The sequence below is a fragment of the Sorex fumeus genome, unplaced genomic scaffold (genome assembly GCF_029834395.1).
Source record: "Sorex fumeus unplaced genomic scaffold, SorFum_2.1 ptg000013l, whole genome shotgun sequence".
Lineage (NCBI taxonomy): Eukaryota > Metazoa > Chordata > Mammalia > Eulipotyphla > Soricidae > Sorex > Sorex fumeus.
In genome coordinates this window covers 6,319,591-6,458,938 of record NW_026606070.1, presented here as the reverse complement: position 1 = coordinate 6,458,938, position 139,348 = coordinate 6,319,591, and the positions used below count along the sequence as shown (strand labels likewise).

Below are 139,348 nucleotides of genomic sequence, written 5' to 3'. Positions count from 1 at the left end.
ACTTATTGATGCTTTTTAAATTTCTTTTTGGGTCACACCCGGCGATGCTCAGGGATCACTCCTGACTCTGCACTCAGAAATCACTCCTGGCAGTGCTCAGGGGACCTTATGGGATGCTGGGAATCGAACCCAGGTGGGCCACATACAAGGCAAACGCCCTCCCCACTGTGCTATTGCTACAGCCCCATATTTGATGCCTTTGACCGTTACCGAATCTGATCGCATAAAGAGCAAGTTGGGTTGTTTTCACACAGGAGTGTTTTTAGATGTTTTCTGAAACATTTGGATCTCTTGTGTCTTCTAGGGTTTACTAATAATAAAATCAGAGCAAGTCTGTGTCAGTGTAATACCCTCTGAAGGTACAGTATATTTGTCATTTTTTTATTATGATTGTAACAAAAATGGAAGGAAAATCATAAAAAAAAACCCATGTGAAATATTTATTTATATCTGGGCCAGAGAGAGAGAGGGGAGGGTGCTTGCCTTGTATACTTAATCACTTAATCACTTAACTTCCCGTTAGTCATCGATTTGCTCGAGCGGGCGCCAGTAACGTCTCCAGTTGTCCCTGTCGCGTGCTAGTGTAGCCCAATGGCATCTGTTCGCTCCGGGAACATGAAGAGCCTCAAACTGATCGTTCATGATCTTGACGAAGAAGTCTGACCATCTGGTAGGTGGGCGGCCACGCGGTCTTTTGACATCCCGTGGAATCCAGTCGGTAACAGCTCTAGTCCAACGGTCGTCTTTAAATCTCATTACGTGACCAGCCCATCTGATTTTCGACACCTTGGCAAATGAGACAGCGTCCCTGATCCTTGATCCTCGACGGATGTCAGAACTCCGGATTCTTTCTCTTATTTGCGTGAAACGTGATATTCCAAGCATAGCTCTTTCTATTCTTCTTTGGGAGACCTGAATAGCGTTCTCATCTTATTTGCGTAGGGCCCAGGTCTCTGAGGCATATGTTAATGCAGGAAGAACAGTGAAATCAAAGAGATGTGCCCAGAGCTGGAGGTTCTTCGTCCTCTTAGCTATTTCTTCGACGTTCTGGAAGGCGTTCCAAGCCGCTCTCTTCCTCCTGCGCAGCTCGGGTGCCAGGTCATTTGTCATGTTGACCTCTCGACCTAGGTACACATAGCTGTTGCATTCAGAGATGGTCGTTCCATTGAGAGCGAATGGGGCGTCAGGAACAAGGCTGTTTCTCATAAACATTGTCTTTGTAAGATTCAGCTGTAGTCCTACCTTTCCACACTCACGGTCAAAGTCGGCCAGCATTTGTGCCGCTTGGCTGATGTTTGGTGTTATTAAAACGATGTCATCAGCAAAGCGGAGGTGGTGTAGTTGCCGACCATCTATCTTCACTCCCATTCCTTCCCATTCCAGTCGTCGCATGATGTTCTCGAGGGTGGCACTGAAGAGTTTTGGTGAAATGGTATCACCCTGCCGCAACCCTCTCTTGACATCAACGATCACTTCTTTGTAGAATGGTGAGATCCTGGTAGTGAATCCGCAATACAGCTCACGGAGGATCCTGATGTATTGGGCTTGAATGCCCTGATTGGCTAGGGCTTCAATGACCGCTTCCATCTCAACAGAATCAAAGGCCTTCTTTAAATCAATGAACGTTAAGCAGAGCGGCATCTTGAACTCCCGAGAAACCTCAATGAGTTTGGTTATCGTGTGGATATGGTCGATGGTGCTGAATCCTTTGCGGAACCCTGCTTGCTCGCATGGTTGTCCTTCATCTAGTGTTCTGCCAATCCTATTTAGGATGACTCGAGTGAACAACTTGTAGATGACAGACAATAGGCAGATCGGGCGATAGTTGCCAATGTCATGGATGTCTCCCTTCTTGAACAGTAGTACGGTCCTGCTGGTTTTCCATTGGGACGGAACCTTGCATTCAGACAGGTAGCGAGTGAAGAGCCGAGCCAGTGTATTGATGAGTACTGACGGCAGGTTCTTCAGGTGTTCAGGTCTGACCTTGTCTGGGCTGAGTGCTGTTTGTTTCTTTACCGACGAAATGGCGTGTCGGATTTCAGAAGGGAGAACATTGGGAATGACATATCCATCCTGTGGAATTTGGTATGTCGGCAAGTGGACATGGCTATCGAAGAGATTTGAGTAGAAGTCATGGATAATCTTCTCCATTGCCGTTCTGGAGGATGTGATGGATCCATCAGGACGTCGGAGGGCAGTCATCTTGGTCTTGTAGTTGGCGAAGGACAGGCGGGCGTTACGAATACTTTTCCCGGCTTCTGCCGCATCTACCAGTACTTCTGCTCTTCTCTCTTTGAGGTCTTCCTTGATCGCATCTCTGCACTGCTTTGCGAGCTCGGATGTTAGCTTGCGGTTGCCTGAGGCATGCGCCAAACCACACTGGCGAATTAGCTCAAGAGTTTTCGAAGATAGGCGATTTTTTGTGGCTATCTCTCTCTTGGCGTTCCTTGCACAATCATGGAGGTGCTGAACCAGTCGATCGTATTCCTCGTCAATGTTGTCAACAATGGCATCTTCCCATGTTGCCGCAATAGTACCAAAGAGTTCCCAGTTGGTGGTCATTCTGGGAGTTCTCTTTTTGAACTTTGCAGCCCTTTCTCCCCGCTCTGTGAAGTAGAATTTTGCACGAAGGAGACGGTGGTCCGATCCCGTTCGAAATTTTGGGACAACAGCGACATCAGTCAGGCAAACCCGTCGATTGAATATGATGTGGTCTATTTCATTGTGGAATCGTCCACCGGGAGACTCCCATGTCCATCATTTAGATTCTGCCTTCTGGAACTGTGAGTTACCATGAATGGTCTTGGTCGACATGATGAACTCAGACAGTCTCTCACCCTGTTCGTTCCTTGTATACAGTCAGCCCAAGTTTGATCCCCAGCATCACATATGGTTCCCTGAGCACTGTTAGGAGTGAACCCTGAGCACAGAGCCAGGAGTAAGCCCTGAGTATAGCTGTGTGTGGCTCCCAAAACAATTTTTTTTAACTTATGTCTGTTAGGATCATCCGCGTTAACTGGCAAATTAGGTATATGATAATAAGGAACAGTTATTGAAATAACTGATTTAAAGAGCATGTGATATATTTTTAGACTAATTATTTTTGGAAATATTTAGCTTATTTGGCAATTTAATCGTTTAAATTATTTTAGCTTAATTTTTTACAAATTAAGGTATTTGGTAATTTAATCTCAGACATATATCATGCGGAGCAAAGAACAAAATTTAAGAGTCTCATTAATATTTTGTCTTTTGCCATCACAAAATAGTATAGACTAGTTGTACTATATCTTTATTCAGTAGCCTACAATTAACTATCTTTTAAAAAAATTTTTTCTTAACCACACCCAGAGGTGCTCAGGTCTTACTCCTGGCTCTGCATTCATGGATCATCCTGGCAAGACTTGGGACCATATGGGGTGCCGGGAATTGAACAGGGTCAGCCTGCTACACTACCTCTCCAGTCCCTAGGTCAGTCTTTGTCCCTCATTTGCCAAAAAGTTTTATCAAATGAAGCCATGCATCCGTCAAGACTACAAGAGCAAAAGCTCACACCAAGAAGAAAAGTAAGACCTTACTTTGTTTTCACGTCCTTAAAAACATTTTATTTTTTATACAACTGAAACTATCAGAACTTCTCAATAACACCCAAACAAGAGGATGATGGGATTTCTACGAGTGATTCCTAAGTTGGAAAAGCTGCTTACTACTTGGGAAGAACTAAGCCTACCACCTATTAGCAGGGAAACATACTCTATGTTACACAGGCCAGCGTGTAATATCCCAGAGAAAATCTCCTTGAGCAATAAGACAGCACAGAGAATTGATGAAATGGGGCTGGAACCATAGTACACCGGATGGCTTGGTTGCCTTGCATGTGGCTGGTCTGGGTTCGATCCCTAGTTCTCCTTATGTTCTCTGAGCACTGCCATGAGTAATTCCTGAGTAAAAAGCCAGGCATAACCTTGAGCATCGCTGGTGTGGTCCACCCAAAACTAAATAGACAAAAAGAATCGATGAAATGACTGAAAATGGTGGAAACTCGTGAATATTTAAAAACATCCCAGGCTTCTATACAGCTTTATGAGTCAACTTTGCCAGCGGGAAAAAAATCTTACTTTCAGCATACGTGCAGTTCAGAAAAGAAGACAATTTACCATGAGTTGCTTGCTCAACATTTGCAAACTGATAGTAACAGATAATCAATATCTAGTGCATTGGGAGAATATTTTTTCCCGTAGCTGGCAGTGTTTCAGGGTCTATTCCTGGCTCTGTGCTCAGGAGTGACCTTTGGCAGAGTTCAGGGGACTGTGTATGGTACCAAGAATTTGCTTTCTTTGAGGGGGAGAGTCACACCCGGCGATGCTCAGGGGTTCCTCCTGACTCTGCACTCAGGAATACTCAGGGGACGATATGGGATGCTGGGGATTGAACTCAGACCGCTCGCGTTCAAGGCCAATGCCCTCCCCGCTGTACTATAGCTCCGGCCCCAGTACCAGGAATTTGAACCAGGGTCTGCCGCATGCAGGGCAAGAAGCTACTTTGCCTCTTTTCTGTTCTCCCTCTCTAGCCCTGGAGGAATTTTTATTTTTTTATTTTTTAATTAATTAATTAATTTTATTTTTTAATTAGTGAAACACCATGAGGTACAGTTGTAGACTTACAAATTTTTGTGCTTGGGTTTCAGTTATACAATGATCAAGTGCCCATCCCTCCACCAGCGCCCATCCTCCACCACCACGGGTCCCAGCATCCCTCGCACCCCCCATCCCCCCCATCCCACCCTGCCTCTGTGGCAGGGCATTCTCCCTTGTTCTCTCTCTCTTCTTTTGGGTCCTGTGTTTTGCAAGAGAGGTATTGAGTGGCAGTCATGTTTGGTCTATAGTCTATTTTCAGCATGCTTCTCCCACCCTGGGAGGATCCTCACAACACCCTTTATTTGGTGCTCTGGAGGAATTTTTAGAGGAAAAAGAAATATCTCCGAATAATAACTGCCAGCTGCTGCTGTTGGTGCCTAGCAATGGTTGGGGCACTACAAGGGTTTTCTTGCATATTTTTTAAAAACTGAGTCCAAATGTATTCATTCTATACTGTGCCATTCATCAGCATTTAGTTGCCAAAAATCGGACCGAGTCCCTAAATAGTTATTATAGCCTGTATTTCACCAAAGCAATGAACGAAATCAGATGCATTGAGTGACCTTGTTTGGACAACTTTGTGTTGAAAACAACGAAGGATTTAATCACTTGCTTCTTTAGACGGAAGTTCACTGGCTACCAAAAGGGGCTTGTTATGATTTTTTTTTTTTTGGTGGGGTGGTAGTGGGTGGTTGGGCCGTAGCTGGCTGTCAGAGTGTCAGGGATTACTCTTGGTGGCGCTCAGAGATTACTCCTGGAGGGCCTCCGGGGAACTGCAGTGCTGGGGATGAATCCTGGTTAGCCATGTGCAAAGGCAAGTGCCTTACTCTACTCTACTATACTATAGTAAGTACTATAACTTAGTAAGTTACTTAGTACTTACTATAACTTACTAAGTTATAGTACTTACTGTACTATAACTTGACCCCTTGGTTGGTTTTATAAGCAATTTCACTTAGGCTGAAGTTTGTAGAAGGCGAAGATGATGCTTTACGAACCAGATTGATTGATTAATTCCAGAAAAGATGTAGTTTATTTGGCAGACATGTTTAATATACTTAATGAAACACATCTACAGCTTCAAGGTGATGAGCTGAAATCAAAACAAAAGCTGTCATTTTCCACACTGTGACAAAACTGCCATCCCAACAAAATTTCGGTTGAGGGGCATTCAGCCAGTTTCCAAATTTATCAGCCGCAGGAAAACATGGTGAATATTTGTTTACCTACTGTCAGCACTCAAGAATCTACATTCTGTTTTAATCAAGAATTTACAAATACCAGGCCGGAGAGATAGTATAGCAGGTAGGGTGTTTACCTTGCACGCAGCTGACCCGGATTCTTTTCCCGGGATCCCATATGGTCCCCCGGGCACTGCCAGGAGTAATTCCTGAGTGCAGAGCCAGGAGTAACCCCTGTGCATTGCCAGGTGTGACCCCAAAAGAAAAAAATCTATAGATACTCTTCAATAGAATAGACCTGGGGTTTGGACCCCTTTTCAAGTACAAAACTGGAAATCTCCAAAATTACAAGAACCCATAGAAGTAACACAAGTGAGGAACTGAAATTAAAATTCTGAGAGGTCTGAGTAGTTCTGTCACAAAGGCACATGTACCTACACTGGATTATGGGTAGTAGTGCTGTAGCACTGTCCTCCCATTGTTCATCGATTTGCTCTAGTGGGCCCAGTGATGTCTCCATTGTGAGTTTGTTGTTACTGTGTTTGGCATATTGAATACGTCATGGGTAGCTTGCCAGGCTCTGCCGTGCGGGTGAGGTACTCTCAGTAGCTTGCCGGACTCTCCGAGAGGGGCTGAGGAATCGAACCCTAGTCGGCTGGGTCAGCTGTGTGCAAGGCAAATACCCTACCCACTGTGCTATTGCTCCAGCCCAGATTATGGGTGATACTGTCACTGTCATTGTCTCACTGTCCTCCCATTGTTCATTAATTTGCTTGAGCGGGCCCAGTAACATTGTGAGACTTGTTACTGTGTTTGGCATAATACAAAAAAAAAAATCTCTTTCTTTTGTTTGTTTCCTTGGGTTTGGTTTTGGGCCACATCTGGCAGTGCTTAGGGGCTCCTTCCTGCTCAGTGCGTAGGTTCAATCCTACTGGTGCTCAGGGGCATGGATGCAGCATGGGTTAAGCCTGGTCTTCTTCGGGGCTGGAGCCATAGGACAGTGGGGAGGGCAATTGCCTTGCACACAACCAACGAAGATTCAATCCTCGGCATCCCCTATAGTTCCCGAGCACCATCAGAAATAATTCCTGGGGCTGGAGTGATAACACAGCGGGTAGGGCATTTGCCTTGCACGCGGCCAACCCGGGTTTGATTCCCAGCATCCCATATGGTCCCCTGAGCACCGCTAGGGGTAATTCCTGAGTGCAGAGCCAGGAGTAACCCCTGAGCATCGCCAGGTGTGACCCACGAAGCAAAGAAAAAAAAAAAAGAAAGAAAAAATTTCTGAGCGCAGTCGGGTGTGAGCCCTGAGCAGTGTTGGGTGTGGTTCAAAAACAAAACAAATATCCCCAAAAATGACAAAAAAAATGGTCCTCCTGTACGCAGAGCATTAGCTCCAACCTTTTGAGTTTTCTCCCAGACTCCTATAGGACAAAAGCTCCCATTGTGTCCCAGCAGTGCTCAGGGCTTATTGTTACTGTGCTCAGGGGTCACTCCCTGGGGGCTCAGGGATCCTGAAGGGGGCCTGGGATTGAACTTGGGTTGGCCACCTGCAAGGCAACTGCACTACTCACTGTATTATTGCTCCAGCCCTGACTCAATGTTTTTTAAAAGGAGGGGAACACAGTTCAGTGACTCAAACATATGTACATTATGTTTAGATTTTCCATATTTAATTTCTTATTGTAGTTAGGGAAATCGACACTACCTCCACTACCCAGCCGCCGCCACACTCCAGAACGCTTTCTGGACCCACGTGGCAGCTCCGGCCGAAACTCACGCACGACTGAAGACCCACAGAACAAGATAAGTGGAACTCTCTGAGACCTTGGACTCCAAGCTCAACGGACCCAGGGACAGAGATTCTCTGCTTGCTCCCAACAACCACAGGTGACAAAGGGATTCTAATCAGGAGCCCCACCCTACCCTGTCTGTCTGCTTCCACCAACCACCAGAGACCCAGGGATCGGATTGCGCACAGAAGACCCACCCTACCCCTACTGGACCAGATAAATACCCTACTGGCAGACCTCCACTACAGACACTACCTCCACTACCCAGCCGCCGCCACACTCCAGGACGCTTTCCGGACCCGCGCAGCACATCATAAGACACTAAATACCCATCTTCCGGAATTGCTGTACCATATTTGATAGGGTTCAAATATGGTAACACCTACGAGGGGGATTAGAGGTCGCCCCAAAAGCCTCTATCCCTCTCGGAAAGACTGGCAAGCTACCGAGAGTATTCCGCCCACACCGAAGAGCCTGGCAAGCTATCCGTTGTGTATTCAATATGCCAAAACCAGTAACTACAACTGGTCTCATTCACCTGACCCTGAAGGCTTCACCAACATGGCAGCACTGAGAAGGATGAGAAAGGAGAGGCCGACAAAATCTCAAGGCCGAACTAGGCTGCCACAACGAAGGAAGACAAAAATGATCGTCTGTACTTTCAATGCACGTACGCTAGCATCAGATGCATCCATCGAGGACCTGATGGTACAAGCGCGAATGATCAAGTACGACATCATTGGTCTGATCAAGACAAGAAGGCACGAATCTCACCATGCCGTTTTCGACACTGGAGAAGAATTGTTCCTTGGAACATGCGATAAAAGAGGTGTCGGTGGCGTCAGTGTCCTTGTCAACACAAACTTGGCCATGAGCATTGATTCATTCGAATGCCTAACAACCCGGAATCAGACGTTTACATTTGAATAGATGTGGCTGGCTCACTGCCGGCAGTTTCTATCTTTGTTGTCTACGCACCAACATCTCATTATGCTGAAAGAGAAATCGAGAAGTTCTACATGGAGCTGGAGAAGTTCTATAAAGAAGACCACACCTTCTACAAGATCATTGTGGGTGATTTTAATGCCAAGATAGGACTGAGAAGATGAGCTGAAGAACTTCACATCGGGACCCATGGCCTAGAATGGAACGAACAGGGTGAGAGACTGTCTAAGTTCATCATGTCGACCAAGACCATCTATGGTAACTCACAGTTCCAGAAGGCAGAATCTAAATGTTGGACATGGGAGTCTCCCGGTGGACGATTCCACAACGAAATAGACCACATCATATTCAATCGATGGTTTTGCCTGACCGATGTCGCTGTTGTCCCAAAATTCCTAATGGGATCGGACCACCGACTCCTCCGTGCAAAATTCTACTTCACAGAGCGGGGAGAAAGGGCTGCAAAGTTTAAAAAGAGAACTCCCAGAATGACCACCAACTGGGAGCTCTTTGGCACTATTGCGGCAACATGGGAAGATGCCATTGTTAACAACATTGACGAGGAATACGATCGACTGGTTCAGCACCTCCATGAATGTGCGAGGAACGCCAAGAGAGAGATAGCCACAAAAAAACGCCTGTCTTCGAAAACTCTTGAGCTTATTCGCCAGCGTGGTTTGGCGCATGCCTCAGGCAACCGCAAGCTAATGTCCGAGCTTGCAAAGCAGTGCAGAGATGGGATCAAGGAAGACCTCAAAGAGAGAAGAGCAGAAGTACTGGTAGATGTGGCAGAAGCCGGGAAAAGTATTCGTAACGCCCGCCTGTCCTTCGCCAACTACAAGACCAAGATGACTGCCCTCCGACGTCCTGATGGATCCATCACATCCTCCAGAACGGCAATGGAGAAGATTATCAATGACTTCTACTCAAATCTCTTCGATAGCCATGTCCACTTGCCGACATACCAAATTCCACAGGATGGATATGTCGTTCCCAACGTTCTCCCTTCCGAAATCCGACACGCCATTTCGCCGGTAAAGAAACGAACAGCACCCAGTCCAGACAAGGTCAGACCTGAACACCTGAAGAACTTGCCGTCAGTACTCATCAATATACTGGCTCGGCTCTTCACATGCTACCTGTCTGAATGCAAGGTTCCGTCCCAATGGAAAACCAGCAGGACCGTACTACTGTTCAAGAAGGGAGACATCCATGACATTGGCAACTATCGCCCGATCTGCCTATTGTCTGTCATCTACAAGTTGTTCACTCGAGTCATCCTAAATAGGATTGGCAGAACACTAGATGAAGGACAACCATGCGAGCAAGCAGGGTTCCGCAAAGGATTCAGCACCATCGACCATATCCACACGATAACCAAGCTCATTGAGGTTTCTCGGGAGTTCAAGATGCCGCTCTGTTTAACGTTCATTGATTTAAAGAAGGCCTTTGATTCTGTTGAGACGGAAGCAGTCATTGAAGCCCTAGCCAATCAGGGCATTCAAGCCCAATACATCAGGATCCTCCGTGAGCTGTATTGCGGATTCACTACCAGGATCTCACCATTCTACAAAGAAGTGATCGTTGATGACAAGAGAGGGGTGCAGCAGGGTGATACCATTTCACCAAAACTCTTCAGTGCCACCCTCAAGAACATCATGCGACGACTGGAATGGGAAGGAATGGGAGTGAAGATAGATGGTCGGCAACTACACCACCTCCGCTTTGCTGATGACATTGTTTTAATAACACCAAACATCAGCCAAGCGGCACAAATGCTGGCCGACTTTGACCGTGAGTGTGGAAAGGTAGGACTACAGCTGAATTTACGAAAACAATGTTTATGAGAAACAGCCTTGTTCCTGACGCCCCATTCGCTCTCAACGGAATAACCATCTCTGAATGCAACAGCTATGTGTACCTAGGTCGAGAAGTCAACATGACAAATGACCTGGCACCCGAGCTGCGCAGGAGGAAGAGAGCAGCTTGGAACGCCTTCAAGAACGTCGAAGAAATAGCTAAGAGGACGAAGAACCTCCGGCTCCGGGCACATCTCTTTGATTCCACTGTTCTTCCTGCATTAACATATGCCTCAGAGACCTGGGCCCTACGCAAACAGGATGAGAATGCTATTCAGGTCTCCCAAAGAAGAATTGAAAGAGCTATGTTTGGAATATCACGTTTCACTCAAATGAGAGAAAGAATCCGGAGTTCCAACATCCATCGACAATCAAAAATCAGGGACGCTGTCTCGTTTGCCAAGGTGTCAAAAATCAGATGGGCTGGTCACGTAATGAGATTTAAAGACAACCGCTGGACTAGAGCTGTTACCGACTGGATTCCACAGGATATCAAAAGACTGTGTGGCCGCCCACCTACCAGATGGTCAGACTTCTTCATCAAGATCATGAACGATCGGTTTGAGGCTCTTCATGTTCCCAGAACGAACAGATGCCATTGGGCTACACTAGCACACGACAGGGACAAATGGAGACATTACTGGCGCCCGCTTGAGCAAATCGACGACTAACGAGAAGTTAAGTGATTAAGTGATTAAGTGATTAAGTTAGGGAAATGATTATCATAATGCTGATGTTTATGATATTGATGTACAAAGTCACTGCACCCCACTACAGAGCAGTGCCTCAGATCCCCACCACTGTCCTCATGTCACCTCTGGTCTGTTAGAAAAGAAGTTAAACTATCTCTTTTTGCAGATCCTTTGAAAACCTTAAATAACTCACTAAAAGGTTTGGAAACAAATCAAGGTAGCAAATATAGCAAAGGAGCATGCTATATTTGCTAAAAATCAATACACAAACATGTGTTGCATTTCTGTATGCAAATAGCAAGCTTGTGGAAAATGAAATAAAATATATCTTTTTAATTTCTCACAAAGTAATGTTTTGAGACATTTAAAATATTGTCCCAAAATATCAGATTCCTGGGAATCAGCCTAACAAAGGATGTGAAAGAATTATATATTGAAAACCATAGGTCACTATTGAAAGAAATAGAAAAGGCCACCAAAAATGGAAAAATATTCCCTACTCATGGATTGAAAGAATTAACATTGTCGAAACAACCATCATACACAATGTATTATACAGATTCAAAGAAATCTCCATCAAAGTCCAGTGACATTCTTCATGCTCTTAGAATAAACTCTACTAAGATTTGTATGGCATCATAAAATCCCCCAAATTTTGAGAAAAAGCCAAAGCCATTCTAAGAAAAAAGAAGATGAGAGATAACCGTGTTTCCTGCCTTCAAATCACATCAGATTATATCACAAATCTATAGTAATAAAAACTGCATGGTCCTGGAATAAAGAGAGAGTCTCACACCAATGACACAGACTAGAGAACCCAGAGATATACTTAGATTTATAAACAATTTATAACAGGGAAACTGGGAGTATGAAGTGGAGCAAGGAAAGCCTCTTTAATAAAAGATGTTGAGAGAAATGGATCGTCACACGGATCCGAATCTCACCCTGCTTACAAAGAGTTAATTCAAAGTGAATTAAAGACCTTGAGGTTAAACCAGAATCCACAACATAACACTGAGGAAAACATAAGCAGAACTCTCAAAGATATCAGATGTGTCCTCAGTGCTAACTCATTGGCACTATAGCACTGTCCTCCCATTGTTCTTCGATTTGCTCGAGTGGGCACCAGTAACATCTCTATTGTGAGACTTATTGCTACTGTTTTTGGCATATCGAATATGCCACGGGGAGCTTGCCAGGCTCTGCCATGCGGGCGGGATACTCTCGGTAGCTTGCCGGGCTCTCTGAGAGGAACGGAGGAATCGAACCCGGGTTGGCCGCATGCGTGGCAAACGCCCTACCTGCTGTGCTATTGCTCCGGCCCAACTCATTGGCAAAGTGAGCAAACACAGAACTAAAGAAATGGGACTACATAAAATTAAAACCGTTTTGCATAGTGAAAGAAACTTGGGTTCAAATAACAAGACACTGTAGTGAATGAGAGAAAAAGGACTAATGTTAAAGACATGTAAAAACATAAACCTTAACAACTAAAAATAACCCCCTCCAAAAGCAGGGAGAGTCGATGAACAGACACTTCCCTGCACAGGACAGACGGACGGCCAGTAGATCTGAGAATAAATTTTCATCATCACTTAGGAGACAAATGCAAATTACAAACAATGTCATCCCATATCAGTGATAATAGCATGTATGTCACTGTCACTGTCCTCCCATTTGTCATCGATTTGCTCGAGCGGGCCCAGTAACATTGTGAGACTTGTTACTGTGTCTGGCATATCGAATACATCACGGGGAGCTTGCCAGGCTTTGCCGTGTGGGCAAGATACTCTTGGTAGCTTGCCGGGCTCTCCGAGAGGGGCGGAGGAAAGCATGTACGAAAAGACTGGAAATAATCAGTGTTGGCAGGGGTGTGAGGGAAAGGAGCCCTCATTCACTGTTGGTCGAAATGTCTGGCTCTGTCTATGGAAAACAGTATGGAAATTCTTCACAAAAAGTAAGAACAGAGCTTTTTAAAAAAAAATGAGTCAGAGGGAGAACAAGTACCAAGTAATTACGCTCATTGTGGTATTTAGAGAAATAGAGCAAGGACATAGATACTATGGAATGAGGACATATTCTGGCCTTGGACTAGAGGTGTTCAATTATTTTTGAGAGTATTTATTAAACCCTTAACTATGGTGAGTCATTCTAAGTGCTAAGATAAATGGCTGACGAAAATTTTGGTCCTCTGAAAGTGCATTTTAAAGTTACAGAAAGGGAGGTAAGAAAATTAAAAGTGGGGCTGGAACAGTAACACAGAGGTAGGGCATTTGCCTTGCAGGAGGCCGACCCAAGTTCGATTCCCAGTATCCCATATGGTCTCCCGAGCACCACTAGGAGTAATTCCTGAGTGTATGAGCGAGGAGTAATCCCTGTGCATCGCCGGGTGTGACCCAAAAAGAAAAAAAGAAAAAAGAAAAAGTGTTAGAAGAATTATGTATGTTATCATTTCAATTGATATTTATATTGCATAGCAAACTGAAGCTAGAAAGTGAAAGTGCTGAGTTGAGCTTAGGGGATTGAATTTTAAAGGTTAAGGAGGCATCAGCAAAAGAACAGAGAGGAGGAAAAGATAAAGAGAATAAATATCTTTGGGAAGATCATCTAGGACAGAGATCTAAGCAAGTGCAAAGACCCTGAGGTCAGAGAACACTAGGGCTATTGACACAGCACAAGGAGGAAGAGGCATGGGACTAGAGAGAACAAAAGGTGGCCAGGCAGGTTCAGCAGGGCACCTTGTTTACTGGCACTTTCCATCTGAAAATGAGAGAAACGATTGAGTTTTACGTGGAGCAGTGAAAATGACTGAATCCAGCTTTTCACAAGATTATTTTGACTGCCGTGTCTGGCAGCAGAGAGCAAAGGAGGGAGAGGGTGTTTGTAGGTGACTCTACTCTGGAGAGTGGCAGTGGCCTGGCCTAGTGGGAGCAGTGTTTGAGTTCTAGTCTGGTTTGAAGAGACCATATGGGCATTCCTCGTGGGTGTGGAAAAGGAGGGAAGAGAGAATTCCTTCCCGGTCTGCTTGGACAAATGGAAGGTGGATTGTCCTGGATGTGGATGGGAGACTGAGGCGAGAGGTGGTACTGAGCCAGCCTCTGCTCCACGGAGGGTTCCCCAGTCCCACGGTTACCATGGAAACTTACTGCATGTATCTCTGGTTTTATAATGCATTTATAGAATGTACTTTATTTATTTATTGCTTTTTGGGTCACACCTGGCGATGCACAGGGGTTACTCCTGGCTCTGCACTCAGGAATTACTCCTGGCAGTGCTTGGGGGACCATATGGGATGCCAGGGATTGAATCCGGGTCGGCCACGTGAAAGACAAACGCCCTACCCATTATACTATCACTCCGCCCCCTTATAATGTACTTTAAGGAGATGATTTTATAAACAGAGACAGAGAAAGGGAGAGAGAGAAAGAAGTGTCTGCCATAGAGGAGGGGGGGAGGGGTGGCAGCAGGGGGGGAAACTGAGGACGTTGGTGATGGAAAATGTACACAGGTGAAGGGACAGGTGTTGGAACATTGTATGACTGGGACCCAAACATGAACAACTTTGTAACTGTGAAAACAATTCATTCGGTTCCCTAAAAATAATTATTTTCATCACACACACACACACACACACACACACACACACACAATTTTGCTTGCGGGTGGAAAGTTTTAGAGAGATGCCCACCATGTCTGCACTGTGGATGAACTTCCCTGTTCCAAGCTAAGAAAACGCTGACTTGAGGAAACTCCCTGAAGCTGGACTGATAAGATGCCGTCACGTGTGTGGGCCCCCACGTTGCCTGAGCATGAAGCAAAGCGATGGTGAGTTTGCAGAGATGCCTGGTTAAAAACAGACTCTGGGATCCCTGAGCTTCATATAGGGCTCCAGGTCCTGGCTTTGCCTAGCCCCCTGGTCTGACCAGCCAGTGTAATAAAGACCTCCCTCCCTTTTTTTTTTTTTTTTTTTGCTTTTTGGGTCACACCTGGCGATGCACAGGGGTTATTCCTGGCTCTGCACTCAGAAATTATTCCTGACGGTGCTCAGGGGACCATATGGGATGCTGGGAATCGAACCCGGGTCGGCCGTGTGCAAGGCAAACACCCTACCCGCTGTGCTATTGCTCCAGCCCCTAAAGACCCCCTTGTGCCCCGCCATGCGCTGTCTCCATGTGCTTGATGAAGCAAATGCCCGGTTAGAACCCACACAGGGTCTTAGGCACAGAACTAGGATAGCCCCTGAGTACTGTGGACAGTGGCCCCCAAACCAAATAAATACGTACATTAATGGGGGTCAGGAGAAGGTAAGGGGAAAGGCTGTGCAGGGAGCCAGTATCCAGCTCTGGCCTTCGGGATCCAGGCTGAGCGTCGAGGCTGGAGTGGCAGCCCGAGGCCTTGCGTCGAACCCAGACCAGATGCAGACATTCAGGAGGACGGAGCAGCCTGGACTCAGCATGAGTAGTCGTGCTGGAACAGAGCCATGTGAGAGGTCTTTTTTCTTTTTGCTTTTTTTTGGGTCACACCCGGCAATGCACAGGGGTCACTCCTGGCTCAGAAACCTCCCCTGGCGGTGCTCGGGGGACCATATGGGATGCTGGGAATTGAACCCGGGTTAGCCGCGTGCAAGGCAAATGCCCTACCCGCTGTGCTATCGCTCAGACCCATGTTAGAGGTCTTGAAAAAAAAAATTTATGCTTTTTAAAAAATTTATATTTTTATTAAATCACAGTGAGATACAGTTACAACGCTTTCGTGATGGGTTTCAGTCATACAGTGTTCCAGCACCCATCCCTCCACCAATGTCCTCCGCCCTTATCCCTCCTGCCCCCCAAGCCCTCCTCCAGCCTGTCTGAACTCCACATTACTTTATTATTTTTTTTTTGTTTTGCTTTTTGGGTCACACCTGGCGATGCTCAGGGATTACTCCTGATTCATGCACTCAGGAACTACTCCTGGCCGTGCTCAGGGGACCACATGGGATGCTGGGGATCGAACCTGGGTCAGGCCGTGTGCAAGCAAATGCCCTACCTGCTGTGCTATCACTCCAGCCCCCTCCACATTACTTTAAAATTTTTTTATTGAATATTTGTGAGCTAGACCATTAAAAAACTGTTTATGATTTTCAGTCCTGCAGTGGTTCAACAGCCACCCCTCCACCTGAGCAAGAGCCCAGAGAAAGTCCTGAGCACTTCCAGGTGTGCCTCTTCTCCCAGAAAAATAAAATAAATAATATTATCTTCACTATAACCAGGGGATTGTAAATTGCAAATGTTTTACTTACCCATGCCAGGGGCAGAAGAGCCCAATAAGTGGGAGGAAATGAATCCTTATCTGTCAGTCCTCTAAGAAAACAAAAATGAAGCAAAGCTTTCGATACTTAAAAAAGTTAGCATTTAAAGAAAACATTTCTGGGGGTCAGAGTGATAGTACAGCAGGGAGCGCGTTTGCCTTGCACACAGTCGACCCAGGTTCGATCTCCGGCATCCCATATGGTCCCCCGAGATCCTCCAGATGTGATTCCTGAGTGCAGAGTCAAGAGTGACCCCTGAGCATCACGGGGTGTGACCCAAAAAGACCAAATAAATAAAAATCTCTCTTCACTTGGAGGGGGACTTCAAGGGACTCAGCTGGCAGTACCAAAGTTGTGTCGCCAAACGGTGTTCTCTGGGCCACCTACATTCAGCCATCCAGGACTGCTCCTTCCAAGTACAGATTTGCAAGGGCCGGGGATGGCTCTCACAAGCAGAGCTCACCTGGCATGCCCAAGGTCCTGGACGTGACGTTCACCCTTCATCTCCTGCAAAAATGTCAACCCAGATTCTGACTGGGCCTCCTAAATGTGATTATTAACTAGAGCAATGAGCCCCTAGAAGGTTCTTTACCTTAATCTTTGTATATGTGGCATAACACACACATGCATTTTGAATTTGTCCTGGTTCCCTGTTTAGGGTTCCTAACTTCCCTGGGCTGGAGCGATAGCACAGCAGTAGGGCGTTTGCCTTGCACGCAGCCAACATGGTCAACCCGAGTTCGATTCCTCCACCCCTCTCGGAGAGCCCGGCAAGCTACCGAGAGTATCTCGCCTGCACGGCAGAGCCTGGCAAGCTCCCCGTGACGTATTCGATATGCCAGACACAGTAACAACAAAGTCTCCAATGGAGACGTTACTGGGCCCGCTCGAGCAAATCGAGCAAAACTTCCCTGGAGTCTGGGGCCAGGGATATGCTTGAGCAGGAAATCACATGCCTTGCATAGGTGAGGCCCCATGTGTAATCCCTGGCACGGCACCTCAGCTGCATCCCCAGTGCCGAACTGAACCCGTCAGACCACATCTCTGGAGGGGTCCCACGTCCACTCCCAGGGACCCCATTTTTTATTTACTTTTATTTATTTTTTTGCTTTTTGGGTCACACCCAGCAATGCTCAGGGGTTACTCCTGGCTCATGCACTCAGGAATTACTCCTGGCGGTGCTTGGGGGACCATATGGGATGCTGGGAATTGAACCCGGGTGGGCCGTGTGCAAGGCAAACACCCTACCCGCTGTGCTATCGCTCCAGCCCCGACCCCTATTTTTTAAAGGTGCCCTTTGTTATTAATAATCAACGCCTTACAGTGATGGCAAACGCCAAGGCTTATGACACAGGGGAGGAGTAGGCCCTTCTCTTCCCCCCACCCCATGGGACTCTGAGATGATGCCACATCCGCCCACTGTCTACTTAAGCTCCACATGGCCATGATCCAGAGACACACAAAAGAATCTCGGACCCGAGCAACTTGCTGCAGCAATCTCTTCAGACTCTGATTATTAAAATTTTAGAATTCCTAGAGCGCGCAGCCATAACATCATATTTTATGCATAACCAGTGAACGAAACACATTGTCTAGCATTGCATTTTCGGCAGGTATGAGGGGGTCTCGAAATATCGAGGGTAACTAAAGTAGAGAAAGAGAGTATTGTGCAAATGGTCTGCCGCACAGGCAGGGGGAGGGGCGGAAGCGGGGAGACGCTGGGGATTTTGGAGATGGAAAATGTTCACGGGTGAAGGGATGGATGTTTGATGACTTTATGATTGAAGCTCAAACATGAAAGCTTTGTTACTGTACCTCACGGCAGCTGAAGACCTCCGGTTCCAGCCACAGCCATGCTTAACACCACTCTCCACATGTTCCGACGAGCCTCAACGCATGAAGGAACCGGCAGAGGAACCCAGGTGTGCGGGACCCGGGGCATAGATCTCCCAGCCTGCTCGGATTGGGACTGGGCCTCCTCCACCCAGATCCCCCATCTTCCAGTATGTAGGCGTTACACCCACCAACTGCCTCCGGTGCCAGGTAATCCCATCAATGGCCAAGACCCGGAGACTATAAAACCCTGCTCCCGTCATTGTATAACTGAAACCCAAGCACAAAAATTTGTAAGTCTACAACTATACCTCATGGTGTTTCACTAATAAAAATTAAAACAACAACAACAAACACCCTGCTCCTGGAACCATCTTCTTATTTAGTTCTTACTCTGGAGAACCTGGCAGGCTACCAAAAGTATCCTGCCCACACGGCAGAGTCTGGCAAACTCCCTGTGGCGTATTCAATATGCCAAAAACCAGTAACAAGGATGGGTCTCATTCTCCTCACCCTGAAAGAGTCTCGAATATGGCACTTTTTAAAATCTCATGGCTAGGATGAAGGAGATGTTACTGGGGCCTGCTCGAGGCAATTGACAAACAACAGGATGACAGTGATACAGTGATATGGCGAATCAATAAAAAAAAAAAACAAGCCTAAAAAAAACAAAAATAATAATAAATATCTTATGAGACTACTTAGGATGGCGCTGTCAGGAGGAAGCTGATCACCAGCTTTATTAGTGAGCAGACCTCGGGTGCAAGGACACAGTTGCTATGCAAGACCGACAAGGAGCACCCTAGCTGAGCTTGAACATTGAGAGGGGTGCTGGTTCTCATGAAAGTGTGTTTTAATTTTATTTATTTATTTTTTGCTTTTTGGGTCACACCTGGCGATGCTCAGGGGTTATTCCTGGCTCTGCACTTAGGAATCACTTCTGGCGGTGCTCAGGGGACCATATGGGATGCTGGGAATCGAACCCGGGTCGGCTGCGTGCAAGGCAAATGCCCCACCTGCTGTGCTATCGCTCCAGCCCCTGAAAGTGTTTTAAAATTAGAGAAAGGGAGGTAAGAAAATAAAAAGTGCTAGAGAGAGACTTATGTATGTTGTAATTTCAATTAATATCTATATTAATGATTATATAGCAAACTAAAGCTAGAAAGTCAGTTTGTAGTTAAGATTTGTTTTTATATCTCTTTAACGTGAGTCCTTTATCTGATGTGTAGTGTGCAAATATTTTCTCTCATTCAGTACAGTGTCTTGTTATTTGAGTCCAAGTTTCTTTTGCTATGCAAGACCATTTTAGTTGGCTGTAGTCCCATGTCTGGAGTCTGGGTTCTCATTTCTGGCTGGGTGAGCACTTGCCAACGCTGGGCAACAGCATCAGGTTCCTGACCCTCTTCCCTCCCCTTCTCCATGTACCTCTCCACTGGGATGTCTCTGGCTTGTAACCTTTGTAATAAATCAGTCAACGGCCAAGGCAGCGTTTTTAATGAGCTCTGTGAGAACCATAATCATTTCACCAACAAGGGAAGAAGTTGTGGGAAACCCCAATTTTTATGGTGTGCCTGGACATAAGTGTGGGGAACCTGGGACCCAATATTTGCAGCCGGCATCTGAGGCAGTGTGGGGGGCGGGTGCCTTTAGCTGAGCAGCACCCACACTGGGATAGGGGGAACTGGGTGCCAGGGCAACCAGGATGTGCACCATCAACGTTGCAATATGACCAAGGTCCAACATCTGAAATGCCAATACGAGAGCAGAAGAGTTTGGGTCAAAGAAGAAGAAATCACAACTCTGCATAAAAGATTTTTATTTTGTGGTCAGATCCCAATGAATAACGCCAGTCATCCTCGACCCTGCTAAAATGTGCAACTAGATGTGCTCTGAAGAAAATGCATCACCCAAAGCCGTTGAACTTGCATGATGTAGAGTGAAAGGAAACGCCCTAAACTTTGTCCCTTTGCTGCATTTAAAAAAGATAAAAATAAAAACTCAGATTCTGCTAAAATGTGCTCCGAGGAAAGTGCATTTACCCAAAGCGGTTTAATTCGGACTATGTAGAGGAAGCTTCCTCTCAAGAAAGGAAACTTCCTCAACTTTGTCCTTTATCACAATCACGATCGCGATCATCCTGTTGTTCATCGATTGCCTCGAGCAGGCACCAGTAACGTCTCCTTCGTCCTAGCCCTGAGATTTTAGAAAGTGCCACATTCGAGGCTCTTTCAGGGTTAGGAGAATGAATGTCCTTTAATACACTTTAAAACATATAAAAACGAAAAGAAAAACCCAAAGCTGTATTTGAACATAATACACATCATTTCGGTTATCTGCAGTAATATCATCCTTTTTGGGGGTCATACCCGGCGATGCTCAGGGGTGACGCCTGGCTCTGCGCTCAGGAATCCCTCCTGGCGTGGGTCTAGGGACATACAGAATTCTGGGGATGGAACCCAGGTCGGCCGCGTGCAGGGCAAGCGCCCTACCCGCTGTGCTCGCTCCCTAACCCCAATCTCAGCATTTAAATAGAGTCTTCACGTGTGACCTCTCCTGTCTGCCCTCCTCACCCCTGCTTGTGACGTGTGTCTTCTCTGGCTCACGTGGAACCACGTGTGTTTATATCTCAGCATACTGCTGCTACTCCTGCCCGAAGTCATGGATTATTTCTGTTCAGCGGGCCGCTGTGGGCGAAACACAGGGTCGGGAGGTGGGAGAAACACACAGAGAGCTGAACATCACGACCCCTCTCTTCCTCAGTGAGCTGGGACACTTGGCTAATTTTTTTTTTTAAAGTCCTTCACGTGGTATCAAATCCCAGGTCCATCGGAAGAAAATGTGGGGATCTGTTCAAAGCAAAGTACACACACTTAGGGGAACACAACCGACCGGAGCACTTCTGAATCCAGAACCCTGCTCTCGGTGAAACGGCTCCTCGGAAGCCCACGGCCGGCTGTTCTGCTCTGAGTGTATTGGGCTGGGTGTCAGCAGTGCCCGTGTCTGGGGTGTGGTGTGGTGGGGAGAGTCGCCTTTCAAATGGGGCCCACAGATTTCAAGTATGAAAAGTTTCTTTTTTTAAATTTTTTTTTTTTTTGGTTTTTGGGTCACACCTGGCGATGCACAGGGTTTAACTCCTGGCTCATGCACTCAGGAATTACTCCTGGCAGTGCTTGGGGGACCATATGGGACGCTGGGAATTGAACCCGGGTCGGCCGCATGCAAGGCAAATGCCCTACCTGCTGTGCTATCACTGCAGCCCTCAAGTATGAAAAGTTCTTACCCCTTCTCCCCGCTACTGAACTTGTTCTATAGATGCATCCTGAGAAACTTTCTGCTCGCCACAAGATGCTCTCAAGTTCCTATTTTTTTTTTTACAAAGATCCAGCAGGACCTCTTTTGATTACCTCTGCATATAACACTTTGTGCCAACATTTTCTTAGCTTCAAATATACAAGCAGCCAAGAAGTCTGCAGGGGACCTTCCCCTCACTCCCCCCCCCCCCCCGCATTCTTTTTTCACGTTTGAATCCCAAATAAACTCAACTCCTGCTATTTGATTCACATCATTGTCTATGAGTTCTCGAGACACGCAGGATTTTTACTTGAAAATAAAAAAAAGAGGATAAACCATGAAGTATAAAACATAAAACTATGTGGCCACATATGACGGGAGCAAAAATGCAAGTGTGTCCTCATGGCACCCAGGACGAACGGCCCATCCTGGCAGGGCGGGACCCCTAGAGATACTCGCGGTCGGGAATGTTCTCTCAGTGTCGGCAGGTGACGTCCCAGGGGCAGCTGCAGACGTGACGCTCACGGGCCTGCGTCTCTCCAGGACCCACACAGCCAACCAGCGAACAAAGACGATGACAATAACGACAACGGCAGTTTGCACGGGAAGCTGGACCCCCAGGCCGGGCCCTTCCCCAGACCACAGGCCACATCCCCCGCACACACACGGTCTCTGTCCTGCCAAGGGAAGTTCCTCCAGACGCGCGTTCCCAGCCTTCTGGCTCTGAAGGCAACGGTGGGAGTTGGTATCAGCCCATGATCCGTTGGGCGCGCCTGGCTCTCTGGGGGGGTGGGGGAGGGCGGCAAGGGCCATGTGGGAAATAGGTGAAGAGGATGAGCAGGCAGGGAGCCCGGGAGAGGGCGAGGGGGAAGCGTGATCATGCACGGGCACACGGGGGCAGCCAACGTCACGGCGTGCCACATCAAGGGCTTGTGCTTTTCCTAGAAGAAATGACTGGCCCCGAAGTGTTCATTTGGCAGATGTGGTCATGAACACGTGTGTGTGTGTGTGTGTGTGTGTGTGTGTGTGTGTACATGTGGTGTGTGCATGTGCGTGCATGTGGTGTGTGTGTGTGCATGTGCGTGTGTGTGTGTACACGTGTGTGTGTGTGTGTGCATGTGTACAAAATGTGGTAGGAGGCTATGTGACAGGTCCTTCGTGCCCTGGCCCCTTTCCTAACCTCACCAGCGAGGAAAAGCTGGTGCGTTACACTTGGTCAGTCTGATATTCGGACGCCTCGGACAGGCTTTCTGAGAAGCTCAGGAAATTCTCCTGGTACTCGGAGCAGACGATCTCGTAACGGTAGTGCCGGAACTCCACCGCCAAAGTGCCGAAGTAAGACAGGAAGCACATCACCAGGCCCCACTGGATCCGGGCCGCGTACATGTGGATGCCCTGGGACATGAGGATGAAGTCTGGGAGAGGCAGTCAAGGAGGGAATCCCGGCAGCAGCCTTCACACTGTGTTCTCCCAACGCAGAGGCCTGGCTCACCTGTGACCAACCAAACCCTTAGCCCTGGGCTGGGGAGACAGCTCAGGAGGGCAGAGCGGGAACGGGAGTGATGGTTACAGGGGTGAGGACGTTAGCCTTGCATGCGGCCGACCTGGGTTCGAATCCCAGCATCCTATATGGTCCCCTGAACACTGTCAGGAGTGACCCTTGAGTGCAGAGCCAAGAATAATCCCCAGGCATTGCTGGGGGTGGCCCAAAAACAAAACAAAGAAAGGGGAGGAGCTAAAGGCTTGCATGTACAAGGACCCCCCCTCTGATCCCTGACACCACACCTTCCCCTACCCTTCAGCACTGTGGGCTTTTGTTGTTGTTTGCTTGATTTTGGGTCACACCTGCCTAATCACATGCTCAGGGCTTACTCCTGGCTCTGCATTCAGAAATCACTTCGGATGGTGCTTGGGGTGGGGGGGGGATCCACATGGGATGCCGGGGATTAAACTCAGGTTGGCTGCATGCAAGGCAAGAGCCCCACCCACTCCACTGTCCTATTGCTCTGGTGCAACACTGTGGGACTCTTACTTAGCATGACAGTTTGTCAGATGAATGAGACCAGGAAACATCACGCTCTTTGTGTCCGCCATGGTCTATGTGACTTAATCCCCACAGCAACCCTACTCTCAACATTAGTGAATTAAATAATAGAGATGGGAACCACGATTCCCCCTGCTGTTGTGAGAAAAACGTGTCCTCACACTGTGGAAATGTGGCAGCCACGGCTGAGTGGGAACCTCCTGGGGGGAAAGCAAGAAATAAACTTAGAAATTAAGTAGAATACCTCAGAAGTCAAGCAGAAAGGCAAGACAGGAAGCAGAGAAATTAGGGATTCTGCAGGCCAAATCGGTAAGAGAGGGCCTAGGCCTACCCAGAGAGGAGACGGTGCAGCCAGGATGTGAACACAAGTACCTGGATTCTGCCCTGTGCCCTCGCATCGTTGCTGCAGTTTCCTGATGAACTGTGATTAGCAAGAACATCACTCAGTTCTCAGCCTGCTAGAATTTTTTCTTTTAGGGTCACACCCGGCAATGCACAGGGGTTACTCCTGGCTCATGCACTCAGGAATTACTCCTGGCGGTGCTCGGGGGACCATATGGGATGCCAGGGATCAAACACAGTTCGAACGCATGCAAGGCAAATGCCCTACCTGCTGTACTATCACTCCGGCCCCTTATGTTTTTCACAATGAGAAATTTCTACCTCCTTTTTTTTTTTTTTTTGTAACAAGGAGATAACCATCACATCATTAAGTGATGAAGAGAATGCCTCAAATCTTTCTTTCTTTTTTTGGGGGGAGTCCCACCCAGTGAAACTCAGGGGTGACTCCTGGCTTTGCACTCAGGAGTTACTCCTGGTGGTGCTCGGGGGATCATATGGGGTGCCGAGGATCAAACCCAGGTTGGCTGCGTGCAAAGCAAACAAATGCTCTCTCCACTGCTGTAACTATCGCTCCGGCCCTCATCACACCTTACCTACAGAGGAGAACAATATTGAGAAGGCAGAGCTCGCTTTAGCTGAAGCTCTTTATCACCTCTTTGGCATGAAAAATGGATCTGAGAGTTTTTGTTTCGGTTCTCATCTACTCTCCTGTTCTGTTTGAGTCTGAGATGCTCTGACAGTTATCTATAGCCTAACCACCTGGGAATGCCCATTTCCTCATTTTTACAGAGGCTGATTATCTGTGCTCTAGTCCCCCTTCACAAAGAACCCTTTCACGCCTCAAGGATACAGAGGACCACGCAGAGAGTGATCACCGCCGAGAGAATGACGCGCGGAATCCCAGCTTTGCGGCCTTCATTCTTGATGTTGACTTTGAGCGTCAGGGCAGACTGGATCCAGCAGGTCAGCGTGCCAAAGCCAAACGTCAAGGACGTGCCCACGTTGTGGATCTCTTCATCATTCGTCAGCTGGAGGACGAGCAGATGACGATGGGTGAGAGACCCATTCAGGAAAGACAGACCAATGGAGTGTGAAAAGTAGAAAACACAGGGAAAGAGAGATCTCGTAAGTGAGATAAGGGACTGCAGGTTCATATCCTTCATCTTCACTGGCAAACTACTTACTAATTGGATTGCATGCTGAGAGGAAAAAGAAAACAAATAGTACCCTCAAAACATTTGTACAAGAAAACTATAAATGCAATGGCAATCTATTTCATCTTCCTTCCTTCCTTCCTTCCTTCCTTCCTTCCTTCCTTCCTTCCTTCCTCCCTCCCTCCCTCCCTCCCTCCTTCCCTCCCTCCTCCTCCTCCTTCCTTCCTTCCTTCCTTCCTTCCTTCCTTCCTTCCTTCCTTCCTCCCTCCCTTCCCTCCCTCCCTCCTTCCTTCCCTCCCTCCTCCTTCCTTCCTTCCTTCCTTCCTTCCTTCCTTCCTTCCTTCCTTCCTTCCTTCCTTTCCCTCCTTCCTTCCCTCCTTCCTCCCTCCCTCCCTCCCTCCCTCCCTTCCTTCCTTCCTTCCTTCCTTCCTTCTCTCCCTCCCTCCTTCTTCCTTTCCTCCCTCCCTCCTTCTTCCTTCCCTCCCTCCCTCCTTCTTCCTTCCCTCCCACCATCCCACTCTCCCTCCCTCCCTCTGTGGGGGAGGACACACTCAGCAGTGCTCAAGGCTTATACCTGGCTCTGTACTCAGGGATCACTTTTAGTGATTCTGGGGGTGGGGAGACCCTATGGGATCCCAGCGATCAAACCTGGGCCAGCTGCATGCAAGGCTAAAGCCCTACTTTTTGTACTATTACTCTAGCCCGATTTCTTGAATTAATTTTTCAAAAAAGTTCTATGGTTAAGTTAAAACAAACAAAAAGTCTGTAGGAGAGTAATACATAAGAAAACATCAAATTCCTATAAACATACATCCCAAACTTTGTTTTTTAGATGAAAACTTGATATCCAGGATCTGGCTGTATTACTGAGAAGGACCATTTCAAAGCAGGACAAGAGTCTATTGGCAGAGACAGTGACTGACACTTGGGCTATTCTTTACTCCACAAAACTGGCCTATGTGATCAACTAACTATCAAGAGATTTTGTTTTCCTCTGTGACAGGAAAGGTGTGACCAATGAGCCCTTCCCATCCAGAGCTGGAAAATCCCTGGGTTAGTCTTTCAACAGTGAGCTGGTTCCTGGAGACCATTTAGTTTATTTCTGTTGGGGGTTAGAGATAGCAAGTCCCAAAATTGTTACTCATCGACACGTTTATTTTTCCGGTGGTGTGGGAGGGTTTGGGTCACAGCAAGCGGTGCTCAGGCATCCCTTCTAGTAGTGCTCAGGGGATTACGGTGTCGGGGACCAAACCCGAGCCGCCTGCATGCACAGTAAGCTCTCCAGTCTGCTGAGCTCTCTCTCTGGTCCACTTATTCATATGAGAACACCTTTAATAATTACATATACTTTAATTGCACATAAAGAATAATGCAGTTTAATGTTGAAGCAATGGCTTTTAAAACAAAGTGAGATTTTTTTTTTAATTGCTATTGCTTTTGGCGATTTCTCTCCCCCATTTTTTTTCTTTTTGGGTCACATCGGCGATATACAGGGGTTACTCCTGGCTCTGCACTCAGGAATTACTCCTGGCGGTGCTCAGGGGACCATATGGGATGCTGGGAATTGAACCCGGGTCGACTGCGTGCAAGGCAAATGTCCTACCCACTGTGCTATCGCTCCAGCCCCATCTCCCCATTTTTTTTCCTGTTGTTTTTTGGCTGTAGGACTTCTCTTTCTCTTTTTAAAAAAATTTTTTTTGTGTGGGGCAAATGGGCTATACCCAGCAGTTACTCAGGGGTTATTCCTGGCTAGCACTCAGGAATTACTCCTGGCAGTGCTCAAGGGACCATATGGGGTGCTGGGAATTGAACCCCATATGGGGTGCTGGGAATTGAACACAGTCAGTTGCATGCAAGGTAAGCAACCTACCTGCTGTACCATGTCTCTGACCCCTGTTCTCTCTTTCTTGGAAAGAAGTCACTTTCCCCATTCATTGCAAAAGAAATATTTTGAGATCTATTCTAAGTAACAATTTTTCAAATCATATTTTACTTTTAGGGAATTGCTTTTTTTTTTGTACTGTACAAAGACTATTAAGTTTTAACCTAATTTTAAAAATTAGATAACATAGTTACATGATTCAAATTTTTTTGAATTATAAAAAAAGTAGAGATTGAAAAGTCTGTTTCTTGGGGCTGGAGAAATAGTATAGCGGGTAGGGTGTTTCCCTTGCACGCGGCTGAGCTGGGTTCGATTCCCAGCATCCCATATGGTCCCCCAAGAACCGCCAGGAGTAATTCCTGAGAGTAAAGCCAGGAGTAAACCCTGAGCATCGCCGCATGTGACCCCCCCAAAAAGAAGAAAAGTCTGTTTCTTCTCCCAAATATAACCTTCTTGTTTTTTCTCCAGAGGCAACTAAGTTATTTCCTATATATTTTTCTGTGATATCGCAGGAAATTCTTCAAGGTAGCATCAATTCATGGTTTTGAATATTCATGGTTCAAAAAACTGAGGGCCCAGGAACAGAGTCAAGGGGCTGGTGTACTTGCTTTGTACTGGGATGTCTCTGGGTCCCCAGGAGGCTGCTGGGTGTGATCCAAACAAAACAACAAGCAAACAAAAACAATGAGAAAAAAAGTCTCCAAACAAAACAATTAGATCTTGCTTCAGTAGGAATTTGCTTTTAGTAGGTAAAAAGCATCTACTTCAGTTACTTCCATCTAAGCCCTGCTGGGAGGAAATGATAGGTGTCGAGTTCTTTATAATATCCAGGTACCTGCAGCACAGTCAGATAAACTGGAGAAAAAGCCCAGAAAAAAACTTCAATTGAATAATGTCTTGTTCCCCAAACATCTTGGAGCTCCAGAGGATAAAGGATCTGACACTCTCCTGATCACTCACTATCCTAACCTGTAAGGTCTCAAATGCAGGTTTCTCACAATCTTGATTTGGGATGAGACTTAGAACAGTCAGAGAACTTGGTGGAACTGCCTCGCTGTTCAAACTCTTCTTCGAGTCCAAATCCTGACTTGCTACTCTCTACAGGGAAGTAGTGGGAGTGTTTCCCTGACTCACAGAGTGATTAGGACTAAAAATTAAGTACGAGACAATCTTAGTGGGCCAGAGTGATAGCACAGTAGGTAGAGTGTTCGCCTTGCAGTTGGCCCACCTGGGCTTGATTCCTGGCATCCCATATGGTCTCCCAAGCACCGCCAGGAGTAACCCCTGAGCACTGCCAGGTGTGACCCAAAAAGCCAAAAAAAAGGGGGAGTGGGGCTGGAGTGATGATAGCACAGCGGGTAGGGCATTTGCCTGGCACACAGTCGACCCGGGTTCGATTCTCAGCATCCCATATGGTCCCCCGAGCACCGCCAGGAGTAATTCCTGAGTGCATGAGGCAGGAGTTAACCCCTGAGCATCACTGGGTATGACCCAAAAAGCAAAAAAAAAAAAAAAAAAAAGAGATATTTTTAAGAAACCCACCACCAGAGTTCCTTGTGTGCCCATGCCATTTGGACTTCACCCAAAAGATGGGGAAAGAAGCGTCAGAGGTTTATCTTTATATAAGTTGTAGGTTTCTAGAAAGCACTGTAGCACTGTCCTCCCATTGTTCATCGATTTGCTCGAGCGGGCCCAGTAACGTCTCCATTGTGAGACTTCTATTACTGTGTTTGGCATATTGAATACGTCATGGGTAGCTTGCCAGGCTTTGCCATGCGAGTGAGATACTCTCGGTAGCTTGCTGAGCTCTCCGAGAGGGGCGGAGGAATTGAACCTGGCTTGATCAGGCCGGCCGGGCAGCCCGGTGCAAGGCAAACGCCCTACTGCTATGCTATCACTCCAGCCCAGGTTTCTAGAAAAATTTTGTTTTTTTATTTTCTACTTTGGAGATTTTCTGTTTTTTAAAATCTGACTCCATCATGAGCATGCAAATCTGAAATACAATCTCTTATCTAATAAGAGGCTATTGTTTGTAGGAAGGCAATGTTTTTTTAAATTTCTTCTTCTTCTTCTTCTTCTTCTTCTTCTTCTTCTTCTTCTTCTTCTTCTTCTTCTTCTTTCTTTCTTTCTTTTTGGGTCACACCCGGTGATGCACAAAAGTTACTCCTGGTTTCATGCACTCAGGAATTACTCCGGGCGGTGCTCGGGGGACCATATGAGATGCTGGGAATCGAACCTAGGTCGGCTGCATGCAAGACAAACGCCCTACCCGCTGTGCTATTGCTCCAGCCCCCTGAATTAGTTTTCTAAGGAGTTACGTTAGTAGTTACCTTGTTATGAAAACAAAAAGTAAACCACCTTGAGATGCTGTGCAGAAAGTGTACAGCTATTTCAGTAACTGCGGTTCCCAAGACTCACACTGTCATGCCAACAGATCATGTGGCATGAGAACTTGGGGAGCCCGGGCTCCGTGGAGGAGCACAGGGTTGGCTGTGGGAGCAGCTAAGCTTGTGGGAACCACCGAGAGCATTTGCTAAGAATCATGCAGAACCTTCTGCATGGACAGGGGCCCACAGACCTATTCCTCGGCAGAATCACCTGTGGGAGGGCAAAAGGAGGTGAAAAAGGCCGAATGAAGTACCTGAAAATTACCAAGTAAGGTCATTCCGAAGGAAGCAAGACACAGAGCCACCAGGCCACTGATGTTGAGCCACGGGTTTAAAACCTTTGGTTTCAGCTGTATGAAGCGCAGAACCGCCACCACGAGAGCTAGGAATAAAACCAAATATCAAAATTCAAGTCACCACCCAGACTCCAAGGCAGGATTCAAAAGTCAATGTGCAACATCAAACTTCTGACACAGTATATTTTTTGGGGAAGGCTGTCATCCCAAGCAGTTCATTGGGGACCCTGGAGTCGCCTTGGGGGGCTCTGCATCTGACAGAGCTGGAGGGGATAGGCACAGAGGAGGAGCAGAATTGGGGTCTCCACCTGATCGGCCTGTGCTCTGGCCCTTTGGGCCACCCCAAACCCTCCCAGAAGCCATTTTAGGTCTCGGGGACGGTAATTTGAATTTATTTAGAAATTTAAAAAATATTTTCAATTAAAAATTGTAATAACAATTTATACAAATTAAGTAATCACTATCACTATCACCCACTTGTTCATCGATTTGCTCGAGCGGGCCCAGTAACGTCTCCATTTGTCCCTGTCACGTGCTAGTGTAGCCCAATGACATATTGGGGGCTCTTTCAGGGTAAGGGGAATGAGGGCCATCACTGTTACTGTTTTTGGCATATCAGGGACGCCACGGGTAGCTTGCCCGGCTCTACCGTGAGAGCTGGATATTCTTGGTAGCTTGCTGGGCTCTCTGAGAGGGATGGAGGCTTTTGGGGCAGCCTCTGATCACCTTTACAGGTGTTCCCAGTCAGGCATATATGCGGTCATGATACTCTCAGTAGTATTAATTAATATTAATAAATTAAGTAATAAAGTTAGTTAAAAATTTACACAGTGATTTACAAAATTGGAGTTCAGGCATGCAATGTTCCAACAACCAATTATACCACCAGTATCAACTTCTGTCCACTAGACAATTTTAAAAGAAAATGTCCATATGATGCTAGTGACATCCGGGGGATGTGTGTGTGTGTGTGTGTGTGTGTGTGTGTGTGTGTGTGTGTGTGTGTGTAACAAACTGCGGTCCCATATACTGAGCTACACCCTCAGCCCATGATGGTGACTTAGATGGTTTTTTGTTGTTTATTTTGTTTTTGGGCCACACCTGGCAATACTCAGGTATTACTCCTGACTCTGCACTCCTGCCGGTGCTCAGGGGACCCTGTGAGGTGCTGGGGATTAAATTGGTTTCAACCGATTTAATCCTGCAAGGCATACCCACTATATCCTCGCTCCAGCCCCTGGATTAGATGTTTTGTTGGCCTGCATCTGTGGGAAGCAGAGAGAAACTAATGCAGCAACGCCAAACGCTATTTGTTGATGAAAAGACGATAACAGTGTTCTCAGAGTTTTTTAAAAAAAAAAAAAACAAGGCCTGGTACCCAAGTATTGCCAGGAGTGAGCCCTGCGCACAGAGCCAGGAATAAACTCTGAGCACCACAGGGCGTGCCCCCCAAAGGAAAACCTAAACAAACAAACAAAATAAAAACAAGTTTACCCATAGAAGAAGGGAAACAGCACCCACCCCCCCAACCCTTGCACTAGAATCTCTTGACTCAGTGACGCCGAAAGTCACCAGAAATGAGAGGCAGCAGAACTGGTCTGTGGTAGGAAGTCTGGCACTGGGGCAGGGGTGAGGGGGGAAGGGAAGGGAAGGGAAAATGCGGGAGGGGCAAAGTGCCTACCACAGAGGGAGGCTGGGGGCTGGCAGGGAAACTGGGACATTTGGTGGGGGGTAGTGGACATTGAGGAAGGAAGTGGTGTTGGAACAATATACGCCTGAAATTCAATCATAAATATCTTTGTAACTTTGTAATTCATGGTGATTCAATTAAAAAAAAAATAGAACCAATTTCCTTGGAAAGCTTGAGAAAGACAGGTCACCACATTGAGGTCAATCTGCCACAGGTCCTGTGACAGAAATCATTCCTGGGGATAGGGAGAGAGAAAGGAGCAAGAGCAAAAGCCCCTTTATTTCTGGCTTACTCCCATTTCCCTTTTATTCTACCAGGCGGTATTCACTGTCAAAGTTATGGATAATTTAATCCAACTTCAAGCATATAGTGATTGAACAGGTGAAACCTGCATTGTAACAAAGAAGATTCAGGCACTATCGATAAAACTATACAAAGAGACACGCTCCAGAAAAGATCTGATGCCCGACATCACCTAAGGAAACGCAAATGCAACCACAGAGAGCATCTGGCATCTGCTAGGACAGGAGCTGGCCAACAGGGGGAAGGCTGGCTACGGAGAGGAGAGAAAGGAGTCACTGGGCACACACGTATCCATCCACACAGGTTTGCATAGAAACATACATACACACAGTGGGATGTTATTCAGACAATGGGAAAATCCTACCATTTGTAACGACATGAATGAACCCCCAAAACGTCACACAACTAAATCAGAGAGAAGACTATCAATGTATGGAATCTAAAAAGAGAACAAAACAAAATGAACTCAAACTGTGATTAACTTGTGATCTAGGGGCTGAGGTAGGGGCAGGGTGGGGAGTGGGGAATGGCGGGGAGGTGGTCTAAAGGAACAAACTCCACCCCCAAATCATCAAGTGCAGGACTGTATTGCCCCAACAAACTGACTACAGTCAACACTCTCGTATGATTCAGAGGAAAACACTCTCATATGATTCTGTTAAAGAGAAGACTGTCTTTTCTTTTTCATTCTATCAGAACAAGAAGATAAATGTTAATTAACTATGGTTATCATGAGCAATTATTTCATAAGCTATGTAAACTATCATACAATCTGCCTTAAACTTACTGTCATTTATTTTCAATAAAACAAGAAAAAAAATTCAAGTAATAAAAATAGCCTATTATTATATTATTTAGGGGCCCTTTCTTCATCCAACAATGTCAATCATTTTAAAAGAACACTATTCCTTTTGAAGCAAATTGTCACTGGAAAACTTGGAGAATGAAGGAAGATACTTAAATTTCAAATAATAACTTTTTAAGGATGGTCCAAACTCAAGCCACTAAGAACCACTTTTTACTAGTTGACTAGTGAAGTGGTATTTTTATTTTTAAACAAAAAGCTGGGAGAGGGCTGGAGAAACAGCACAGCAAGGTAAGGCTCTTGCCCTGCAAATTCTGGACCCGGAATTGATCCCCAAGCCCTGTCAGAAGTGATCCCTGAGTGCAGAGCCAGAAGTAATCCCTCAGCACCATTTACTACTTCCTAAAACAACATGCCCTATTTTATACTTGTATAATAATTAAAAAGACAATTTTTGATAAAGGTTTTACCTTGATTTTGGGAACCATTAACAGTTATTAATAAAGAAAACAAGGTCATAAATTTGCATTTCTCATAGCACTGCAGCACTGTCCTCCTGTTGTTCATTGATTTGCTCAAGCGGGCCCAGGAACATCTCCATCCTGAGACTTGTTACTGTGTTTGGCATATTGAATACATCACGGGTAGCTTGCCAGGCTTTGCCGTGGGGGCGAGATACTCTTGGTAGCTTGCCGGGCTCTCCGAGAGGGGCAGAGGAATTGAACCTGGCTCGGAAACAATGAAACAATGTATAATATAGGAAATCTCCAGTTCGTCTGCACTGATTGAACCTTTGTGTATTTTTGTTGCAATTAATGCCTGCTATTGAAAGAAAAAATTAACATTGGCCTTGAGTCGACAAGTTTCTTAAGTTAGTGATTTGAAGGAAGTAATTAGGAGTCATAATATCTAAACTATATAATAATTACCATAGCCATCTTAGAGGATGGGGGAAAAGCATGACTTTTTATTATTATTTTTTGTTTTGTTTTCTTGTGTCATACCCGGCAACGCACAGAGGTTACTCCTGGCTCATGCACTCAGGAATTGCTCCTGGCCATGCTCAGGGGACCATAGGAGATGCTGGGAATCAAACCCGGGTCGGCTGTGTGCAAGGCAAATGCCCTACCCACTATGCTATCGCTCCAGCCCCTTTTTATTACTTTTAAGGATGCGTCTAGGAGAGGAGCTGAGGAAGGAAGAATTTCAGCATAAACTACAAACATGTTGACACCAAGTGATCACCATCAGATAACAGTTGTCACTGATATAAATTAGGGCAGAGTGACAAACACTAAGCATTTTCATTTATTTGAAAGATGACTAAAGAGGGGGCCCCAGAGATAGTATTGGAGTTAAGGTGCTTCTCACATGTGGCTGACCCCGGTTCAATTCTGACACCATGTGTGGTCCTCCAAGTACCACCATGACCAATCCCTCAGCTTAGGAGTAAGCCCTGAATACCACTGAGTATGGTCCAACACTTTCTCTCCACAAAGTAAGAAAACTGATTGAGAAGGATTACCCTGGACATTCTTGGTGGTCATAGAGTTTGGAGGGAGAGGATTATGCAGGCAACTATGGGCTAAGCCCTCAACCTCTGCTGAGGTAGACGCTGAAGTGACTCTGCGTATTGGCCCACCCAGCCAGGCTCCATCTCACTGCCCACAGGAAGGAGTCAAGGGCTTCTGCATTTCCCGGTTCTCTCCAACCAACCCAGGGCGTGGGGCATGCATCATCTCCTGGTCCTGGCATTGCTAGACTTCTCATTTGTAATATGGTTGATAGATCATTTGGTCCTAGACAGGGGATAAAGTTAAGCAGGAAGCAGAAAGCTATTTGAAGACAGGGTTTCCCAGAATTGCATTTCTGTTTGGCTGTTTTTTTTGGCCACTCCCGACAGTGCTCAGGGCATAGTCCTGGCTCTGAGCTATGGCAGGCAAGTGGCTTGCCTGCTGTACTATCATTCCAGTACATATCTCAGTTATTTTGTTCGTATGTTTGTTTGTGTTTTTGCAGAATTGCATTTCTAACATAACACTTTGACCTTTTTACCCATTAACGTTATTAGTCATTGGCTCAGATGAGGCATATTTTCCTCTGCAAGTAGATTCGAGCTGCATCTATTTGATAGCAGAAATAATGAAGATTCTGGTCCTTTGACAATTTTATTCAGATATAAAATTGGGCTGGAGGGATAGCACAGTGGGTAGGGCATTTATCTTGCATGTGGCCAACCTGGGTTCGATTCCTCCGTTCCTCTCAGAGAGCCCAGCAAGCTACTGAGAGTATCCTGCCCGCACAGCAGAGTCTGGCAAGCTCCCCGTGGCATATTTGATATGCCAAAAACAATAACAACAATTCTCACAATGGAGACATTACTGGTGTCTGATCGAGCAAATCAATGAACAATAGGAGGACAGTGCTACAGTGTTATTAATATATTAATATAGTGCTACAGTATTAATTAATTTTAACTAATTAATCTTTTTGGGCAACACCTGTGAACCACTCTCCACACGTTCAGACGAGCCTCATGCATGAAAGAACTGGCAGAGGAAACCAGGCATGCGGGTCCTGGGGCTGAGGTCTCCAAGCCTACTTGGATTGGGACTGGGCCTTCTCCACCCAGACCCCCCATGTTCCAGTAGGTAGGCGTCACACCCACCAGCTGCCGCCAGTGCCAGGTTGGTTCCATCAATGGCCAAGACGCAGAGACTATAAAACCCAGCTCCCAGAGGAGAACAGCGCAGAGTCTCCTGACCTCGCGCCTGGCTGTCCTCACCATGGCCCCTTGGAGGGGGGAGGGTTGAATTTCTCTCTCCACGCCCCCCCCCACCCCAAGCAGAGCCCCAGCAGCTGAGGACCTCCGGAGCCAGCCACGGCCATGCTGGGACCACTCTCCATACGTACAGACGGGCCTCATGCATGAAAGAACTGGCAGAGGAACCCAGGCATGCGGGTCCCGGGGCTGAGGTCTCCAAGCCTACTCGGATTGGGACTGGGCCTTTTCCAACAAGACCCCCCATCTTCCAGTAGGAAGGTGTCACACCCACCAGCTGCCACCAGCGTCAGGTTGGTCCCATCAACGTCCAAGACGCAGAGACTATAAAACCCAGCTCCCGGAAGCATGGGCCACATTTGCGACCGCGTGACATCTTGTTATCTTATTTTTCCATTGGAGAACCTGGCAGGCTACCAAAAGTATCCTGCCCGGACGCAGAGTCTGACAAACTTCCTGTGTCATTCTCAATATGCCAAATACCAGTAACAATGATGGGTCTCATCCTCCTAATCCTGAAAGAGCATTGAAATGGCTCTTTTAAAATCTCAGGGCTAGGAAGAAGAAGACGTTACTGGTGCCTGCTCGAGGAAATTGATGAACAACAGGATGATCGTGATCGTACTCTTTTTGGGCAACGCCTGTGGTGCTGGTGTATAGATTATATGCAGTGCCAGGGATCAAACAGGGGTTGGTTGCATTAACTCCTGTACTATCCCTCCAGCCCTTACTTATAGCCCCTATTCAGACTATCTGTTATGAGAAGTCCATTTTCAACCAAGTAGCAATTTAACTATGCCTTATGGAAAAAGATTTCTGGTTACTTTACAAGAGATTACTTTTAAAATCCTTTTTATATATGCTCACTGATACTCACCATACTAAACTTCTGATTAATACGAATGCATATAGTTTCATTATAAATAGTATATTGTCAAGCAGTTTTAGAAAATATTCTTAAAAATCCTACTGTCTTCAGTGCACAGAACAGTATTGCTACACAGATCTCACCTATTTAATTAAGTTGTCTACTGAAAAGAACCCAGAGTTAAAATACTTTCTTACTATCTTTATCAAATTGGCTAGTTGGAGATTGGCTTTTTCAAATTCAAATTCAGAACATCAGCTCTTCATTGCAGTTTTAAACTAGTGGCTGGTTGAATCCTTTCCACTTTGTTTAATTTTACCCTTTTTATGCATCAATGATTCTTATTTATGACTGCAGCAGAACACAGCAATCGATGGTGTTTGGCCTGAAGGCGGAGAAGGACCCCAAATCATGCGCCTACCCACTCTATCCTCACAATCTCTCTGGGCAGAAGATAATTCTCCTTTTGAGAAATTTATCTTAGATCTTATTCTTTTCTTCCTCACAGGAAAAATAAAATTCCGAGTCCGGGACACGGAACGTAATTAATTCTGTAAAGAAAGTAGAGCATTTGATCTTTGATTCTTCTGTCCAAAAAAGATAAAATATCTTTGTTAACTAACTTCAATGAATGCTATACTAAATCATTTATAAATGGTCTGTTATAATCTTATAAAAGGTTACATTTGCAAAAAGCAGCAATGCTTCTGGGCAGTGCTCGGGGGACCATGCAGTGCCTGGCATTGAACCTGGGGCTTAGCACTGCCAACAGCCTGCTTTTTAGCCACCTCCTGGATGCCCAGGATGTTCCTTAAAGTCACTTAGTTTTGTCGTGGAAAGTAATAGTCTGAGATCTAACAGGGGATTGCCCCCAAGAAAGCAAAAGCATCCAGAGTTCAGAGAAAGAATCATTCAGAAATGGGCTCTTCTTCACTCCCAGAATTGATTTTAAAAAATTATTGATTTCCTCCCACCAAACACTAATTTTAATCAGTTTTGTGTCTAACAGATGGCACTAAAATTGATGACAGATAAGAAACACTACATGCAGCAATACCTTAGAGCAAGCTGAGCTAGTAAAAAGCCTGATTGCTTCTTGGAGCAGAATGAGATGCTGGCGAATGTTATCTGGAACCAAGTGTTCATGACTGGGTTTTCGAAAAACGCTTTCATAATTAGTTAATCATAAGCATTTCAACTGGATTATAAATTTGTGAGCTGTCAAGCTGGTATGCTGACATTCTACACTAAAGGCTTATGGGGAGGGGGGAATCCATTTGTCAAGAGTATGAAGGACGAACACCTTGTCAGAGTCTTTTCTATGACTGCCTGTCCCTGGGGAACTGGGATTCTGCAAGGTAGTATTTGCCAGACACACAGCACTGTGGTTGTCGTCAATGGCCGTGATTATTGGGCCCACAGGATGATCATAAGAGAAGGGACAGCCCTCGGGCCTCCCTCTCTGAGGCAGGGGGCTGGAAAGGCATCCGACCTTGAAGATCCACCCCTGGGGCCTATGTGCTACAAAGGGCAAACGTCTCTTCAGCGTCACTGATGCCTTGCTAGGAATTCCCTGATCAGTGGTTTCCAGAGCAGAAAGACTGAATCGGTGGGAAAGAAGTTCTGCAGCTCTGAGGCTGAAGGCGGTGAAGACAAACTTGAGGGGCCTGGTTCGTGTGTAGTCACTGGTCTAAGGGTGTGGCGCTTCTCAGAACTCGTGTCTCCTAAAAACTCAGCACCCCGACGCTGGAAATCCAGCCTACTCTTCCCTGTCAGAATTGTGTCCACAGCCTGCAGACAGGTCCTGCTTAGGTGGATGGGATATACTTTGGAAAGGCCTGGTAGGACAAGCCTTTATCCCAAATTTAGGTAGATCCAGGGGAGAAACTTAAGAGTCGCAGAGAAGCGGCCCCACCTCCTAATCTCTCTCTCTGGGGATCCCAAAGGCTTAAGAGCGGCCTTTTGGGCCTCACGATCATGGTCACGATCATGGTCAAGGATCATCCTGTTGTTCGTCAATTGCCTCCAGCAGGCACCAGTAATGTCTCCTTCTTCCTAGCCCTGAGATTTTAAAAGAGCTATATTCAATGCTCTTTCAGGGTTAGGAGAACGAGACCCATCAGTGTTACTGGTATTGGGCATATTGAGTACTACACGGGAAGTCTGCCAGACTCTGCCATGCGGGCAGGACACTTTCGGCAGCCTGCCAGGTTCTCCAAAGTAAGAACGAGATAGTAAGATAGTAAGCTTCTGGGAGCTGGGTTTTATAGTCCCTAGGTCTTGGCTGTTGATGGGACCAAACTGGTGCCAGTGGCAGCTGGTGGGTGTGACGCCTATCTACCAGAATATGGGGGATCTGGGTGGAGAAGGCCCAGTCCTGATCTGAGCAGGTTTGGAGATCTCAGCCCTGGGACCTGCATGCCTCGGTTTCTCTGCCGATTCCTTCATGCATGAGGCTTGTCCGGATGTGTGGAGAGTGCTCTCAGCATGACTGTGGCTGGTTTTGGAGGCCTTCGGCTGCTGGGGCTCTGCTCGGGACAGGGAGGGAAACTCAATCCGCCCCCCTCCAAGGGGCCCCTGGTGAGGACAGCCGGGCGCGGGGGCAGGAGACTCTTTGGGCCTCGCAGAAAATGTTTTTTGCTTCTTGTGTTTCAAGCCTTCTGAATCAGCTAAGATTCTTCTGTGTCTGTTACACGTCAGATCAATCATTTTTCTTTCTGGGGGAGGGGGTGTTACCCGGCAGTGCTCAGGGGACTGGCCCTGCTCAGGGATCACTCCTGGAAGTGCTCGGCGGACCAGTGATAAAATAATGGTTGACTGTGTGTAAGGCAAGTGCGTTAGCTCCTATTCTATTTCTCTGTCCCCACATCCAGTCCCTTAACTCTAAGGCTTCTAGAGATTTCCCCCCCTTTCCTATAGCAAAGGATAAAAAGATAAATTCTGAAGAGTGAGTGGAACTTTTTTTTTCTTTGCAGTAGTTAAGAAATGAAAAGTAGTTATTAGAAATGAAAAGCAGTTCAGCATTTGGGGGAGAGGGTCCACAAAGGCCAAATACCCAGTTTGGCCAAATACCCAATATACTCACAATATTTTTATTGCTCACATGGAGTGAAGAAACCACAGAAAAGAACCATTTTCAGCAAATCCCCACAGAAAGTTTAGCTGCCACTGGCCCACCCCCTATGACACACCAAGGAAGGGAGTTAATAGTTTACAAGGACATGGGAATACGCTGCCGTGTACTGGAAAAGAACGGTGAGCACTGCTGGTCCTCATAACCCCCACACTCATAGAACAAAGGAACTGAGATAGTACATGAGGTCTTGGGTCCTAACGAGAAAGTAGGGAGCTAGGGTTGGACATGAGTACAAAAGGTTTCTCTCTTCTTCATCTTTTTATTTAACAAGGGGTTGAGGGGGGCATACCCAGCAATGTTCAGGGCTCACTCTTCGCTCTGTGTTCAGGAATCACTCCTGGTGGGGCTTGGGGGACCATATGGGGTGCTGAGGATCAAAGCTGGGTCGGCCACAGTGCAAGGCCAGCACCTACCGTCTGTACTATCACTCTGGCCCTTTTCATTTTCCAACACTGTATTTCCATTTGACAACTTGATATATGTCTAAGCACAAGGAAGATCATCACCCAATATTAATGATGACCTTCAGGTTTAAAGACAAGATCACAAACATCCATATTCACCACCACGCCTATGCACTTATTCTTTCTTGTCAGTGAAGGAAGACATCAGGGTGATTTTAAAACAAACACAGCATACAATAGTACATTCTCATGAAAGATTATATGGGACACGAACTATTTCGTGCAGCAAAAGAAATAAAGTCAAGAAAAGGCTGAAATGATAGAGGTAGTATAAGGGAAAGGTAAAAATAAGGGTGAACATAAAATAATGTATGAGAGAAAAGATTCTCAAAAACCCACACAGTGACATCGCCTGACCCCAAAACATCTACAAAGCCCACCAAACTCTTAATACAGGCGTGGGGAGTGTTGAGATATAAAAGTACCAAAGCAGGTAAAATATTCTTATGCTCTTACCCAGGAAGGCGGCCATGTTCATCACTTGACTGAAGACACAGCTTGCAGGAGGATCATCACCTGCAATGCTTGAAAAACAATTAACATTTGATGATTGTTCAATTCAGATCTTTAGCCATCTGCAATGGACTTAACGTTTGTGTTCCCTCAAAATTCACATGTTGTATAAGGACCAAGGGGGAAGATGTTTGGCATCTTGATGATGGAGTTGCAGGAACTTCTTAGGCCCAAAGAATAAAATTAATACTACTGGTAACCAGATTACTGCAACTGCAATTTTTAGAAAAAGTATGTTGAAATCCTAACCCAGTGTGAAATGACTATGGAGTTGGGGCCTTTGAGAATTTTTAGTGACCTTATCACGGGGATCAGTGACCTTCTCAAAGGGATGGCAGACTGATCACCATCCTCTGTCATGTGAGGATGCAATGAAAGGATGCAGTGTGGTCCTCACTCTAACTCCAATCCAGCATCCTGATCTGGAGGATGTGAGTATCTGTTTCTGGGAAGTGATGATGCTTTGTGTGTGCTACAAAGCCTACACTGCTTGGTCACAGTAGCTGGATTAAGTACCCTCCCAACTTCACTAGGATTTGGCATAAAAGAGAATTACCAAGTTACCTTATATATGGTGCGTGCTTCACACCAGGTTTTCTGTATAACAAAGAAACACAGAAGCCAGGTTAACGCATTGTCACCGGGGGCAGTTTAGACTAAAACGTGCTTAACCAATGGCAAGGTTTTTGTTGGGTCTATTGATGAAAAATGAATTACATGGAAATAAATTTTACCTTTCAGCTGAATTTAATGGGAAAATTTTGTCATCTTCTACAGCTATAAAGTATCTACAAAGAAAGATCAATAAAAAATTTATAGAACAAGTAAAAAAAAAGTCAAAAGTGTTCCTGATTTTCTTATGCGAATAATCACATTCAATCTCTTTTTTTCTAACTGGGTCTTTAAAAAAAAATATGTTTTATCTATACTTTACCTAGCTCTGTGGCATACAAGTGTCGTTATTAACATTTCTTTAATTTTTAAAACAAACCCAAGTTAATAGCAATCACTATCATGCAGAAACTGGAAAATGAAGAAATAAGACCTTGCAACTTTTTTTTTTTTTGCTTTTTGGGTCACACCCGGCGATGCACAGGAGTTACACCTGGTTCATGCACTCAGGAATTATTCCTGGTGGTGCTCGGGGGACCATATGGGATGCTGGGAATCGAACCTAGGTTGGCTGCTTGCAAGGCAAATGCCCTACCTGCTGTGCTATTGCTCCAGCCCCGCAACTTTTTAAAAAAAATTTTTATTAGTGAAACATCATGAGTATAGTCAAAGACCTTGCAACTTTTTAAAAACCAAATTTATAGGTCAAAATCCCATAGTTCTCAAGAATATGTGTCAGATTTTTAGTGAACTGTAAGGAAATGAAATAGTTTTCTAGGCATGAATGTTCTCAAAACACTGAATAAGAAACTATGTTATGGTTTGTGATAAGTCAAGACATCCAAGGTAATGATAATTATAAACATACTAGGCTCTCTCTCTCTGTCTCTCTGTCTCTCTCTCTCTCTCATACACACATACACACACACATAAGTGGACTGAGAATTGGGAAAGGAAACTGCAGCAGGCAGCACAAATCAGCAATCTAGTAAATAATGGATCCAAATGACTATTTGATAGACTGTTCCAGAAGAACACAAGAATACAAAATAAAACCATTATTCTTTGCCTGCTTTGCACCATTTATGATTCACTCTTTTTAATTTTGGTAACAAGAGAGGAGGAAAACTATGGACATCAGCAAGGTGAAATCAGCAAACATTCTTCTAAAGTTATAAAGTGACATTAACATAGAAAAGCTACACACTATCAAAATTTTACCTGTTCACCTACGCGGTTCCCAGGATAACGGGTTCGATAAGAGAATACTCACACTATCCATAATCCAGCGGAGGTGAACACAGTAAAGACGAGAGGTAGGAACATCCACACGCTGCATTTCTTCCCATCCATACCTGCAACTCTGCAAGGAAAAAGACAGCATCAGTGCCTGAGACAAAACAGATCCCATGCTTGCAAGTCAGAAAAGGAGTTTAGTTTTTTTTTTTAATTTTTATTAGTGAGACACCATGAGGTACAGTTGTAGACTTACAAATTTTTGTGCTTGGGTTTCAGTTATACAGTGATCAAATACCCATCCCTCCACCAGTGCCCATTTTCCACCACCATGGATCCCAGTATCCCTCCCACCCCCGTCCCCCCCATCCCACCCTGCCTCTGTGGCAGGGCATAAAAGGAGTTTAGTTTAACCCTCCAAAAGAACATGCTCCAAAAGAAACCATGACTCGAATCAGTGTCTCCACTATTAACCCACACCTATGGGGGATCTTTGAGCCTGTAGCCTGCATGGCTGTTAGCATTAGCTTCATATCAGAGGTTCTATTGAGAACTGATGGAAAGCTTCCCATGCAGACATTAATCCTTATACTGTACGAAAAAGGACAGAAGGGTTTTCATGAAAACTTTCAGGATAAGAGCTGGGAAGCAGTAGCATCCTTCAACTTACTTTTCATGCTATTATTAACATTTATGGGTGTGTATGAATCTACACACCAGGCAAGCACATGTGCCTGCAGCTTGGCAAGCGAGAATGTGGCAAACAAATTAACTGGAGGAAATGACAAATGCATCGCCAGTCTGAACTTCGTTCAAGACGCGTTACTGAACAGCTATCTCAGAAGACTAAGACGGATAGTTCTGGAAAACAATGCATGAGCGTAACTTGAAATTAGCTCCAACAAACACAATGCAAAGACATGTCAGATGCCAGGAATTTGGTTATTCGATTTAAAGGCAAAAATAAGCAAATTTAAAAAGTCCTCACCAAATGAAGTGAAAACCAGAAAGATTCCATGAGTGACTGCCACCAGAGAACAGAAAGAAATAACTAATTATCACTTCCATGCTCCAAATCATCAGTTTCTTTGAGACACTGGAGGCCAATAACTTTCAAGGCATGCGCGCGTGTGCGTACACACACAAACACACACACACACTCTCATACTCACACTCTCACACACACACACGTTTTCTGAGAAAACAAAGAACCCAGTGGGCTTCGGGGGAGCTGGCAAAGAGAAGGTCAGTGCAATTAAGGGGCACCTACTCTAAGGAAATATCACTGCTCATTATTTTGAGGGGTTACATTGAACTGCAAAAAGTCATTCGGGTTTCAAACAGCAGGGCCACAGAGCTGAGGCTCTGTGGTATCTGCTTTTAGGTGCTAAGAATCTCTGGAACCTTCCAAGTGTTCATCACAGAGAGTGACTCTTCCCTTTAGAGAAGGGCATTCCTTCTCCATCGGTCACCTGCTCGGTCTCCTGAATTGATCTGTCTAAGCTGTGCCTTCTTGTCAGGCGAGAGACAGACAGCCAGACCCAATCATGTTGCCTAAACAGCTGTGCTGTGGTCCACCGCAGAGCTGGGGGATGTGTCCAATCAATGATTAAATCCAGGAGAATGACGTGAGAGCCACGTTCCATCAGTTGAGCCCGACCCAATCCAGGGCAACTCAGCTCACGAGGATCCACACTCTCACGTGTGCCAGGCTCTCTGCGAGGGGTTGCCAACCAGAGGACCGGGTCTAATGAGCACAAGTTCTAGGGAAGAATCTCTGCAATGCAGGGAAGGGGTCAGGATGTGCCCAGGGCACAGGAGCACATGCCTGGCCTGCAGAGGGACTGGGGTTCAATTTCGGGTGCCGCATGGCCCCTTAAGCACAGTCAGATGCTAACTGTAGAGGTCCTCGTATAGCTGGCCCAGAGCAGCTGCATTTCTGGGCCCGAGCATTAAAGCAGGTTGGGTGCACATCTTTAGGACTGGCTCCTTGGCTGCCTTGGGGCTGCTTGGGAGGATCGCCCTCCCCTTACCACTGTAGCACTGTAGCACTGTCCTCCCGCTGTTCATCGATTTGCTCGAGCGGGCACCAGTAAGTCTCCGTTGTGAGGCTTCTTGTTACTGTGTTTGGCATATCGAATACACCATAGGGAGCTTGCCAGGCTCTGCCGTGAGGGCGGGGTGCTCTCAGTAGTTTGCGTGGCTCTCTGAGGGGGACAGAGGAATCAAACCCGGGTCGGCCACATGCAAGGCAAACGCCTTACCCGCTGTGCTATTGCACCTTGCCATGGAAAGGAGAAAGGAGCGGTGAAAAGGTGGGTCAAAGGGACACTTTATAAGCAGGAGCCCTGGCTTGGCCCTCACTCAGCTCTGCGGAGTTCCCTAACACTGCCATGAGTAACTCCCAAGCACTGTGGACCACCACACCTCCCTCCCCGCCAAAAAGAAGGGTAAAGAAAAGGCAAAGCTATTGTGTAAGTCAGAGGGAACAGGTGGGATAACACAGCTTGCAGTGTGCGGCCCAAAAGCAGGCCCCCAGAAGCCATGACAAGCTGCAGCTAACATTAAGTCTCAACTAGGCCCCGATTTCTGTTTCCCTGGAGCAGGACTTGCCGTTTCTGATAAACTCCCAGTTACGTAATTTGCCCAGCTAAGGAATTGGGCAGTTGGGTCTGGCCGTCATGAGGAGTCACTGTCCCCTCCTTGGAAACTGTTGCCAACCATTGCCTAATTGCTGACCACCATTGTAATAGGGTCAATGCTGAAAATAGACCAGTTATAAATTGCCTCTTAACTCTGAACCCTAAATAAACTGCTTGTGATTGGAGTCGGGGTCCTTGTCAAAACGCCACTGCATTGGATGAGACTTGGGCCCTAACTCGGGTTAGCACTGACTCGGGCTAGTAATAAAGTTCCTTTGCTTTTTGCATTGGGCTGGAGCGATAGCACAGTGGGTAGGGTGTTTGCCTTGCACACAGCCAACATGTTGGCCGACCCAAGTTCTATTTCTCTGCCCCTCTCGGAGAGCCCGGCAAACTACCGAGAATATCTCGCCCGCACGGCAGAGCCTGGCAAGCTCCCCGTGACATATTTGATCTGCCAGACACAGTAACAAGTCTCAAGATGGAGACGTTACTGGGCCCACTCGAGCAAATCGATGAACAACGGGAGGACAGTGACAGTGACCTCTGCTTTTGCATTATCGTATGTGGACTCAGTCTCTCTCCGTGATTGGGGGTCAGAAACTCGGGCACGACAATATAATGGAGAAGAATGATGAACATTTCAAGCAGACACATTATGGCATGTCAGTGTCTATTCATTTATGTCCAGAAAGTTGTGGGCACATAATACAGTTATTAATTATGCTAACAAAAATAATTCAGCAGGAGGCGTTTAAAAAATAGGAGTGTTGGTTGAGCATGTAAACCAATTATTCTCTATCTGCTCTTGAAATAGGATGAGTGCTCAGGGGACCATATGGGATGGCGAGGATGGAACCCGGGTCAGCTGTGTGCAAGGCAAGCACCCGCTGTACTACAATGTCAGCGCCATCGAGTTAGCTCATTTCTTTTTTTTTTTTTTTTTTGCTTTTTTTTTGGGTCACACCTGGCGATGCACAGGGGTTACTCCTGGCTCTGCACTCAGGAGTTACTCCTGGCAGTGCTCAGGGGACCATATGGGATGCTGGGAATCGAACCCGTTTTGGCCGCGTGCAAGGCAAACGCCCTACCCGTTGTGCTATCTCTCCAGACCCAGAGTTAGCTAATTTCTTAAGCTAAAAAAAAAAAAAGAAACTTAAGAAGCAACCCTATGGACCTAGGCCAGCTATTTGTTTTAGTTTGGGGGCCACACCTGGTGGTGCTCAGGTGTGGCTTACTCCTGGCTCTGCACTCAGAGATCACTTCTGGCCAGTGCTTGGGGAGCATGTGAGGTGGTGGGGATAGAACCCAGGTTGGCCGTGTAGAAAGCAAATGCCTTATCCACTGTACTGTCTCTCTAGTTTTCAAGTTAATTCACTTCTTAGGCCCATGAGGTTGATTCTCACTGTGCATTTTCCTAATGATGCTAAGATGTTAGGAGCTTGAGTCTGGCGCCTTAGACCACTCGGCCATCCTGATAGCACAGCGGTAGGGCATTTGCCTTGTGTGCAGCCAGCCCTGCCGAGCCAAGTTCGATTCCTCTGCCCCTCTCGGAGAGCCCAGCAAGCTACTGAGAGTATCTCGCCCACACAGCAAGCTACCTGTGACGTATTCAATATGTCAAACACAGTAACAACAAGTCTCAAAGTGAAGACGTTACTGGGCCCTCTTGAGCAAATTGACTAACAATGGGAGGACAGTGCTACAGTGCTAAGCTGTTACGGCAATGTGTACCTGTCAAGATACATATTTGGCACATATTACCTTATCATCTCCTCATTCTCTCACTTTTATTTTTTTGCAGTGCTAGGGATTGAACCCAGGGTTCACACATGCAAAACAAGAGCTCTACCACTGAGCTACCTCTGGTCCTTGGCTGTATCTTCTTTTAAATTTTTAGAAAATATTTTAGACATCATATTTTCAATATGGTTAATGGTAGGGTTTCATGCACATAGAGTTCTAGCATCTAGCATAGCACCCTCCACCTGAACGTTCACTCGACCACACCTGCATGGTCTCCGCCTACTGTCTCAGTGTCCCCTGTCACCCTTCCCCCCAATCATGTCCCCCCAACATGGTAATCTTACTTTTGGAGACTAGTTCTTAGGGCATTTGTTATTTCCTTAGTGTTTATTAAGCCATATCTTATTTAGAGAAACTCTGCTCAGGTCTTCTGTCAAATTTTACATTTTCAAGTTGGAGTTGTTTTGGTTCTTTTTTGTATGAGGTTGATATTGGGTCACATTTTTTCCCTTTTGATTTTGGGGGCTACTCCCAGCTTGGTGCCAGGAATTGAACCCGGGGCTCCTGCATTCAAAGTATGTGTTTCTGCCCTTTGAGCCATCTCCCTGGCCCTGAGTGGTAGTTCTTTCTATATACTGGACATTAATCCCCTCAGCACATATCTGATTTACAAAATCTTCTCCCTCCATGTAAGTTGCCTTTCATAATGTCCTTTGATGCACAAAAGTTTAAAATTTTGAAGAAGTGTCCAACTAATTTTTTCCTTTTGTTGTCTATGCTTTTGGTGTTCCATCTTAGAAATTTGGTCAAATTTAATGGCATGAGACTTTGTCTCTATTTTACTCCAAGTGTTTTATAGTTTGGGCTCTTCCAATTCAGATCTTTATCCATTTTAAATTCAGTTTTTAATATGATGCAAGGCAACTTCATTTGGTCACAAGTCTCAGCACACCTGCTCTATTCATGGTGCAGTGCCCGGGGCTTCTCCTCAGCCATCTTTCTCCCCCTCTGAACAGTCTTGGCAAAGCAAAAGTTTAAAACCAGATGAACTTTAGGTTGCTTTTCCATTCAAGCTTGTGCATTTTTGTTTTAGTTTTGCCTTTTATTTCTTTTGGGTCTCCCAAGTAGTGCTCAGGAGTCCCCGAGGACTTTCTCAGAAATTCCTGGCCACCCAGCCCTGAGGTGGGCACGTGAATTTGTGTTTCTGATGTTAAACTTATGAAGTGTATCTGGTTTTGATTTAAAGATTTTTCTCCTATTTTTTCCTAAAATATTTAAGATTTTTACATTTGACATTTACTTTTTTTTTCTTTTGGGGGCACACCCAGCGATGCACAGGGGTTCCTCCTGGCTCTGCACTCAGGAATTACTCCTGGCAGTGCTCAGGGATGCTCGAAATTTAAACCCAGGTTGGCCACGTGCAAGGCAAATGCCCTACCTGCTGTGCTATTGCTCCAGCCCCAACATTTAAGTCTTGACCTAGTTACTTCATTTTAAATTGTAGGTCTCTGATCGTGCTATTGAATGGGCTAGGCTGTCCCTTGACAGTCCGTAAATTACCTTGACAAAGATCAGGAAATATACAATGATCCAAATCATCTTCATTTGTTGTTGTTTTTGTTGTTGTTGTTGTTGATGATGATGGCTTATTGGCCATGCCTGGAAATGCTCAGGGGTCTCTCCTGGCTCTGAACTCAGGCATTACTCCTGGCAATGTTTGGGGGAGTGAGAAGGGGCGACCATATGGGATACTGGGGATCAAACCTAGGTTGGATTGTGCAAGGCAAATGCCCTACCCGCTGTACTCATCTCCCCAGCCCCCCATTTGTCTTCTTAAGTCATGAAGGGAAATTTATAATTAAGAACATATAATTTGGTCGTATTCTACCCTAACGTCTAGGTTGAGTTGAGAGTATTAGCTTAAGAAGAGGACAATGAGGTGTGTTTGTGTACGTGGGCAAGCATCTATGTGTGTGTGTGTGTGTGTGTGTGTGTGTGTGTTTCGTGTGTATGTGTGTGTCTAAAGCTTCTTACTTACATCACATCCCTACCTATCTTTGAGTTGTCATGAAGACCAGAACTTGAAAGCAAAAAGCTCTTTCAGGATCAGCAACAACTGGTTTTATTACCTGCCAACGACCTATCTGATGTTATCTTCTTTTATGTTTTCTTGAGGAACTGTGTCAACCAAAGAAAAATATTCTGCTATATGATTTTCCTTCCCAGTCTAATTTAATCACATAGGTCCTTCTTTCATCTGTAATCAGTTTGTTACAGGATGGAAGAGCTCGAGTAGAGGAATAAATGACTGATGTAATCTGTGTTGGAGGGTCTCTGAGTGGCCAGGATAGAAACATTTCATTTTGTTTGCTTCTATAAGACTCTGAGTTGTTCTACTATGACAAGTTAGGCTACTTGGGTAGAAAAACCTCTGCAAAGAATAACTGCATAGATGTATTAGACAAACTCTCTCCATGCCTCAATGCTCCTGCAGCATTAACGTTCAAGTTTTCTTTCTTCCATCTTTCCAGACACTGTAGAACTAACGTGGTCCAGCACTGCCAGGTACTCACAGTGCCACCCAAAATGTATGTGCATTTCCTGGCAAGAACAAAGTCACGGTTTCCCTAAGGTATACCAACTCAGCAACAACCAGATAGTCAGCAGATATTTTCCTGCCTTAAGGAAAGAAGGGCAGAAGGAAAATCTATTCTATAATCCTAAGATATTTTTTGCTTTTTGGGTCACACCTGGCAATGCACAGGGGTTACTTCTGGCTCTGGACTCAGGAATTACCACTAGCAGTGCTCAGGGGACCATAAGGGATGCTGGGAATTGAATCTGGGTTGGCTGCGTGCAAGGCAAATGCCCTTCCTACTGTGCTATTGCTCCAGCCCCTCCTAAGATACTTTTATGTTTACACTCTGAATTACATTCCTTTTTGATTTTCTATAAAATTTGCCCCTTTGATATCAATCTTCCAATAACATCTCATAACATCTCATGTTAAAAAAGAACATTAGGACAATGGTTCCTATGTCCTAAATGATGACTGAATCGACATCACTTATCGAGTTTCTTACAAAAGGAGAACTAGAACTGTAGAAACTTGGACGTGTCCTGGCCTTTAGATTCTTCTTGCAAGAGCCGCCTCCAAAAGGCATCAATTATCCACATGATCTGCAAAGCTGTTATCCAGATGGTGAGCCTCTCTGAGAGAGCCAATACGGCTATGTCTGTGCCCGCCCTCGCGTGTTGTTCTTTCAACAAATCATGCTCTCCAAGCTGGAATGACCTGTCCTCTCCTCCCCTAGATCCGTGGCCATGGAGGAGAGTCTACAACATAGTGGGGTGCCAGAGACTCAACACCCCAAGGTGCTTCCTGCTCCCTCCAAGAAACCATGTCCCTAAAGCTCTCATTCTTCCACAGAGAGACAAACTGCTGTAGAGAGTTGGTTGTGGCTTGGTGGCTGACATTTCTGAGCCTCTGGAAGTCTTCTAGCTGCAAAGACCTCAGAACTATCCGCAGCTGAAAATGGACAGTCTTAGGGAAGAGACCAAAGTGTTCCTTTAAGTCCACATCAGCTCGGTGCTCAGACTCTAATTTGCTTCGGCAGCATCTAGAGGGGATGGCTTTGTGGGGGGACACTCTGGAGAAGTGAGGGGCTACTCCCAGGTCTGTGTTCAGGGGTTGCTCCTAGGAGACCCTGTGGTGCTGGGTGTCAGCTGTTCTATGTTAATTTGATATTGGGGTCTTCGTAAAATTGAGGCCATAGTCTTTCAGCGGGCTGGAGCGATAGCACAGCGGGTAAGGTGTTTGCCTTGAAAGCCGCCAGCCTGGCCGAGCCAGGTTCAATTCCTCTGCCCCTCTCGGAGAGCCTGGCAAGCTACCGAGAGTATCTCGCCCGCAAAGCCTGGCAAGCTACCCGTGACGTATTCGATATGTCAAACACAGTAACAACAAGCCTCACAATGGAGGCATTACTGGTCCTGCTTGAACCAATTGATGAACAACAGGACAGTGCTACAGATTACCAAACAACTGGGTGATGAAAGGACATCCCCAGAGTCTTTCAGCATCAAATACAAACTGATGGTTTTAATGGCGCAAGCTAATGAAGTTAAATACAGAATACAGAAGTACAAATATGGCACAGTGTTACCAATGCTAACCCCTTTTTGTGGTTTTGTTTCTGTGCCATGCCCGTGACGCTCAGTGGTTATTTCCAGTTCTGTGCTCAGGAATCACTTCTGGTGGTGCTTGACGGAGCTCATGTGATGTACAAGATCAAACTAGGGAAAGCCACGTTGCAAGGCAAGGATGTTACCCCCTGCACTATCTCTACATCCCCTAATCCTAACCTCTAAAGACCAACTTCCTCTTCTCCCAGGCCATGCAAAAACTCAATGGACACACAGAAAAGTCCATTGACAGGATCACCATCATCCAAAGTTTAAAAATCTCCCAAATGAGGGGCTGGAGAGATAGTACACCAGGTAGGGAATTTGCCTCATGCGTGGCTGACCCAGGTTCAATCCCCGTCATACCATATGGTTCCCAGAGCCTGCCAGGAATGATCTCTGCATGCAGAGCCAGGAGTAAGCCCTGAACACAGCTGGGTATGGACCCAACACCGCCCCCCCCGCCCCAACTGAAAGAAATTTTTAAAAATGAAAGAAAGAAACTTCATGACTGAGAAATCAATGATAACAACAATGCAAGTGGGGAGTGGAGAGGTGGTTTAGAGGACAAAAGCACTGCCCACGGGAGCCCCAGGCAGGTTCCATCCTGGCATTACACGGTCTCCCTGGCACCACCAGCAGAGACCTCCAAGCACTGAGCCGGGTATAATCCAGAACCCCCCTGAAATTACCAATAAAATAATGACTGAAACATCAGAAAAATCAAAATTTTCCAAGGTCAGAGAAGATGTCCTTGCAGAGAATGAATGAGACGGACTTTGCAACATCCAGGGTTCGAGGAGGGCAAGGCATCATTCATGGACTCTGAGGGCACACTGCCGAGGTGTGAAATCCCATCTTTGCTAGTGTGGCACCTTAGTTGTGAAGTCCTCTGGTGCCTAACTTTTTTCACTGGTAAAGTGGTACTAACAACAGCACCTTCCTCTTAGGGTTTTTTTTTATGGGGGTTTAGACTACAGTTAGACAAAGAGGACAGCACCTGGCCAGTGATGGCTTTTCCACTGCAAGTGATATTTGGGGTTCTCAATTGTCCTCTTTCTATTTTGCAATTTGTTCGGAAATGAGCTTCCTGTCACAGCAATTTTTCATCTGCTCTCAGGGCCATCTGGAACAAAGCAGGGAAGACGAACGAGTCACCACCAACAACCAAGACTGTCACAAGGTCTCTGAACCAAAAACATCCTCGATTAAGAAAATAACAACCAGAACCAACATTCTGGGAACCACAAGTGTCCTGGGCAAATGCGGTGGACGTATGTGCTGCTTGTATTATATTTACAATGATAAGTGGCAATGGCAAGGGCTATTTACTTTCACCCTGAAATATTTGTAGGCTATTAGCTACAAATATTTGGGGAGGTCTGCAATTTAACCAATGCATTGTGCTGAGTCTCAGACTTTTGGCTTCTGGGAATCCTAACTCGGGAAAGGCAAGGCAGTCTGAGTGACCCGGTATTACCCTAAGAAGAGATGATTGCCCTAATCAGAGAGCTACAAACAATAGTATTAAATCTAGGACAACATTCCATTTTACCCTTAATAATTTTCATGAGTACTGGTAAGAAACAAAATATCAATTAGCAAAATGCTTAATTTCTATGTGTTGGAGTACAAGGAGCTTAGGTTTATCTGGTTACACCCATCACAGTGCTCCTGAAGCACTTCCACTTCCATTGTGTTTAATCTGGTTACACCCATCACAGTGCTCCTGAAGCACTTCCAACTTCCATTGTGTTTATCTGTAAGCAGTCTTCCCTATGCTCTCCTTCCCACCCAGTTAATCAGCTTTCCCCTTAATCAGACTTTGCTAATTTGTAAGATCAGTTTCCCAGAAATCTATGATTTTATATGTATGAGTGAAATATTGCCTTTCTCCTCTCCTTATGCCTTATGAACAGTTTACCTTAAAGTAATATCCTTTTTGTATAGATACAGGAAGACCGTTAACACCATGCTTTGTAATTTAGGATTTGATTGGCTTTGAATATTATTCACTCCCGGGCACCTGCTTTCTCGACTTAAGCCTCAGTTGCCCTTAGTTCCTAACACTCCAAAAGCAGGGTCCCGACAAGGGACTGAATGGACCCAGGGCAAGCGGTGAGCTACCCTGGCAGCGAAATGGGCCAGGCCAAAGTGCCACGATTCTTAACTATAAGTTAAGAGTTTGATCATAGACAAATGCTGTCATGATCCAAAGGTAATGATGAGACTAGGATCCCGCTAGGGGTGGGAAAGACTATCTGGCCTGAGCACTGTAGTCTGAGATCGAGATGGCCCTAGGAGAGCAATTCTCTAAATTTAAGATATTTCTTACTGTATCCATACAAACGCCCTACCGCTGTACAAAGGGCTGGAGCAATAGCACAGCGGGTAGGGCGTCTGCCTTGCACGCAGCCAACATGGCCGACCCGAGTTCGATTCCTCTGCCCCTCTCGGAGAGCCCGGCAAGCTACCGAGAGTATTTGATATGCCAGACACAGTAACAACAAAGTCTCCAATGGAGACGTTACTGGGCCCGCTCGAGCAAATCGATGATCAACGGGAGGGCCTTTACTTTACTTTACTTTACTTTACTTATCCATACAAAAGGTAAAGGTAAAGGCCCTCCCGTTGATCGTCGATTTGCTCGAGCGGGCCCAGTAACGTCTCCATTGGAGACTTTGTTGTTACTGTGTCTGGCATATCGAATACTCTCGGTAGCTTGCCGGGCTCTCCGAGAGGGGCGGAGGAATCGAACTCGGGTCGGCCATGTTGGCCGCGTGTAAGGCGAACGCCCTACCCGCTGTGCTATCGCTCCAGCCCATCCATACAAAATGATTTATATTATATATGCTTATATGCTTGTGGGACAAGGAGAGGAGAGACACACCCTTGGGATTCCGCTCTAGGGTGGGTCCTCATGCTGAGAGAGGATCTGTCCTAGGAGCGGCCTTCCCTGAGGCTAAGATTTCTACCCGTATTGATTTCTATCCCTATTGATTGTGACCGCACCTATGTGTAATTGTTCCCCCGATTCCTCTTGGAGAGAGATATAATGAGACTGTAGATTGGGCAAAGGGGAGCAGAGACAGAAGCAGAGACAGACAAGAGAGACTGGTGTAGATGGAGAGAGGAATGAAATTAACTGCTACTAATACCAACCAGCCTGGCCCTCGTTCCTTCCTCCGCCTGACCATCGCCATCGACCTCCCTGGGTGAGAGAAGGGTGAGACTACTGAACGCGGGCGGCGGGAGAGATAGAGCCACCGCTGCTGTGTGTGTGCTCTTGTGTGAGCTTACACACTATGAAATATTACTATTTCTAAAATGCTGTGAGAATGTCTTTGAAAATGAAAAAAAAGTGGTAACTTCTTTGCCCAAATATTCTCTGGATTTCTAAAAGCAGTCACCTCCATCCAATGATGAGATAGCTACAGGGATCCGTTCACGTTAGTGGCTCAAAGTTTCTTCTCAGAACCAGATGGAACACTCTAGTCCCATGCCATTCATGAAACGGCCTCAGAAAACAATTCCTTCTGCAAATTCAATTTAGTTAGAACTTAATTCAATAATAGCTTCTTGGGGCTTCTATGCCAAGATCCTGTGCAGAGTCCATTTATATATTTAATAATATTTAAAAATATTGCCCAATGTGGCTGATATAACTGCCAACCCAACTTGCAGTTCCTTTTTATTTTGCTAGGAGAATCTGGTTTTATTTAGGACCATAATCTATTCAGCCCAAGGGTATGTCAATACTGGCTGGAGTCAATCACAGCTCTCTCATTTTCCTTTGATAAGTTTCTTTACAGATTCTCTTGCACCAGGCCTAAGAGGTTTGGGGGGGGGAATCTATGAGCAACAAATGAGAAAGGTTTGCATTTTTTGGGTTTATTTTATTTTTTAAGGTTGTTCACAATAATTTATTACATTCAATATTATGCCAATCCCACCACCATTACATCGTCCCACCACCATTATTTTGAATATCCCCACCATCCCCAAAACCTGCCCCTAAATAATTTATTTTATATTGCTTGTTATGAATAATCTGCCAAAAATGATCCAAAAATGTTTTATTGGAGGAAAGTGTGTAAAGATTGTTGTATCTCACCATGAAGCCATTAAGCTCTTGTACAAGAGATGACTAACATGTTGTTACAGGTTGAGCCTGTGGCTTTTTTTTTGGAAGAAGGGGTCACACCTGGCTATGCTCAGGGCTTTCTCCTGGCTCTGCACTCAGGAGTCACACTTGGCAGTGTTCAGGGGACCATATGGGATGCCGGGGGTCAAACCCAGGTTGACTGTGCGCAAGGTAAGCACCCTACCTACTATACTATTGCTCCGGCCCCCAAGAAGGATTTGCATTCTTGATAATGGAATGTCCTCTTTCTACCTACTCTTCTCTCTCATTTGGAATGCCGCTGTGAAAGAAAATCATAGCTAGTGCTTGGCAGGCATCCTGTCACCATGAGACAACAATATAAGGACCCCAAGACAACAGAGGATGGAAGACTAGAAGACAAAATGAACTGGTTGTGCTATGGAGATAGCACATGAAACTTTTGATAGTACCAGCCCCGAAGTTCTCATAATATGCATAATTAAGCTTTTCTTGATTTAGGGATATACATTGCTATACCACCAAAATCTTTCTCTCTTCTGTTACAACTGGGCAAACGGGAGCTCCGTCACACTCAATTAGCCTCTTTTTCAAGTTAGTGTGGCCCAGTGAGTAAGTTCTCTTCAAAGAAATGTGAATGGAAGCTCATACAATAAGAATGTTAAATTACATGGTGAAAGTCTCTATTTTTCTAGAGTAGCATATAAAACTTTTAAAGATCACATGCCATAATATCTAAATTTTACTCATAAAAACATCTATAGGTGGACTGGAGAGACAGTACCGGGTAATAAGGCACTTGTCTTATACTTGGCTGATCCCAGTTCAATGCCCAACATTGCAAATGGTCCCTTGAATACTGCAAGGAATGACCCCTGGGCACAGAGCCAGAAGTGCCCCTGAGCACTGCCAGGTGTGGCAACAACACAACAATTTTTTTAAAAAAGTAAAATAAAAATATGAAAATTTTTTGGGAATTGGGTGGTAATAGTTTCATAACAATGTGAACATAATTGCAACTGAATTGTATATTTTAAATGGTAAAATAATAACATTTTCACTAGGTAGCAATTTATTACAAGAAAAATAGTTTCACCACAGCAAAATGAAAAACTGCACATTTTGAAAAAAAGATGTAATACCATGACACGCCCATTAGGATATTTATTATAAAGACAAGACAAAGAAGAAAATAAGTGCTGGTGAAGATTTTGAGAAATTGAACTGTGGGACACTGTTGCTAGAAATATAAAATGATGCAACTGCTGTGGAAAAGAATAGGGCAGTTGCTCAAAAAATTCAACAAGAGTTACCTGATGATCCAGCAATTCCATTTCTTGATGTATACCCATAAAGGATTGAGAAGCAGAGATTTAAAGAGGCACACCCATTTAAATAGCAGAAATTTCCATAACAGGTAAATGGTAGAAGCAACCCAAGTTGCCTCAAACTCTGAAGATGAGCAAAATGTGGCTCACAGATCCACTGGAGTATTATTCAGCCGTAAAGAGCAAGAGAATTCCGACCCATAACACACTCTGGGTGAGTCACGAAGACATATTCAGTGGAATAAGGTGGTTGCAAAAAGATAAGCAGTGCAACCCTCCCCCTGGACCCCTCCCCCTTATCTCAGGTACCTGCCGTGGTGAGACAAAAAGGAGTGAGAGCTGTGTTTAGGAGGGGGCTGCAGGAAACGGAAGTTCCTCCTGCACAGGTGCAGTTACAACTAAGCAGAACTGCAAAGTAATGTGGATGTACATAACACCACTGAACGCTACACTGAATGGTAAGTTTTTGTTGAGACTGTGATATTCAAGAATCAAAAAAGAAGACACAAGGAGAATGTTCTGCAAAACTCCGGTCCATGCCAAGAAATATCTCAATTCTCAAAAGTAAGCCAAAGCAGGAGGCCCGAGCCATAGGACAGTGGGCAGGAGGCTCGCCTTCCACACAGCCAACCCCGAGTTCGATCCCCGGCACCAGATGTGATCCCTGAGTTCAGAGCCCTGATCACAGCCGGGGGTGGTGGGCCCCAAACCCAACCAGAAATAAAATGAAATTAAAACTCAAACCAAAAAACTGTCCCCTAACCCAGGTCTAGGAAGGCAGCCTGCATTCCTAAGGCTCATGCTTTTAAGAGAAGCAACCAAACTTCATCTGTGTTCACATGACTTCTCTGTCCTTAGCTGTGCATAACCAAGGTATTGTAAGGAAGAGATGAGCCAGGGCAGAATAGACTGATTCGTGAGAGAAGAGGAGGAATGTGGAGATCGAGGCTGTGGGAAGGGCAGGACAAGCCAACAGCTTCTAGACCAGCAGGGTCCAAGCTGGGCTGCCTCCCTGCCAGAGGTCAGCCCCTCCCAGGCACAGGAGGGAAATGCATCAGGCCAGGGAGCAAAGACCTAGGGCAGCCTCAGTGTGACCATCTCAAAGCCAGCAGACCGGAAGGCAGCAGAGCAACGGAGGGACCCAAATCAAGGAGGGGACCGCAGTCGGCCAGTAAAACTGGGAGACGGGAACTCCGCGTATGCAGCAGTGGGCAGAGCCCCCCGAACTCACACTCCAGCTCTCACTACCCAGGAAGCGGAATGGGCAGAGCCCCTCTTTCAAAAGATGCGAGGTCCACAGAAGGGCCCCCCAACAGCAGATGCAGAAGAGGGCTGATCTGGAAACTTTTCTCTGGGGTAGGGGCTCCTCTCCGCCCAGGGTCCTGCCTGGCTCAAGTTCGCATCTGCTCCTCGGTGCAGTTCAGCCTCTTCTTCAAATGGGGAGGGAGTGTCGTCATTTCCTGCTCGGCCCCCTTCCACCACTGTCTCTTAAGTGTGAATACTGAGTGCAGTGGGAATAGAATCTGCTTCTTAATTCGTTCCCCTGAGCCCCAAGGGGAGCGATCCCTGAGCAGAGAGTCAGGAGTGAGCCCTGAGCAGGGCTGGGGGTGACCCAAAGCAATGTGGCATTAACAATATGCACAGTGAATTTCTTTTTTTTTTTTTTTTAATGGCAAAGTGAGACAAACTGGCAGGTTACCGAATGTAGCCTGCCCACACGGCAGAGTCTGGCAAACTCCCCGTGGCGTACCCAATATGCCAAATACCAGTAACAATGATGGGTCTCATTCTCCTAAAGAGTCTTGAATATAATCTCAGGGCTAGGATGAAGGAGACATTACTGGGGCCTGCTCGAGGCAATCAACGATTAACAGGATGATTTGTGATTTGTGATTTGTGAATGGCAAAGTGTTTTAATTAAGAACTCAAAACCAAAAATTTAAAAAATCTCATAGAGCTCGAGCAAATCGATGAACAAGGACAGTGGACAGTGCTAATTTAAATATTACCAGATTCTCAAAGCTTCAGACTTTTCAACGTGAAAGGTTAAACTGTCTCACTATCTTACAAGTTATTACAAGAATAAAGAACATGATTACAACTACATTAGTTTTTAGAACGAGAGAAGGAAAAGTAGGTTGCATTTGACAATCGGAGGGAAGAGAGTTTTTGAGGAGTGACTCTAGCCCTTATGGACTGCCCTTGAAACAGACTGAATTTCTTGCATCAAAAAAAAGAGGGGGGGGGGCTGGAGCAATAGCACAGCGGGTAGGGCATTTGCCTGGCACACAGTCGACCTGGGTTCGATTCCCAGCATCCCATATGGTCCCCTGAGCACCGCCAGGAGTAATTCCTGAGTGCAGAGCCAGGAGTAACCCCTGAGCATTGCTGGGTGTGATGCAAAAAAAAAAAAAAAAGGAGAAGGAGGGGAAAGAGGAAAGGAGAAGGAGGAGGAGGAGGAGGTGGAAGAGGAAGAGAAGAAAGAAAGGAGGAGGAAGAGAAGAGGAGAAGAAGGTCAGGGCTCCTAACTGCACTCAGGGATCTCTCCTGGTGAGGGTCAGGGAGCCATACAAGGTGCCAGGTATTGAACCGTGATCAGCTGTGTGCAAGGCAAGTGCCTTACCCCTCTACTATCTCTCTGGCCTGTAAACTTCATTTTGAAATCACATTATTGTTAGGTTTCTTGTTACAGATGTTGAACCCTTTGCTCTAGCTAACACACTTAGATGCTGTGTAAGCCACAGTCCAAATGTCTTATCTGACATCTTGCAATATGCCCTAAATGACAAAGCTATGGGGCCGGAGCAATAGCACAGCGGGGAGGGCATTTGCCTTGCACACGGCTGACCCGCGTTCAATCCCCGGCATCCCATATGGTCCCCCGAGCACCGCCAGGAGTAATTCCTGAGAGCAGAGCCAGAAGTAACCCCTGGGCATTGCTGGGTGTGACCCAAAGAGAGAAAAAAAAAAGATGAAGCTACTCTCACTGGGCATTGTATAGATTTTTTTTTTCCTTGATAAGTCAGGTAGGACCAGAGTTCCAAGACACTACTTGTTTTTTTTCTGAATATGTGGAAGAATTAAGACCAGGCAACAGTTTCTCACTCAGTAGAACCTAGTCTTTTATGTGTGTGTGTGTGTGTGTGTGTGTGTGTGTGTGTGTGTGTGTGTGTGTATTTTTAATTAGCTCCCCTGGGCCCCATCAGGAGTGATTCCTGAATACAGAGTCAGGAGTAAACCCTGAGCTGGCTTACTCCTTATACGTCTATGTTACACGTGTACATTTTATTTATTTATTTCTGGTTTTGGGGGTTCCACACCCTGCTGTGTACAGGGCTCACTCCCAGCCCTGTCTTCAGAGCTGGGGGATGGTGGGGCTGTCCTGGGGACTGAGAGTGGGCTGGCCACACGCAAGGCAAATGCGCTACCTGCCTGCCATCGCTCCCGTCCTAGATGTACATTTTTAAAAATAAAAGTTTTCTGGGTGCATACTCACAGCTCTTCATTCAAGAGTTGGCTGGGGAGGAGGCTCAGTGGTCAAACACATGTGGGGCCTTGGACTGCACCCGCAGAAACCCCCCAACACACACACACACACAAACACATGCACACAAGAGTCAAACATGTGTGGGGCCTTGGACTGAACCTTCAGCATCTCCCCCCAACACACACTCACACACACACACACTCACACACACACGAGTCAAACATGTGTGGGGCCTTGGATTGCACCCTCAGCAACGCCCCAACACACACATACACACACACACACACACAAGTTAAACACGTGTGGGACCTTGGACTGCACCCTCAGCAACCTCCCAACACACACACACACACACACATACACACACACACACACACGCACACATGCACACAAACAAGAGCCAAACATGTGGGGCCTCAGACTGCACCCTCAGCACCCCCCAACAAACACACACACACACACACACACACGAGTCAGACATGTGTGGGGCCTTGGACTGCACTTTCAACATCTCCCCCCAACACACACACACACACACACACACACACACACACACACACACACACAAGGGTTGGGCGCATTTCACAGCTCTATGACCAAATGAATATTCATGGCGTTCTGGGAAGCATCAAACAGCTGTGGAACAGAACCACTGTATGGCTGACCTGGGGGTGAGTACCCAGACATGCCTGATTCAGCACTTCTAAAGACTCTTCTAGCATGTTTGCCTTGCAATCTCATTTGCTGGCTTTCGCATCCCTAAAGCAAAAACAAACAAACAAAAAACCCTGTGAAGCTGTGTGACAGCAAACTACAGGAAACCCAAGCCCTGGGGCCTGGAGGCCTCACCACCCAGCTTTGAAACCCAGCTCCGGCCACCCTGGCTGGCCCTCGAGTCCACCCCAAGTGCCAAAGCAAGCAAGGACACTGGCGGCTGCCGCACTGCGGGCGATGCTCCAGCACCAGCTCCCAAAACTGGTTCAACCAAGGCAAACGCCAAGCGGCCCCAGAGGCCAGATCCCCTAGAAGGTTCACGAGAGGCCGCTCTGGGCGGGTGCTTCAGTGAAACCTCGTGTTGGAGCGCGGTTGAGAAACAACAGCCACAGGCCCGGGACCACCCAGCCCCGAGCACTGACCTTGGACGCCCTCCTAGCACATGGCCACAGCTGCCCCTTGGAAGAGCCACTTCTGAGAGGTTGTTCAAACGCCCAGTTCCGATCCCGACTGCTCTACAGGCTTCCGTGGGCTCATCTGAAACTAGCAGGACCCAACTAAGAAGACTAATAGGACGGAAAAAGTTCACACACATGAAGTCCTCTTTCCCCAGCCTGTACACTTAAAATTCTTAGATACAGTATATGGCTGGAGCGTTAGCACAACGGTAGGGCGTTTGCCTTGCACGCAGCTGGCCCGGCTGAGCGGGGTTCGACTCCTCCGCCCCTCTTGGAGGAGAGCCCGGCAAGCTACTGAGAGTATCTCGCCCGCACGGCAAAGCCTGGCAAGCTACCCTTGACGTATTTGATATTCAAAACACAGTAACAATAAGTCTCACGATGGAGACGTTACTGGGCCCGCTTGAGCAAATCGATGAACAACAGGAGGACCGTGACTGTGAATGCGACAGTATATGGTGAGCATCCAATTACTGAGAGTCGTTTGCTATAAATAGTTTAAAAATTTACAATAATTACTGGGGCTGGAGCGATAGCACAGCGGGTAGGGCGTTTGCCTTGCACACGGCCGACCCGGGTTCAATTCCCAGCATCCCATATGGTCCCTTGAGCACCGCCAGGAGTGATTACTGAGTGCATGAGCCAGGAGGAACCCCTGTGCATCGAAAAAAAATTACGATAATTACTACTCCCCCTACCCCTCATGGTCTCTCCATCCCTGTTTTGGGAGCCATCCAAGTGGTACTCTGGGGTCATTTCTTGTTCTTGTGACTTAGGAGTGATCCCTGGTGGTGCTGGGCCTTTGAACCAGGGTTGACTGCACTGAAAGCAAAGCTTTAACCCCTGTCCTCTGTCTTTGGTCCTAACTGTCCGCTCACCCAATCCCTGGCTATAAAGATTTGTCTTAGCTCACTGCAGTTCAGGTAGAAAACATAAAGAACGGCAGATTGATTCCAGTGTCACGGTGACTGCTCAGAATTCAGCAAGGATGCCAAGAGAGAACGCAGGCTAGGCTTTTAATGTTTTCCCCATGAAGCAAGGTCTGACCTTGTGCAGAAATCCTTCAGTCTCTTAGAAATTGTGCAATGGCTTCTTTGGAAGGACAAACAGTGCGGGGAACATCCCAGGCCAGAGGCTGCTCGGCGGTGACAAGCATGGGACTGAAGACGGTCACCCACCCTCCCACACCAATAGCACCTCACCCTCACCCAGGGGACTCCTGACAACCCAACCATCCCCGTGGGAGTTACAGCAGGTGCTCTGCAAGTGGCCGTCACCATCCCACCCCTCACACTCTGGTGTCTCCGAGGCACAGCTGGGAGTGATCTGGAGCACGGAGCTGGGAGGAGACCCCAGCACTGCTGGGTATGTTCCCAAACCGTGCCCCTCCGCTGACAATCCCCCCAAACCAAACCAGACCCCCGGCACCCAGCTTCCCCAGATGCACCCAGCACACAGCACCTGGAACACACTCCCCCAAGGACCCAGTTTCTCTCTCTCCTTCTGCCCATCCCACCCACGGGGGTGGGGTGCGCATCTCTGTCCGTTTTACTCACTGAGAGGGCTGTGGTGTTCCGAAGACCTCCAGAACCAGCCACCAACATGCTGAGAACACTCTCCACACGCATGAAGGTACCGGCAGAGGAACAAAAGCATGCGGGTCCCGGGGCTGAGATCTCCAAGCCTGCTCAGATTGGGGCTGAGCATCCTCCACCCAGATCCTCCAAATTCCAGTAGGCGGGGGTCACACCCACCAACTGGCCCCCTGGTGCCGTGTAATCCCATCAATGACCAAGGCTCAGAGACTATAAAACCCAGCTCCCGGAATCGTGTGGCCGCACGACATCTTATCATCTCATTCCTACTTTGGACAAACTGGCAGGCTACCGAATGTAACCTGCCCACACGGCAGAATCTGGCAAGCTCCCCGTGGCATACCCAATATGCCAAATGCCAGTAACAATGATGGGTCTCATTCTCCTAACCCTGAAAGAGCCTTGAATCTCAGGGCTAGGACGAAGGAGACGTTACTGGGACCTGCTCGAGGCAATCGACGAACAACAGGATGGTCATGATCGTGATCGTGAGAGGGCTGTGGTGTGCAGGAAGGCACCCACACACCTAGGGGTGAGCTAGGGAGCTACAGAAGGTGGCTGCAGAGCTCAGTGAGGAAATGCACTCAGAACCCCACACACCTCAGCGCCCCCATATGTTGTCCTCAGAAGCCGGGGTGCTGTCCAGCTTGTTGAGGACAGGAGCGCCGAGAAACGAGAGCTGCCAGGTGTGGGCTGCCTGGTACTAGCCCTGGGCCCTGCAGGAGGCCTCCTGGGTGCCGCTCCCAGCTCCCAGCTCCCAGCCAGCTGCCTTCTCTGTCCTCTTCTCATTGGGACACACCTTCCTCCTGCAGGGGGCTCCCCTCATGCACCCGGGTCTCTCCCAAGGCCCTGCGCTGTAAGCCTGGGTGGACCTCCAGAACCTTCTCTCTGCCGGCTCGGGTTGGCTTTGGGACAATTCCCAGTTCACGCCTTCTGCCCATGGAGTTTCTCTCCTGCAGAAACAGTTCCTGGTTAACTAAGGCCGTTGGCTCTGCAAGGCTGGTGCCCTTAGAGGCAGTGGGTGGGTGGGTGGGTGGGTGGGAGGGAGAAACTGAGGAAACATGTTTTTTCTTTATGATCATGATTATTTTTGATGGCCTGGCAAGCTCCCCGTGGCGTATTCGATATGCCAAAAACAACAACAACAAGTCTCATAATAGAGACATTACTGGTGCCCGCTCGAGCAAATCGGTGAGCAGCAGGAGGAGAGTGCATAGTGCTAGTACTTGGTGGAATCAAACTCAGGGCCTCAGGCGGGTGCTCTACCCCACACTCCGGGCCCTACATTTTTCCCTAAAAATGATGGGTTTTTATTTCAGAACAGAGGGCTGACATGCTGCAACTGTTAGGGCACACAATCCTCGTGAAAGCATGTTCCCTGCCCTCCAGCTGCAGGTAACTTCCTTGTGGCAGATTTTCCAGACTCCAAATCAGATTCACGCCTAACTGCTACTCCTTCCTTGCCTGGTGTGAATGAATGAAGGGCTGAACCCAGACAGAGGGGTTTGAGACTTTAGTATTCTTGGTGTGTCTCCATAAAAAAAAAACCCAGCTGGAGAGCACTCAGGAGGCCAGAAACAAAGAAAGAACAAAGAACAATTGGTCATGGAGGGGTGTGCTTCTGCAGTAGAGCTAGGCCTTGCATGGAGGGGCCCTGGGTTCGATCCCTGGCACCACAACCACAATAAGGTGGGAGAGAAAGTCCCCCTGAGAGCCCGCACTTGGCACGCATCCTCCCAGACTGCCCCAGCACACACAGTCGGATGCTTCACATACGCGGCCTCTTGACGCATCAGCAGATACACGACCTTTTCTAGGCCCCCTCTTTGGAGGGTGCTGCTAGGCGTGCTAAGCTGGGAGGGTTACTCCCAGTGACCCTCGACCCAGTTGTGCAGACACGGTCTCTGACACTGGGGACTAGTGGTGCCGGGGACCGAACTTAGGGCTGAGCACTCGCATGGAATGACCTGCAGCCAATGCACGCCTTCTTGATCTGATTTCTCCTGACTCTTGGTCTCTAATTCCCCATCAACGGCGGCTCCAGCCTCTCGGGTCCGAGGCCTAGGGGCTGCCTTAGACCCTTCAACGTTGCATAAGTCCCAGGTTCCCGGGCCAGAAAGTTGGATCCCAAAAGAGATCTGAGCACTGGCTCCCCTTGCCCAGACCCGCAGGGAGATCTCTTATCCTCATCCATTCTTTTTGGGGCATCTAGGAGACCCAGGGGCTCCTCCGAGGGATACCAGGGAGACTGATGGAGGAGGAGACACTTCAGAAGCAGCAAAGGAATCTGCCAGGCAGACAGCTCCAGGGATCTTCTGACCAGAGATGCATCTTGACTGATGCTGTGGAAACTCGATTCAGTTAGGCAATGTCATACCAACAGGAAGATTTCAGGGTCACTAGGTTCCCGGGTGAACTAGAAACTAAGGCGATATCCTGGATGGACAGACACAGTATGCCAAGCCTCAGGGGGCAACACGATGGCCCCACAGAAGAGGATTTAGCAAGGTGGAAGGTCAACCAGGACGGATCCTGGGGCCATTCATTCTCGCAAGCGTGAACTAAGTGTGCTACAGCACACACCTCCCACTCAATAGAATCTCTTTTATTTATTCTACATGGGGAGTAAAACCAAATCAATTTGGTTTGGGAAAGGAAGAGAAAAATGGTTACACTCCTAGGATCCATAGATTTTTGTTTTAAAAGAGAGGCGTTATCAATGATTCTTACATTCTGGGCATCTAATCAATACTGAAATCAAGTAAAGAAAATCAGGAGGGGGCTGCGTTGTTCCAAATTCCCCTTTGGCGACTTTTTTCTCTTTTGTTAAAGTGACTGCAAACTAGGAAATCCAATTAAAGGTGGGAAGAGAAGGGGAGCAAGATGGAAGAATTATAGGCGTCAAAAATTCAGAAAAACCCAGTGATAAACCGGCCCCAGGAGGAGGATGGAAGGATCGTCTAATTAAAGGCTGTCCAGGCTTTGCTTTTGCTACTTAGGAGACAGGGTTGTCGAGTCCTTTCTCTCAGGCAGAAAATGCTCAATGTTAGTTTCAAATATGGTTCTCAAATAATTTCTGCAGCTGTGGGCTGATCTCAATCTCGTTTGCCTGGTCCCCACAAAACCAGGGTTTGGCCTCTGCTGTGGCCGAGCCTCACAATCAAGGAAACCTCACCATTCCCTCCTGTGGCGGCCTGCAGGGAATCACACGTGGCCAGCCGGACACTGGGCAGGGGCCTGGGGCTCTGGCCCTTATACTCCATGTCCAGGTAGTGGGGAGAGTGGGAAAGCCCATTTCGTAGAAGTTTGGGGCTGGAAAGATAGTATAGCAGCTAAGGTGTTTTGCCTTGCACACGGCTGACCCGGGGTAAATCGGTGGCATCCCATATGGTCCCTTGAGCCTGGAAAGGAGCGATCCCTGAACACAGCTGGGTGTCACACACACACATACACACACACACGCACACATATTCACACACTCACACACAAGAACTTTTTTTTTTAATTTTCATTAGTGAAACTGGATTTTTTTAGTTTCAGTTTAAAAAAAAAATAAAATCCAGATCCCGGATCCACGATTCACAGCCACGCGACATCTTATCAGAACTTTTTTTATGACATCTTATTATCTCATTCCTACTTTGGACAAATTTGCAGGCTATCGAATGTAGCCTGCCCACAGGGCAGAGTCTGGCAAACTCCCTGTGGCGTACCAAATATGCCAAATATCAGTAACAATGATGGGTCTCATTCTCCTAAAGAGCCTTGAATATAATCTCAGGGCTAGGATGAAAGAGACGTTACTGGGGCCTGCTCGAGGCAATCGACGAATAACAGGATGATGAAATGAAATGAAAAAAAGTGAAACACCATGAGGTACAGTTGTAGACTTACACATTTTTGTGCTTGGGTTTCGATTATACAATGATCAAGTACCCATCCCTCCACCAGTGCCCATTCTCCACCACCAATGATCCCAGTATCCCTCCCACCCCCCATCCCCCCATCCCACCTTGCGTCTGCGGCAGGGCATTCCCTTTTGTTCTCTCTCTCCTTTTGGGTGTTGTGGTTTGCAAAAGAGGCAATGGGTGACGATCATGTTTGGTCTATAGTCTACTTTCAGCATGCTTCTCCCATCCTGGGGGTATCCTCCCAACACCCTTTATTTGGTGCTCCCTTCTCTATCTGAGCTCCCTTTTCCCCTAGCATGCACACACAAGAACTTTTACAGAAATTTACAGGAAGACATTTTTGGGCTGGAGACTGAGGGAAGGGCAATTTTGTTTTAATTCAAAGGAAGCCTAGGCATAAGTATAGCAAACTTCTTCTGGAACAGATCCACTAAGTTGGCCTGTTACTTGGAGGGCAAAGGTATTTTGAGCCCCCCGATCACTCTGCCTGGAAAATACTTCCCAAGGAAATAATGAAAGTAACAATAAAAATAACAACGACGATGCTGATGAGATACTGGCAGCAGTTCATGGGTGATGGTGTCTCGTTTTCTGCCAAGTGCTTTATATGGATCCTCTAATTAAGTCCCCACAACTTCTCTATGAGGTAGAGACTGTGATTATTGTCGCTTGCAAATGAGGACGCAGAGACTTGCAAAGGCCTGATACTTCACTAAGGATTGCATCTAATATTTCACTCAGGATTACTCAGGGGCTGAGTCCAAGCTGTGGCCCAGAACATTCCGATCCTTTATGGACTCGCTACTTACAAACAGCCTCAATTAATGATGAACTCACACACAGATGGACCAATCCGTTCCATCTAGATGATTTTGCTTTGAATTCTTACTGCTAATCTGGCTGCAGTTGGTTTTACCTCGCTGGGGATACTTGGAGGGGATATTTGTTCTGCTCAGCACAAACAAAATGCCTGCAGCCAGGGCTAGATACCCCCCCCCCCCTTTTTCTGCTTTTTTTTGGGGGTGGGTGGGTGGGTCACACCCGGTGATGCACAGGAATTACTCCTGGCTCTGCACTCAGGAATTACTCCTGGCGGTGCTTGAGGGAGCCTATGGGATGTCGGGGATTGAACCCAGGTCGGCTGTGTGCAAGGCAAACGCCCTACCTGCTGTGCTATCGCTCCAGCCCCAGGGGTTTTTTTTTTTTAATGAATAACCCTGAGATATAGTTACACAGTTACAAAACTGTTCATGACTGGGTTTCAGTCATACAAATGTCCCAACATCTGTCCCTTCACCAGTGTCCATTTCCCACCACCAATGTCCCCAGTTTCCCTCCTGCCACCCTGCAAGCCTTCAGCCTGCTGCTATGACACTTTCCTTCTTTCTTCTCTCTCTCTCTCTCTCTCTCTCTCTCTCTCTCTCTGTCTCTCTGTCTCTCTCTCTTCGGTATTGTGGTTTGCAATACTGTTACTGAAGGGTTATCATGCATATCTCTTCACCTCTTTTCAGCATTTTTTTTTTTTTTTTGCTTTTTGGGTCACACTCAGTGATGCACAGGGGTTGCTCCTGGTTCATGCACTCAGGAATTGCTCCTGGCCATGCTCGGGGGACCATATGGGATGCTGGGACTCAACCCGGGTTGGGCCGCATGTAAGGTAAACGCCCTACCTACCCGCTGTGCTATCACTCCAGCCCCTCAGCACTCAATTCTTGTCCAAAGCGATCATTTCCAAATAGCACTGTCATAGTGGTCCCTTCTCTGTCCTAACTACACTTTCCACACCCCCACTTGTGGCAAAATTTCAACCATGACCCAGTCCTCCTGGCCCTCATTTCTATTGTCTTTGAGTTTTACTCTCATTCTATGGTTTGGGTTTTGTTTGTTTGTTTGTTTGTTTTCTTTTTTGGGTCACACCCAGCATTGCACAGGAATTACTCCTGGTTCATGCACTCAGGAATCTCTCCTGGTGGTGCTCGGGGGACCATATGGGATGCTGGGAATCGAACCTGCAAGGCAAACGCCCTACCCGCTGTGCTATTGCTCCAGCCCCTGGTTTGGTTTTTTTTTTTTATCTCACAAAGGAGTGAGATCATTCTATGTCTGTCCCTCCTGCTGACTCATTTCACTCAGCACGATACTCTCCATGTCCATCCATGGATAAGCAAATTTCTTGACTTAAGTTTTCCTAATGGCTGCATAGAATTCAATTGTGCAGATGTATCAGAGTTTCTTTATCCACTCATCTGTTCTCGGCACTTGGGTCATTTCCAGAATCTGGCTATTATAAACAGTGCTGCAATGAACATAGGACTGAAGATGCCTTTTCTGCACTGTGTTTTTGGGTCCCTGGGGTATGTTCCTAGGAACAGTATTGCTAAGTCCTATGGCTTAATTTCTAGTTTTTTGAGGAATGGTCATACAGGTTTCCACTGGCTGGACTGGTCAGCATTCCCAGCAGTGAATGAGAGTCCCTTTCTCCCGGTGTCCATGCCAGCACTGGTTCTGCTTGTTCTCTAGAATGTGTCGCAGCCTCTGTAATGGTGCTGGGGCTCTGAACCAGGGTCACAGCCATGGTGGGAAGTGCTTAATCCCCTGTGCTCTCTCTCTATCCTCAGGGGCTGCAGATTTGTTTGTGTTTTGAAAATTTTTTTGTAAAATGTTGCCAGTGGCTCTGAGTTTTCATTTATTTTTATTTTTTTATTTCAATTTTTTTTTGTTTGTTTTTTGGGTCACACCCAGCGATGCTCAGAGGTTACTTCTGGTTCTGCATTCAGGAATTACTCCTGCTCAGTGCTCAGGGGACCATATGGGATGCTGGGAATCAAACTGGGTCAGCCGCGTGCAAGGCAAACACTCTACCTGTTGTACTATTGTCCCAGTCCCGGCTCTGAATTTTCAGTTCAAGAGTAAATCAGGTATTTCACCTGGATACCGTGCTGGCTTTGTCATGTGCCCACTTGGCTCCTTTTAGTTCCACACCCCCAAATTTCCTTTCCTGGCTGTTTCTGGTGAGGAGGAGGAGGAGGCTTTCCATGTGGAATCTGGAGGAAAGTGGCTGTCACTTAGCAAACAATAAAGTAAGCACGCAGGGCTTAGTGGGAGGGCGCCCTCCTCACATGTGTGAATCAAGAGTTGGGTCCTCCCATCCAAGTACTAACCAGGCCCGACCCTGCTTAGCTTCTGAGATCAGACGAGATCGGGCATGTTCAGGGTGGTATGGCCCCCAGAGGGGCAAAAAAGTATAGTCGAAGTGACATCTGCACTTGTTTGTTCATTGCAGCACTCTTTACAATAGCCAGAATCTGGAAAAAACCTGAGTGCTCGAGAACAAATGACTGGTTGAAGAAACTTTGGTACATCTACACAATGGAGTACTATGCAACTGTTAAAAAGATGAAGTCATGAAATTCATATACAAGTGGTACTACATGGAAAGTATCATGCTAGGTGAAATGAGTCAGAAAGAGAGGGACAGACATAGAAACATTGCATTCATCTGGGGAACATAAAGTAACAAAATAGGAGACTAACACCCAAGAATAGCCAAGATAAGAACCAGGAGGTTTACTCCATGGCTTGGAGGCCAGCCACACATGCTAGGGGAAAAGGCAGCTCATATAGAGAAGGGAGCACCAAGTAAAGGATGTTGGAAGGAACCTCCCAGGATGGGAGAAGCATGCTGAAAGTAGACTATAGACCAAACATGATTGCCACTCATTGCCTCTTTTGCAAACCGCAACACCCAATAGAAGAGAGAGAACAAAAGGGAATGCCTTGCCACAGAGGCAGGGTGGGATGGCGGATAAGGGGGGTGGGAGGGATATTGGGACCCGTGGTGGTAGAAAATGGACACTGGTGGAGGGGTGGGTACTTGATCATTGTATAATCGAAACCCAAGCACAAAAATGTGTAAGTCTACAACTGTACCTCATGGTGTTTCACTAATAAAAATTAAAGAGAAAAAGAATTGGGTCCTCAGGGAGGCCCTGCACCACTGGCTCTGCCTTTAGGGTCTCTCTCTGGTCCCCAGTCCAGTAGATAAGCACCTTGGCCAAGTGTGAGATCTCACCAGTGCTCAGCCACAGAACTAATGGCGCAGATTCAGGCAGGGCTGAGATGCTCAGAAAGCTCAGATGCAGGCAGGCTGGGATGCCCAGGTAGTGATAAGTTGCTGAGCACAGGACTCTCACCCATGCGCACACGGCCAGAAACTAGGAAAACGGATGACATGATGACAGGAACTTCTGGAGACAGGAAAGTGACGGGTTCAAGGCACAGGAATCTCGCCCACCTGGCCATGGAGACAGAGGAAAGCATACACGACATAGAGAGTAGAGTCAGCAACTGACCAGTGACGTCCTTCACGAGAGGCCAGCAGACCGCGTGGGATGAGATGGGAGGTCGTTCACGCGACAGGACACCAGTGATGTCACTCAAGGGTGAAGGAGAGGCCTCGATATCTGGGGAGGACCCAGACCCATCTACTTAATCTATACAATACACTTTCAACCCTCCGAGTTTTGCATGCAAATCTTTCACATAAATCTCTAAGAACCCACCGGCACAGAAAAAAAAAATTTGCTTTCGTGCTAGCCAAGGCCCGGGAGGAAGAAAAGAGACACTGCACGGAGGACTGAAAGAGGTCTTGGGAGCCGAAAAAAACCACTAGTGCTGTGTGATAACGTAACACAGATCTCTGTGAAGCAGTTACGGCCAGACTGAACATGAGCTTAGACCTTGCATCTCTGGGGGAGGTGGGGGGCAGTCCTAAAGAGCTAATGGAATAAATGTTCCATGATTGACGCAGATGAAGGACGGCAGGAACACATCAGAGGAAACCATTCATATCGCCTGAGAGTCTGGGGAGAGCTTTGCAGACAGTAGCGAGCAGCTCAGGAAGAATGACTAAGGGAGTCGCTCACACAGGGACAACATGAGAGCCAGAGCAGGAGAAACTCAGAGCCGGCCCATACCAACCAGGTCTGCCGAGCCTCACCCCGAGGGTCCGAGTGTCTGGCGCGCCAACTTCTTCCTTGGCAGGGTTGAAGCCACAAGGCCCGGGGTTCACATTGGTTTTGGGTTTGGGTTTTGGACCATACCTGGTGATGCTCAGAGCTTCCTCCTGACTCTGTACTCAGGGATCACTCCCAGCGGTGCTCAAGGGACCATAAAAGATGCTGGAGATCGAACCCAGACCTGCCGCGTGCAAGGCACGCACCCTGCCCTCTGTGCTGTCTCTCTGTGCCACATCGGAGCACCATTTGAGAGCTACAGCTCTGGTGGAAGAGGAATGGGGGTGTGGAGAGCCCCTGAGATGCAGCAGGGAAAACAAAGTGAGGAATCAACTTTTTTTGGGGAGGGTTTTTGGGTCACACCCAGCGATGCACAGGGGTTCCTCCTGGCTTTGCACTCAGGAATCACTCCTGGTGGTGCTCAGGGGACCATATGGGATGCTGGGAATCAAACTTGGGTCGCCCACGTGCAAGGCAAACGCCCTACCTGTTGTGCTATCACTCCAGCCCCAGAATCAACTTAAAAAAAAAATTCCCAGTCCCACGCCCCTCACTCTTGTTCTTTCTCTGTCACTCTACCTTACGAGCCCTCTGCTGTCCATCTTGTTCGTGAATGAATCAAGTTTCTTGGAGGCACAAAAGTGAAGGTGTCCCCAGGGTGACAGAACGTCCAGGCCTGGCTTCTGGGAAAGCCATCTGGCTTGTTTAAGGAGACCGGGGGAAAGGGTGACAAAGGGAAGTGTCACTGCACGAGTGCATAAAGCCAAGAGGTGAGCAAGAGGGGAAACACAACATGGAAAGCGCCCCAGAGGAGACAGTGGCCAGCTGGTCTCGGCTACAGACGGGTCCAAGCAAAGCTGGAGAAGCTGTGGAATTCACCACTGAGCGATCAGCAATGCTCTTCATCAGAGAAGTTCCAGAAGAATCGGGCGGGGGTGGGGGGGTCACTATCTCGCTTGTTTTGTTTTTGTTTTTGGACACACGCAGCGCTGTTCAGAGGTTACTCCAGGATCTGTGCTCGGGGATCATTCAGGCAGGCTCAGGGGACCTTATGGGACATAGGGGACTGAACTCGGATTAACCCCTTGCAAGGTCAACGCCCTACCTGCTGCACTATTGTTCTAGCCCATTGTCTCATTTTCATGGTACAACATGAGGGGGAGGTGAAGATACAGGTAAAGTGAATGGGAATTCCTCCCCCCTCCCCCTTATTTTAAAGATGGAATCACCACAAGATACAGCTACAAAGCTTTCATGTTTGAGTGTCAATCATACAACGATCAAACACCCACCCCTCCACCATGCACATTCCCCACCACCAAAGTCCCCAGTATCCCCCCACCCCTATCCCACCCTCCTCCTGCCTCCGAGGCAGACAATATTCCCCATACTCTCTCTCGACTTTTAGGCATTATGGTTTGCAATACAGATACTGAGAGGCCATCACGTTTGGTCCTTTATCTACTTTCAGCACACATCATCCATCCCAAATGATTCCTCCAAACATCACTGACTTAGTGATCGCCTCTCTATTCCAGCTGCCATCTCCCCCAGCTCATGAGGCAAGCTTCCAACTATGGGGCAATATTCCTGGCCCTTGTGTCTACTCTCCTTGGGTGTCAGTCTCATATTATGTTATTTTATAGGGAATTACTTTTTTTTACTTTTTTTTTTGCTTTTTGGGTCACACCCGGCATTGCACAGGGTTTACTCCTGGCTCATGCACTCAGGAATCACTCCTGGCGGTGCTCGGGGGACCCTATGGGATGCTGGGAAGCAAACCTGGGTTGGCCGCGTGCAAGGCAAACGCTCTACCGGCTGTGCTATTGAGAGCACTGAGCTGTGAGCAAACCCCCAAAACTACAATTAAAGAGAGAGTGAGACAAAAGTTAAGAGAGGAGTATTTTAATAGAGATTTTATGGCCAATGGGAAGGAAATGAGAGGTTGGAAACATGAAGGGAGGGAGGGATTCCACAACTAGGACATGCAAATCTACAACAGTTATTTCCTGGCGGAGTAAGAATCAGGCAGATGGAGAGAAAGAGAGAGAGAAAGAGAGAGAGAGGAGAGAGAGAGAGAGAAATGCATTTCACTTGAGAGCATCTACTGAGTTTTGATATTTGAATAATAGGAATTAAAAATAAGATTTTTTAATCGTAAGAGAATACATTAAGCAATAAAATCCTAATACATTTGAAAATCTCAATTAGACTATAATTATGAGACAATATAAATTTCTCAAATGGCCGCTAAATGTGGGAAGCCCAAAAGGACCAAATCCAGAAAAGAAAGAGAAAAACATTACTCAAAACACTGAATAGGAAATTCAAGACTTCTGAAACCATTCCAAAAATGATTTCTTTAGTTTTACTTGTGTGTCATGTTCTATGATTCAATCTGCCCCTTGTTGTCGGGGGGTGGGGGGGAGTCCTGGGATCCTTGGTTGGTGCTCTGCCCAGTGATCTGGTGATGCTCAAACACCTCCATGCTGGTGTTCCAGGGGCCTGTCGGCTCCAGTTCTCTGAGCTGGTCCCCGGCTCCCAGACCTGCACTTCATGGCTTGGGGCCCACACTCAGTTGTGCTCAGGCACTACTTCTGGCTCAGTACTCGGGTTACTGAGTAGTAGTACTCCCCCAAGGGCTCGGGGAGCCATGCGGGGCAGGGGTCATCCTGAGCTCTGCACAGCAGCCTGTGGACCAGTTCATTGCACTCTCTCCCTCATCTCCGTCCTCTTAAGAAGAGTTCATGAGGGCCTTCAGACCTGTTCTTGCTCTTTTTTTTTTTAAAAACAGTTGTAGACTTACAAATTTTTGCGCTTGGGTTTCAGTTATACAATGATCTAGTACCCATCCCTCCACCAGTGCCCATTCTCCATCATTTACAATTTTTCAAAAAAATTTTGTTAGTGAAACACAATGAGGTCTTGCTCTTTTTTGAAAGGGCATTCCTTAACACAAGTACCAATTCAAGTGTCAACTAAAGGGTTTTTGTTGTATTGTTTAGGGTCACACCCAGCAACGCTCAGGGCTTACTACAGGCTCTCACAGGGGACCATAAGGAATGCCAGGGATCGAACCCAAGTTGGCTATGTGCAAGGCAAGTGCCTTACCTGCTGGACTATTGCTCTGGCCCCCTCGATTGTGAACTATAGCTCTACAATTCTTTATCAGAAATGATATTATTTATTTAGTTATTTAATTTTATTTCTACAGTTGGGACTCCGCACAAGGCTGTTTTCACTCGGGGCGCCCCAGAGTGGGGTGGGTGAGAGTCCTCACCCCCAAGGGACCCAGCCCCGGCAGCCGACCTCCACTACCCAACTGCTGCCATGCTCCAGGCCGCTTTCCGGACACATCATAAGACACTTTCTACCCATTTTTCATAATTATCACACCATATTTGATGTGTTCAGACAGTAGGCAACAAATCATAGAAATATATATTATAAAATATTTATATAAATATATATATGCCTCTCAGAGAGCCCAGCAAGCTACCGAAAGTATCCTGCCTGCACGGGCAGAGCCAGGCAAGCTCCCCGTGGCATATTTGATATGCCAAAACCAGTAACAATAACGGGTCTCATTCCCCTGACCTTGAAAGAGCTTCCAATATGGCAACATTGGGAAAGACGAGTAAGGAGAGGTTGCTAAAATCTCGGGGCTGGGATTAATAGAGACGTTACTGGCACTGCTCCAGTAAATCGACGAACACCAGGATGACAGTGATACAGTGATATTTCTACAGTACATCCCCTTAAATATAGACAACTGCTGTCCTTAGATCTTCTGGTTAGATCTATGGTGTGGTTCAGGAAAATCTATTTTCTCAATAGACCAGTTCTTATCATCTCAAAATTTCACTTTAGTGAATGTAATTATGTATTCAAAACCAAACTTGATGCCTTTCCACAAATCTCCTTTAAAACCTTCCTTTAACAACTATAGTTCTTTATTTTTGCCACACATATCAGTGCTCAAGGCTGACTCTTGGCTCTGTGCTCAGGAATTACTCCTGGAAGGCTCTGGGGACCTTATGGGGTGCCGGGTACATACCCTACCTGCTGAGCTATCACTTCGGCCTCATTTCTCTTACAAATATACTTCTGCCAGGCAAGCTCCTTTTGAGGACAAAAACTGTAAACTAGCATGAATTACCATTATAAGGACTAAAATTCAGAATACATAAAAAGAATAAGCTAAGGAAAAAAAAATAAAGTCACTCCCAACACAAGATGCAACATGTGGGGGGCATCATTTTGCTAGAAGGTTAAAAAGAAGACCCTAGGGGCTGGAGCAATAGCACAGAGGGTAGGACGTTTGCCTTGTGTGCGACCAACCCGGGTTCGATTACCAGCATCCCATATGGTCCCCTGAGCACTGCCAGGGGTAATTCCTGAGTGCAGAGCCAGGAGTAACCCCTGTGCATCGCCAGATGTGACCCAAAAAGCAAAAAAAAAAAAAAAGAAGAAGAAGAAGAAGAAGACCCTAGATAGTAGAAATCTGTCAGTTTGTGCAAATCACTCACAGCAGCAGTCTGTGAATGGGCTTCAGGGATTAAAGTCTTTTTCGGGGCGGGGGGGAGAGGGAGCCCCACACCCAGCAGCGCCCTGGGCTTCCTCCTGGCTCTGTGCTCAGGGATTACTCCTGGCAGGGTTTGAGGGACTCCTGGAGGTGCCGGGGACCAAACTGGGTCTGCTGTGCTCAAGGCAAGCCCCCCACTGCGAGGCCATCTCTCCCACCCCTAGAGATGATAGTTTCAAAACCCCCCGGATAATTGTTACAGCAGATTCATGGGTTGAGCCAAGGTTTAGCAGAATCACAAGTGGCAGGGAAAGGCTGGCTTGTAACAAAAAAATATCTTACTATGCTCTGCAAGTGATTCAAATACACATGTTTAAATTTAGGGACCACGGCTTTTGTAGTTTTCATGAAACTTCCAGAAAATTCTAACTCCTTTAGAATTAGAGCTAAGGAAGAGACTACTTTAACATATGTTAAAGTATATTATAAACTAAGATGCATGTGTGTATTATATATATAGCATATCGTAAAATTTAGTACTTGTCCAAAAACCATCCAGAAAATTAACTGAACCTAACGTCTATTTTTTTTTTTTTGGTCAGCTTGTTGTCCTTTAAATGTGTAACACACCAGGTACAGGACAACAGCATCACACATCATTATAAATAAAAAGAATTAGGCTGAGTCATCAAGGGCTCTCGAGCAGACGGCATCTTCATAATCCCCAGGCTCATCCTCTCTGCTTTCTGGGTATAATTTAATCATCCATCCAAAGAATGGTAACTGCAGCTTCATTTGCAAACTTCAAACCCTTTTTCTTAACTGTGGTTGGTTCAATGCTCCTACTTGCCTGTTGCCATGCCAATCAGAGCCAATCAAGTCCAATCCATTTCGGGCTTTTATGAACCTGATCATCTTGCAACAGATCCTGACACTCAGTTACAAGGGGAAAACTGTCTATACGTTTTGGTGTCCGTGGATGGTTGCATCTGCCAAAAACCACTGTCTTAAAAAAATTTTTTTTCAACGATGCAGAAGATCTGTTTGTTCATTTTTTTTTGTTTTGGGGGTCATACCTGATGGTGCTTGGGACTCTTGGCTCAGGAATCACTCCTGGTGGTGCTCAGGGGGCCACATGGGGAGCCAGGGGTTGAACCTGGGCCAGCTGTGTGCAAGGCAAGCGCTATCCACTATGCTATCTCTCTGGCCTGTTTGGAAGATCTGAAGCTACACACAACAGAAGCAATTTCGCTGGGAGGCCACAGATAAATGTTACTGTAAGGAAGAATTCTGGGATTTAAAAGGGCATTTATGCCCCCCTCCCCAGCGTCATCTTTACAGCACACAGCCGCAGAGAAGAAAGGCCGCGTGGGGGGGCTCCACAGATCCCGGAGAAGGCACTAGGTTCCAAAAAGAGCCAAGATCACCGGGAAGTCCCAGATGGGGTAGGTGCCGCATCCCGCCTCCCCCAGATGGAACCCCGGTGACCAGAAGCCTCTACAAGCATAGCTCGAGTATGCGGGAACTAGGACTTTTCCTCCAAACCATGCGGCCGCTTATGCGTCCGTGCGACATCTTCGTATATACAGAGTGATCAACGGAAAGTAAATCATCCAACGTTTCTCCCTGAAAATCAGGCTTAACTCTTCTGCAAAACACAACACCCAATAGGAGAGAGAGAACAAGAGGGAATGCCCTGACACAGAGACAGGGTGGGTTGGGAGGGTGGGGGGTTGGAGGTATACTGGGATATGCGGTGGTGGGAAATGGTCACCGGTGGAGGGATGGGTATTCAAAACAAATAAATAAATTATATTTTAAAAAAGGGCATTTATCTTTCTCTCTCTCTCTCTCTCTCTCTCTCTCTCTCTCTCTCTCTCTCTCTGTCTCTGTGTGTGTGTGTTTGGATCATACCAACAGGGCTCAGGGCTTACTCCTGCCTCAGTGCTCAGGGGTCACTCCTGGTAGGCTCGGGGGACCAAACAGGGTGCTGGGGATTGAACCCAGGTCAGTGGCATGCAAGGTAACTAACTGCCTTACCCACTGTACTTGTCTCTTGGCCCCATGTTAAGAAAGTTCTTTGTCTCTTGACCCAGTCTCCCTTTGGCCTGTGGGGTAATGCCACTTGGCAGAAGGTGCCCTTCCGATCCAGGCTGGTTAGTTCTCTAGCGTCACTTGGCATTCATTCAGGTTACAAACTCATGAGTCTGTGTGGTACCGACACTGGATATCTGCAAGGTTCCTGTTGGCATTCACCCTTGATTTTTGTATGCAAAAGGCTTTGTTGGCACCATACTGTTGCCAACACTAGCCCTGCCCTGCAAGTGGTTGTAGCAGGTCCCATTACCATGGGAATAGAACCTGTCTGGTTTGTCCTGCATCCTCGAGTGACAGAAATGGAGTGAGGGACAGTGTCCTGGTAGAGGAAGAACTACAAGGATTCCGGCCTAACCATGGCACCTGGGGGACTGTTTCGTTAGGGCGGAGGGGTGGGGAACTTTCTGAGATCACACGATCTGGCCCTGGTCCATCATGGACCAGACGCGTATGTTTCTTATTGGCTGCCCACGGCCTGGGTGTTTGTCTTGGACCTCAGGAGGATGCTGTTACAAATCTCTCAATAGCCCTTGGGGAGAAAAAAAAAGCTCCCCAGCCCTGCAAGGGGCAAACACATGGGGGTGTTCGCCGGGAAGGGGCCATCATTTAGAGCAGCGCTTCTTTTTCTTTTTTTTATATTTTTCAAATGAATCACCATGAGATACAGTTCTAGACTTACAAACTTCCCTGATTATGTTTCAGTCATGCAATGATGGAGTACCCATCCCTCCACCAGTGCCCATTTTTCACCACCAATGTTCCCAGCATCCCTCCCCGCACCCCAACCTCCCCAGTGCGCCCCACCCCCGGCCAGCCTCTGTGGCAGGAACATTCCCTTTTTCTCTCTCCTTTTGGGTTATAGTTTGCAATACAGGAAGTAAGTGGCCACCATGTTTGAACCATAGTCTACATTCAGCACGCATCTCCCATCCTGAGCGAGCCCTCCAAGCATCATTCACTTAGTGGTCCTTATCCATCCCAACTGCCTTTTCCCCCAGCCTGTGCTGCCGGCTTCCAAGCCGTGGAGCGATCCTCCTGGCCCTTATCTCTCCTATCCTTGGGTGTTAGGCTCCCATTCTGTTACTTTCTATTCCACAAATGAGTGCAGTCCATCTATGTCTGTCCCTCTCTCTGTGTGACTCATTTCACTTAGCATGATACTCTCCTTGTTGGTCCACTTAGATGAGAATTTCATGATTTCATCTTTTCTAAGAGCCAGCAGTGCTCCTTGACTGGGGGGGCTATACAGCCCCCAAGGCTGTTCTGAGGGGGCTGCAGGTGAAAAGGATGCGTGTCATGAGACGAGGGGCCATCGTGGGCGGGGGCACAGGAAGAAAGCAAATCTGGAAGGCGGTGGCGGGGAGGGGATGGGCCAGAGTTGAGAAACACTGATTTAGAGTAAAGTAAACCGCACAGGAGAGAAGGAGATGCTGACGGAGGGGACAGTTGTGGTCCCAGGTCCAGATAGAAGACTCCGTATCAGAGTGGACAGAGGAAAGGGCCCCGCGAGTGCGTGGTCATTGGGGGTGGAGGAAGCAGGTGCCCTGAGCACAGAGCCAGGAGTCAGCCCTGAGCACTGCAGGGTATGGCCCCTAAACAAACAAAACGAAACAAGTGGCCTAGTTCCAAGGAGTCAAAAAAAAAAATAATGATCTGCAACAATAAAACTGGATATTTGATTAAAATATCAATATCGAGGCCAGAGAGGTGATTCAGAGATCTGGATCTAGAATTCAAACGTGCCCGATGCTAGTTTGATGCCTGGAACCACATGATCCCCAAGCAGAGCCTAGTGGCCCAGGTCATCTCCAGCCTTTCAAATGCATTCATTCATTATATTGAGTGGCATTGAGTTTCACACTTAGTAGAATTTAATTTGCTGTATGGGCATGTCTCTTTCTGTGGCCTGCTCTGTACAGATCCATGCTTAAATCAACTTCATATCAGGGTTAGGTCATGGCTGGTTATACACACCTGAGCACGGAGAGCTCAGGCCCTCACACTGAACCACTGGCCCAAGTGGCTGAGAACCACTGAAAATAGCCCCTGGCATTCCCGAGCACTGCTTAGAAGACTCTGTAAAAAAACTAGGATAAAATATGAACATGTCAATATAATGAATGAATGCATTTGAAAGATTGGATAAAAGATGAAATTCCAATCATTTTTAACCAGACGGAAGAAAATGGAAACACAATAGATCTATAATAGCTAACAAGATACATTAAATATCTAGGACTATCTATAATGAACTGTCCATCAAAAAGACCCACAAAACTCTGAAACAAAAGAATTTGAACAAATGTTCTTAAAGCGTTAATCAGAAGAGTGTGAAGGAAGCCAGTCTTGCCAAATTAATTTAGAGATATTAAAGAACTGGTCAGAACATCTTTAGGACAATCTTTTCTAATATTCACCTGGAATGACTGTTTAAACACACTACACAGAACTGAAGAGATAGTTCAGTGGGTAAGGGACTTGCCTTCCATGTACCTGAACCAGGTTGAATTCCTGACACCTCAAACTTCCCCCTAACCCCGGAGTGATTGCTGCATGCACAGCCAAGAGTCAGCCCTGACCACGGCTGGCGTGGTTCCAGAACAAAAACAAACAAAAAAAAGCCACACAACTATATATCAGCTTTTCTGTTGGGAGGAGGGGGGGTAGACTTCTGTCTTAGTTCCTCTCTAGAATCTACTCATAATCCTAAAGAAAGTTCGAATTAGAGATCCCAAAATCAACATTTCTGTTACTTCAGTTACTGCATTAGTGAAAAAGAGATGACCATTTGTTGCTTCAGAGACTTTAAACCTGAAATAATTTTCTTCTAAGGTGTTTATTTTTTTTTTCCTGGTACATTATTTCTTTTGTAAGCTACTCTTTCTTATCCTGGCTAATTTCCTCTAGAGAAACATGAACCCCTGCAAAGCTTTGTGGTTATTTAAAAGCACCCATTGGAAGCTTTTTATTTACTGATTAAACTTTATTTTCATACTGGCATAAAGTCAAGCTGGAGTAATAAAAGAATGTCCTGACTTGGAAGCCCAGTTCGGTATCCTTCGCAGAGTATTTCAACCATTTCCTTTTGAAAACCAAATTAATATGTCTCCCTCAAATACCGGCTCTGAGAGCAGTCACATCATTCTTAGCTGGCATTGAGTTTTGCACTTAGTAGAATTTAATTTGCTGTATGGGCATGTCTCTTTCTGCGGCCTGCTCTGCGCAGATCCATGCTTAATTCAACTTCATGTCAGGGTTAGGTCATGGCTGGTTATACATCTGTGATCTCTCTCTCTCTCTCTCTCTCTCTCTCTCTCTCTCTCTCTCTCTCTCACTCTCTCTCTCTCTCTTTGCTGCAGCAATAGCCCAGCAGGTAGGGCGTTTGCCTTGCATGCAGCTGACCCAGCCGACCTGGGTTCAATTCCTCCGCCCCTCTCGGAGAGTCCGGGAAGCTACCGAGAGTATCTCGCCCGCATGGCAAAGCCTGGCAAGCTCCCTGTGACGTATTTGATATGCCAAACACAGTAACAACAAGTCTCACAATGGAGACGTTACTGGGCCCGCTCGAGTTAATCGATGAACAACAGGAGGACAGTGCTACAGTGCTACCCAGGGGATGCTTAGGACTTTCACCTGGTGTCCAGGAATCACTCCTGGTGGGGCTCAAGAGACCATATGAGGCGTCAGGGACAGAATCTGGCATGGCCACATGCAAAGTGAGTGCCGTTCCTGCTTTACTATCTCTAGTCCAGTCCCACTCCCCCAATTATTTACTTTTTTAAAATATTTGTCATTTTTCTCCTTGATATTTTGTTTGCCTATTTCTTTTAGATTTCCCCCAGACAGTCAATAATAAGACTGGCTACAGAAAACAAGAAGCAAAATGATTTTATCAGTTTCTCTCTTGTGCAAACATATCTTCCAAAATAGTTTTATTTCTCATATATAAGTCCAGCAATAAGCCATTCAAGACATCCTTCTGTATACAAATACAGGTAAATTTCAGATACTAGTAATTTCTAGAATTTTTTTTGTGGGGGGCACACTCCTATCAGTGCTCAGGGCTCAGAGATCAATCCTGGTAGCGCTTAGGGGACTACACAGGATGCCCAGGATCAAACCTAATTGTCTGTGTGCAAGGCAAACACACTGTCCAATGTACTATCTCTCCTGCCCCTGGGCTGTGATTTCTCAGAGAGGGAATTCTCAACTCATCAGCATGTCTCCGTGCTCTCACTCCAGATGCTCAATGATGGAAAAGAAAGAATAAAAAAGCAGGAAAAGAGTGAGAGAGAAGGGAAAGGAAAGGGTGTTGATACTCATATTTTGTAGTCTGACTGTACAATTATTTCATTATATCTTAACGTTAACATTTTAGGAAACGCATTAAATTAGCAGAGTGGTAAAAAATCAGACTAAAGCAGTGAGTTGCCAAGACTAAATCATAACCCAAGCTGTTCACGTCTACTGAATTCCCACTATGAATTTAAATGACTTCAGGGTTCTGACTCTTGGTCCTCTCCACGGCTTAATAGTGAAGAAACGGTGAAATACGGAAGCATCCCAAGTCTCATGCAGCAAAAAAAGTCAAGAAACAGAGATGCATGAGTCCCATCATAGCAATCCTCTTCTGCTCTACAATCTCATTTTGTTTTACGCATATGGTGTGGACCCTGGGTTTTATTTATGTTCAGTAGGGTGGAATTATAACTACCAAGAGGAACATGTTAATTTTTCTTTTTTTTTCCACTTAGAAGTGTAAAATAAGTAAATTTTTCTGCATGCCTAACTGATAAACTTATAAAAAAAAACCTTAATGTTATTAAGTTAGCAGACTAGGACTTTAATGGGAAGATGCTTACTTTTAAAATGACGCTCTAATTGGAACAGAACCAAGTGGAAAACTGGAGGAAGCAGCGGATTGATGCTTAGGGGAAGGTGGGTTTATGGTAAACGTGAGGTCCTGGGATTGTGGGTGATTGAAAACACAGTGGAATCTCGAACAACTCAAGTTTGAATGGAAAGGGTTCAATGGCACATCACATTTTTCTCCCTTTTTCTTTCTCTTTTTTTCTTTCTCTCTTTCTTTCTTTCTTTCTTTCTTTCTTTCTTTCTTTCTTTCTTTCTCTCTCTCTCTCTCTCTTTCTCTCTTTCTTTCTTTCTTTCTTTCTTTCTTTCTTTCTTTCTTTCTTTCTTTCTTTCTTTCTTTCTTTGTCACACCTGGTGATGCTCCAGGGTTACTCCTTGCTCTGCACTCAGGAGTTATTCCTGGTGATGCTTGGGTGACCATATCGGATGCCTGGGATCAAACCTGGGTCAGCTGCGTGCAAGTCAAACGCCCTCCCTGCTCTACTATCTCTCTAGCCCACATGACTTTTTTTTCTCTCTGTGGGTTCTACATTCCCATACTTGATGGAGAACATTGGCTGGCTGAACATACAGATGCGGGACACGTACAGTGAGGGATGATGTAAGGAGGGTTTGCGACAGTGCTGGACTGACATCCCTAACCCCAAGTTGTTCAAGTGTCAGCTGGAAATAGAACGGAACAGAAAAGCCATTTCACTGGGGAACCTAGAAAATGAAAAGCAAGAAAACACTGTCAGGGGCTGGAGCGATAGCATAGCAGGTAGACACTTGCTTTGCACACAGCCGGCTTCATTTGATCCCTGGCACTGCATATGGTCCCCAAGCCCCACCAAGAGTGATCCTTGAGTGCAGAGTCGGGTGTAAGCCCTGAGCCCCACCAGGTATGGCCCCCACACAAAAAAATAAATAAATAATTTGTTTAGAAAAGGAGAATAGGATCAGATCCAGGGGAATGGGTGTGGAAAGTCTTCATGAGCAAGGAATTGGATGAAAACCGTGGGCAGATAACGTGGGTATGGATTGTGCATGGTCTTGAATGGCAACACAGACCTTGGATTTGGTCCTGTAAAGATGATGCTTTATTTATTTATTTTTGGCTTTTTGGGTCCCACCCAGTGATGCACAGGGATTACTCCTGGCTCTGCACTCAGGAATTACTCCTGGTGGTTCTCAGGGACCATATGGATGTTGGGAATTGAACCCTGGTAGGCTGCGTGCAAGACAAATGCCTTACCTGCTGTGCTATTGCTTCAGCCCCTAAAGATGATGCTTTAAAGTGGGGAGGGCGTCTGCCTTGCAAGTAGTCAACCCAGGTTCAATCCTTGACATTCTATTCCCCCCTGGACTCCTCCAGGAGTGATCCCTGAGCACTGCTAGGTGTAGCCCCAAACCGAAAACCAAAGACAAAATCAAATCCTTTATCCAGGCAAGCGCACAGTCACAGTAAGGCTGATGCTGATGGCGTATCTCCAACATGAATGTTGTCACTTCCTCTCTTGGCCGAATGGATAGGACCGAAAGAAAACAAAACAAATAGCATCAAGACTCCTGAGCCAAATTCTACACAGAGAGCCTGAGCACTAGAGTTTCCTCTCTCTCACTCTCTGCAGTCCGTGAAGACTCCGGGGGGGGGGGAGGGCGGGGTGGAGGCGGTCATCTAAGTCAGGGCATTTGGCGCCTGGATCCTGGATTCTCAGCCCTGGGAACTGTGAGATATAAATTTTGTTATTCAAGCCAAGAAAGAGTCTGATCTTAGGAAGAAAGAAACACTGAAGGAAGTGATTGTGATTCTGGTGCAGAGAGAACAGACCAATATTCTACCTCTTGGTTTCACAAGTCAAAAAAAGCTTTCATTATAGACATTAAATACCCACTACAATTCATTTTTGCTGACTTCCCTCGGGTGCTTGGGTGGATCACACACATTGGGTCAGTTTTCTCCAAAAACCATAAGCACTGGTGGACTGAGAATATAAAATTCTCCCACCTCCCTGACAGATTCAGTTCCATGGCAATGGAAATTTGTGTCCACCTTTCTTTCTGCCCCATAAATACCCACAAAAGGGGGCCTTGAATCTTCCTTTCATCTCTAACAGGACTCTCCCAAACTACTGAAGTCGTCGCCTGCAAAATCTAGGGCTGGAGTGATAGCACAGACAAGAGTGCATTTGCCTTGCACATGGCTGACCCGGGTTCAAACCCCGACACCCCATAAGGTCCCTGAGCACCGCCAGGAGTCATTCCTGAGTGCAGAGCTAGGAGTAACCCCTTAGTATCAGCGGGTGTGACCCAGAAAAGCCCCCAAAAATCTATTTCACTTGGGCTGCAGTTAGGGCACTTGCCTTGCACTCGGCTGGTCCCTGGCATCCCAATGGTCCCCCGAGTATGGCAAGGATTGATGTCCGAGCACAGAGCCAGGAGTTACCTTTGAGCACTGTTGGCTATGGTTTCCAACAAACAAAAAATCAGTTTCACCAAAGGTGTAGGCTCCTGAAAGCTCCTGGAGAGTACTCATTACCGACAGCCTGATGCTAAGTCCCTCTCAGCCGGGGGTGTGTGCAATAAGGATTCATCAGTTCAATCTTGACCCACTAGGGGGTTGATGTGAGGCACTCAAGGCCGGCAGTACCGCTTGTTACTTCTCTTCTATTTCTCAGGAGGATCCTGATCAGAAGCAACAAGTCACTCTTGGAGGACTTGGAGGATGAGTAAAGACACCCGGGCCCCTAAAGATCTCCTGGCAGAGGCTTTGGAAGTAGCTGAATTTAAGGAAGAAAGGCCTGAACCCAGGACCCAGGGTTATTAATGTTTGTCAACCCTGAGTTAGGAGCCTAACTCCACTGGACCATGCAGGGCCATGGACCATCGATTAGTGCCAGCGTACAGTGGTCTCAGAGAGAACCAAAATGTTTCTCAATAATTTCAGCAGTGGGGCTGGAGCAATAGCACAGTGGGTAGAGCGTTTGCCTTGCATGCGGCCAGCCTGGGTTCGATTTCCAGCATCCCATATGGTACCCAGAGCACTGCTAGGAGTAATTCCTGAGTGCAGAGCCAGGAGTAAGCCCTGTGCATCTCTGGGTATGACCCAAAAAACAAACAACAACAACAAAAATCAGTACCAACTCTGTTTTCAACACGTTTTCATTTATTTTTCGCACCATGTCATATCATCTACAAATCTTCCCAAGCCCCCGTGACAGGCAGCAGAGCAGAGTAGAGTGAAGGGTGCAGAGATCCAGCCCCTCTTCGTGGACCACTGGCGCCCCCTCTCACAGTACCCTTCCCCTCTGCTTCCAAAGAGAAGGAAGGAAGGAGCAAGCCCAGCCTGAGAGATGGGTTCTAGGAATTAGGGTGCTCCAAATTCTGACCCAGGACCAAAAGTGGGTAAGCAGGGAACACATGAGGCTGCCTGCTTCTTCAGGGTTAATTGTTTTTGTTTTTTTGCTTTTGGGCTACACCTGGAAATACTCAGGGGTTTCTCCTGACTTTGCACTCAGGGATCACTTCTGGTGGGGGTTGGGGGATGATGTGGGATGCCAGGGATCAAACCCGGGTCAGCCTTGTGCAAGGCAAATGCCCTATCTCTCCAGCCCCCAGCTTTGAATTTTGTGTTTGGGATGATGAACATAGGCTAGAGAGAGGACAGGTGCCTGACCAGCAGCTGTGGAGACTGGGCGATGAGGGGGTCACTGAAGTTGGTCTCTTTGGACATTTACAATAGGAAGTGCGTTCATATGAATGTTTTGGAGACACTGATCAGGAAAAAAGAAGATGGAAAGTATTTAAAATACGTTGGAGGTCGAGGGTCCGCATCCAAAGTGCTCAGGGCTGACTCCTGGCTCCATGCTCAAGAATCACTCCCGGTGATGCCTGGGGGACCATCTGTGATGCTGGGGATCAAATTGGGGTTTCCCGCATACAAGACAAGAGCCTTAATCCCTGGACTGTCTTTCCAGCCCCAAATCCCTTAATTCAACTGTCTTTTACACACACGTGTGTTCATATGCCTCATATGTATATGTACTTATACATAGACTAGCAGATATAGTTTTCTTCAAAAGTGAAACTTAATGTGGTACATAATACAATGAAACTCTGGTCTTATAAAGGAAGGCAATTTGACTACATTACAACCTTGATGAAACTTGAGGACATGATGTTCAGGGAAGTCAGTCAGTTACCAAAGGAGAAATACTGTATGACTCTATGTAGGGGAGTTCCCTACAGTAGAGAAAGCAGAATGGGGGTTGTCAGGGGCTTGTAGGAGAGGAGAAGCCAGCAGGTGTGGTAAATGGCTGCAGTTTTCACTCTGCAAGATGAAGCGTTTCAGAGGCTGGAACGTGTAAACACACCCGACACCTCTGAACTGGCATACTTGCAAATGATTACCGTGATGTGTGTATCTCACTACATAAAAATAAGAAATATGGGCTGGAGCACTAGCACAGCGGGTAGGGCATTTGCCTTGCACGCGGCTCACCTGGGTTCAATTCCCAGCATCCCATATGGTCTCCTGAGCACTGCCTGGAGTAATTCCTGAGTGCAGAGCCTGGAGGAACCCCTGTGCATCGCCGGGTGTGACCAAAATGCAAAAACAAAAAAATAATTTTTTTTTTTGGAAAAGAAAGTGACAATATAGCTTCTAAAAAGCATCTTTCACTTGTTTTTGTCATCATCTTCCCATGTGAGATACATCACTTCCACCAATATTTTCAGTATCTGCTGAGCATTCCATTGTAGAGATCTACAGTAATGTGGTTAATACTGTTTTCATTTGTATCTCAGTTTAGGTAATATGGTTACAATAACACTAGCATTCATGGTCTTGATGTATGAAGTCACTGTACCTCACCCTAACCCAATACCAATACCCTCACCATGGTCCTTGTGTCACATCCAGCAGGTGATTCACTGTGTCACCCCCAGATGTGGTGATGTCTGCACACAGTGCCGCCAAATCACACTGGGGTGAGAGAACAAATGGAAAATGGTAAAGGTCTGTCGGGATAAACACAGAGTAGAGGTCTGCTAAAACAGGGGATGGGAGATGAGCTCTCAAGGAGGGGCCCTCTGGTGGTCTTAGACACACAGAAAATGTGGATGGGCCAGGCCTCCTTCCTCCTCCCCACCCTCCCTCCCCCCATTTCTTTTCCATCATGAGTACTTGGGTGGGACCAGAGCAATAATCTAGCAGGCAGGGTCCTTGCCTTCAAGGCAGCCGACCTGGACTCAATCCCCAGCATCCCACAGGGTTCCCCAAGAACTGCCAGGAGTGATTCCTGAGCTCAGAGCCAGGAGTAACCCCTGAGCACTGCTGGACGTGCCCTCCTAGACTACACCAACCAACCAGACCTAGCCGGGGTGTCCCTGGGTCTGGAAAGGCTCCCTGGGTGCCTCTGTTCCTGTGCCGGCTGCCCGTGCCCGTCTCAGAGCATCTGTGGCTCTTCACCATGGCTGTTCCTCCCCTGCTGCGTGCCGAGTGTTTACACGGCAGTCCCTCCTACAGGACTGAGCGCACACCAGGGCCCCCACGCTGAGCTGCGGATGCCAGCCTTAGTGGAATACATCGAGCATCCTGCACTCTTCCTTCTTTAAAGCTCAACCTCTCATATGCAAATCTGCTCCCTGCTTCCACAGAGCAAGCAGGGAGGTGTTGCCAGGGCAACCAGGTACCGAGACAGCTGGGTTCCCCACATAAAGGATGAGTTGGATTCTTTTTGAACTAAAGAGAAAGAACTGTGGTCTCCCTGCGCGCGCGCGCGCGCGCGCGCGCGCGCGCGCACACACACACACACACACACACACAGAGAGAGAGAGAGAGAAAGCAGAAAAGAATTGATTCTCCCAAGTGACAGGAATAAGAAAATAATCCTGAACACATACTTTGGTGTGAATCTGTTAGGACAGATTTTTTTTCCCCAGAAGGAACCGTCTCTCGTTTCTGCCCCCACAAGACTCTCTTTCTGTCTTGTAAGTTTTTAGACATTCTCTGGATTCCCCTGTTACAAGCCAGTGGGACCCCCCCACCCCTCCATGGGCCCAGGCTAATCTCCGAGGATCAGCACCTAGCACCTTCTATTTGCAGAACGCACACCAACGTTTCGCGGAGTCAGCATAACTTCTGCGAAGTTGACAAATCCTTGATCCAAGTGTGAAGAGAGGAGGGAGGGCAGGAAAAACACTGCGGGGGAGAATAAAGTACCCAAGTGAGCTCTAAAACAGGTGAGCCAGAGAAGGGTAGGGTGGGTGAGGTGTTTGGCTTCGAGAGGCATCTCTCGATGCCCGGGCATGGGAAAGGGGTCTTCTTTCTGGGGCCAGTGATGCTTGAGAGACCAAATGCGGTCCACACAGAGATCTGAGCCAGGCCGACACTGCAAACAGCTCAGAGACAGGAGCTAATGGCTCAGGCCACCGATATGGAGGGTGGACAGGGCTCCCAGAAGCCGATGAAACCCCAGAACAGGGCGATCCTGAGGAGAGGCACGCAGAGGCCCGGGCCCGGCCCTGTCCAGCTGTCTCCTGCCTGAGTGCTGTGGGGCTGCCTGGCACCCATAAAGGAGCACCCACTCGTGATGCTCCCTGGCCAATCAAACCAGGGAGCTTTAAACACATTTGCTCTCGTTGGGTTTTGTGCCGTCTGGATTCCTCCAGTTCCTCCAAGTTCCTGTTGTTTCTACGGCAAGGCCAGGCCTGACCCAGCAGCTCGGGTCCTGGCACCCTGCCACCCACTTCACACTCTGGCGCTGTCCAAGGTAGCAGCCTGGCAAGTACTTTTTCACCGTGTCTGCCCAAGGCAGCCACCAGCGAGGGCCAGGAGTTGTTAGCACAGCTTAGAGGCAGAGTGTCACACCTTACCAGGAGCAAACCACGCAGCTACTTGTCCTCCAGGGAACCTTTGTGTTTAGTGAAAACTGCAGTTTGGGGGCAGGGGCATGGCTTACACATGATGAGTGAACAACTTGCCTTGCACGCATGAGATCTGGGTTCAAGTCCTCACACCAACTAAGTAAATGAAGAAAACTTCACTGAGAGCTTCACATGGGTACTTAAATTTAACCTTTATTGAGGGAGGGGGTGGTGGGGATCAAACTCAGGGCATCTGACATAGGAAGTCAGAGCCCCCCATCCTATTTATGTTTGTATCCACACTGGGGAAGGATCTGGGCCACATTCGGCTGTGCTCAGGGCTTACTCCTACCTCTGTGTTCATAGATCCTTCTGGAAATTCTTGGGGACCCACAAGTGGTGTCAGGGATCAGACTGGTGTTGGCCACATGCAAAGAAGAACCTCACCCACGGTACTATCTCTTTGGTTCCACGTTATCAAGATTTAAAAATAATTCTGAAAACTAAAGATGCAGTTCTTTAATTGCACATTTGAACACTCAGTAGCTAGTGGAAGACAGTCCAGAAGAGAACCATTTCTTTTTGTTGTAGTTTTATGTTTGGGGCCATCCCTGGTAGTGCTCAGGGCTTACTCCTGGCTCATGCACTTAGGGATCACTCCTGGCAATGCTCAGGGGACTATATGGGGTGCTGAGGATTGAACTGGGGTTGGCCACATGCAAGGCAAACTCCCTACTTGCTGTACTATCACTCTGGCTCCCAAAAGAATATTTCTATCATCACAGAGAATTTCACTACATTTGCGAATAAAAACTTCTGTGTTAGTTACATTTGCTTTTTGTCAATCCTGGGTAAAATGTGCTCTGCAGTGGGGAGCAAACTGAATCCTGTTGTTTCTTCTCAGGACCCACACCTAGATGAATCACAAGGGCCACTACAACCCTCCTCAGGAATGAGGACTAACAAAGAAACTCTATACTTTGACAAGAAAAAGCTCTTCTTTTTTTCTGATTTTTGGGTCACACCCAGCGATGCTCAGGGGTTACTCTTGGCTCTGCATTCAAAAATTACTCCTGGCGGTGCTTGGGGGACCATACGGGATGCCAGGAATCAAACCCAGGTCGGTTGCGTGCAAGACTAGTGCCCTATCCGCTGTGCTATCACTGCGGGCCCAAGCAAAAGCTTTTCTGAGCAGTGCCACATCTAGGGTTAGGGTGGTTTCCTGGCCTTTTGACTGACCAGCTGCAAAAAAATTACATAAGTTTTCCACCATCATCCAGTATATCTATTTTTACATAGAAAGAATTATATAAATTTCCAACTTAAATTCAAGGTTTTACAAATCAGTGATCATCCTTGGAACACACTTTGTGTGTTCAGTATTTTTTAAGTTTCATTTGAACAAACTAACATGTTTTCATAGCCTTGGAGGCTTGTAGTTTGAAAAGTCGTTGGTTTAAGATGGGTTTTAGACTTGAGAGTTAGTACAGTGGGTAGGGGTGTTGCCTTGCATGTGGCCTCTGTGGATTTGACCCCTGGCACTATAAATGGTCCCAAAGCACCACCAAGAGTGATCCCTGAGCACAGCGTCAAGTGTAGCCCTATCAAGTGTGACCCCAAACCACACACAGTCACACAAAGATACAAGTTGTCTACATAAAATGGGACTCAACTTCATGATGGAGGGCTGAAAGTCAGCTAGATAATAATTAATTGGCCACCCTTTTATGGGCAATGACTATATCTGAGGCATTGTGTTAACCATGCATAAAAGCCCACGAAGTAAGTACTAAGATCTGTGAAAATTCTTAGTCTGCTATTCTCCAAAGTTAACCTGCCAATTTCAGGGAAACTGGCAAAATACATAAGACTCCTAGGTCAGAGGAGACATTATTACTCAAAGCTCAGCATATATTCTCCTGTGACGCAAAACATCAGTGACAGATCACACACGGCGATGGTACCAATAGGCTCTACCACCCTACATACCATCATAAACACAGCAGGGCATATGCCAACATATGCCATTCCTGTAAGCAGTCTAACATATACAATACTATCATTTTGGTTTGCATAATTACACAACTACGAAATCACACACCGAAAGACACATTTCTCAGGATGTGTCCCCATCATTAAGTGATGCTGGCTGGTTGATTGCACTATAAGTAGACTGACTGTTGAAATGATCAGTATTTTCTTGCACTGATTTTTCATTTCTAATTCCCACTCACATACCCAAGAGGGCCATGTGATACCTGCATATTCCATGAGGAATGCCACTGAAGAGGAATTCTAAGCTTAAAGGACTGGAATCTCTTATAATATATATATGTACATACACATATATGAATGATTTTGCTTCTGAGGGTGATGCTATTTCTGTGGTCTAACACTGTTTATTACACAGATATCCTTGAAGAGACATTCAAGAACAAAAGGGTAGTCACCGCCTCTCTCTGTAAGAGGCTGAAATGCAAGAATGAACAGAGAACTGTCTTCCACCAGCCCATGTTGTGCTTATCTTCATTTTGAATCAATGAAACAATGGCTGAGAAGGGGTTTAACTTATTCAGGGGTACAGAACTAGTGACCCAGGACTCTATAACACTTAAGCCGATAGAAAAGGCACCTCCTTTCACAGCCAACAGACAGGGCAACAGGAACAGAATTAATTCATTCATTTCATCACTGAAAAGTAAAATTTGGGCAGATTATTATCTATAAGTATAAAAGAAGCCGTAGTCCTTATATTTTCTTCAGTGATCCCATGAGAGCAGCGTGTATGTATGAAGACAACTTTTCCTATGAAGCACCAACTGGTTAAGATTTTCAGCTTTTCAAGCTCAATGGGCCACATGTCAACCACTCTCAAAGTCTGTACAGACGCAGTCCCAGGGAATACATAACTTCCAGCTGAAAGGTGGCTGTCCAGCTTTCATTTTTTATTTCAAGGCTACACCAGTGATGCTCAGGGGCAACTCTTGGCTCTGCATTCAGGAATACTCTTCGAGGTGCTCAGGGGACCATGTGGGATCCCAGGGATCAAACCCCAGTTGGCTGTGGGCAAGGGAAGTGCCCATCCCACTGTACTATCTCTCCAGCCCCTATTTTTAAATATATATAGCTTTATTTAAAAATAGTTTATCAGCCCCTGTTCTCAAAACTTTTGGTAACCCAATGGGAAACAAAAGATTACGTAATACAAGTTGTACACCCCAAGTAATAATTGTTTCATTGGAAAGACAAGATGTAAAAAGGACCGAGTGAACCAAGTGGAGATACACGGAAATGAAGTGAGTCAATGCTCAATCTCAGAGTCCTGGAAAGTGATCCTAGAGACACAGAGCTGAGAAATAATGTAAAATATTCATAGGCGAAACGTACAACGGAATGGATGCCTCCTCTCTCATCTGGCTCTCAGAGATAAACACGGTGACTCCCAGCGGCTTTTCTCAGATGCTCAGCAGAGGGCCGCTATCAAGAACAATCTGCTTTCATTTCCTATGTGACAAAATGGATGAATAACTGTGTTATTAGTCAGGAGGAAGAAACAGCAGTGGGGGAGTTATTCAGGGCCAGAGAGCATGAGGTCACAAAAATTGTTCAACAGTTCACACATAATTCCATTTCTGGAGCTACCATTTGTTACTGTGTGAGTGAACAATTACTTGGTTCAGCTGCCTTGACTAAATAGAGAATCATATTCAAAAATGGAAAAGAAGGTGGTATGCCACTCTTGGATCGCAAGCGCATCCTTATCCCTAATCAGTTAAAGGAAAGTTTTTGTCCTTATTTTTGTAAGCACACACATACAATCATGTGTATGCTGATTCTGGCATCAGCTATAACCCACTTCTTTTCATACGAATTAATTTCCTGCCCCATATAAGCTCAACTGATCATGGGAAAATCCCAATCAAAGTTTCAAGAAAAGATCATTGGTTTTCTCAGTGCTGCTCAGGGCTAAAATTACAGAGAAATAAATACGCTTCTCATGAGCACTTGTGTGATCACTGACAAGACTGAAGAAATTTTCAAAGCAACACACTTTTGAGGCCTAGAGAATGTGGGAAGAAATATGCACAAGGAAGAAATATTCCCATCTATCATATCCCACTACATCATGAAGGTATATTTTAGTTACTCATTTCTATAGTTTAGCATAAATAGAAGTTTTACCATAAATAGAATTGAATAATCCAAGGAGAAACATTTCCATCAGAAACTCCAGGACAACTATGTGCTTGAATTCAAATTCAGAAATATTTCAAGTGCAATTAAAGAAATATTTTTTCTGGGCTGGAGCCATAGCACAGCAGGTAGGGTGTTTGCCTTGAATGCGGCCCAACACAGGTTCGATCCCCAGCATCTCATATGGTCCCCCGAGCATGGCCAGGAGTAATTCCTGAGTGCATGAACCAGGAGTAACCCCTGTGCATCGCTGGGTATGACCCAAAAAAAAGCAAAAAAAAAAAATTTTTTTTTTCTACTCAGATTATTTTACTATGTAGATTCCCATTGTTTAAGTTTGACTTCTTTTAATAGCAGACATCATCCTTTTCCCAAGCACCATCCAAAGCCCAGAGTCTTGATTAAGAATCACAAGGTTGGGGCTGGAGCCATAGCACAGCGGGTAGGGCGTATGCCTTGCACGCGGCTGACCCGGGTTCAATTCCCAGCATCTCGTATGGTCCCCGGAGCACCACCAGGAGCAATTCCTGAGTGCAGGGCCAGGAGTAACCCCGTGCATTGCCGTGTGTGACCCAAAAAGGAAAAAAAAAAAACCAAAAAACAAAAAACAAACAAACAACCAGAATCACAAGGTTGGAGCCAGAGAGGAACAGCAGAGCTGGCCAAGTGCTTGCCTTGCACACAGAAGACTGGGTTCGACCACCAGCACCCCAAAGAGTCCTCTGAGGCCCACCAGGAGCTATTCCTGAGAGCTTAAAAAACGGTTTTGTTTTCTCTGGTCAAAAGAGGGTAACTGCCAAGTCTCTAGCTGCAAATCGCCTAAAGAACTCATTTGGCTTATCAAGCTCCTTGGAAGAAAGAAGCCACGAGTGTCCAGCAGTCTGGTCTGCTGCTACTGTCCATGGCCCAGGGTGGCAATGGGCTGATGGGAAATCATGAGGCTTGCCACATAGAAAACCCATTAATATTTGCTGCACAAGCACTTCGTAACGAGCAAGCTTTGATTAATTCCCGGAAGCCAGATCAATCCCAAAGCTCACCTGGGCACAGGCCAGCGTCACTAGAGATGGCGCCCTCTGAGGGAACCCCCCAAACTCGGGGTTCCTTTGGCGCTCCCTGCTCGGCTGTGACACTGACCCTCAAGGTCCACATTTTCAGTGCCACGTGGACGGATGCTCCTGAATGCGGTAACTCTTTTAAGCGTGGCCTCGCTGTTGATCCTCCCACGTTTTCAGAGAGGCCGCCTGAATGTGGCGAGCTCAGTGAACCCCTCAAACCACCCTTCCCCATGTGAGACGGAGGGAAAGCAGAGAGGATGCAGCAAGACACCCGCTGTCAGTGCCAAGCGGTATTCAAACTACAACCACTTAGGCAGTTTTCTGTTCTTTGTGCCGAAATTTAGTTACACATTCATCTTCTTTCACACTTTTCCTGTTTGATGCCAGAAGAAAATGAAAACTCAGGTCTGGGAGATGGCCCAAAGAGCTGACACTCAGTGCTTGGCACCTCAAGTTCCCCTGAGCACCAAGCCAGGAGTAATTCCTATCTTGCATTCCCGCACAGCTGGGTATACCCTCCCCCCCCCCAAAAAAAAAAAGAAAAGAAAAATAAATTTCTTTTCTTTGAGGGGCCAAACATACTCCACCTCACGGATCTGCTCCTTCTGTAGTTCATACGGCACAGAAGCAAGGCTGTGAGGGCCTCGGGAGGCTGAGGCCAAGGGCACAACAGCTCCCTGCCCGCTGCCTTCCGGGGCTCATCCTAACACCTTCCCACTCACAGGTCAATGAAATGAAAACTGTTCTGAAAGTCTACTGTATTAACCAGTCCAATTTTTTTTTTAAAAAAAGGCAACACCTATTTTAACCACGTACAGTTTTCATTTAGATTTTTCAACTCCCAATTAGCCTATTTCAAACTATGGCCCTTGAAGATATGTCTTTGGCAGCTAAGTCACCTTCACTGTCACTGTCACTGTCCTCCCGTTGTTCATCGATTTGCTCGAGCGGGTCCAGTAACACTGTGTTTGGCACATCGAATATGTCACGGGTAGCTTGCCAGGCTTTGCCATGCGGGCAAGATATTCTCAGTAGCTTGCTGGGCTCTCTGAGAGGGGCAGAGGAATTGAACTCGGGTCAGCCATGTTGGCCGCATGCAAGGCAAACGCCCTACCCACTTTGCTATGGCTCCAGCCCTAAGTCACCTTAAGTGTACAAAAACGGGAAGAAATCCACATTAAATATGTAATGAACAGCAAGGCATTTGAGGGAGAAGGAAGCTTCCTTGATCACAATCGAGGGGCTGAGGGGTCACTCAGGTGCCTCCTGGCTAACCAGAACGGGGGCTCACGGGGAGGACTTGAGGATGCACTGCTGACCACAACCGATGTGTTCAAGAGTCCTCACAGTGCTGGGTGCACGAGACATTTAGACATTACACCTTTGAATTGTGCGGGGTCCCTACAAAGACTGCACTCCTAACCTTGCACCCTCTCCCTGCCCAGGCGATGCTATTTTGGGAGGGATTCATGTTTCAACATTCAGCGGAAAACCATTATCATTCACTGTAAGTGTGTCTCGGGGTTAAACGCCAGTACAGAAACCAAAGGCTAGTTCTCCGCGGCCATCCTTCATCACGATGACTCCTTAAGCTCTCTCTGCTGTCCTCAAAGCACTACATGGCTCGCAATGTTTTCTCAAAGGCACTTCATCTCATTTCTTGGCACTCCACAGAGGGGCTGTATTATTGTGGAACGGGGCATTCTGCTGGCTGAAACAAAATAGGGATCTCTAAGTATATGATACGCAACCTCTCAACTTTTTTTTTTTTAAACAAGGAAAAGTAATCCTGGTGACCAGCGGTTGTCCCTTCTCTCCTGTGGACAAACTCTATGGACCAGGGATGGCTTCTATTGAGTCTATGAAGGAAAACTGAAATCTCCTTCAGAACAAAAATGGGTTTTGCTTTTTAGATTACACTGGGGGGTAATAAAGGCAAGATTTTAAGCCTCGATTTTAAAGCACTTCCTTTTGTATGACATTCTTAAAATAACACGGCTTTCCCCGTATTATTAAAAATATATCATGAGGCGTTTATAGTCAGGAAGTGATTTGAAGAGGAAAAAAAAAGCAAATCATTCCGAATATAACAAAATGAGGGAGAGGTATAGACTGGACGTGTCTGTTTAGAGTCTAAACATTAGACTAGTTGTCACCATTTGCTGCAAACCATATTGCAGAAGTTAGGACGTGGTTAGGAGGAAAAGGGCAGGAACAGAACTCTGGAGACGCCATCAGCAGTCTCTGGAATGTTCACCTTTCTTTGGGCACCACGCTGCCCAAAATGTCCAAAGACATTGTGACTTTTTTTTCTTTCCTTCTTTTTTTTTTTTAAATAAAATCCAAGTTTTATTTTATTTATTTATTTTTGGATCAGACCCGGCAATGCTCAGGGGTTACTCCTGGCTCTGCACTCAGGAATTCCTCCTGGCTCTGCACAGGTGGTGGGCCATATGGGATGCCAAGGATCGAACCCAGGTCAGCCAAGTGCAAAGCAAATGCCCTCCCCACTGTGCTATCACTCTGGCCCCAAGACATTGCGGCTTAGAGCCATTAGCAGGGGTGCAATTCCCAGAGATTCCTTCTCCTCCACCAGGAGCACTGTGGCCAGCTCGTTCTGCACTTGTGTAATGCTAGACAGCATCGGCTCTTACAGGCCTGCTGCTGTCCATCTAGGGCTGTTCTCATGTTACTACAGGGGTGGGCTCTGTCACCTGATGGCCCAGGGGTCACGTGGATGCAGTAGGCAAGAGGTCCTGTGGGCTCAGGCGGCGCCCGCATAAAGGATTGTTGGAAGAAACCAACAAGCACTCGGCCGAGTGTCTGCCCTGACTTGTGACCCAGGCTCAGGGACATCATCTGGGACTCACTGATCCACTTTGATTCATTTTTGGTATTTGGTGCCATACCCGGCGGTACTCCTGGCACTGAGCTCAGGGACCACATGCAGTGCCAGGTCAGCTGGGTGCAAGGTGGGCATTTCCCCACTGGACTATTTCTCCAGCCCGTGACCTACATTTCTTGGCTGTCATGTTCTCTGTCTGTGTTGTTGACACAGAGCAAGTGTGAGCGTCAGGGCCGAGTTTTATATTGTGATTCAGCATGCGTGCGTACAGGGCTAACACAACCCCCATGAATAGGGGCCATAAGTAATTATTGTTGTCAAAGACAAAATTCATCTGAGTGCCTTTAAAGATCCCAGTGGCGGGGCTGGAGCGATAGTCCAGCGGGCAGGGCGTTTGCCTTGCACACAGCCAACCCGGGTTCGATTCCCAGCATCCCATATGGTCCCCCCAGCACCGCCAGGAGTAACTCCTGAGTGCAGAGCCAGGAGTACTGTGCATCGCCAGGTATGACCCCAAAAGCAAAAATAAATAAATAAATAAATAAAAATAAAAAATTCTAGCAGTTTTGTCCGACCATTCATGAGTCGGGGAGCCCCCACCCCAACTGAGAGAACGGGGCTCAGCGGAGCTGCAGGAACAAGAGCTTTAGAGAAAGAAGGAAGTGGGCAAAGGAAATGATGCCGGACAGAAACCCGACTGCCTGCCGTTATTACAGTTACTTTCTCTAGGAAACGGCACGGGTCTGACTGGCAGACTGCCTAACCCGTGCAGACCAGGCACTTCCCCAGCCAGCACTTTCTAGGAGAGACCAAAGTGTGGATGTCTGGGGCACGGGGGAGGAGCTGGGTGTCACCCCAGAAGCACAAAAAAGATCCTAGTGGCTTTGTCTGACCACTCATGAGTTGGGGAGCTCTGTTTGGGGCCTGCAACTTTGTCTTCAACACTGCAGGCGCAGTGGAAAGCTCAGAGATGAACTCAGTGTTTCTGGGCTCAGAACCACCACTGTCCTATGCCTGAGCCTTGCATTCACTCTACAAGGGAGAGTCATCCTCACTCAGGGCAAGCAATGAGGTCCTTCCTACTTTTTACACTTCATTTTACTATTTTTAATTTTTTTTAAAAAATTTTTGCTTTTTGTTTTGATTTTTGGGTCATACCTGGCGATACTCAGGGGTTACTCCTGGCTCTGCACTCAGGAATTACTCTTGGGAGTATTCAGGGAATCATCTGGGATGCCAAGGATCAAACCCAGATCGGCCATGTGCAAGGCTGCACTATCACTCCGTGGTTTTATTTTATTTATTATTATTTATTTATTTATTTATTTATTTTACTTTTTGGGTCACACCCTGCGATGCACAGGGGTTGCTCCTGGCTCTGCACTTAGGAATCACTCCTGGCGGTGCTCAGGGGACCATATGGGATGCTGGGAATCGAACCTGGGTCAGCCACATGCAAGGAAAATACCCTACCCACTATCCTATAGTTCCAGCTCCCCCCTTGATTTTATTTTTGACTTTTATTTTTTGGATTTTGGGCCACAGCTGACTGTGCTCAAGTATCACTCCTCGTGGGGCTTGACACACCATCTGGGTTGGCTATAGGCAAGGCAAGTGTCATATCCATTGTACTACTGCCCTTTGATTTTTTTTAAAAAAATGTTCATTTTTGCCTATTAAATTGACTTCATAATCCAAGACATATGCCTTGAAAAGACAAATTATTAAAGAAATCTGTTAGGCTGGAGAGATGTGCATGCAGTCAATACCAGCTCAATCCCTGGCATGCATGGTCCCCTGAACGTCCTGGGTGCCAACCTTGGGGCCCCTGGCACTGCCAAGGTAGCCTGTGCAGTCTTCAGCACCTTGGGGCCTCACAGTGAATCACCAGTCTAGTCAGTCCCCTGAGTACTGATTGATTGAGAGGCCCTCCTCACAAGGCAGGGAAATATTTACAATAGAAAAGGTAATAAAGGGACTGAAGAGATAGTACAGTGGATAAGGCACTTGTCTTGCATGTGGACTGACATGGATTTGATCCCCAGTACCCGAATATATGGTCCCCAAGCCCTGCTAGGTGTAATCCTGAGCACCAAGCCAGGAGTAATCCAAAAGCACTGTTGGATATGGCCCTAAAATAAAATTTTAAAAAAACCAGTGATGCTCAGGGCTTACTCCTGACTCTTTGCTCAGTGATCATTCCTGGTGGTGCTCAGCGGGTTATATGCAGTGCCAGGGCTAGAAGGCAGGCAATGTAAGCACTTTAATTCCTGTACTATCTCTCTAGCCCCCACAGAAAATATTTTTGAAAGAAGATGGTATTCTGAAAATTTACCGCCAATGGATACTTTATACCATGATTACTGGTATCAGAAATGGCAAGCTTCCTTCTTAGATGTTTACGGCTCAGTGAAGTTAGAATCCTGCCTGCTTGGGCTCAATCTATCTGAGGCCTCAGGATGACATTTCTCTACATTTTATGACTCAATTCTTCCAGAGTTCTATCTGTTCTTTAATGGGACCTTCATTTATAGAGAGAGCTGGGCTATCATTTCACCTTGTAAAGGAATAATCACATTTGTCAACATAAAGGTAAATTCAAGAAGAGCAAGCTAAAAACAATTCTAATTTTTTTCTACATACTGTGCTCCCCCTACTACTTGGGTACTAACCATGAGTCGGCCACCTCAGTTGCCTGAATATTGCCAGGAGGGGCCTCAAGTCCTCTGAGCACTGCCTGGAGTGCCCCCACCCTGAAATGTGTTCCTCGTAATGGTCAAAACAATGTCTTTAATCAAAGCAAATTATAATTTTCTAATTATGGGTTTAATCAAAGCAAATTAAAAACCTGAAACTCATGGCAGGTGCTAAATGACACTCCATTTTAATACTGGTGGGTTATTTTTCAAGTGGATTCGTTCACCCCTAAGGACTGAGTGAGGGTGTTTGGGGTTGAAAACCGAAGGAAAGAAATCAGACAAAAGGGAGCCCCAGAGGCAAGGCCCCGCCTTCCCTGCGGTGTTGGGGGTGGGGGAAGGCACTCCAAGGATGGGAGAGTTGGGAGGGGATACCTGAGACTTCCTGGGACTTCCTACCGCCACAACTGTCCCTCCTTTTAAACAACTGAACTGGGCCAGAGATAGAGTATGGTGGGTGGGTGATGATTAGTAAGTGGAAGACCAGAGTTTGAACCCTGGCACCCCAGAACGACCCCCTGAGCCCCACCAGGAGTGATCCCTGAGCACCGAGCCAGGAGAGAGTCCGGTCACTGCCAGGTGTGGCCCAAACCCCACACCCTTCAAAAAAAAAAAAAAACCCAAACCCTGAACAACACAGAAACGAACTCAGAATATATGATTCTATAACAATCAAGAGCAAATAATTCTCCAGTCCGAAACGAAGATAGATGCATCTAAAAAAATGAGCGATGCCGGTTTTTTCTGATCAATGGCCCAGAATTTCTAAAGAGAGATTGTGCACACTTTTAGAGTTGATCTTTAGCATAAAACACCACCTTCTTCATAGTAAAGGCAAGTGTCATCTCAAAACCATAGAATTGCAATAAAAATTAAGGTTACTCTGCAACTTTACTCCATAGGACCATTCTGTAATTTTAATTCTCGGCTTAATCAATGTCAATGTCCATTTTCTTTTTTTTTTTTTTCCTTCTGAGAAACAACTACATTCAGTGTCAGTTCTGGAAGAAATGGGTTAAGTGCTTAAAATAATCAAAATTAGGGACTAGCGGGGTAACTCAAAGAGGTGGGCTCATGCCCTGTGCTTCAGCACTTCAGGCCTCATTCGAGTCTTTCTGGGTGTGTTCCTGGTGTGTGGGGGTGAGGGGGACACCCCCTGAATTACAGGGCTCATGCAGCACCTCACTGTGAGGCCGAAACCCGAAACCCTCAGGCCTGGACCAGGCTGAGTATCTGGGATACCCAGTCTCCCAAGCACCTTAATCAACTGAAACCATAAAATTCAGTTTCCCGATTGCACTAGACACATTTCAAGTGCTTAGAGTCACACATGGCCCGTAGCCACCCTAAGGGTCAGACGGTAGAACGTTTCCATCGCCAAAGCCAACTTCTGGCCAGTACCCATCTAGAGAAAGGCCACCAAAAGATACCAAGAGCTCTTCATTCATCACGTGGGAAAAATAATTCCAAAGCCTTACCTAACAGTGCTGGCTTGATTTTGGGAATTCTGGTGATAGGAGGATGTTGAATTTAAGGCTGTTGGCAACGATTCTGTATCTCAAAATATTATTCCAACTGGCCTGTGTAAAATCTCTTGGCATGAAGACTTTCGATTGCGACAAATTGTCTTTCAACATCCAAACATGATAACTGTAACCTGGCAAAATTCCAATAACTGAGGAGCTCATTTGAACAATTTATGAAACCACAAAAACAAAAGATATGGCACCATCCGCTGCAGGAAATTAAAAAAATATATATATATTGTTCTATTATATAAAGGGGCCAGAGAGTTAGCTCAAGGGGCTGTGTGCAGGGCTTTGCCTGCAGGAAGCCTGTTGGATCCCCGGCTTGGCACGGAGGCCTGAGTAGCCCCTGAGCAGTGCTAGGGATGGGAGCAGGAAAACGGAGCCACGTCTTGTACCCCCAGTATAAGGAAAATATTTATTATGCACCTGGGAGTAATAAATAAAAGAGTGAGCAAATATCTCACGTGAGCCTCACAGAGAACCTAATCAGCACTGCGGAGAAGATTCTGGTGTCGCAGCTCCTTCTAGTGAAGAAGGAAAATTCTTGGCCAGGGGAAAGACAGACAATGCGTTATCTTGTCGGTGTCTATCTTGCTTAATCGGTGACTGAACAGTTCCCCAGTGGCAAGATTACAGCGAAACCAAACGGTGAAGATTCCAGGGACCTGCAGCTCAGTCCTGCTTCCTGTCAGGCTGATTCGGCCCCGGGGAAATAAAGCAGGAGTCCAGTGGAAAGCTTGTTCTCAAGCTTTTCCCAGCCACATTCCCCTTTCCACCTGTTTCCTTCCTGTGACCATCCCACAGGTTATGGGTCTTAGGCCAGCATCCTCCATTTAAGTGATATGCCCTTGATGGCTCCCTTGGAATATTCTGGGGGCTCACCTCCCGCCAAATGACCCCGGGGCGAAGAAACACTGGTCTAGAATATAAAGCCAAGGGCGATCTTGAGCATCGCAGAGCCAAGCAAAGTGAGCCCAATTTGGCAGGGCTGTCACAGATTGTGATTTAACAATCTCTAAACATAAGGAATGATTACATTTCTGCAAAGCGAAAAGCGGCACATGAAATAGTCCACAGAGCAAGCTCTCCCTCCTGCAAAGCAACCCGCGAACGACTTTTGATGAGAAATACAGGAATTAACTTTTGCTCTACAGACACTTGGCTGTTGATTTAAATCATCCAAACAGATTGCAGTGGCAGATTAAGAACCACTTCCCAAATACTTGAAAAATATTTGCGTAGGGTCGGAATAGCTACGACAGCTATTATTGCTAGCGGAACTTCTTTATGCTTTCGTTTCGCAGGCCATTTTGATCATTGATTCAATAATGACATAGGGCTGGGGACAGAGCTCAACAGGGTGTGCGGCAGGGGACCCAGGCTGGATTCCCACGTGGTTCCCAAGCACTGCCAGGAGCACACCCTGGAGCACAGAGGCCCCGTTTATTTTTTGGGGGGGGGTAGCCCCTCCCTCCAATTTGTATACATCAAATTCAAATTCCTATGTTTATGCCTTTAAGATTAAACTCCCATTTCTACTTCCCAAAGAGATCACAGCTGCAGATTAATCCCGGGAGGAGGGACTCTTGGCCCCTGCAGCGGGGCTGTAAAAATCCTTTGCAAATAGCACCCTTATTGACTTCAGTACTTTTTGTTCCTGGAAGAATTTAAATAGACCAGCCTATCAGCTGCTACACGGGAGTTGATACAATATTCACAACCCTCTCTCTCCTTTCTTCAGCCCAGGACAGAGTTAGAACCCGGCCCTAGTCAAAAACCTGCGGGTGATTCCACCAGGGAACTGCAGGCTCAGCTCTCATTAGCATTTAGACACAGTTACTGTCAGAACTTAAGCAGAGGAAAAAAAGAGAACCACACAAAAGCCAACGTGCTCAAGGGTGTCTACGGCTCCCTAGGAAGTAGCGAGATGGAATGGGGGGCGGGAGGGCTCCCCCCGGGGCTCCGTGGCCCGGTGCTCGCCCGCCTGCCTTCCGCCGAGCTCGGCTGCCGGTGCCGTGGCGTGATCCGCTCCCCCACGCCGGCCAAGTGTTGGCAGTGCGACGAGGCGCCGTGGGGGGCTCGGGTGGGCGCAGGCGGGGAGGACGCGCGGCAGAACCAGGGAGAGCCCGTGCCTCCGCCAGCCGGCTCTTTCGGGGTGCAGCAGTCCCGAAACCGGGGCGCTCTCTCGCGTCTCCCCAACACCCAAAGCGGAACACTTTATTTTTTTTTTTAATTTTGCTTTTCATCTTGCAACGCACGATCAGAACCGCCCCGCCGACGCTCCCGGGAGCAAAACCCGAAGCCCGTGCGGGTCCCGGGAGGGCGCGGCGGGCCGGAGAGCGGGACGCGGAGTCGGGGCGGCGCGCGGGGCGCGCACACGCCAAGTTGGGGGGCTCCCTCCCGGGGGTGCCCGGCCGCCCGGGCCGGCCGGACCCGGCGGCCACCGGGAAAGGGACCCACGCTGGCCAGAGACGCCCGCAGGCCCGGGCCGGGTCCCCTCGGGGCCGGAGCGCGCCCCATCAATAACAAAGGGCCTGGGGACCGCGCCGGGGGAGGGAAGGGGCGCTCGGCGGGGGGCACTCGGGCCTGGGAACCCTGCGCTGGGGTGGGGTGCGGGGCGCTGCGGGCTCCCGCTGGCCCGGGCACCGGGCAGGCCCCTGCGGGCACCGCGCCTACCTGATCCGGGCTGCGGGGGCGCCTGGCGGGGCCGGCACCGGCGGCGGCGGCGGTGGCTGCAGTGGCGGCGAGCGGGGCGCTGCCTTCAGGAAGGGGTGGGATTTGCCCGCCCGCCCCCAGCCTCGGCCCGGGGCCCGCCCCCGACACCCCCCGGCCCGCGATCGCCCCGCGGGGGCCCGCACCCCGAGCGCGGCGGGTGGCACCGCGGCCCGGCCCGGCCCGGAGCGGCGGGGGGCGGGGGGGCGCGTTGGCTCCGCCCGGCCCGCGCGCGCGCGTCCTCCCGCGGGCTCCCCGCCGTGCCCGGGACCCACGCCCCGGACCCCGGCCCGACGCCCGAGGGCCGCCGCCGCCCACCCCCCAACCGCCCCCCTGTCGCCTCCCGCCCGGGTGGCACCTTGTCGATGACCTCGAGTGGCCGCGCAGATCCTGGAGCCCCAGCGCCGGGGACCGCGCTTCGCCGCCGCGCTCTCTGAGTCTCTCCCGACGTGGCGCACCCCGAGCGTCCCCCGCTGGGGTCCCTGTTCTCGGGGAGGGAGGTGGGGGGACCGGCAGGTGCTCCTGGCCGCACCTCTGGGTTCCCTTTAGGGGGTGCTTTCCAGCACGGCCTCAAAAGCTCCAATGCAAAGTGGCATTGGTGGCTCTTGTCTAGCCTGTGAGTTTTCTCCTGGCTGTTAAGGCTGCGACTTTCCCTCCCTCCCTTCCTTCCTTCCTTCCTCCCTCCCTCCCTCCCTCCCTCCCTTTCTCCCTCTCTCCTTTCCTTCCTTCCCTGTTTTTGGGCCACACCCAGCGGTGCTCAGGGCTCACTTCTGCCTCTCTCCTGCTCAGGAATTCTGCACAGGAATCACACCTGGAGGTGCTCAGAGGTCCATATGGGATGCCAAAGAGAACCCAGATTAGCTGCGAGCAAAGCGAGCTCCCTTCCTGTTCCACTATCTCTCCCAGACTGTGTTTCTCTAGGCTAGGAACCTCTTTGCACCACGGCAACAAATGGTGCTGCTACCCCCATATGAACAAAAGCGTCCTGCGACGCTGGAATCCAAGAGTGTGTGCCCATAGCTGACAGTCTCTCTCTCTCTCTCTCTCTCTCTCTCTCTCTCTCTCTCTCTGTGTAACAGGACTATAGACTTCATTCCATTCTCCAAGTGACTGTGTGACACCCCCCCCCCCCAAGTTAAAAATGACCCAAGCTCTTCCAGGAATGAGCTGCGTCTCTGACAAACCAAACCAGGCTATTGATGCCATTCATTTAGGACAGGACTTCTAAGGAGACCTTCCCCTCCATTCTTTTAGAACTTCTAGAACCATCCAAAAAAGCAGTGTTCCTTCTCAGCTGTTACATCAGAATCACTAGTGAGGATTGAAATACACACACACACACACACACACACACACACACACGCACATATGACAGGAGAGATAGCACAGAAATTAAGGTGCTTGCATGAGGCCCACCTGGGTTAGATTTCTGGCACCACTTTTTTTTTCTTTGGGTTTTTACTTTTGGTTCTCAGAGCTCATTTCTGGTTCTGCGCTCACAGATCACTTCTGGCAGGACTTGGGGAAACATACGGGGTGCTGGGGATCGAACATGGCCCATCATGTGCAAGAAATGCCTCCTACCCGCTGTACTATCTTTCTGGGCCCCTGGCACCGCACATCAACCCTCCCCCTCCCCCACTCCAGGTTCTAAGCAGCATGGGGCCCCTGGGCAGTGTTAGGGGACTAGCTGGTAGCCCCAAAGCCTCTCAGCACTGCTTCGGGGACCCCAAATGCTGGTTCACCTCAAACCCCTTGAGTTAGAGTCTGGATTAAGGTAGAGGTAGGGCCGGTGCATGAGTACTTTTGATCAAGAGTTACAGGTGATTTAGATCACCCCCTTTCTGGGGAATGGGATTCCTGATTTGTGAAATAGCCTTACTTTTCCTTTTGTTTCCTATGGAATGACTCTTGAGAATTCCCGTGTTGTTTAATTGATCCTTCACTTTGGTTAGCCCCACTCTTTGTGGGGGGCGGGGGTGAGTCCTATTCAGAGGACTCCAGGGACTGCTTTCTGGAGACCCTTAGCCTGACAGTTCAATGCTGACCTGCTGATGAGGGAATGCTCAGGTCAAGCAGTGCTCGAGGGTCCCAGGGTTGTGACCCTGGTTGTGCGGTGCAAGGACTGGAACTTGGGGTTCAGGTGTTGGCGTGGGCTCTGGCCTCATAAGCCCTCTTTCCTACCCTCCGCCCAGCCTGGGCCCCTTTGGTTTAATAAAGCAACTCAAGTGTGTAAGGACAGCAGATTCAGTGCCATTCGTCAGCAGCATGAAATCACTGCCGCCAACATCTCCAAACTGTCCATCCAAATGAACCCAGAGAGTGAAATAAATGACAGCCCTGACAATGTATTGGCGGCTGAAATATTATGCTAGAACGCGGGCCGTGCAGGCATGTGGATTGCTGATTCTCTAAATGTCATGAGCATTCTCATGAGGCTTCAAGAGAACGGAGGACAAAAGCCTACGTGTATTCCTCTTCCTTTGATTGGCTTTGGTATCTCACCCATTAACATGGATATTCAATATGATCGAAGGTATTTTAAATTTTAGATCATGTCCGAATCAGAATCCTGGAACTGGTTATCATTAAGATTGAAAAGAAATCTGTAACATTCTTTTTTTGTCCTATAATGATCTATTAACGGTTCCAAAATGGCTTTAGTTGGCAAGGAAAGCATCCAGCGCCAAATGGAGAGGGTTGGAGGCAGGAGAGAGATGCCGGTCACTTGTTTTATGAGGCAGGATGAAGACTCTTTAGGGACATACTCATTCCCAAGGCCACCTGATGACGCTGCATGATTTGACACTGTGTCTGTGACCCACATGCTGAGTCTGACCTGGGGTGGTAGTTGTTTTGATGGATACGAAGTGACACCCCACTGAAATGACCACAGCACGTTTAGAATTGCAAAGAAATTCTATATACTTGTTCATTCCTGTTCCCTTGGGCAGCTACCTTGTTGTTGCCTACAGTTCAGGTCCCTTCCTTGATTTGGTTGGAAAAACAAATGTCAGAAGGTGTAACTGGAAACCAGAGAGGGAGCTCAGTGGGCTGAGTGGGTGCTCCTCTCTCTCACCATCATCCCTAAGCACCCCCAGGAGTGACCCTGAGCTCTGCAGAGGAGGCAGTCCCTGAGCACCACCAGATGTGGCTACTAAAAGAAGTAGCACCCCAAAAGTGTGCTGCCAGGGGGGGTCCTGCTGCTTGTCAAATTACTACAAATCATGAGAATTGTTTTTTTGTGGGTTTTATTATTTTTTTTTTTTTGCCTTTTGGGTCACACCTGGCGATGCTCAGGGGTTACTCCTGGCTCTGCACTCGGGAATTACTCCTGGCAGTGCTCGGGGGACCATATGGGATGCTGGGAATCAAACCCGGGTTGGCCTCGTGCAAGGCAAACGCCCTACCTGCTGTGCTATCACTCCAGCCCCAAGAATTGTTTTTGAATTCTCAGTATAACACAATCATTGCAACCCTTTGCCAACCACCTAAAATCCAAGTTATCGTTGATAAACAACAAACCCACACACTTTGTTAAAAGGGCATTTGGACTTGGCCTTTGATCCCTATCAACATGGACTGAATAATGCAAACCTCAAGGAGGGTGGGAAGAGAATTAGAGAAGGAGGGCACATTTGGCATGGGGCATTCAGTGGAAGGTGGGTTTTGCTTCCTCTTTGACAGAAGCCCCGGATACTAACTGCCAGCTCCTCCCACTTTTCCAACAGGGGTTAGAGTACCCTAGAAGATTTGCAAAGGACTGACCTCAGAAGCTAAGCAGGGCCGGGCCTGGTTAGGACTTGAATGGGAGAGCGCCTGGGAATACCGGGTGCTGCAAACCTTTAAAATAAAAAAGACTTGCAAAGGGGTGTCCCCTCTCCTCCGCACTCACCTGGAGGGTATCAGAGGGAGTGATGAGAGGAGGGTGTTCCTGGCCCCCCACCCCGGCCCCCAAAGGTGAGGTTGAGGGGGCTCTTGTGTCACCTTTCGGGCAGATCTGGGTTGGAACAGGAAGGCAGACGGCATGGGAGGGGACTCTGTCCTGCTGGAGAGGACTTTCTGGAGAGGTCAGGGCACCTCTGCACAGAGCTGCCAGAGGCCCGGGAAGAAGCAGAGAAGCCAGCCGAGGAGACCCCCCGTGAGACATGGGTTGGAAGCGGGGCCCACAACCCTCCAAAATGGCCATGAGAGACAGGGCCCAGGGGGACCCGACAAGTCACTCAAGGACCCTGTGCTCTCTCCCATCCTGGAAGGGATAAGCTGCCCCAAGTGTGGAAGGCTTTATAAAGAAGCTTCCAGATGGGAAGAAATAGAGGACGTCTGCCCCATACTCCACTTTGCCACTGAGCATGGTGATTTTTTTTTTTAAATCAGCACAGTGTGCCAGATTTATTTATTGCTGTTCTAAAACAGTGTTTCTCCATCCGAAATATGGTGGTGGGAAGGGGTAATGGTGGTGGGATTGGTGTTTGAATATTAAATGTAATGAAATATTGTGAACTACTAACCCTAAAAATTAAAAAAAAAAAAAAAGAAAAGTGTTTCTCATGGAAGGTAACCAGACAGGGCCAGGATGGTGCTCTGTGGTGAGAGGATTTGAGGCCCCGGGTTCAATCTCTAGCACCACAGGGCGAGGAAGGAAGCAGAGGGCTTTGCATTATTATTTGAGAGGAATCGGGAGGCTGGAGAGACAGTACAGCAGGTCTGGTTCTTTGCCTTGCTTGTGGTCAAGTGGGTTCACTCCCTGGCACCCCATACGGTCCCCCAACCAGGAATGATCCCTGAGTGTAGAGCCAGGAGTGAGCCCTGAGCACTGCAGGATGAGACCCTCCAAGCCCCAGCACAGTGTGCTTCTCAAAGCTGCTTATTACTCATAAATAACCCAGGAAGCAGGAAAACAACAAGCCCCGAAGAGTGAATGTGACCAGACAAGATGGAAACGAATAAAGCAGTTTTCACATGGCTGGAGTGATAGCACGGCGGTAAGGTGTTTGCCTTGCACACAGCCAGCCCGGCCAAGACGGGTTCGATTGCTCTGCCCCTCTCGGAGAGCCCAGCAAGCTACCGAGAGTATCTCGCCCGCATGGCAAAGCCTGGCAAGCTACCCATGACGTATTCTATATGCCAAACACAGTAACAACAAGTCTCAAGATGGAGACGTTACTGGGCCCACTTCGAGCAAATCGATGAACAACGGGAGGACACATGGTACCAGGACCCACTCTGGGACACTCTATGAGCCCTTCATCCTGATGCAATGCGGTCCACAGTGTGGCGACACTTTGGAGGATGTGGCATTCGGGCCTTTCCCTGGACCTACAAATAAACGCTAGGTGTCAGTCCAGTGACCACTGGGTGTGTGTGTAAATAAGAACTTAAACTTCCCTGGCAGAGACTTAGAGGTTAGGACGCTCACTCTAAGAACAAACAGGGTATTGAAGGAGGTAAAGAGACACTTGGCTTGAGCGAGTGTCCTAACTGGCTGCCTGCAGTGGTCTCCTCATCTTTCAAGGGCAGGGATTAGGGAAAAGGCTCCCTGGTCAGAGAAGCATGTGGTTTTATACAGCATATCCTATAGTTGTCAGGCTGTGCCCACTGGGCTGGCAGCCCCAGACTAGCATACTCAGGGCTGAACACCTGCAGTGCTTTGTGGTTTTTGTTTTTTTCCTTTTTGAGTCACAGCCGGTGATGCACAGGAGTTATTCCTGGCTCTGCACTCAGGAACCACTCCTGGTGGTGCTCAGGGGACCCTATGGGATGCTGGGAATCGAACCCCGGGTTGTCTTCGTGAAAGGCAACCGCCTTACCCGCTGTGCTATGGCTCCAGCCCCACCTGCAGTGCTTTGAATGAAAAGGGGAGCGTAGACTTTGCAGACACAGCCTGCCAAGTACAAGTACGGGGCGCCTTCTGGAGAGCAGCTCGGCTGACGCGGCTGGGATTACCTTGGCGACTGTTTCCATGTTGTGTGCTTGGCATGGTGAGTTGGGGATCCCCGAGCTCTGGCCTGTGTTCTCTGGAGTTCTGGGGCGTTCTCCCTGCTGCCTTCCGCCTCCCGTGCAAAATGCAGAGTTGCAGAGAGACCCGTGACTCAGTTCTTTTGAAATTCACTCTACCCAGAGGAGCTTTCCTCTTTGCACTGTGGAATTGTCTGGCTGCAAGACACCAAGCCAAGGAGGGTGAACAGATTTTTCACCCCCCCTCCCCCAGTCAATCTGTTCTCCTTAGACCTTTTGCCAACATGCATTACCTTTATGGAATGCATTCATTATTTATTTGCTTTTTTTTTAATGCCTTCTAAACCCAAGACCTAAAGATTCATCATCTTATAGAACAATTTTTTTTGCTGCCGGTTAACAGGGGGAGAACCGAGATCATTTTCATTAAGCCTTTGAAGATTCAAGCTAAGAACTGTGTGCCTCCTCCCTCAGACCTAGCCAGGATCTAGCACGTTGAGATTTACCCTGGAACCAAACAGGGCTCTCCAAAATTCTACTTTTCTACATAGTGTCTAAATGCCGGTGTCCATTCTCTATTGGTGGCTAAATATTTAAGCTCCACCTCAGCATCCCAGCCTCTCTCTACTGAAAATTATCTTTTATAATTCTCTCTGCATCTCTCTTATACACAAGGACTTTTTAAAAAAAATTTAAAAAAAATTTTTATTAGTGAAACACCATGAGGTACAGTTGTAGACTTGCAAATTTTTGTGCTTGGGTTTCAGTTATGCAATGTTGAACACCTATCCCTCCACCAGTGTCCATTTCCCACCACCACGGATCCCAGTATCCCTCCCACCCCCCTATTCCCCCCATCCCACCCGGCCTCTGTGGCAGGGCATTCCCTTTTGTTCTCTCTCTCCTTTTGGGTGTTGTGGTTTGCAAAAGAGGCATTGAGTGGCAATCATGTTCGGTCCACAGTCCACTCTCAGCATGCATCTCCCATCCTGGGAGGATCCTCCCAACACCCTATATTTGGTGCTCCCTTCTCTATCTGAGCTGCCTTTTACCCTAGCGTGTGCGGCTGCCCTCCAAGCCATGGAGTAAACCTCCTGGTACTCGGCTCCTCTCGGATATTCTTGGGTGTTAGTCTCCAATTTTGTTACTTTATGTTCCCCAGATAAATGCAATTTTTCTATGTCTGGCCCTCTCTTTCTGACTCATTTCTCTTAGAATGATAACACAAGGACTTTTTGAAGATGAATTTTCTCATACCTCCAAACTCAACTCCTCTTCATTCTTCTCCCAAGAGTTTCCTCTCTTGGGCAGGAGGATGAGAGATGCTCCTAGCAGTGCTTGGGAGACTTGAGGTTCTGGGGATCAAACCTGAGTTGGATGCCTGCAAGGCATGTGATCTAGCTCTTCGAGTTATCTCTCCTTCCCTCCCCTTCAAGATTCTCTCGCTTGACATGTGAACATGGTCAGATTTCCCCCCTCAAAAAATTTCTATAGATACTGTTTTTATTTTCCTTCAGGCTTCTATTTCATAATTTCCCTTCCTGTCCATGAGACATTCCTCAAAAGCTTTAAGTGTATTACTGTTAGCCTCTTCATTAGTCTCCTTATTTCATTTGATTTTATACTCAGCCCCACCAATCTGGGTTCGACACCTATTTCTGTTCGTAGTGGGCGCTGATTGGCTTTGGTATCTCACCTATTAACATAGATACTCAATATGATTGAAGGTATCTTAAATTTTAAATCATATAAGAATAAGAATCCTGGAACTGGTCATCAATAAGATTGAAAATAAGTCTGTAACATTCCTCTTTTGTTCTATAATGACCTATTAACGGCTCCAAGATGGCCTTAGTTGGCAAGGACAGGGTCCAGCGCCAAATGGAGAGGGTTGGAGGCAGGAGAGAGATACCGGCCACTCGTTTTATGGGGCAGGATAAAGACTCTTCAGGGACATACTCATTCCCAAGGCAACCTGATGACGCTGCATGATTTGACACTGTGGGTCACACACACTCTGTGACCCACATGCTGAGTCTGAGCTGGGGTGGTAACTGCTTTGATGGACACGAACTGTCACCCCACTGAAATTATTCTAAACGCTGACTTCCGGGCACCACATTCCGTGGCGTGCTGAGTGGGCACCTGCTCACCCCAGTCCTGCCCATCCTTGTGATCCAGGGCTGTGGTCCACTGCGTTTTCTTCCTGCTCTCCACTGGAAATGCCCAGTGCAGGGACTCTCTTGCCCTGATCCTGGGTTTTCAGTGTGCTCCTCCCCTCCAGGTTCTGTGGGCTCAGACTGGTCCCCCTCCGTGGCCTCCATCTGCAGATATTCCAATTCGAAACCAAACTTCAGGAAAAGCTCCTTATTTGATCAGAAGAGCCTGAAATCTTAGATTATCTGCGACTCTTTTTTCTCTGTCATCACGATTTTACTCAGTCACTCTGTTGTTTATTTTTTTCAAGTTCTATTTCTTTATTTTTAAATTTTAATGTAGGGAAAAAATTCTAGGTTTAGAATTGATTAGATAACAAAGTTGTGATATTAAAATCAATAGATCCAGAAAATAAATGTATGGGCACATTGGTATATAGGATTGCAGGGTTGGTAAGTTCTTGTCTAAGAATTTATTAAGGCTCTTTTTGCTTCACAAGCTGTCAGCCATTTTCAGATCTACAGTCAGGCCAAAGAGTGGTAGGCTCAGGGAATGCCAACGCCTCACCTGCATATCAGAACTTTCCATTAAACAAACCACCACCAGGGCTGGAGCGATAGCACAGTGGGTAGGGCGATAGCACAGTGGGTTTTCTTTGCACGCGGCTGACTCAGGTTCAATTCCCCGCATCCCATATGGTCCCCTGAGCACTGCCAGGAGTAATTCCTGAGTGCAGAGCCAGGAGTAACCCCTGAGCATCGCCAGGTGTGACCAAAAAGCAAAACAAAACAAAACAAAACAGAAAAACAAAAACACCATCAGATTTCATCATTAGCTAATTTGTAGCATCACTTAAACTTATTTCTGAATTCCTTATGCCAATAGCATTCTATTTTGATTGAGATAAAGTATCTAAATATAAAGTAAAGCAAAATCTCCCTTTTGCGGGGAGGGTCATACCCTCCTGTGCTCAGGACCTATTCCTTGCTCTGTGCTCAGGAATCACGCCTGGCAGGGCCCTATGTGGTGGTGAGGCTCAAACCTGGGCCTGCCATGCCAAGCAAATGCCTTACCTGCTCTTCTGTCGCTCAGGACCCTCTCCCTTGGTGCTCATTCACATCGACCCACCTTCCCAGAACCATCTTCTGGGAGATTGTAGTGATTGTGTGGTGTCTTCTTGGCCTTTCAGACACCCTTCTATTGGGCAGTGACTGATTAGTTTGGGTGGATTTATGCGCTTTTGGTCACTTGAGTAGCATCAAGTGGCCAAAATCAATCAGTTTAATTCTCGCTCATACGTTCACAAGGGGATGGGACCTAACTAGATCTGATCTGAGTGGAACTATTCTTTTCTTTTTTTTCTTTTTGGGCCACACCTGGTGGTGCTCAGGGGCTACTCCTGGCTCCGCACACAGAAGTTGCTCCTGGCGGTGCTCGGGGGACCCTATGGGATGTCGGGGGTTGAAACTAGGTTGGCTGCGTGCAAAGCAAACACCCTCCCTGCTGTTCTATTGCTCCGCTCCTGAGTGGAACTTTTCATCGTGGCTTTGGGGAAAAGTAAAGAGCCCTGAATACTGCTGGCAGAAACCGTGCAGTCCAGAGAGAAACCGAGCTGAGGACGCTGCCACAGGGAGACGACAAGGTCCAGGGATCTTCGAGAAGTGAAGCTGGAACCCGGCAACCCTGAGCCTGGGGCTCAGCCAAACTCTGTTCTTCCGATTTTACCACCACCAGTTCCTTACTGTAACTGCATAGGAATCCGGGTTTGCTGCTGTTAGGAATGGAAAGTCCCGCTTCCTAGGCGTCTTACAAGAGTTTTCTTTCTAAAAACGAAAATGACAGGGGGCCATTGGTGGCGGGCCATTCGCACTGAGCCATGCTCCAGAGTCAGCTTCAACCAACCCCCCAGCACTGCCTAGTGCCAAAGCACCTCACGAGTCACTGATACCTGAGCACAGAGTCAGGAGCAGCCTTTGAGCACTGCTGGGTTTCGTCCTCCCTGCAAAAAAAAAAAAAATCATTGGGCTGGAGCGATAGCACAGCGGGTAGGGCATTTGCCTTGCACATGGCCAACCCGGGTTCGAGTCCCAACATCCCATATGGTCCCCCGAGCACTGCCAGGGGTGATTCCTAAGTGCAGAACCAGGAGTAACCCCTGAACATCGCCGGGTGTGACCCAAAAATCCAAAAAGAAATCATTAAACTCAAAAAAAGCCAGGACTGGGGGCCTGAGGGATGGAGCAATGACTAAAAGTGCTTAAAAATCTCAAGAGTGAGACTGTGACTTTTTTTTTTTTTTTGCATCACACCCAGCGATGCTCAGGAGTTACTCCTGGCTCTGCACTCAGGAGTTACTCCTGGCAGTGCTCAGGGGACCATATGGGATGCTTGGAATAGAACCCGGGTCAGCCGGGTGCAAGGCAAACGCCCTACCTGCTGTATTATTGCACCGCCCCTGAGTCTGTGACTTGGATCCCTGGTGCCGCCTACATATGCCCAAGGAGGGCTGCAGAGCTGTGCCCTGTGGAACTGTGTGAGAACAGAGGGAGGGGAGAGAGAAAACCGATGGGGGAAATAGGTGAAGGACTGGAAATATGGGGAGGACAGAGGAGGGGTGGGAGAGAGAGGGGAGGAGAATGTAGAGAAGGGGAGAGGGTGGAAGGGGAGGGGAGGGCAGGGACAGAGAAAGGAAGGGCAGGCACGGGGGGGAGAAAGCAGTGAGGCTGGCTTGTTAACAAAGCCCTATCTCACCCGCCCAATCAGTTCCTTTTTTCATTCTCTTCCTGGTTAGATTCTCCTTGAAGGCTGCCTCGCCTCCATCTGACCTGCTGTAACCCCGGAAAGACGAAAAGACTGGGGTGTGGGTGGGGTGGGGCCGGTCAGCACCCCAGATCTAAACTCACTGGACCCGAGCACAGAGCTGATGGGGGCCCGCGTGCCGACCCCCAGGAAGCAGGGCCCGGAGGCCAGCTGATTCTGCAGCTCAGCCCTGCAGGGACTCGGGGAATGATCTCCTGCCTTTTGCTCCCTCAAATGCACTTACTGAAAGGTGGGCGTCCGGCCTACTGCTGGGGGGCGGTTGGCCTGTTCCCACAGCCCTTCCAACCCCCCAGAAGCCCGAGTCTCCGGGACACTCCCTCCCAGGGGAGCCCGGCTAGATGTCTCCCTGCGGTCCTTTGTTAAGCACTTTTGTCACCAGATACAGTAAGGCTGGCGGCTGTCCTGCCACAGCTGTGAAGTCACTATAGTAACGGAACTACCTTTGCTTCAAAGGCTCCGCAGGGCCTTCCCAGAGAGGATGTGAGAAAGTTCAAGATGAGGATTATTGGGGACTTGGTGGGAGGGTCCAAGGGGTGCCCCTGCTGTCTACTGACTGTTCGCCGGAGCCACTCAGCTGACCTGGACTGGTCAGAAAGGACAGGCTTGGGCACTTGCTTGGCACGCGATTGAGCCTCATCTCATCCCTGGCACCACGTGTGGTCCCCAGAGCACCACCAGGAGAGACCCCTGAAACCCACCAGGAGTGATCCCTGAGCACTGAGGACGCAGGGGTAAGGACCAGAGGGCTCCAGCGTCGAAGCCTGAGGCAGGGAGCTGCGTGCAGAGGCCCCTAGGCGCCAGCAGTGCAGGGCAGGGGTGGGGGCTGAGTGCCCCGGCTCCGTCCTCACGGAGGACCCCGCACGGTGGGGGCGCCCCGCCATCCTCCATCCTCTATTCTGGCTTTCCTCGGCGCCTCTCCAGAACAGCCCAGAAGCAGGGGAGGGCATCACCAGCTCCTAAGGGCCGAAGGTGTGGACGTGTGGATTCCTCCACTGAGCCTGCTCAAGGAAAAGCACCTGGTTCCCTCTCTCTGTCTCTCTGTCTCTGTCTCTCGGTCTCTCTCTGTCTGCCTCTGTCTCTCTGCCTCTCTCTGTCTCTCTGTCTCCTGTCTCTGTCTCTCTCTTGTCTGTCTCTGTCTCTTTATCTCTCTGTCTCTGTCTCTCTTTCTCTGTCTCTTTCTGTCTCCTGTCTCTCTCTGTCTCTCTGTCTCTGTCTCTCTGTCTCCTGTCTCTCTGTCTCTCTCTGTCTCTCTGTGTCCTGTCTCTGCCTCTGTCTCTCTGCCTCTCTCTGTCTCTCTGTCTCCTGTCTCTTTGTCTCTCTCTTGTCTGTCTCTGTCTCTTTATCTCTCTGTCTCTGTCTCTCTTTCTCTGTCTCTCTCTGTCTCCTGTCTCTCTGTCTCTCTCTGTCTCTCTGTCTCTGTCTCTCTGTCTCCTGTCTCTGTCTCTGTCTCTCTGTCTCTCTCTGTCTCTCTGTCTCTCTCTACACACACACACACACACACACACACACACACACACACACACACACACACAGCCTTTCCCCTATTAACTGCATTATCTGAAACTAGATTGCTCCTATTTGGTAGCTTACTTGGGGGGTAGGGTGGGGGGTGTCTGGGCCATACCCAGCAGTACTCAGTGATCATTCTGACTCTGTGCTCAGCACTTGCTCCTGGTGGTGCTCAGGGAACCAACCGTGGTGCCAGAGATCAAACCAGAGTTGGTCCCATGCAAGGGAAGTGCCTTGACCCCTATACTCTCTTTCCAGCCCTGGTAGGCTATTTGGAGGCCTAGACATGCTCTTTTTTTTCTCATATAAGCGAGTGGTAATAGCAAACCAGGCCCCAAGACTACCTCGTGTTCATACTTCTCAGGGACGGCCTGCTCCAGCGGGGAACCCTGTATCCAAATGGTCCCGGCTCCCCAGTCTCCTCCTTCGCCACCACCTTCCTCAGCCCACATGATTTATAACCGCCTCTACCTCTCCTCAGCCCCTCAGCAGTCAGAGGGAGAGAAAACAAACACATTATACAGACCATTTCTCTCTTGAGTGGCTTTTCACTGCACCACGAACAGGCAAGCACCTTCCTCTGCCTACAAAATGCCGAGGAATCTGGGTCATCAGCCTGTCCCGGGCCCGGGGCCCTGATTGCCTTGTCCCGGGGATACCGACCGTCTGGACCATCTGAACTCAGGCCAACTCAGGCCATTGCCTTTCCTTTCCATTTTTTTTTCCTTTTTGGGTCACACTCGACAATGCTCAGGTGTTAACATCTGGCTCTGCACTCAGGAATTACTCCTGGCATTGCTCGGGGCACTATATGGGATGCTGGGAATCGAACCTGGGTCGACCACGTGCAAAGCAAATGCCCTACCTGCTGTGCTTTCGCTCCAGCCTTCCCTTTCCTGAGCTGCTCTCACTCCTGATTCTTCCCCAGGAGGGTCAATGCCTCCTTCTTACAGGCAGCCCTCAGCGTCATTCCAGCCTATGTTCCCCCCCCCCCACCCCCACCCCAGCACCCCCCACCTCCGCCCACCCCCCACCCCCGTGGAGAGAGTCCCTATCTCCATTCCTTGAGTTGATTGAACATCTTCATGACTTCATATCTGAATTCTTTGCCAGAGAGGTCCCTTAGGTGAGCAGTATCTACAGAGGCTTCTGGATTCTTTCTGTTGTCCTCCCCATGTGATGGGAATTTGCGCTGTTTCTTCATGTTGGTGTGTAGGTATGGGGACTAGGTTCCTTGGTATGGCTAAACTATCTGGGGCTGTGTGAGCACCGGCCCACCCGAAATTAGGCCACGCCCACTTCTAAAGAAGCCACGCCCACTTCTGGAAAGGCCATGCCCCCCACGGGTACCTGGTGTGTGTGGTGGGAGTAAAGATTGGGTAGGGGAGAAGACCAGCACACAGCACAGCTTGGGGGACGAAAAGGAAGAGGCAGAGGCTCAGGGCTGCTTTTCTCCCAGGGTTGGAGAGGACGCCTGGGGGGGGGGGGGCGGTACTTGCAGGGGGAAATCCAAGTCCCCTGTTCCAATACCGGTGGATAAACTGACCTCCTATCTCCATTCCTGACCTCACAGTCCTGCTTGTTTACATCATCACAATCTGTAATTACCCTCTTTGTCTCTTCGATGACTTCTTTATTATTGGTTTTCTCCATCAGAACACAAACTCAAAAAAAAAACAAAAAGCAGGTCACAGTGTTGCTTTGTAGCTGTATCCAAGTGTCTGCCTCATTACCTCATGCATTTTAATCATTCGATATTAATTTATTTAAAGTTGGTCTTTTTTGGCATTTAAAATGTTTATTCATTTATATTATTTGGACCACACTCAGCTGTGCTCAGGGCTTACTCACCCAGCTGTGCTCAGGGAGTACTTCTGGCTCTTGGCTCAGAGATGCCTCCTGGTACTCAGGGGACCGTATGTACGGGGTGCTGGAGATTAAGTCAGGGTTGGCCACATGCAAGGCAAGCACTTTACCCCCCGTACTGTCTCTCCAACCCCTTTTAAAAACTTTTTTATTGGCTGTGGGTTTACAAAACCTGATGCATCAGTAGTGGAACCTCAAACCCCAATAAGTGAAAAATGAGTCAAAATAGAATGAGAATGCATGACAGAGTCACAGATGAACGCCTCTGCATGTTGTCATCACACACATACCTCAGAACATCCCCTGTGCAGTGCTTATGTTATGCCAGGCAAGCCCCGAGCAGCATTTGTCCTGGATGAAATTAATTCTCACAAAGCTCTATAGGGCAGAAATTATCATCATCCTAAGTTTATAGGGAAGCAACAGCGGTACAGAGTAGTTAATTATGTCCCCAAAGATCATTCAGTGAGTTGGCTCACTGGACTGGGGAACAGCCTTTCCCTGTCTGTGATCTTGGTTTTTGTTCTGTTTTGTTTTATGTAGTTTGAGGGCTGCACCTGGACATTCTCAGGGCCCACTTCTGCCTCTGCCTCTCCTGGCAGTGTTTAGAGAGACCATATGTGGCGTTGGGGATAGAACGTGGGGTGGCTGCATGCAAGGCAAGCATTTTCACCCTGTATTCTCTCCAATCCGCGGTCTGAGTTCTTTCCAAAGTCAGGGCAGATGACATGTTTAACTTTCTTTCTTTCTTTCTTTCTTTCTTTCTTTCTTTCTTTCTTTCTTTCTTTCTTTCTTTCTTTAGTTTCCTGACACAGAAGAGACTCTTAGCTGTTGTTTAACATTTGTCTCAGCACTCCACCCCTTTTGTGGGCTGACAGACCCTCACTGTGATTCAACGCAGTCAGCCCCAGTCTGAAGCCAGTTTAATTCCTCCACTCCCATTGCTGTTTGCTTTTATTTATTTTTTGCAATGAAGGGTGCCATGTGTTCTTGCTCTGCCCAATGAGAGGCCAAGAGAAGTCAATTGAGTAAGGGGGCATGCTCTTCAAAAGGATGCTGGCCAAGGGTCCAGGGATAGTTCAGTGTCAAATGCCCCTGTCTGCTATCTTGAGGCTTTGGCTTCAATCTCTGGGTGGTTGAACTGGTGACTCTGCCCATTGGGATCACCAGATCCACAACAAAGACTGTGATCTCCAGCAAGCAACAATCTCACCAGGAAGGGCAGGGGAATAACTTTTTTTAAATTGAGGGTGTGAGGAGAAGGGAAGTGAGGGAGAAAGGGATGAGAGAGAGAGAGAGAGAGAGAGAGAGAGAGAGAGAGAGAAAGGGCAAGAGAGAGAGAATGAACTCACTCAAGTACTCACCTTTGCTATTATTTTTCTTGCTTGTATGTAATTCCCTGATCCTGGGAATACAGCTACCGTCGTGGGATCAGGAGGACTACCTGCTAGAAAATTCAGGGTATAGAGTAATGTCTCAGAAGAAACTGAGTCTGATTGTTAGGGAAGAAATGAAGATAGAAGGGCCAGATAATCAAGACCTCCGATTGGTCCTTTATTTCCATACACGATCCATTTGGTGGCTCTCACAAAGGCTCATTTACACAGAGGATAGCCAATCAGATACACACAAAAGTTCACGTAAGTTTAAACCATTGTTGGAGTTGCTGTTCGGCTCATAGAGGTGACTTTGTTGGACTCCTGTTGCACACCATCAGCTGCTGTTGACTCCATGAAGACATCAGCCTGAGAGGTATGCCTCTGTGCGGGTGAGTAAAGACATGTACCACTCCAGGCTGCAGGCGGTGGGTGGGCTGTTCCAACTGTTCACAAGAGCTGGAGTCACTCACGTCTGCCTCGACAAGGCTACTGTCCAAGCCGGATGGGAGCCCCTACTTCCAGACCTTGTTACAAGAGGGAATTGACCATCTGGACGCAAGGGCTTCCAAAGCTGACTTTGTTGAGTTTCGACTTTACGGAGGAACCTCAGAAATGTTAGCAGGTTCATGACACTGTGTAGTCACCAATCCAATTGCGTCTCAGAACATTTCCGTCCTCCTGGAATGACCCTTTGTCCGTATGTGACCAGTCCTCCTTCTCACTACAGTTCCTACACAGCCGCCAATCTCTTCTGTCTCGATTGATCCAGTTTTTTTGAGACATTTGGCAAACCACTTTTCTCGTTAATTTTGGCAGCTGGAAGTTTTCCTGAGCAGTAGTATTCCTAATTGGTAATAGACCTTCCCTCTGGCCACAGTGAAGTGCACAGTAGAAGAAGGTCAGTTAGACCTTGTAGTGTAAGAGTCTGAGACTGAGAGCCCAGTTCTTTTAGTTTAATTTCATTTTTACAAAGTTGTTCATAATAATTCATTACATTTAACATTTGAACACCAATTCTACCTCCATTGCACCTTGCCACCAACATATTTCAATATTTCCACTCCAAATCCCAAACTGTGGTCCCCAAGGCACAATAGAAATAATTATTTTGTATTGCTTGTTATGAGTAATCCGTTAAAAATGGTTTAATAAAATTTTCTTATAGGAAAGTGTGTGAAGATTGCTGTATTTCATCTTGGAGCTATTAACCTCTTGTATAAGAGATTACTAACATGTTTGTTAAAGCCTGAGTCTTTTGTGCTTATATATGTATATTCCCTGGAGATTGGTCGCCTTCTACTTTAAACCCCATCAAATGTTGTGCGCTAATCTTTGTACATCAGTGGTGGATGCATGGGGAACCCCGTTCTGAACTCCCCTATCCTCCTGCCCAGCTCTGAGTCTTTGAGAGGTTTCTGTTATTTTTTAATTCCTTTCAGCTAAGTTTTCGGATCCATGAATCCAACTGTATGGCTTCCAAATTCCCCTTCCAGAGCTAGGATTCCAAACTTTTTTTTTTTAAGAAAACACTGGCTGCATTTGTTATTTCAGAGAAAACTCTGCAGTAAAAACTGATGAAGACCACATCTTTCTTCCATACATCCAAACAGACAGTCAGGCGAAGATGGATTTGTTCCATACATGGGGCCTGTGCAGGAGTTATGAAGTGTCTGTAGTAGAAGAAGATCTGTGGTGGGCAGAGAAGTTATTTGATTCAGAAGGAAATTTGTTACAAAAGAGTCGTTTTCATTTGGATTTTGGCTAGAGGCAAGGGTGAAGGATGCCTACAATATGTGTTTGTGACACAGCCGAATGCCCCACATAGGCACTTTCTTTGTAAAAGAGATACTATGGTATGAATTGGAGTGCGTTGCAGTGTGATTATAGAGGAATAAAGAATATTTCGGTTCAAGGCCTATTTGTAACTATCTTTTTCATAAATGTTGTATTAATGGGATTTTGGTTATGGATAAAAGAATCTTTTGGGGGTGACTTTTGGGTCTGGGCTGTCTCCGAATGCAGGAGTAGCTACAGAAATCTACCTGTGTTAAAATTCATGGAAGCACACGCATCACAAATGGGAGATTTTACTGTGTGTAAATTAAAAGCTTCAAATGAAAAGACTCCTTACACTCTAGAGATACATATCAAAATAATCATGGGAGAAGTGCTGGAATAAATAGCTAGTATTTACCTCAAAGTAAGATACAAGGGAGAGAATAGTTGAAACCAGAACAGTCATGCATTGATAATTATTGAAACCAGGTTAATTGTACTCTCCAAAGATTCATTATGCATTTCCCCCTCTTTCTGTAAATGTCCCAAAGATTTAGTTCTATAAAGTTAAACTGAAAAACACTGGTGAGCAAGAAGAGTGTGTCTTTTAGGGATGGAGGGATAATGCAGTGAGTCACCCGCCTTGCACAGGACTGACTCAGGTTCAATCCCCAGCATTACATATGATCTCCTGAGCTCCACCAGGAGTGATCCCTGAGTGCAGAGACAGAAGGAAGTCCTGAGTACTGCCAGGTGTAACACAAAAAACACAATAATAATAATAATAATAATAATAATAATAATATTTCTTTCTATTTCCATCCTTACTTCTGACCCCCTCCTTCCCCCGCCCCTCTCGGAGAGCCCGGCAAGCTACCGAGAGTATCTCGCCCGCACAGCAAAGTCTGTCAAGCTAACCATGACGTATTTGATATGCCAAACACAGTAACAAGTCTTACAATGTTACTGGACCTGCTCGAGCAAATCGATGAACAGCGGGAGGACAGTGACAATGACTTCTGACCCCAGACTAGTGGCCGTATTGAATGGAAGAAGTTGCCTACATAGGTGAAGGAAACGGATAATATACTATCTCTCTTTAATTTGTGCACATTTTGCAATTTGAGAAAGGACTTCTATTTATTTAATTTATTTTTAAAAATAACTTTATTGAGTTATTAGTTTCACTACAGACATTCAATATTCCAACCCCAGTCTCACCACCATTGTACCTTCCCATCACCATTATTTTGAATTTTCCAAAACACCCGTTGAGCTTGCCCCCATACCAGGCCCTCAATAATTGATTTTATATTCCCTATTATAAATAATTTGCTAGAAGGATGATCAAAGACGGTTTCCTTAGAAGAGAGTTAGTGAAGATTGTTGGATCTCACCATGGAGCCCTTAAGCCTTATGTAAGGGATTACTAAGATGTTTCAGGTTCAGCCTTCTGTGTTTACATTTTATTCATGGAGATTGGATCTTTTCTATGCTATATCCCTCAAATGTGGTGTGCTACTCCTGATTTCTCAGTGTTACGCAATTTGAAATGTCTCACGGCCAAAATCTCAGTGGCTTTGGACGTGTGTGTGACTGCCAGACCCCGTGAAAGCTGCAGATGTCAGTCACAAAACCTGCATACCTGAGTTTTTCAACAAATTAATTTCTAGATGAGGCTCATCTGAGCAATGGGGTGTAGCCGGGAGCATGGTGTCAGTTGTTGGGAAAGGACTTTTAAAAATGTATATAATATTTGCTGTCAGAGTTGCACTCCCAATCCAGTGCTTCTAGCCTGTGAGAAGATAATCCTGTTTTCTAATCGCTACTGTTCACAGATCAGAATAGGGCTCTCATTGAAATTGGTGTCATTCGACATAAATAAGGTATTTAAATATTTTGGGGATAATCCCTCCCTTGGAAAAGGAAACGGATACGGTAAACACTACATCCTCTGCCTTTGAGGAATAGCATTTAGGATTAGAATAAAATTTTAGGGACTGATTTAAGATTATTTTAATTGTCTAATGCCAACTACAAGATTAATGATACCCCTTAGGGTATTGCCTCTCTCTGAAGAGAACCAGTCATGCAAAAATTAAACCAACTAAAAGAAACAACTGAAATTTCGTTGAGAATATCAGATTGTATACACTTTGTCTGATAAATGTTTGTTATAGAGCTTAAAAAATTTTTTTAAATGTATATAATATTGGTGCTGGAGAGATAGCATGCAGTCAACCCAGATTTGATCCCCAGCACTACATTTGGTTCCCTGAGCACTACCAGGAGTGATCCATCAGCATAGAGCCAGGAGTAAGCTCTGAGCACCGTTGGGCATGGCACCAAAAAAACCCAAAAGTATATATATGATACAACTGCACTGACTCCATCTAAAAAATCAATATTTATATCAGATAAAAACTACTAGCCTCCAGTTGTTTAGCCCCTGCCTCTGATGTTGATGAAAATAATCCTTCAAGAACAATATCTTAAATCATTGTACTTTCCTGGAAACTATGGTAGTACAAAGGAGGAAACCAAGACTCATAAAACATGTGCTCAACTTAAATGCCTATCAACATTAACTGGATAATGAAACTGTGGTACAGGAATAGGGAGATTCCTCAAAGGACTGGAGCACATGTTTTGCATGCTGGATCCCAGATTTAACCCCCCAGAACAGTATGTTCCCCAGGAAACTGAGTCAGGGGTTACCATATCTCTGGGTATGGCCTCCAAAACAAAAACCAAAAAAACACAGTATATCTTCTTGGTGGAACACTATTCTGCCATTAAAAAGATGAGCTTGTGCTCTTTGGGACAAAATGGATGGAACTTGTTTTGATGAAACTAAGTGAAATACGTTAACAAATCTAAACGTTGGACATGGGAGTCTCCCGGTGAACGATTCCACAACGAAATAGACCACATCATATTCAATCGGTGGTTTTGCCTGACCGATGTCGCTGTTGTCCCAAAATTCCAAACAGGATCTGACCACCGTCTCCTTCGTGCAAAATTCTACTTCACAGAGTGGGGAGAAAGGGCGGCAAAGTTTAAAAAGAAAACTCCTAGAACGACCACCAACTGCGAGCTCTTTGGCACTATTGCTGCAACATGGGAAGATGCCATTGTTGACAACATTGTCGAGGAATATGATCAACTCCTTCAGCACCTCCATGATTGTGTGAGGAACGCCAAGAGAGAGACAACCACAAAAAAACGCTTGTCTTCGAAAACTCTTGAGCTTATTCGCCAACGTGGTTTGGCTCATGCCTTGGGCAACCGCAAACGAACATCCGAGCTTGCAAAGTAGTGCAGAGATGCAATAAAGGAAGACCTCAAAGAGAGAAGAGCAGAAGTGCTGGTAGATGCGGCAGAAGCCGGGAGAAGCATTCTTAACACCCGCCTGTCCTTCGCCAACTACAAGACCAAGATGACTGCCCTCCGACATCCTGATGAACCTATCACATCTTCCAGAAGTTAAAAGAGAAACATAATTATCTGATGGTTCACTCATATGTGGAATGCAAATAACTAAAACGAACAGGCAAGAAGCACCAAACAAACTCCTAGACTCTGGATATTATGGTGATTATGGGGCTGGAAGGAGCAAAGGTGGGGTATGTTTGGTATTGGAATGACAGGGGTATGGGCGTGGTGTTGGAATGGAACTGGAACCACACCTACAGAGAGGTGTGATGCTTACTTCCTGGTCTTTCAGAATACTGCAAACCACTGCTAATCGGTACAAATGAAAATTAAATAGATCAGAAGTATCAAAGCTTTGTGAGGATGGCTATCTCAGGGGCCTTCACTACTGGTCCAAGGGTGTATGAAGGTTGGAGACCATTGGCCTATAGACATGATGTAGTGAATGCAGAAGGCAAATCCACACCTACTTCCCAGCTGTAATTACTGGTGATTTTTGGCTCACCAGGTTGCTGGGTTCAATGCAAAGACTTGAGGAGTCAATGTTGCTTTGTACACCAGTTCAATGCTGTGATTCACCAGGCCCTGCTCTGGTGTGGGGGTGGGGGGGCATTGTAGTCCCAGGGGTAAAACCCAGGTCTGGCATTTGCAAGGCATACGCTTCAACCCCTGTATTATCTCACTGCTCACAAGAATTTACTGTATTTTTGTGTGGGGAGGAGCCCCACCCCACCAAAACCTATGCTCAAGGTTCACTTCTGGTTCTGAGTGCTGGGATCACTCCTGGCAGTGCTTGGAAACTATATGTATGGTTGGGGATAGAATCGGAGTTGGTTGAGTGAAACCAAGCTATACTTAACCCCCACACTCTTTCTGGAACCCCCAAGAATGCACTCTTATTTGCAAGGGTCCAGGTGAAGATGCAAAGAGGAGTCAGAATACACTTCCAAACGGTGACCTAAATTCCATCCTCCGAACCAACCCGGCTTTATCCCACGAAGACGGAAATGAAGGGTCGAAAGAGAGTTGGAGAAGAAAGGAAATACTCTGAAAAGACTGAAAATTATGCTATCTATGACTCAAAGACAACACAGCTTTTCCAGGAAGCCCCAAGCTGGGAAGCTGATACTCCACTTCCAGAGAACAGATGCCTACATTTCTGCAGCCCGTGACAAGGGGATTCAGTTTACAGACCGACTCGGCCATGGCTGTGCTACCCTCAGGAGAGAACGGGGCACAGTGCCAAGGAGAGCTCAAGGGCAGGGGCATATGATCCCCAGCACTGTGTGCCCACCCCCAGCACCACCAGGTCTGCTGCCCCCAGCACCTCTGGGTCCAAGTTGCATCTCATTACTGTGCTCAAACATTGAACTCAGTGCACTGTTTTATTGCTTGGGAGACTTCCCCCAACCCTCCAATCCTCAAGAAGAGCATGTGAATGTGGTTACACATCTAAACAGGGTGACTTTGTACCTTGGCTACACTACTTTCCAGATGTGTGATGAAGACCAGCTACCTCACAGCTTTGGCCTTTACTTTTCCTGCAAAATGGGACACTACAATTCACAACCTCATACTGTTGTCAATGGGAACAGTATTGGATCCGTACACTATAATAGGAGAATAAATGACTGGAACACGAAACAAATAAAATGGTCACAAATGGTTGTTGTTGTGATTATGGAAGCCAATTGTGTGTAGTGCTGGTGCTGACGCAGGGCTAGAGAGATTACAGTGTATTTCCAAGTATGTAGGGAGTTCGAGCCCCAATATTCTTCGGAAAGGAACAAGGTCCTTTCTGAACAAGTCCAGCCCTGCCCAGAGTTAGCATATGACTTCTCCAGCTGAGAAGTTCTGCTCTGTGGCATGTAATTACTTTGGCATTTTCCAAGTTTTCTGTCTTTCTGTCTGTGTCCATCACCGGGAAGAGAACTCGTTGAGGGTCAGGATGTCATTTTCATCGTTGTGTTTTCAGAGTTTATCAGTGAGTGCTCAGAAAACTCCTGTCTAGGAAAGCAGAGCCAGAAGCCAGCCACTAGGCTTTGGGCATAATATTCTAAATGATTCTGAAAGGAACCGGCTAAAGAGAAAGAAGGATATACATCAAGGAGTCCAATGCAATTGTTTTAATAATAGCGAGAAGGAAGGAAAAAGGCAAAGAATGAAGAACAAAGAATGAAAGAAACTAATGTGAGTAGTTCAGAAAGGGAACAGTAGAATTTAAGTGGTTTAATGCACAGCAAGCCAATTAAGAAATTACAGAGACAGTAAAATGTACAATGTCTCATAGCAACATGAAGAAATGGTTATCCTGACTTGTTAGGTGAAAAAGAGGGGAAAAAGTTAGCTGGATGATGACTTCATCCCTGTAAATGTTAAATAAATGCTCACAAACCAGGACTGGTAGAGATTATGGACATTTAAAAACAGACTGTTTTGTTGCCATGATGCCATTATGAATTTTGAAAACATTGTTTTTCACGGGATTGCTACAATATTTTGTGTGTGAAGTGAAATGATGCGTTCAAAGTAAAGCATCGTGACCAAATTTCCCTTGCAAAACTCATGTTTTCAGAGAATCACCCTTCTTAAAGTCCCTTCGAGCCCAGGAGTCCGGTATATGTCACTTCTATTCCACACTCAGGGTCCCAGAACAGCTCCGGAATGATTGCTTGTGTGTAAGGGCTGGGCTGTCGGGACCAGGAGTAGAAGCAGTAACGATAGGGCAGTGTCCAAACAGCTGGGGAGAGGCTCCCTCCCACTCTAACCTGCTTTCTGAAGCATCTACCGAGGCACGGTTCTCTGTCCATCACTTGCCTAAGTGTCCCCGGTCCAGCACATGAGCGGGTCAGAATCCTTGCCCTTAAGAGAGTTCAAAACCCAATAGGCAAGGAGAACAAGAGCCAGAAAAGTAGAGCACGGGAGACAGAGTGAATCAGAGAACATTGGGATGGAGAATGCAGTGACTTCATGCCTGCTGAGATCAAGCAGGGCTCCTTACAAGGATGTTGGGAATCTTCAGGGATCCCAAGGAACCTCTCCGTAAGCCCTCAAGATTCAGCAACCCCACTTTCTGGATGAAACATACGTTAGGAACAAGAGGAGCGCCCTTTGTTACTCCTTCTCTCTCCTCGGGTCTCATTCCTTCTGGAAACGCATGGAGTCTTTCATCCCTGTTTCCCTTGGCACGTGACGTCACGCCTACCCACACTAGTCCTGCTGCTTTGCTTGCACATGTGTCGTCCTGGCTGGCCTCAACATTGGTCAGCTGTAGTCTTGCTCCATGAGCTTCGATCCAACACAGCTAACTCCAGATTTCTGAGCGAGACATTGATGGGTCGCTTTTGAGTCCTCAAGTATGTGCCAGTAGAATTTATCCACAACCTTCCAAGCTTTTGCATTCTTGCTAAATAAAACACTTTTTTTTTTTTTGGCATACCCAGCAGTGCCCTGGGCTTACTCTGGACTCTGCTCAGGGATCTTCTTCTTCTTCTTTTTTGCTTTTTGGGTCACACCCGGCGATGCTCAGGGGTTCCTCCTGGCTCTGAACTCAGGAATTGCTCCTGCCAGTGCTCAGGGGACCATATGGGATGCTGGGAATCGAAACTGGGTTGGCCACATGCAAGGCAAATGTCCTACCCGCTGTGCTATGACTCCAGCCCCTACATTAAACTTCTTTACAGAAGGTTTCTGAAATCCACATGGATCTTTTCTTTGTTTTGTTTAGTTCTGTTTTGTTTGGGGGGTCAGGACATACCTGGCGATGCTCAGGGGTTATTCCTGGCTCTGCACTGATGCTCTGCACCCCTGGCAGAGCTTGGAGCACCCTATGGGATGCCAGAGATCGAACTCGGCTGTGTACAAGGCAAACCCCCTGCCCGCTGTGCTCTCTCTTTCTCTCTCTCTCTGGACACTGTTTTCCGTTAGTTCTGCTTGGAATAATGACCATTTTCTTTTCCCTTTTCCCACGTTCCAGTTAATTCTGCTTCTTTGCTAGCCTACGGGACATGAGTAAGCCTCTGCATGCCTAAATTATTTAGCTCATCCCTCTCCCCGCTACATCGCTGTCTGAAGATCCTGGCCTACTGTTTGGAACTGCATGCATTCCTTTGCCCAAGCTGTGACCTTTCACCCCTTCCTCCTCTCCTGCCTAGCCAATTCCTCTGACAGTTGCTTCAAGACAACAGAATCCAGGTGTGGCTCTCCTCCAGGAATGCCTTAAATGGGTTTTGGAGAGTCCGAAGATATTAAGAGTCTAGAGAACCAACATTAGAATACAGCCGGGAACAGGAAGACCAAGAGCAAGAACTGCAGATGTTCTTATTTGAAAGCAGAATTCTGCATCCACAGTCACGACTACTGAACCTCCCCACCTCTGCCAAGAGACTCTTGAAGCTCCTCTTCTGTAACCTGAAGACCAGGCTTGCTGTTCTGGGCGGGAGCCTCACAGGCTGACCCCAGGTCTCTTGTTCATGCCCTGCTTTCATGGATCAAGGAAATGCAGCTCCTCTGACTTATCTGGAGGGGTCAGTGCTGTCCAGACCCGCAGGGTCATCCACAATAAGGACTTTCTCCAGTTCAGGCAAGGCGAGGCTCCCCAGGGCCCTGCCCCCACAGGACAACAGCTTTGAGTCTCTCTTGGCCAGGTCATCCATGCCCCCTCCTCCAAGAGGCTACTGTGAACTGCACTAGGGAACCCTGTCACTCCCAGAACATCTCAGCAGGCTCTAGTTAAACACTGGATGGCACTTTACAAATGTCTTTTGCATTTTTTTCTGTCTTAGAAGTGTGTCCTCTTTTGAAGAGCATTAAAGTATATGGCTGGGGAAATAGGGCAGGGGTTAAGGCGCATGCCCACCACGTTGCTCACCCTGGTTTGCTCACTGGTGACAAGTGGTGCCCTAGGGATCCCCGGGCACGGCTAGACCGACTGCGGTCTCCCCAGCACCCCAAGGCTTGAGTAGCGCCATGTCCTTGGGCCTTGCTGGTCAGGAATTACTGGAAGGGGTTTGAGAGTCATCTGCATCTCCCAAAAACACAGTGTAAAAAGAAGGCGAAACTTCAGCCATAATTGCATAAGCAGTGCGCGCGCGCGCGTGTGTGTGTGTGTGTGTGTGTGTGTGTGTGTGTGTGTGTGTGTAGCCAGGGCTGCAGCTCAGGGCCCCCTACACCCATATGGGAAGGCTGAGTGCTGTACTCACCTTTCTCCCCGGCGTGGAGTTAGCATTTGGGGGTTATGTGGTTTCATTTGCTTCCGTGTAACTGGGGCCTCACTCTGCAGAGCGAGGTTCTGCCCATCTCTCTCCTCTACTGGATCCCGGCTGGGACTCCGAGGGTGTTTTCCATCCTGGCATCCACCCACAGGAAGCATCTAGCACAGCTTGACTAGTTCTTGCAAAATCCACTGAGAAAGCTCCTTGAGGATGAAAAGCATGTTTTATAAAACAGTAATTAAGACCTATTATACCGTCTTGCATAAGCAGGTATTTTCTTTATTTTTACTTAGTTATCGTGAATTACTAAGGTTTTCATGATTGAGTTTTTTTTTTTTTTTGGGTCACACCCGATGATGCACAGGGGTTACTCCTGACTCTGCACTCAGAAATTACCCCTGGTGGTGCTCAGGGGACCATATGGGATGCTGGGAATTGAAGCCAGGTCAATCACGTGCAAGGCAAATGCCCTACCCACTGTGCTATCGCTCCGGCCACTCATGATTGAGTTTCAGGTGTACATGTCCAACACCAAACCCTTCACCAGGGTCCACGTCCTTCCACCGATGTCTCCAGTTTCCCTCTCAATGCACCAGTCTGACTCTATGACAGGTACTTTCACTTTCTAAACTTCAGGCCTTGTGGTCTATAACACTGTTACTGGTAGGGCTTTCTGCATGTCACTTTCCCACCTTCCAGGACTGTTCTCCTCCTGGAGGACCCTTCCCTCCCCTATTGCCACAGTGTCCTCCTCCCTGTTACTCCCCTCCCCCACTCCCCCCTGGCAACTTCCTGCTGAAGACCAGTTCTCGTGCTCTTTATTTCTATTGTCACTTTTGGGCATTGTTGTCCCCCTACTGTCTGTCTGTCTGTCCTCCCGTTGTTCATCGATTTGCTCAAGTGGGCCCAGTAACGTCTCCATTGTGAGACTTCTTGTTACCGTGTTTGGCATATTGAATACTCTCGGTAGCTTGCCAGGCTCCCCAAGGCCAGGCTGGCTGCATGCAAGGCAAACGCCCTACCGCTGTGCTATCACTCCAGTTATTCCCCTACTATGCTTCCTTATAGCCCACATATGAGAGGGACCAATTGGAGCAGAGATTTTATTTTATTTAAAAAAATTATTTTTATTTTTCTTTTTGGCAGACACCCGGCAATGCTCAGGGGTTACTCCTGGTTCTGCATTTAGGAATTACTCCTGGCAGTGCTCAGGTGACCATATGGGATGCTGGGAATCGAACCCGGGTCTGCCGCATGCAAGGCAAACGCCCTACCCACAGCGGTAGGGCTTTAGCCTTGCATGCAGCCAGCCTGGCCGAGCTGGGTTCGATTCCTCCGCCCCTCTTGGAGAGCCCGGCAAGCTACCGAGAGTATCTCACCCACATGGCAGAGCCTGGCAAGCTACCTGTGATGCATTCAATATGCCAAACACAGTAACAATAAGTCTCCAAAAAATGGAGACGTTACTGGGCCCGCTTGAGCAAATCGATGAACAACAGGAGGACAGCGTTTGTTTGTTATTTTTATTAGTGAAACACCATGAGGTGGCCATGAGTCTCCTGCCCCCGTGCCTGGCTGTCCTCACCAGGGCCCCTTGGAGGGAGGTGGGTTGGGTTTCTCTCCCGTTCCGAGCAGAGCCTGGGCAGCCAAAGACCTCCGGAGCCAGCCACAGCCATGCTGAGACCACTCTCCACACATGCAGACAAGCTTCATGCATGAAGGAACCGGCAGAGGAACCCAGGCATGCGGGTCCTGGGGCTGAGATCTCCAACTCTGCTCAGATCAGGATTGGGCCTTCTCCACCCAGATCCCTCATCTTCCAGTAGGTAGGTGTTACACCCACCAGCTGCCACCAGCGCCAGGTGGTCCCATCAGCGGCCAAGACCCAGAGACTATAAAACCCAGCTCCCGGAAGCTTATTATCTCATTTATACTTTGGAGAACCCAGCACGCTACCAAGAGTATCTTGCCTGCATGGCAGAGTCTGGCAAACTTCCCGTGTCGTACTCAATATGCCAAATACCAGTAACAATGATGGGTCTCATTCTCTTAGCCCTGAAAAAGCATTGAATATGGCTCTTTTAAAATCTCAGGGCTAGGAAGAAGGAGACGTTACTGGTGCCTGCTCGAGGCACTCGATAAACAACAGGATGATCGTGATCGTGACATGAGGTACAGTTGTCGGCTTACAAACTTTCGTGCGTGAGTGTCAGTTATACAATGATCAAGTACCCATCCCTCCACCAGTGCCCATTCTCCACCACCAATGATCCTAGTAACCCTCCCACACCCACCCCACCCCGTCTCTGTGGCAGGGAATTCCCTTTTGCTCACTCTTTCTTTTAGGGTGTTGTAGTTTGCAATAGAGGTGTTGAGTGGCCATCGGGTTCGGTCTATAGTCTGCTTTCAGCACGCATCTCGCATCCCAAGCTAGTCCTCCAAATATCCTTTACCTGGTGTTCCGTACTCTATCTGAGCTGCCTTTTCTCCCAGCATGTGCTGCCAGCTTCCAAGCCGTGGAGCAGACCTCCTGGGACTTATCTCAATTATTCTTGGGTGTTCGACTCCCATTGTGTTACTTTATGTTCCCCAGATGATTGCAGTCTTTCAATGTCTGTCCCTCTCTTTCTGGCTCATTTCACTTAGCATGATATGCCAAACACAGTAACAACAAAGTCTCCAATGGAGACGTTACTGGGCCCGCTCGAGCAAATCAACGATATTTTCCATGTAGAGGAGCAGAGATTTTAACGGAATACTCTCGCACTAAATCATCGAAGTCACAGGCAGAAGTTGTGAAGGCAAAACCTTCAAGTTTTGCCTCCCCAAGTTGTTTCTTCTAGCATGTCACGGTTGACCTTTCCGTGCCCCATGTAGCATGTTAGACACGGCAGCAAGTTCTTTGCGTCTCCACGGAGACACAGGACCTTCCTCTGCCCTGGAGCTGTGCGCTGGGCTAGAGGCCGCCCTGACCACCAGCAAAACTTGACAGCCCTCGCCCTGCTGAGCACGGGTGGCACCCTGACTTGGTGGTGGCGCGCCCACACTTTTTAGGGCTTATGGGGAGGCTCCATGGTGCTCACACAGTGCTCGTTGGGGACTGCACTTGTGGCTGCAGTGCTTGTACTTCCTTGATTCATGTGCACACACGTGGCTGCATCACAGCTGGACCTTGCTTTCAGCACCGAGGGTGGATTTATGCTAAATTTATAATGATCAGAAGCTTGGCACCCAGAATGAACCTATGACAAATTTCAGCACCACGGGACTGGAGCGATAGCACAGTGGGTAGGGCATTTGCCTTGCATGCGGCCAACCCAGGCTCGATTCCCAGCATCCCATGTGGTCCCCCGAGCACTGCCAGGAGTAATTCCTGAGTTCAGAGACAGGAGTAACTCCTGAGCATTGCCAGGTGTGAACCAAAAAGAAAAATTCAGCACAAAGGATTCCAGATGACAGAGCTGCCTGGAGGTGCTTCTTGTAGGGGCAGCAGGGATCAAACTTGAGCCCCTGAGAGGCTGTCCGAGGCCAGAGAGTGAGAGAGACTGAGACAGGGAGAGGAGAGGGAGAGATCTGTGTTCTCTGGACATCACACCTAGGGGTGTTCAGGGGCTGCTCCCATCTCTGTGCTCAGGGCTTGTTCCTGGAAGTGCTCAGAGCTCAGTGCTCAGGGGACCAATGCAGTTCTGGGGTTCTCCTGAATGCCAAGGGCTCTCCTGAATGCCAAGTCAGGCTCCTGCCCTCCTGCTCGCTGAGCTCTCTCCAGCTCTGAGCTTTTCCTTTAAGAAGTTCGCTCTTGGGCTCAGAAATCCGTGCTGCCAGGCAGCCAGGCAGCCACCTGGAAGGGCCCATCTGGAAGGGACTCAAGGCCCCTGACTGCCAGCCCTGCTTAAGCAGTCAGGTGACAGTCCTGCGGTTAGCGAGGGAGACTCCATCCCAGTCACGTTGTTCCAGCAGGTGCTGTACGAAGGAAGGACGACTTATGCAGCCTCATTCTGGACGAATGTCAAAACTGGGGCAAATAAAGGACTCTGATTTTAAGTTGCTATGTTTTGGGATGGGGGCTGGAGTGATAGTACAGCAGGTAGGGTGTTTGCCTTGCACGCGGTTGACCCAGGTTCGAATCCTTCGTCCCTCTCAGAGAGCCCTGCAAGCTACCGAGAGTATCCTGCCTGCACGGCAGAGCCTGGCAAGCTCCCCGTGGCGTATTCATATGCCAAACACAGTAACAACAAGTCTCACTCTGGAGACCTTACTGGTGCCCGTTCGAGCAAATCAATGAACAACGGGAGGACAGTGCTACAGGACAGTCCTACAAGTGCTAGTTTTTGGGATAGTTTGTTGCAAAGCTGACTTTCCTAAAAGGTCGAGAGTTCTCTTGTTTCCAGAGAAAGAGCAAGAATCATAGCCTTTTTTTCTCCAATGTATCTGTGTGTGTGTGTTTGTGTGTGTGTGTGTTTGTAACACACACAATTCTGTGGTGCTCAGGTGCTACTGCCGGCTCAGTGCCCAGGGCTCATTCCTGGCTGTGGTGGCGAGGATTGAGCCCAAGTTCTCCTGCATAGGATGCTTGTGCTCTTTGAACCATCCCTCCCACCTCTCCCAGTTTCTAAGCCTTTCTTGAGTTGCGTCAGAGAGTGCAGGAGCTTAAGAGGCATCTCTAAGAGTCCCACTCCCTTTTTTCCACAATTGGCTGAGTTTCTAAGGCATCCTGAGAAGCATGACCTTCCCCCTCCTGCAGTGATCTCTCCAAACATCTAAGCACTGTCCAAGGGGCGAGGCAGCTCCCCCTGATCCCTTCTTGTTTATGTCTCCTCCCGGAGTCCCAGAATGCATCGTCCTCCCAGATCTCCCGGCCGCCCCCTGAAAGACTTCGCAGGTCCCGAGAGAGCAGGATGCAGCCTGTCAGCTCTGTCAACAGCGGCTCAGTCCTGACCAACTCAACTCAGTGTTCCTCAAAATGCCTTACTCATTGCAGGCAAGTTTCTCCTCGTTTTGGAGTTCCTGGTAAAGAAAAACTTCCCATCTTTGCCTGAGCTTTTGTTGGCCTGCCATTCAGATTCTCCTGCTCCACTCTGCGGCTATTTGCTGTGGGGTGCTCTTCAGGGCTGGGATCAGAGCTTTCCTGACCTTCAAGCTGCATGGCTGGGGTCACTTCCTCCCGGAGGATGTGCATTATCAGAGAACCCTGGGGGCAAGGAGTGAGAGGGCCCTGGGGGAGCCATTTCCCCTCTTCCCTGGCCTTCAGGTGGGACTACGCCCACACAAGGGTAACAAAAAAAGCAGCCCAGAAAATGAATGCAGGAAGTACTTACTTAACTTTCTACATGGGGCAGAGACTGGGAAGGTCCCAGGGTGGGCTTGGAAGTGTTTAATAGTTGTTCTGCTGGGAGTCTTCGAGTATGACTCAGGTGTGCAGTCGTTGATGTGCATATGCAAGTGTGAGGCCCTGAGTTCCATCCCTGATACTGCCCACTCCTTCACCCAGCACCGCAGGGCATGGCCCTGGTGGGGCTGCCAAGCACCATGGTACGAATCCTTGCATCACCAGCCTGAGCACTGCAGGACTGAGCATCCTGGGGAAGCAAGTCCTCTTTCCAGTCCCTAACAAAGCCCCTATGAGAGAGAGAGAGACAGAGACTGAGTGAGTGAGAGCGAGAGCGAGCGAGAGAGAGAGAGAGCGAGCGAGAGAGAGAGAGAGAGAGGGACAGACAGACACACAGAGACACAGAGACACAGGAGACAGAGACAAAGACAGACAGATGAAAGGAGGCAGCGGGAGCACATGCTTTGCATGCAGAAGGCCCAGGTTCAAGCCCCAGCACTGCATGGTCCCCTGAGCACTGCCAGGAATCAACCCCAGAGCATGGAACTGGGAATTGCTCCTGAGCACTGTTGGGTTTGACCCCCCTCCCCCCAAACCAAAACAAACCCGAACAAGAATTGCCTGGGAAGCTTTTAAAAAACTTAATGACTCCAGGCCCCAGACTAGACCAGAATGCCAGTTGGGGAAGGTCAGGTAGCCATGCCCCAGGTCCCAGCCAATTGCAAGAACCCCCTGGTGCACCGAGAGAGCCCCCACACGTATTAGGTAGGCAAACCGGGGGTCCTCTCTGCTAATAGGAAACTCATTCCTGAAGTTTTCTCTGGAGAACATTCCGGGAAGCCCTACGGCTGACCTCTTCTGTATCATGAACCAGAACTGGGTCCTTTGCCTCCCCCTAAACAACCATCAACAGAGCAGAAAGGCTCAGAGCTGGACTGGGGTTGTCGTGGGCTTATCACCCCGCTGGCTAATTGTTCTGTTGGCAAGGAAGGGAGTAGACAGGAGCCAAGGGGGCCCCAAATCAGGAGCAGTTCCACGAAGGCAGGTCCCATTTCTTGGTGGATAGAAATATCCACCCTAATAAGCTTGGAGGACCCAAGGAGACAGGGTGTGCAAGAGAGCTCCAAGAGCTAGAAAGGTAACACAGAAGTCTGGAGAATATGCTTCTCGTGTGAGAGCCCTTGGTTTAATCCCTGAAACTGCATGGTCCCCCAGCACCGCCGGGAGTGAGACCCGAACAGTGAGCTGGGGTAGCCCTGAGCTAGTACGATATGTGAGGGGTGCACACACTCACACACAGTGCTCTCTGCAGAGTGATATCTATAATGCAGTGCTTTTTAGAATCCAATTGTATAGAAGGAAAACCTTGGACACAGGAGAATGCATGATCAGTTTCCCCCGAGTAGGCCCGACCAGGTCCATCTCTACAGGGACCAGTACTACTGGTAATATTCTACAAGCTCAGCCCCAGAATCTTCCAGATAGGGCCTTAGAAGGAGATTCACTGGGGCCAAGGATGTAGTTCAAGTGCATGGAAGAGCACAGGCTTAGCACCGCAAAGCTCTGGGTTTGATCCCCAGTACCACCCAGCGTGTCCCACGTCCCATATAATAATTATATAAATATGTATCTAACATACATAACGTAAGTATAAAATAAATTCTGAGTGGGATTTTATTTGGTCTTAAAAAGTGGGATCCGTTTTGTTTGAGAGATACCATTTGTGTTACGTGGGAAGAGATGCAGGAAGGAATCAATGGACGGTATTTACTGTGGAACAGACGGTTCAGTAAGAGAGAAATTAAAGCCCAGGGGAAATCGGGAAAATACACGCAGACGTCAAACGAAGTCAACGGGAGATTGGGGGAATAGAGCGCAGTTTCCTAATAGCTGTCAGGCCTGCACTAGGAGTCACCGCACACGGCGTGACATGATGTCCCCCCTGATTCCTAGAAGGTGATCTGTCAAAACACAGATGCTGCTTCAGGCTGCTCTGCCACTTATAGGGCCGCTTAGCACCTCATGTTACAAACTTCCTCTGCTTGTGGTCTTCGCTGAGTCAGGAGGAGGTGGGGGCGGAGGCGTGGTGGGTGGGAGGTGGGACCCTGGCAGGAATCCGAGAATCATTTCTATTGAATTGTGCTTCTAATGATTAACTTCATTTTTGGGAAAAAAGTTTCTCTTGCTTCTCTTTCTCCCCATTCCGTTCTTGCTTCGAAATCTTTGCTTCTACCTAAGTGGTTTCTTTGTGTTCCTGGTATGGGTATAAGGAGATTTCTGAGAATTTTGAAATCCAGACCAGAAACAAAATAGTCTCTGATTAATCCACAGTGTCAGTGGGATTGTAGGATAACATTGGTTTGTAACTTTCTGCCTTGCCACAGGATCTTAGGTTCATTGGGTTACTCCCATCACAGTGCTCCCATTCCGCTGTGTTTATTTGTAAACTCTTTCGTTGTGCTCTACTTCCCCAAGGAGTCAATCACTTTTATCTCCTAATCAGACTCTGTTAACTTGTAAATATTGCTTTTCTCCTCTCCTTAAGTCCTTTGCGTAGTTAATTCAGAGCAATGTCCTTTTTGTATTGACACAGGAAGACAGTTAATGCTATGATTTTATAAGTTGGGAGTTAATTGACTCCAAATAATATTCACTCCTGGGCATCTGTTTTCTTGACTTAAGCTTCAGTTGCCCTTAGTTCCTAACACCCCCAAAACATGTCAGGACAAGGAACTGGATGGTCCCAGGGCAAGCTGTGAGCTACCCTGGCATCGAAATGGGCCAGGCCAAAGTCCCATAATACTTAACTATAAGTTAAGAGCATGGTCATGGACAAATTCTGTCATGATCCAAAAAGTAACCACTAGATTAGGACCCTGCTAGGGTTAGGAAAGATTAAACTTGCCTGAGCACTGTAGTCTGAGATCTATAGCGAGATGTCCTCAGGAAAGCTTAATGAATCTCTTACTGTATCCATGCAAAATAACTAATATTAAGAAGTAAGAATTAAGATGGTAATTAAATGATTGTTGGACTAAGGAAACCCTAGTTGGTGTTTCGCCCATGAGGGCTTTCATATGTTGACTGTGCTACCGGACTGGACTTGGGTGTTGTTGCTACCCCCAATGCAGGAGTTGGGAAAGACTAGAGAGACCAAGGTGGTGAGTCGGAGTGTGGAGAGACTAGCAAGGGGGACAGGAGGAGACGGGAATGAGGGGCTTAGTGAGACTGGAACAGGCACGTGGGGAGAATGGAATAAATGGCAACTGATCACCAACCAGCCTGGCCCTCGTTTCCTCCTT

The 139,348-nt window shown here is 47.4% G+C and overlaps 1 protein-coding gene across 2 annotated transcripts; it reads right to left on the bottom strand.

The window, feature by feature from the left end:
* Positions 1–22,604: 22,604 nt before the first annotated feature.
* Positions 22,605–105,196, bottom strand: TMEM150C (transmembrane protein 150C). 2 transcript variants are annotated; one of them, XM_056111386.1, is made up of 8 exons: positions 104,966–105,196; positions 42,073–42,162; positions 40,922–40,975; positions 40,752–40,784; positions 40,131–40,198; positions 29,585–29,712; positions 24,758–24,935; positions 22,605–22,936 (listed from the first exon to the last, which is right to left on the bottom strand). In XM_056111386.1, exons 2-8 carry the CDS (start codon positions 42,150–42,152, stop codon positions 22,728–22,730), a joined length of 750 nt encoding a protein of 249 aa, XP_055967361.1. In that variant the 5' UTR covers positions 42,153–42,162; positions 104,966–105,196; the 3' UTR covers positions 22,605–22,727. The 2 variants fall into 2 exon arrangements, with proteins under 2 accessions (XP_055967361.1, XP_055967360.1); XM_056111385.1 differs by lacking the exon at positions 104,966–105,196 and adding an exon at positions 104,572–104,774.
* Between the last annotated feature and the right edge of the window lie 34,152 nt (positions 105,197–139,348).

Coding starts and splice junctions, on each gene's coding strand:
- TMEM150C (XM_056111386.1), bottom strand. CDS start 42,152: ATGGATGGGAAGAAATGCAGCGTGTGGATGTTCCTACCTCTCGTCTTT. Junction 40,976..42,072: donor TCCGCTGGATTATGGATAGT/GTGAGTATTCTC, acceptor CTTTCTTTGTAG/ATACTTTATAGCTGTAGAAG. Junction 22,937..24,757: donor CACTCTCTGCGTGGTCCTCT/GTATCCTTGAGG, acceptor TGCCTCTCCCAG/ACTTCATCCTCATGTCCCAG.